The sequence below is a fragment of the Clytia hemisphaerica genome, unplaced genomic scaffold (assembly GCF_902728285.1).
Source record: "Clytia hemisphaerica strain Z4C2 unplaced genomic scaffold, Clytia hemisphaerica genome assembly, whole genome shotgun sequence".
NCBI lineage: Eukaryota > Metazoa > Cnidaria > Hydrozoa > Leptothecata > Clytiidae > Clytia > Clytia hemisphaerica.
The window spans coordinates 3,342,700-3,458,624 of NW_027103562.1; the positions used below are offsets into that span (position 1 = coordinate 3,342,700).

At 35.6% G+C, this 115,925-nt stretch overlaps 6 protein-coding genes and 2 non-coding genes across 9 annotated transcripts; 2 read left to right on the plus strand and 6 right to left on the minus strand.

Moving 5' to 3' along the window:
• Positions 1–8,144: 8,144 nt before the first annotated feature.
• Positions 8,145–19,111, plus strand: LOC136800764 (copper chaperone for superoxide dismutase-like). The gene is made up of 10 exons (XM_067057422.1): positions 8,145–8,232; positions 9,813–9,925; positions 13,174–13,246; positions 14,247–14,375; positions 14,647–14,726; positions 16,409–16,515; positions 16,733–16,793; positions 17,278–17,355; positions 18,036–18,121; positions 18,475–19,111. Exons 2-10 carry the CDS (start codon positions 9,833–9,835, stop codon positions 18,593–18,595), a joined length of 828 nt encoding a protein of 275 aa, XP_066913523.1. The 5' UTR covers positions 8,145–8,232; positions 9,813–9,832; the 3' UTR covers positions 18,596–19,111.
• Positions 19,112–20,218: 1,107 nt separating this feature from the next.
• Trnay-gua (transfer RNA tyrosine (anticodon GUA)) lies at positions 20,219–20,305 on the minus strand. Its single transcript is given in 2 exon segments — positions 20,219–20,254; positions 20,269–20,305. It is a non-coding gene; the product is annotated as a tRNA-Tyr (tRNA).
• A 401-nt stretch (positions 20,306–20,706) lies between these two features.
• Positions 20,707–20,778, plus strand: Trnac-gca (transfer RNA cysteine (anticodon GCA)). The gene has a single exon. It is a non-coding gene; the product is annotated as a tRNA-Cys (tRNA).
• A 4,600-nt stretch (positions 20,779–25,378) lies between these two features.
• LOC136800765 (solute carrier family 25 member 32-like) lies at positions 25,379–34,226 on the minus strand. Its single transcript, XM_067057423.1, has 10 exons — positions 34,048–34,226; positions 32,363–32,466; positions 31,582–31,726; positions 30,946–31,053; positions 30,049–30,098; positions 29,691–29,804; positions 29,006–29,098; positions 28,240–28,298; positions 27,664–27,714; positions 25,379–26,830 (listed from the first exon to the last, which is right to left on the minus strand). Exons 1-10 carry the CDS (start codon positions 34,184–34,186, stop codon positions 26,758–26,760), a joined length of 936 nt encoding a protein of 311 aa, XP_066913524.1. The 5' UTR covers positions 34,187–34,226; the 3' UTR covers positions 25,379–26,757.
• Positions 34,227–34,978: 752 nt separating this feature from the next.
• LOC136800811 (uncharacterized) lies at positions 34,979–37,182 on the minus strand. The gene is made up of 2 exons (XM_067057466.1): positions 36,490–37,182; positions 34,979–35,156 (listed from the first exon to the last, which is right to left on the minus strand). Exons 1-2 carry the CDS (start codon positions 36,978–36,980, stop codon positions 34,985–34,987), a joined length of 663 nt encoding a protein of 220 aa, XP_066913567.1. The 5' UTR covers positions 36,981–37,182; the 3' UTR covers positions 34,979–34,984.
• Positions 37,183–38,825: 1,643 nt separating this feature from the next.
• LOC136800766 (uncharacterized) lies at positions 38,826–41,526 on the minus strand. The gene is made up of 3 exons (XM_067057424.1): positions 41,375–41,526; positions 41,052–41,076; positions 38,826–39,048 (listed from the first exon to the last, which is right to left on the minus strand). The coding sequence occupies exons 1-3, from the start codon at positions 41,472–41,474 to the stop codon at positions 38,844–38,846; spliced, it is 330 nt and encodes a 109-aa protein (XP_066913525.1). The 5' UTR covers positions 41,475–41,526; the 3' UTR covers positions 38,826–38,843.
• An 11,021-nt stretch (positions 41,527–52,547) lies between these two features.
• Positions 52,548–63,271, minus strand: LOC136800767 (platelet-activating factor acetylhydrolase-like). 2 transcript variants are annotated; one of them, XM_067057425.1, is made up of 10 exons: positions 63,125–63,271; positions 62,395–62,565; positions 61,651–61,855; positions 60,157–60,283; positions 59,317–59,433; positions 57,713–57,804; positions 56,601–56,758; positions 55,184–55,208; positions 54,616–54,785; positions 52,548–53,433 (listed from the first exon to the last, which is right to left on the minus strand). In XM_067057425.1, the coding sequence occupies exons 1-10, from the start codon at positions 63,234–63,236 to the stop codon at positions 53,252–53,254; spliced, it is 1,359 nt and encodes a 452-aa protein (XP_066913526.1). In that variant the 5' UTR covers positions 63,237–63,271; the 3' UTR covers positions 52,548–53,251. The 2 variants fall into 2 exon arrangements, with proteins under 2 accessions (XP_066913526.1, XP_066913527.1); XM_067057426.1 differs by lacking the exon at positions 55,184–55,208 and having other exon boundaries at positions 53,344–53,433.
• Positions 63,272–64,580: 1,309 nt separating this feature from the next.
• LOC136800768 (GATOR2 complex protein WDR24-like) lies at positions 64,581–66,992 on the minus strand. The gene has a single exon (XM_067057427.1). The coding sequence runs from the start codon at positions 66,980–66,982 to the stop codon at positions 64,658–64,660; it is 2,325 nt and encodes a 774-aa protein (XP_066913528.1). The 5' UTR covers positions 66,983–66,992; the 3' UTR covers positions 64,581–64,657.
• Positions 66,993–115,925: the final 48,933 nt, after the last annotated feature.

Consider the following 115,925-nt stretch of genomic DNA (forward strand, 5'->3'; position numbering starts at 1 on the left):
TAAAATGAAAATGGCATAAAACAAAGACAAATGGCATTTTCATTTTCTCTTTAGAAGATTCTTTAGCCTTTTTAGAAAATTTTTGTCTACGAGTTAAAATTTTGATCTGTGCATTTTTTTATAATCAAGTGTAACATTTTTCCACTCTGTGTAAATGCAACAGGTCGCAGTGATCGAGTGTATTTGCACGAGATTTTTTCGTCACTTTCGTTTTCGACCCGTTTCATTTGCTGCATGTCGAACCCTGTGCAAATGCAAGGATTTCCGTAGCCTGGGAATCCACAAGCTCATAATCTTAGAAAAACATAAAACACCTCACCTCACAAAGTTCTAAGATTATGGCGCTTGGTGGAAGGTAGATTAGTCTGACACAGAATGTTATATACAGTCTGTGTGTGAACCCTAGTTGACAGACTTTCTGAACTTTGGAAACCCAGGTAAACACACATAATCAACTTACCATAAAACCCCTCCACAAGCTCTAAAGACTTGAAAACTATACTAAAAACCACATCAAAACATCAGCCACATGTATTTAGACTTCCAGCCCCAACAGCCATTTTGTTTCGAAATAGGCCGTGGCCAGTGGATTGTTAATGTTTCAAAAATAAAGAAAAAATTCAAAATGTCTGGGACCAACTTTTTGATATGTTTCTTACTCAATTTGAGGGTGCTGATTCGGAATTTGAATGTTACCAAGCTTGAAAACCCGCAGTTTTTGCGTAATTTGCGATTTTTTGCGATTTTAGGCAAAATTGTAAGCCCCGAAAATTCGTGATTTTTGGGGGTCTTCAAAATCAAAAAAGACCTATACCACGTGATAGAGCTCTTCCAACTGAGCAAAAAAATGTATTATATTAAAGTCTCAACTTTCCTAGATCAAAAGTTATGGGCGTTTTTGTGGTAAAAAAGTGCTATAATTTTGCATAAATTATGCAGATTGTGGGGAAATTCCCTGTTTTCAATCAATTTTTGACCATAAAATCGTCTATAACTTTTGATCTAGAAAAGTTGAGACTTTGATATAATACATTTCTTTGCTCAGTTTGAAGAGCTCTATCACGTGGTATAGGTCTTTTTTGATTTTGAAGACACCCCCAAAATCATGAATTTTCTGGGCTTACAATTTTGCCTAAAATCGCAAAAAATCACAAATTACGCAAAAACTGCGGGTTTTCAAGCTTGGTAACGGGTTATCTGATATTCCGATGGCGTATTGGCGGCCGCCCACGCTAAAGCTCTAAAGGAGCGGGCCAATATACCATCGGAGAGAAATAGTAGTCATCCATTGATGTGCCGACATAAGTTTAGCCCTCATTTTCGGGGCCGTGCTGAACGCTCAAAAATTGTTTTTTTGAGATCTGGCGCCTCAAAAAGACCGTCAAATCACTGTCGTTAGTTACCACGTCATGAGTATGTCGGCAAAAATTACAAACAACATGGCTGGTAAAATGTGTGCTGTTATGGTTGTTTTTGGTTTCTTTTGATGGATTTTTTGTAGTTTAACTGTACTTATCACTCCCTGAATATTAGTTTTAGTATCCAGTGTAATTTCTGTATGTGCACCAACCCAAAAAATGTGTTTCTACCACAGAAAAGTTGATAATCATAACTTTTGTTTTTGTTTGTTTTGATATGGCTGATTTTTTCTGCACTTTCTCAAATTTTATACCATTCAAAGACCAAAGAAACTAAAGCAGGTATGTTCCTATGGGCTTAGGCTTTTATCAGTAACTTTCATGTTGTTATCTATCTTAGACCGTCCTCCAAATATAACTGAAATGTCCACCGGTCGACAACCGATAAACCAACTTCAGTGTTCCAGAACTGAAGTTTTTTGGATAAAATCTTTATTAAACTTCACAAAAGTGTTCATTGAGGGTTAGTATTCATTTTCTATAGCTTTAGCTTTTCTTTTAGTGTTATTATAGATGCTGATTATGACTTTTCTCTTCTTTCAGGCTTTTTTGTGTACAATGTTATTTCTATTTTGTTTTTGCTTCTGTGATCAGTTTAAAGAAGGAAAAATACTTATTTGAGTATTTCTACATGCCCTCCTTGTGAAAAGAATGATAATATTTTGCATGATTCCTTCTCCAAAAAGTTTTGCATTTGAATTTATTTCGTGAATAACCTTTTGAAGTTTTTTCTAACCCAAATTTTGTCGGCCATGACACCTTCCCTGTCCAAATTGCACTCGGGCCCATTTTTCTAAAAACTTACGCGGTCAGGCGAAATTCCGTAATGTATTTCTTCCAGATGTTGAAAATTTTCCCGACCTTCAGAGCTTTAGCGTGTCGGAAGAAAATTTCTACATCGGGTGCCAGATAAGGTAACGGGAGAAGACATAACTTGGACCCCCCTATATGGACCCCAATATGGACCCCATTATGGACCCCAATATGGACCACATTATGGACCCCCTCAAAAATGGCGGGAAAGCATTTTGGTTGATTAAAGAAGCTGTATATTTGACCATCTGATCATTATTTTGTAAAAATAAGTCATTTTGTCAACATACGGACAAAAGAATAATTGATGAGAATTGTATCTCTAAAACTGCGCTTCCCAGTGTTTGCCTTTTGACAATATTTATCTATTTATATCAAAGGCATCTCATTCGGTACAATTATAATATTTGGTGTAAATAAAGCTTGCAGGTATCCCACTTAAGTGCCCTGTCAATATTTTTGTCGAAAAGTGTCACTTTGTCAGGAAAATGACAGGTAACATCTTTCTCGTGGAAGAAATACGTCCTTTAAAAACTTGAAGTTATGTAATGTTCTGTTCATACGAAAATAAAAATAAAAATAATAATAAAAGTATATACTATTTTCATATCTCTAAAACAGCTCTCTTGGAGGAGGCCCCCCCAGCGGACCCTCAATTCACGCAATCACGCAATTTTTTTTTTAAATTCACGCATTCACGCAAATTTTCTTCGAGTTTCATGCAATAACCCGATTTTTCAGAAATCGGAAAATTTTTTAGGAAAAAACGGGGAAACATTGGAAAATCGGGAAAACTGCACATAATCGGTGGAAAAAATGGAAAATTCACGTATTCACAAACAAAATAGCCCAGATTCACGCATTCACGCAATCAAAAAGTACATTTTCACGTTCACGCAAGTTTTTTCAATTCACGCATTTTTTTTTCAATTTTCACGCATTCACGCAACCGAAAATGCCCATTCACCCAATCACGCAAACCGCTGGGGGAGCCCCTTGGAGCATTTAATGTTTTCATTGCATCACAATCTATATCCATTTGCACCGCCAGCATCATATTGAGCATGAAAAAAACACTTGTTGTAAATTGGTGTATACACCTCATATTTTTTGATAATGTCCTTATTTACATAAATTAAGTGTCATTTTTGTCAATATTTGGGATTGATGATTTGTCATTGAAATCTTCTAAATAGCATATTTTGTATACATCATTTCCATTGCATATATTATTTTCATGTTATATATAAATTATATGATACGAGCGCGTTACAATTTTTCTGGTCTGTAATTTGTATGACCTGTGGCTGTGCCTTGTGTCTAAGACACGTGTGACCTTATGTTCTAAAACATAATTTCAAAGTTATTTTTGATAATGAAATGATTTTATTTCAAGAAATACAAATAAATGGCCGGTCTATGAAATTAAACATGTGGTAACCATGATACAATTCGACTGCATGGTGTCGTGATGCAATTTTCAATTTTTGAGGGGGGTCCATATTGGGGTCCATAATGGGGTCCATATTGGGGGGTCCAAGTTATGTCTTCTCCCCTTGGTAACACTTAAATTCCGAATCAGCACCCTCAAATTGACCAAAATCACGGTTAGTGTAAAACGCAGGTCACAGGTCACAGGTCGCAGGTCACAGGTCACAGGTCAGTGATGACAGGTTAACTCTAATCAATGTCATTGCAGAGGAAAATGTTTGGAAAACACAAAGAATTATCAAAAACATAATTCTCAAGCAATTTCATCCATATAAAACCATTTCAAACATCAAAATTTAACCATGTGCTTTTATCGATATTTCGCAGTTTGCGCCGTGTATAACGCAGACCAGAAAATATTTGAAACCATATTATACGTATAACAGGTATATTACATATTGTAATGTTTGTAATGTTATATGATGGTTACATTATAATAAAACAAATCGCTCTAAAACTACCTTCTCAGAGAACTCACGAGCTTCTGATTGGTGTAATCTTATATCCAGCCATATTGTTACATCACATTCGGCATGCTGAATATTTTTGGTGTTTTTCTCTTGTAAGACATGATATTTTGTAATTCTGTCAATATTTTTGTCAAAAATTGTCAATAAGTCATTAAAATGACAATTGAATAATTAATTAGTTTCATCCTCCTAAAACCACTCTCTTAGGGACCTCACAAGCTTCTGATTGGTGCCGTTTTATATCCATTCACACTATCTACATCACATCAACTCCCTCCCTAAAGAATTGAGGAATTTAAGTGGATGCCCTGTGCTAGAATTCAAAAAGAAGCTAGACAAGTTCCTTGTTTTTGTTCCGGATGAACCTTCTGTTCTAGGTGCAACAACAAATGCTGCATCCAACTCAATCAAACATCAAATCAATAATCGGCAGGCGGACATTGGATTGTTCACCTAGATGGAAGACCATCGAAAGCACTTCCAAGTATTCCAAGTAAGTACATTCTGTATTATAAATATTTTTCGTTTTTTTGTCTGCTCTTGCATCATATTTTATGATTCTGTTAATATTTTTGTCAAAAGTTGTCATTAAGACATTAAAATAATAACTGAATTATTAATTAGTTCCATCCTTCTAAAACCACTCTCTTAGGGTCCTTGCAAGCTTCTGTTTGTGTCCATTTTATATCCATTCACACCATCCACATCACATTTTGTATAATAAATATTTTTCGTGCTTTTGTCTTGTTAGGCATCATATTTTATGGTTTTGTCATTATTTTTGTAAGTAAGTGTCACTATGTCAAAATAGGTTGTCATTCTATTCAATTGTCATTTTATAATATCTAAATAGCATGTATTACTTTTTTGTAATTTAATGCGCTATGTATTGATGTTATGTTATGTATATGTTATGATCTTATTTTTTTCCGGTCTGCACTTTGTTGACCTGTGACCTGTGACCTGCGACCTGTGACCTGTGACCTGCGTTTTACACTAACCGCCAAAATCAATTCTAAAAGCTTGGTCACGGACATTTTGAAAAAAAGTGAAACGTTTTGGTGGCACTGGCCATGGCCTAATGAATGTTTTCATTTTCATTTCTTTTCTTTTTTTCTGCAGAGTCAGCTTTTTCCATAAATTATGCGCGCGCATTGAAATTATCAAAATGCGCGCGAAAGTACTGCTAAAGTAATACGGCCAAAAGCTGGCCAATCAGGCCGAACCTGCATTGCACGGAAAAATCTCCCTGCAGGCCGAGTTAACTGCGCCAAGCGTTAAGCAAGCAGCAAAAATATCATAAACTAGACCGTGCAGGGGGGGGTGGGGCGCAGTTACTACAAGACATGATGTGTAGTAAGTGCTTTTTCAGCACTTTTTTTCAGGACCACCACCCTTTGCAGTTACTACACCTTGGTAGTAACTGTTTTCAGAAAAGATTTCCAGGCACCACCCCTGTTTTTGAGTGATATCATCAAAAACATGCTCTAAGTTTTAGTGTTTGGCACCACCCCCAAACAGCAGTTACTACACTGTGTAGTAACTGTTTTCATAACTTCTGAATACAGTACCACCACGGTAGTAAGTGTCATACTGTCTTGTAGTAACTGCGTGCCCCCCTGCCCTGGACTAGGCTATTCCCAGGCTAGGATTTCCGTAGGATTTCCGTGACGGCCAATAAAAACATGACAAATTATCTTGTCTCTAGGTACCGTGAGATCGGGTAACTTGCATCAGTGGAAGCAAACATGCATAGCCCTTGAACTGTCTGGTCATTAAAATATAACTACGCAGCTCCGCTCGCAGCTCTACTCTACCATTTTTGTTTTGATTTAACTTTGTATTTTAATGACCAGCCAAGTCTTTCATTTGACAGTTACATCATATCAATATGCCAAAAACATTTTGTTCAACCACCTTCACTTCAATAGGCCACCATACACATAGAATGAACTTCCTTTTATAGGATGAACCATATTCATGTGGCTTTCAGCCTTGCACTCCATCACTGTAAATGTTTGAGGGCTATGCATGTTAGCCTCCACCGATGCAAGTTACCCAATTTCACGGTAACTGTTTTGGCTGGTTTTGGAGTAATTAGTCATTCAATAGGTTGTTGCGTTCTCCAAAAAGCAACTACTATCAGTTTAGTCTGTTAGTGGAAATACCTCCATTTATCTTTGTGGTCTGGAAACTTGTAGAGTAAAAATAGTTCTACTTTCTCAGAAAGATGATATAGTGTGATGTATAGTGATGTATAGCTTAAATAAGATGCATTAGACAAACTGACTACTAAGTTAGTATAGAACCAAACACAACGCAGGTCACAGGTCACAGGTCGCAGGTCACAGGTCAACAAAGTGCAGACCGGAAAAAAAAAAAAGATCATAACATATACATAACATAACATCAATACATAGCGCATTAAATTACAAAAAAGTAATACATGCTATTTAGATATTATAAAATGATAATTGAATAGAATAACAACCTATTTTGACATAGTAACACTTACTTACAAAAATATTAACAGAATCATAAAATATGATGCAAGAACAGACAAAAAAACGAAAAATATTTATAATACAGAATGTGATGTAGATAGTGTGAATGGATATAAAACGGCACCAATCAGAAGCTTGTGAGGTCCCTAAGAGAGTGGTTTTAGAAGGATGAAACTAATTAATTATTCAATTGTCATTTTAATGACTTAATGACAATTTTTGACAAAAATATTGACAGAATTACAAAATATCATGTCTTACAAGAGAAAAACACCAAAAATATTCAGCATGCCGAATGTGATGATAACAATATGGCTGGATATAAAATTACACCAATCAGAAGCTCGTGAGTTCTCTGAGAAGGTAGTTTTAGAGCGATTTGTTTTATTATAATGTAACCATCATATAACATTACAAACATTACAATATGTAATATACCTGTTATACGTATAATATGGTTTCAAATATTTTCTGGTCTGCGTTATACACGGCGCAAACTGCGAAATATCGATAAAAGCACATGGTTAAATTTAGATGTTTGAAATGGTTTTATATGGATGAAATTGCTTGAGAATTATGTTTTTGATAATTCTTTGTGTTTTCCAAACATTTTCCTCTGCAATGACATTGATTAGAGTTAACCTGTCATCACTGACCTGTGACCTGTGACCTGCGACCTGTGACCTGTGACCTGCGTTTTACACTAACCGCAACTCAAACAGGCAGGGATAACTTCAAATTAGCCTATCATAGGCTGATTAGCCTATCATAGGCTATTTAGCCTATTTCATACAGGCTAATTAGCCCATAATGAAGAAAAATTAGACTTTTGAGCCAAATACTAATAGTCGCATCTTTTTTTCACTAAAAACAAATCTTATATGTTTCAAAGAACATTCTCCACTTAAAAATCTTTTGTGTTCAGCTCCCAGAAAAGATGTATTTAAAAAAAACTAGCTGATAGGCTAAATAACTGATAATAGGCTAATTTTCTGATCTTGTACCGTGTGCAAAAAAAAAAAAAAAAATTTTAACAAATTTTTCCGCGAAAAATGTCGAAGTTTTTATACTGCGCATGCTCGGCGCATGCGCAATCAGAAAAAATTGAATATCTCCTATTCTGGAGCTGATTAAGGGATGATATTTGGAATATACATTAATTGAGTGATTAGAGATTAATCTGAGGATTTATAGAATGCGACTATTAGTATTTGGCTCAAAAATCAAATTTTTCTTCATTATGGGCTAATTAGCCTGTATGAAATAGGCTAAATAGCCTATGATAGGCTAATCAGCTGATATTCCGAGATGATAGGCTAATTTGAAGTTATCCCTGCCTGTCAAACGCACAAAACTCAAGTCAGAGAGATGAGGATGATCCGCCTGGTTCGCGATCGCGCTATATTTTTCGTGTTTTCGTGTGTTATGTAACATGAGATATCGAAAGTGAAAGTATTTTTCACTACCAAGATTTTAGTTTTCAGCTCGCCTTTTTTCCAAAATCAATCCTGCCTGGAACGCAGAAAACTAAACTAGGTCACAGTGTGGATCTAAACCACACTGAAACGACCGCCTTCCATCACGCATCTTATCTGATATTCCGATGGCGTATTGGCGGCCGCCCACGCTAAAGCTCTAAAGGAGCGGGCCAATATACCATCGGAGAGATTTAGTAGTGGCCCTTTGATGTGCCGACAACAGTCGGGTTCAATGGCTATATCTTCGCTTGATCAAGAATTATGTTCGTCCCGACTGAACAGAAATTTAGCATGAAAATGTCTGCTGCGCCGACCGTCAAAAACTATTTTTATTTATAGTTTTGGCGCTTCAATGACAAAGCAAATTTCGGATTCAAGAAGGGCAAGAATGAAGAGCTTTTGTTAGATTTTGGTTGTTTTTTGGTTTGTTTTGGTGAACTTTTTTACAATATAAATGTCTTTATGCTTTCTTAGTATTACTTTTAGTATTCAGTGTAATTTCTGTAAATGCACCAACCTTTTAAAGATTGTTTTTTACACACAAATGTTGATTATTTTTTGTTTGTTTTGGTGACTGATTTTTACTGATTTTTCTCAAAGCCAAACTTAAAGATCATAAAGAAACAGTAACAGGTATGTTCCTTATGCTTTTTCAGTAACTTTTATGTTGGTATAATCTTGTCCGGTCCTATCAAAACGACTGTTGACCGCCAGACAACTGAACACAACCGACTGACCGACAACAGTCAAAGTCAGTCAAAGTCTCTAGCAGCAGTACAAACATGTGTACAAAACAGATAATTTTGTCTTCAGAAAGATCTACAGACTTCTGTAAAAGTAGTTTGTATCTTATTAACGATTAACTTCACTTTTTGTGTGCCTACAGAACAGCCCAATTTTGTAATTTTACAGAGCACATTGAAAATTCACTTTTGAGGTCCTGAAAACTATGAAGGTTAGTGTAATATTTATCGAGTATGTCTAGGTAAGTAGGAAAAAGCAATAAATTCAAGTTTTAAGTTGTATTTTCATGTAAATGAAGCTAAATTAGGGGTTGTTTATGTTTGTTTACATAATCAAGCTAGCAGCACATGATTCCGAACCAAATACGAATATGGTGCTAGCCCAGAAAATATAACAAATCTGATGCGAATCAGATTTGTTATATTTTCTGGCCTAGCACCCGCATCCGATTTGGAATCAGATGATAGCTTGCTGTTGATCGTTTCCAAGCTCCGAGCAAAATTTTAAAACGCGGTCAAGTCAAATTCCGTAATGCAAACCTTCCAGATGTTAAAATATGCCCGACCTTCAGAGCAGAGCGTGTCGTAGCATATTTCCACATCTGGTACCAGATAATCACGCATCACGCTCGCGAAAGAGCGCGCGGACATTATTAACGCCTACATGTCATCTCCAGTACATTTTAGATTATTCATTGAAAACAGATTACAATATAGTCATTTTTCTTGTCTCGATTATTCAATTCCGAATAAAAGACATTCAGAGGAAAAAAAGAGAAACACCTGGGTAATCTAGTTAAAAAACCCGAAAGTAAATGGCAGACAAAGTAATGAGCCAAGGCAAAACGAGATTAGCGTACCACTATGAAAGAAACCGCCTCCGGCGGTCGAAAAGATCAATACTTTTTAAATTGAATGTGGAGGCAGTTTATTTTATTTGCTAACTGCTCAAGTAGTTCAATCTCAAACAAACAACAAACCACAAAAATGGCAGAAGTGTCTTCAGTGGTAAGAGCTTTTTTTATACTTTTTCCCTGCCTCTTTCGCATCGCTGTACGTAAGGTGCCGTGGTATAGTGGTAGTCGACCTTGGCTTCTGTGCAGGAGGCCAGGGTTCGATTCCCACTCACGGCAGTTCACTTGGCAAGTGAACATTCCTTCGCCCGGGTCAACCCATGCCATGTGAGGGGAATTGGGTAGTCAGTTCAAGGTGCTGACGGGACGCTCATTAGTAAGCGTCTATAGTTGCGAGAATGGGCCTATAAAGCCTCCTGCAACTCAACCAAATGGAAAAAAAAAACGTCTCCCGGTCCCCTGCTAGCCAGCTAGCCTCCCGCGCCCCCCCCCCTTGTCATATTTTTTACCAGTTTAAATCAATAAGATCAATAATCGATTCAAGAAAATATTGATATGTGATTGCTTCTCCAACCCTCTGCTGAACATATCTGCACAATCACAATACCGTGAGATTGGGTAACTTGCATCAGTGGAGGCTAACATGCATAGCCCTCAAACAGTCAGGCACATCCTGGCAAATGAACGGGGTAAGCATTTGCATGGTGTATAGACCTTTTTTCGAAGAGGCCAACCTGTTGAATACCTAATTATGTAGTCCAGCAGAAAAACAATGATAAAACCATGCATAATTATTAAAATATGCATGATACAGTAATTATGCATGGCTCTATCATTGTTTTTATGGCTGGACTACATAATTATTCAACAGGACGTCCTCTTTGAAAAAAGGTCTATTCGTCACCCAGTGTAAATGAGATAGAACGTCTCGCTGAAAGCGTGAAAATGAATAAAAATGAACTTCAAACTGAAAATGGGAAAAAAGAAAGAAAACTGGGAACTTTATTTTTTCGTTAAAAGTTTCTTCAATCTTCGAAGACAAAATTGACCCATGGAAAAAAATTTCATCTATGCAGTTCTTTGAAATGAAGCAAAATATTTCCAACCCGGTTCAATTGTGTGGGGTATTCAGTGCTATTACATCACTTTTGTTTTCAACCCCTTACATTTGCCACTAATTGCAAGTGAAAAATACCCCGTTCATTTGCTAGGATGTGCCTGACTGTCAAATGAAAGACCTGGCTGGTCATTAAAATACAACTACGCAGCTCCGCTCGCAGCTGTACTCTACCATTTTTGTTTAGATTTATTTTTGCATTTTAATGACCAGCCAGGTCTTTCATTTGAGGGCTATGCATGTTAGCCTCCACTGATGCAAGTTACCCAATCTCACGGTATGTTAGAGTGTTTCCGGTTCTCCACATATGACTTTGTTTCTTTTCTCATGATTGTTTGTGTTCCTAATGTCATACATTTCTAGTCATTCTAGTCTGAGCTTCCATAAGGCAGTTTGATGCGTTTTTTTGTATACTTTTTCAGTCCAAATTCTCCTCCTTGCACATGCATCATTTTTTCCATTTCTATTTCTATTTGGTTGAGGCTTTGAGGCCCTTTCGCGGCTTACTACCCAATTCCCCTCACACGGCATGGGTTGACCCAGGCGAGGGTTCATTCACTTGCTAAGTGAACCGCTGCGAGTGGGAACCTCAGTTGCCTGCTGTGCAGCAACAAAACCAAGGTCAATGACCACTACTGTAGGTTCTGGTAGGTTGGTCTAATATCGACATCCCTCGTCTAATTCTGACACCCTTCTTTAGAGAAAGGAATAATATGAATCACTGATTGAAAAAGGATTATTCCTCTCTGACCACTAAGCAAAGAAAAACAATTTCAACCTTTAGTCGCGCGGCTGAGGTCGAAAAACGTTTCATTTCGTGATACATCTTTTAGATTCCAAAAAAAACAACGGAAACTCGCGAATTAGTATGTGTAGATTACAAAATCAAAAAGTTTCCACGATATTATCGTGCAAGTAACGAGTAATTGGCGATTTTTTGCGTTTCCAGGCAAAATTGCAAGGCCTGGAAATTCATGATTTTTGGGGGGTCTTCAAATTAAAAAAAGACCTATATCACATGATAGAGCTCTTCAAACTGAGCAAAAAAGTGTATTACACCAAAGTCCCAACTTCTCTAGATCAAAATTTATTAGCCTATTTGTGGTAAAAAACTGATGGAAAACAGGGAATTTCCCCACAATCTGCATTAATTTATGCAAAATTAAACACCTTTTTGACCACAAATAGGCCCATAACTTTTGATCTAGAGAAGTTGGGACTTTGGTGTAATACACTTTTTTGCTCAGTTTGAAGAGCTCTATCATGTGATATAGGTCTTTTTTTAATTTGAAGACCCCCCCGAAAAACATGAATTTCCAGGCCTTGCAATTTTGCCTGGAAACGCAAAAAATCGCCATTTACTCGTTACTTGCACGATAATACCGTGGAAACTTTTTGATTTTGGAATCTACATATACTAATTCGAGAGTTTCCATCGAAAAAAGTGGAATCTAAGAGGTGTATCACGAAAATCATTTTCTAGCCACTTTTTTCGACCTCAGCCGCGCGACTACTTCCTATAAATTTCAGCTGATAAAAAGGGTGTCGGAATTAGAGGAGGGGTGTTGACATTAGACCAAGTTACGGTATACCACAGCCCCTAACAGTATAGACCTAACTCTTCATACAAAAATTACAGGAAACGCATGTTTGGACTTTGTACCCTTGGGTGGAAAATTTTCGAAAAGGAGGCTAATACAGCAGAATTAGGGCAAAAAAGTGAACTTTCAAAAAATATTTTCCGGGTTGGAATAAGAATGTCCTGGGTGGAAAATTTTCGAAAAATTAATTAGCACCCCCCCCCCGGCTATTAGGTACCCGAGAGTACATACACTCTGAGGGGGAGGGGGAGTCCTTCGAAAAGCGTACGAAGACGTACGTGGGGGGGAGGGGGTGCATCAAGAAAAGTACGTACGCTTTGCAATTTTTTCTAACTTTATATTTGAAAAATCAAAATATAAGAAACCTAACCCTTCTTATTTGTGTTATCTATATATCAACCTATGATAATCTTTCAGTTTCTTTAACTTTGATCTTGTCTTGAAAAATTTATATCATTAAAATCAAGAGCAAAATTGCGTCAGTCAATTTCTTTTATAATTAATAATTTTAAATTTTTCTCCTAAAGGGTAAGCGGAAAAGCGTGATGTTTTAAACATCTAGCACTGAAGATGGTTTTACCGAAAAACTTTTGCTTAGAATAAAATAAAAGTTGTTGTTTTCTTACTATGTTAAAGATTGATTTTGTTAAAAAGATAGATAACATGATCATAATTTTCTTTCAGATTGAATTCAATGTAAATATGACTTGTGGTAATTGTGAAAATTCAATTCGTGACTCCCTTTCAAAATTACAAGGTAAAACCTAGTGTTGAAAAACAATGGACTATTTTAGAGACTACCTTTAGTGGATAAATTTTGGCGTGGATTTAATTTGGCGATTGGCCAAAATATGATTTTTGGTGGGGATTAATTTGGCAATAGATCAATTTCGTAAAATTTAGCGATGATTTAATTGGCGAATTGGAAATTTTGTCACACTGAAATGGGTGAAAATTACTCAAAAATATTCTAAAAAGTTGTGATTTTTCACATAATTCCCTTTTTTGTTAAATTTGGCAAAATTCACCAAATTCGCTAAATTTAATCCCCGCGAAAATTTGTCCACTTAAGGTAGTTTTCTTTTGTTTTGTGCCTCTTGATGTGTGTAGTGTAGTAATTCTTTATCATCTAGTGCAGAGTTTTACACTTTTCAAAAAATAAGTTTTGACCTCAAAGATGATTAGGCACCAGGGCCCGGTTGTTCAAAAGTTGATTAGATTAAATCCCAATTACTGCTAATCGCGATTAGATTTCGATTAGTTAATCCTGACAATTAACGGCAATTGACTTCCGTTGCTCAAACAACGATTAAGTAATCGTGGACATTTTGCCTGTGTTTCAAAAATCTTGACATCTTGACATTTATTTGCTTGAATTTCTCACTTCAATGCAGCGACTTCACTTGTTTTGTAGGAAAAAGCTTCTTAATCCTTGCTAATCCTGGGTCAGAGCAGGATTAAAATTTGGCTGATTTAATCGGAATTTAATCCAGATTAAAGCCTATTTTTTTTCAAACAACCAATTTTTTTTGCTAATTGGCGCTAATCGAGATTTAATCAAAAATTAAGCTAATCGGCCGCTAATCCACTTTTGAACAACTGGGCCCAGTGGTTCAAATTTAGAAATGGATACCTAAAAATTCTAAGTAAATATATATGTTCTTCTGAAATATTGAAAATCGAAATACTTCAAGATGTTTGAAGTTTTGGCCCTAAAAATTCTTCCATAGGTAACCATAGTTTTTCCCTAATTCTAGGTATAACCTCGGTCACTATCAACATTCAACAACAACAAGTTATCGTCACAACAACCTACCCTTCAGAAGTAGTTCAAAAAGCTATCGAGTCCACTGGAATGCTTGCTATTGTCAAAGGACAAGGACTAGGTACAAGAGTAAAATATCGTAAACAATTCTTTTTACAAATACTCATGTATCAGTTTTTGGGTGTTATTTAAAAATGTCTTTACCTCCATAGGGCAATTAAGTAAGATCCATATATTGAAAAAGTTTTCCAATTTCTCTTTTAAAGTTGGTCATAAATGTCCTTCTGGCTTAAAAGGATTTCCTGAATTTGAATTATTTTCCTAACAGCTTGGGTCAAGAGGCTCCTTTCAATGAAAAAAAAAATAAATTACACATTTTTTTCCCATTTCAGATATTTCTAATCATATGGGTGCTGCTATATCTATTTTGAAACGTAATCAAAGGACACTTGGATTAGTACGTTTTACACAGGTAATAATTCCCACCTCATATTTCTGAAAAATTAATGTTAATAGTCTTCAATCTTTTGGTTGTTTTACAAAACCTTTTTTTAATTCAACTTATAAACATCACTTCTCGTTTCATATACACGCTTTTTGGACCTGCCCCGGTGGAGGTCCTATAAATTAACCTTTGTCCGTTCGTTCGTTCGTCTGTTCGTCTGTTCGTTCGTTATTAGCTTTCCTCATGATTGGCTCGTTAGTTTTTTCTGATTTTTTGCATGAAAGTAGGGTACCATCGTAGGTAAAAGATAGCTTAAGCGAATTTTTGCAAAAAAATTTTGTTGGCTCAAAAAACGCATGTTTATCTATAAGAATCACTATTAATAAGCATACATCAATGTTCTTAGTCAAATTACTCAATTTTTTTTATTAGATAGATGTTTTTTTTGCTCATGAGGGCTTACTTTTAAAGAATATATGTGTTTAGACATGAAATTTTGGTTGTTTCGCTTGTTTTTATAGAAAAACTGGCCAAATTCGATATTATTTATAAGCACACTATCAATTACTTAGGTATAAGCGTTTCTCGAGATTGGCTCTTTTATTCTTTATGATTTTTTGCACAAAGATGCATAACTATAAACCCTCGAATGTGACGGAGCTAGATTTTTGGGAAAAAAATTTTGGGGTAAATTTCAGCTAAAAAACGGATAAAAAAGGGTTTTTTGGACTTGTTATTTTCTGACTTTTTGCATGAAAGTAGGTAAAAGATGGCTTCAGCAGATTTTCGTAAAAAAAGAATTTTTCAGCTCAAAAAACGCATATTTATCTATAAGAATCACTGTAAGCATACATCAATGTTCTTAAAATTACTGAATTTTTTGATGAGATGTTTTTTTGCACTCGAAGTCTTGAATATGAAAGAATTCTTCAAGAGTATGAAATTTTGGTTTCTAAACGTGTTTTTTTATAAGAAACAAACGACTAATTTTAATAGATCGTCACTATTTGTGTTCTGAATGATTGTTTAATGGTCACGCTTATGTAGATATCAATTATATATGTGTTAAATGCATAACTAGGTAGGTCCATAAAAGTATCACTTGTTTTTATAAGAATAGTGTACTTTGGATGAGGGTCAAGTATTCTTAAGAAAGTACCAAAATTGAGGGTAAAATATTCTTAACGTATTACTTTTTTAGACTTGACTTTTTTATAAACATGAGAAATGATCAATTTGAGAGTTTTGGACTTTTGAGTGAACATTTGGGTTAAAATTACATTTCTTCCTCAAAGCTTCAATTTATCTCTAACAAAGGAAGCAGGAAGCAGCAATTTTCACTCTGATATTCTTATATAAGATATTCTTATAAAAAAAGCGTGTAATTAAAGCTCACCTCACCTCACGAAGTCTTCATGTATCAAAACAGGAGGGATTTCTACCCATTCGCAAAAAATCTTTTCCCGATAGGAAAACAACACCATGAAATTTCATCCTCGTCGGAAAACAATGATGCTTTAAAGCAACTCTAACCTCACTTGAATAAACTGTGAGAATACCCATTTTTTGCGTTTAGTTCCTTTACCTTATCCCCATCGGTTAAAAATTTCTAACAGAGTCTACTAAATACAAATCCTTTGTTTATTTCAATTATCAGGTTAGATTGATTTATTTTGTGTATATTAAGTTTTATGTTTAATTGATTGTAGATCACAGAAGAGACTTGTGTTATTGATGGGTCATTCAACGGATTAAATGCTGGAAAGTATGGACTTCATATTCACCAGTTTGGTGATTTGTCTTCGTTCTGTGAAAGGTAAATTATAGCCCGGATTTACGAATTTAAAAACATCTGATGATGAATACTTGTTCTTATGCGAAGCGTCAAGACAGGAGAAATGTTAGATCGTTTCCTTGTATATATGGTACGTTTTTAACGGTTGTTTACCCAGGATGACATTTATTATAATGTCTAAAAAACTCTTTAACCTTAATTAAGATGATATTTATTGAGCAAAATATTTATTTTATAGCACTGGTGATGATTATAATCCAACAGAAAACTGCCACGGTGACCGAGAAAACACATCTAGAGTAAATTTCAATGTTGAAACTCCATTATATTAGAAGATCCAATTCCTTAGAATTCCTTAGTTTGCTGTGAGCTGAATGAATGCAAGCTTTGATCACAGTGTGGTGAGAGAACCACCTCATTCTCCGATATTTGCTAATGTTCCCTTAAGAAAACCTTCTTTACGAAGACGAATTTTACATGATGATGGCCTAAATTTAATTCCAACTCTAATTTAATAGGATAAATTTTCACAAGATTTGATTTTATAAATAATTTTTGCTAATTTTTACCATTTTTTTTGCGAAAATAGAACTCACCAATTTGCATGAGATCAAGCGTGAATATGCTAATGTTGACGTTTACAGAACCAAATTTTTGGCTGTTTCCCGCTGAAATTTTTTTAAATGCTGTATGCAAAAGAAAATTTTGTGAAATTAAGAATTTCATAAGAGGTTCACACTTTGATATGAAATATATGTGATGTAATTTGTTGTTTTATAATAGCATGCAGGAGACATGGGAAATGTAGAAGTCGGTGAAAAAGGTTCGGCTGTTTTTCGTTACCAAGACAATATGATTAAGGTATTTACACTAAAAATAGTCACTTTCCTAGAACCTAATGTGTAAATTAAGTTTATACTCATTTCAATACCTACCCATATTTTGAAGAATCTGAAAAAGTACCGGTATTTTTTGAGTCCCTAACTCTTGTTTTAAAGTCTCGAAATATTGTAAGCAACGTTCAATTCTGTTATAATTAAGAGAAGTCAAGTCAATTAGATGTTTTTTATATGAATAAAGCAATTATTTACGACCCCTTTAAAATTATTCTTCGCGTCTATCGGAGAAAAAACTCTGATTTCTTCAATACACGGGTTTCGAATTAAATTTTTGCTTAGCTTTAGCTTTGATCCCATGTAAATTTGCACGAAAAATATCAAGTAAACAGAACGAAAATTTGCCGTGTATCAAGCAATTTTAGCTCATTTTTCCATTTTGACAGACTTTATGGGTCATTATGAAAACAAAAAACATTAAAATAAAAAGTCAATCGTTTAATCATATTTCTTTTATTGAATTTAAAATAGAAAAACATCTTTTGAATGAACACCTGGCTTTCAAAAGAGAAGAAAGGAAATCTATCAACCTTTTATAAGGCATTTCCCCTTATCGCTCCTTTTATTTACTTGATTTTTTCTCTCGCGCCAGATTTAATTCGAAACCCGTGTATTTCCTCTTTCAAAATTCATGTTTGTTTAAAGGTTTGGGACATCATTGGGCGCTCTGTTGTGCTTCATGAAAAAGAAGATGACTTCTCGAATGACCCACATGGAAATGCTGGAAAAGGGTGAGCTATTGTATTTTGTGTATTAACCAAGGAGACAATGTAAACATTTTCTAAGAACGAGAAACGGCGTCTGATGTGCTTTTAAAGGAAGAAAACTCATTTTGTGTATTTTTGAAGGAAAAAATCAAAAGATCTTTCGTAGATTTTAAAGTAATATTTCCGATATCTTGAAATTTGATAACTTTTCACGGATACCAATCCCATTTTCAAAAGAAAAAGGTTGAAAATTTTGTGTATCTTTCAAAAAAACTTTGACTTCTACTTGAAGAAAATGATAGACAATGTTCATAGTACCAGTGTTTCTAACAGTTAGGTTTTGTTAATAAATATTTTGACTTTATTTTTTTTTTCAGATTAGCCTGTGGAATCATTGCTCGTTCAGCTGGTTTATTTCAAAACAAAAAGATGGTATGCTCGTGTTCTGGTAAAACCATTTGGCAAGAAAGAGAAGATGCTAAGAATGAAATGGGATGATAATAAAAACATTGTTGTGTTTCATCAAATGACCGAACCACAAGCAACAATATTTGGCAAGGAATAGAAATTGCTTGAGTTTAACGGAAGTTTAACAAAGCTAAGAACACCAACGTACCCTCGCGTATTACGAATCCAATGTCTCGAAATTGAATAACGACTTATATGAGGATGGATTCTCTGTTTCATCAGGTTTCATTATTATGACTTGAGAATATGGATAAGGCGCTACATTTGATTTTTCGTGATGAATGGGTTTCCATTATAAAATCGGCAAGATTTTCAGTCTGGAAATGAAATGAGGGAAATATTATGTACTGCTTTGAAATTATGTCAATTGCAGTTATTCAAATTTATTCGATTTATTGTACCGGAATTCAATGCTAGAATTATTGACGTACAGTATTGTGTTATGGAAGAAATAGTGTGGAGAGACATTTTCATAATTACAGCTATCATTTATTAATTTGCGTAATTTATTACTTTTTTGATATAAAGAAACATTATCACTGAAAATCTTTGAAGTCTGTTGAAGTGCATGATAGAAATGGTTATTCTTAATTATAGTTCTCCCGGGGGGGGGGGTACTTAGGCAAAAATGGATGATGGGTATGTGTGGACTGTAAGGGTTGGTTTTTTCACCTTTCAAAGTCTCTCTAAGGGTCGGAAAATTCAGGATTTTTAGGAAATTTTTTGATTTCCAGAGAAAAAATTGTAATAAAGTCTCTCTAAGGGTATGACTTTTTTTCAAAAATCGAAAAAAAAGTTTCAAAAAGTCTCTCTAAGGGTATGACTTTTTTCAAAAATCGAAAAAAAAAATTCAAAAAGTCTCTCTAAGGGTCACCTTTTCAGCAAAAATCAGTCTTCTCTAAGGGTCGGTTTTCGGAGGTCCTGTCCGCACATACCCCTTATACACCCCTGTCTCAGTGCCCCGGTAGAACGTTTTCCCCACAGTGGGGATGAAAATTTCTATAAAAAAGCCAATGGGGATAGAAAATCTATTGTTTCCAGCTCGAAAATTCCAGTGGGATGGTTTTGGAGTGCAATTTTTTACATTCAGTTTTCAATGGGGATAAAATCATAGAGCAATTTCGCAGTGGGGTCAAATTGTAGGATATTTTTTCCACCGGGGACGATTTTTTGGCCTATTTTTCCACCGGGGTGGGGGGTCCACCGGGTCTGTGACACAGGGGTGTCCTTATTCGCCAACCTAGTACCCCCTACCCCCCCCCCCCCCCGGGATAGTTCTAATGCCCATCCAAGCCCTTCTAAGGCCTTCTAATGACAAATTCAAATACACTTTTTTTTATATAAGGAACACTTTTATAAGGAACTTGAGGCTGAATATGGTCCAAAGATTAAGGAATTATAATTGTCAGATTGAAAGTAACTTTTATTGCCAGATTTTAAGTTTTGAAAATGTGCCACACAAAACAAAGAAAGTAGAAAGTATTAGATTCAATCATTCATCTGATTCTTTTAAAGGAATAGGAAAGTCTGAAAATTGTTCTCTAGCCTCTGGCCATAACTTATTGAGTATGATAGATTATAGTTGTACCAATTCAGAGATTCAGAGTACTCGTAATACAATGTTAGATTAAAAAAACAAAACATGAAAACTAGTCCTTCGAGCCGGATTTGAACCAGCGACCTAAGGATGTCAGCTAACTCTTCTACAGTCCTCCGCTCTACCAACTGAGCTATCGAAGGTTGTAGATGGGGGAATTTTATCTATATTTATTCTCTACGTAATATGAGATAATTCATATGTCAATCACAAAGTTATTTACTTCACTCTGTTTCCATGGAATAGAATTGTTTTAAATTGAATTTTTCTATAAGAAAAGAAAAGGTTGTTAGATTCCGTATAAAAAGAAGAGAGCAAGAGATACAAAGGCTGTGATGGCAGAAATTCTAAGAGCATATTTTCAGGCTTTGTGGACTCTAAACACCCAATTTCTTGGGAAAATGGACCAAAATACTCACAAAATGATGAAATTATAAGAACATTTCAGGCTTAAAACTCAAAAAGTTAAGAACATCCATGGCTCGAAAAAGTTTGGATGTTCTTTTAAAAAAATATGTATTTGCTTTAGAATCAATTTAGACAAGGGGATATAGCTCAGTGGTAGAGCATTCGACTGCAGATCGAGAGGTCCCTGGTTCAAACCCGGGTGTCCCCTTTTCTCAGTTTTCTCTTCATCGATAGTAGTGGATATTTTGTAGTGGGTTCAGCTCCCCGGGGAGAGGCACTCGATTTTGAAAACGACCGTAGGGGTACGTTCGGCCAAAAATCAGGTCCCTAAAATCTGACCCTTAAGCTCCCTTTAACCTGGATTTCCACTGAAAAAAAAACGTTTTCATTTTTCATCATTTTTCATTTTTTTCGCCCTATCGCAAATAAAACAATAGGTTTTTCATTCCAGTAATCTGTCTGGTTTTATTTTTTGCGACAAACAAATTCGCGATGAACTTAAAATTTTTTGAAATTTCTCAAATTTTGGTATTTTTTCAAATTTTACACCCTTACAGTGCACTTTTTCCCACTTGCTCACAAATCAACCCTTATTACAGTGCACTTTCCAAAGTCCAAAAAACCTACCCTTAAGGGCCGCACGTCCGGTAGGTCACTTACCTGGGCACTTACCCCCCGGCTTACAATGCCGGTCCGGACTAGTCGTCGTGGATCGGGTCGCCGACTTTCGAAGGTTGTCGTCGGGGAGGAGGTCGGTCCTAAATTTAATTTAATTAATTAGATCTGGTCTTTAAAATATTATTGTGGATCTGCTGTCCATTGAGAGTCGTTGGTCCGCCGTCCTTCGAGAGTTGTCGTTGGCCCGCCGTCCCTCGAGAGTCGTCGTTTTCTTAATATCTTAATATATTTCTCGAGGGACAGCCAATGAAGTATAAGCCCGAAGGGCTAGAATCGAATCTCCTTGGTAGGATTTGAAGCCAACAAATCCTACCAAAGTTGAGTGGCTCGCCTGGTTTTTACACAAATGACAGATTGAAACTAAAATTTACCGCTAAATTTCGAAAAAAATATCCATCGTAAACAAAGGAATTGCTAGATTCAATCTGTCGTCAAAAATACGGCGCATTTTTTAAGGCTTCACTTTTTCTTGCCTAAGAAAGGTTAGAGATTCTTCAACTCTAGCCCTTCGGGCTTTAAACTCCATGGGGACAGCGGACCAACGACGACTCTCGAAGGACAGCGGACCAACGGCGACTCTCGAAGAACGGTGGAAGGACAACGACTCTCGAGGGACGGCGGACCAACGGCGACTCTCGAAGAACGGCGGAACAACAACGACTCTTGAAGGACGGGGAACCAACGACGACTCTCGAAGGACGGTGGACCCATATTTTAAAGACAAGATTAATTAATTAGATTAAATTGAGGACAAACAAAATGAAAGAGAGGCTCCCACGATGTCCTGGTCGGACGACGACTCTCGAAGGGCGCCGACCCACGACAACCCTCGAAAGTCGGCGACCCGACCCACAACAACTAATCCGGACCGGCATTGTGAGCCGAGCCCCGCCCTCATAACATTCGTACATTAAAGGAACGGGTAGGATACAAAGACCCGATTATAAAAGCGTCGCATTTCTAAATGTAAACACTTATACAGAAACGATGACGGAGTTAACCGTTGCTGGTTCTGGTAATTATAGAGTAAGCAAGCAAGTATGTTTTTTCTTATATCCGATGTATGTCGTGATAGTGTGAAGGTTTCGATCACAGACCTGCACCGCAATGGGTTGTATTCGAATCCCAAGCACTTTCAGACAGGGTGTTAGGGAACCATGGTGATAGACTCTCTTTCTTCACTCATATATCCCTCATAACAGATCATCCATCCCCTGCCAGCACCACGCTCTAATCTAAAGGGATGCAACGCAGGTTACTCTCATGGAGTCACAGTATTCAGAGCGAATGTGTGTCCTTCATGGAGTAATTGGAATATGATCGGAGAAACTTGTTGAAACCCGGGTTAACGTTGTTTTGACGTATTTGGGGCCCGGGGGTACTTAGGCAAATGGAGGGTACGGTATGTGCCGCCTTTAAGGGTACCTTTTTGGATTTCCAAAGTCCCGATAAGAGGCGGGAAAATCAAACCGGAAAATTTCAACTTTTTACCCCCGGAAAATCGAAATTTGGTCAAATTTGTCCCCATAAGAATCGTAAAATTTGCAAGATTTTCCTTTGTTTTCTCCTTTTTAGTTCCGGTAAGGGTCCAAGGGTCGAAAGTCGGGCGACACCCCCCCCCGTTAGCTCGCAACTCTAGTACCCCCCCCCCCGGGATTTGGGGTTGATTAGATACAAAGAGGTCAATGGCAACAAGGGTGGTCACCCTGTATAAATCCTGAATTTCTTCTTTTTCATAGTTTGAAATCAAGAGCAACAAAGCAGAGAAAGTTATATAGTTAGATAGTTACATATCGATGGCATGGTGCTTGCAACTTTGATTGTTCCTATCTCGGAATATTTCGAAATAAAGCTAGCCTGGAGGCTACTAAAGGCTTCAACTGGCCTCGGCGTCATCAAAACATAGAAGTCAGTCACAATAGAGACGAATCTACAAAAAAGAATTGTAAAATTGTCTATCTTGTAGTAGAATACTAATTTTAAAGACAAACCTTTGGTAATCGCGCCGAATGGGGTTTCCTAATTTTGACGTTCGAATCATAAACGTCAAAAAGACGGGGGTAAAACGTTCGAAATCACGTCAGAAATGGCGCGTGGGTCATATTTAACGATTTAACCCACTGTAATATCACTTTTTTTAGGTGTTTATAATCACTTTTAATTATGAAATGTATATATTTCTGAAAAATACAATAATTTGTCTACCATTTGGTTTTTATTTGGACTCTTAACTCCAAAGATTTGTGTACTACTACAGCCTCTGAACTTCACTGACTTTTTTAACAAAAATCTGAAATTCTATCGCCGTGTTCCAAGGTTTACAGTGAATCATGGCAGTTTTATCTTTTAATAGTGACAATCGTTTCTGAAAGTTCAGGCTTAGGGCTATTCAAAAATGTATAATAACAATATACTTTATGTTCAACATTCTAAAGGACATAGGAAATTTTGGCATGAGTATTAGTTTTTAATTTTATAAAGAACTCAAAGCATTTACAAATCCAAACCATATTTTACATTGATCTACAAAGTAAATTAACCATCGAGCTGGGTTTGATTTTCAAACTAGCAGCTTAATTTTCAAATATTGTACTGTATAAAATAGTGTTACTTTACTGGAAGAAAAACTTCGAAAAAGGAATCCCTTTTTCGTACAAATGGCCGACAGTTCTCTCTAGCTCAGCCTTTTTTTGCCATTTCTTCATCTCCAAATTAAATAAAAACTTACTGGTCATCCTTGGGAGTTTTTGATATCCAAAATTGAATCACCATTTGATAAGAATAAAGTTTGGATAAATAAAGTCTACCTTCGAAAACTGAAAAAGAAACTGAAAAGCCAAACTGACAAAGTCACAAATGGAACTATTTGTTTTGATTTTGATATTGCAACATTTTCGAATCTTTCGAATGCGTGACGCAATTTGATTGGCGCAAAATAGAAGGCGCGCGAAAAAACAATGCAATGACTTCTTCTCTGAGATGACAAAAATCGCAACACCAATTTGGTGCGATAGTTCAGATGATTCACCAATTTGAAGACATGACCAACTTCTAAAAACATTGTCAATAAGTCAACTCTAAAACATCGTCAACACAACCATATCAACCACCAGTCAATAATCTTTCCATTTCAATCTTACTATATATTTCATTCGTTTTTAATTTCTTTTATTAGGTATTTTCATTTTATGTTTTCCTACTAAAAAGAATATGTAAATGATACAATCGTACAATACAATACAATGTAATTTCCCTTGTGTATTTATCCGAGGGAACTTATTTTGGTGGGAACTAATTTTGGCGAGCAGCAAAAATCCTGAAAATTTTTAATTTTAGCGGATGGTGAATTTTTTTTAATTTTGGCGGGAACTTATTTTGCCGGATGGTGAATTTTTTTAATTTTGGCCGGAACTAATTTTGGCGAATGACATTGTAAATTTGTTCTATTTGGCCTTATTTTGAGCACTTTTGATGAATTTTAGGGGTTATTTTGGCAAAATACCGAAAAATATAATTTTAGCGGGAACTAAATTCGCCAAAATTAGTTCCCTTAAGGTATCCGAGGGAGCTTTCTCTTTTTTTAAGAATTTTTTGGAATTTTTTGTATCTTACACAGTTATTCTTACTTCCAAGGCCCCCATGAGATCTTTTAGGCAACGAGGATTAACTGAATGAGCGAAATGCTAATAAAGGGATTGAGAATCTTTCGTTGGCGATGGTTAGATAATTTTACTTCAATTGTCTTCACCTGAAGTTTTCAGTGGAGATTCTTAAAATGTTAGCAATTTCTCTAACAGGGATGAGAGTTTCGTGTAGTTTTCTCAATAAGGATGAAATCTCGAAAAAATAAATTACGCAGAAAATACAGTCCATCTGTTTTATTTGAGAGGATTTTGCTAGACGACCAAATTACAAAACAAATTCCTATCTCCCCATGGGGGATCGGGTGGTGTCAAAAATCTTTTCCCATTTAGTAGTACCTGTGGACTGTAGTTGAGATGTAGGGTCCAATATGGATCTTGATTTTTAGTATTTTTATACTATGTTCGGGATGTAGGCGATCTCTCTTGGAAATTCGAACAGTCAGGAGTTGTATTCTTCTAGGGATCATTTAAGAGACTTTTATTCAATACAATATCAACATAAAATCATTATTTTATCATTACCAAAATTCATCGTATATAAGTAACATTAGCATACACCCTCTAAACAAAAATCTTCTTCTAAATTAAAAATTGTACAGTCTTAATAATATTTGGTTAGGTATTTCTCAAATAAAATTCTTTAAACTTTCTAAAAACTAATACTGTTATTACAACCCCTTTTCACAGACCCACTGGGACCTCTTTCCACTGGAAAAATAAGCCAAAACACCGTCCCCATTATACTCCAATTTTAGTCCCCACTGAAAATAACCAAAAAACAATCCTCACTGCAAAATTCTATGCTATTCTTCCCATCCCCACTGAATTTCTGACTTGAAATCAAAAGAATTGAAATCCCCAGCCATAAGAAATATGGGAATATCAATCTTCATCGAGTTTCAGTCCGTTATTTTTATCCCCACTGGCAGAAAAAATCCTACCGGGTCTGTGAGAAGGGGGTGTATTATTAATTGATATGTGTTCTGCAAAATACAAATGTGGTTCTGTAAAATACACAAATAAATACAATTTTTTACAGGGATCGTATAAAAATTATTTTCGGTAAAAAAAGAAGGTAATTCGGTTTTTCTGGAAAAGAGCCAGAAAGTAAGTGAATATAGTGGCTCAATTCCTCTCTTCAAACAAGGGAAACACTTCATTCAAATACAATTCAAGAGTGATATGATCAAGCACTGTCATGAAAACGCAATATTTGAAAACAACAACAATTGAAAAAGTACTAAAATCTTGCAAAACATCATTTCCAAACAAAGCCGGCTTTCTCAACACAAAGGTTGGTTGACCCAGGACATGTGTTATTTAACATTTACGTTCTTACTCGGATTATTCATGCTATAAATCTAAAAAATCGGCCATCAACTGGCTACAGTATCAAATACCATACAAATATCATTTGGGTAATCGTTAATGACTTTCACCGCCAAAGTATCGGATCAAATCAACTGAAATAAGCAAAAGCTTTTCCTTTTCCACGATAATTTCTGCAATTTTTATAAGTATTGGTTATAATATATCCTTAAAACAAGGCTTGTAAAATTACCCGAATGATACTGACTGTGACAAGGTATAGAGTGTGTCCGGAAAAGGTGAAGCAGAGAGTATATGGAGATGTTTATAAGGACTGTACAAAATTGAAAAGATTCTGAAATCTTGCAAGACACAGTAATCTTCATCATAAATTTTTCTCAATTCTCTCTCTATATGGGCAGGCAAGCCTTTATAATCTAGTCAGCTTCCCCAACCCCAATGCTGGTTGAAACCAGTACATAATCTAGGCAATGTTCATGAGATCTGTTCCAAAAGTCACTTTTCTCCAACTCCTGGTGCTCTCCACAAACGATCATCTAATTCTTCTCCAGCAAGAAATGGCTGACATTTTCGTAAACCAGAAAAGTGATGCAACACGCAGGTGTCACTCTATAGAAAGAAAGAGTTACAGAAAGTGTTGAGGGGTGACCAGGGATGAATAAAAATACAGTTAACGCTCAAATTTGACATTCTACTATTTGATTTGCTACATTATTCGATGATATTGAAAGCCATTGTCAACGAAAAAACACCTATAAACAACGCTATATCCACCCTTCGATAAGCTCACTTATTCGAAGAAAACTAATTCTCCTCGAAAATCGATCCGAGAGCGTCGACTGTATAAATTATTTGGTTACACCCTTTTTTCATAAGCATACGGGGAAAATCGGGCATTTACAGTCTCAAACTATACCTATCCATATGAACCTTAAGGATACTTTGATCTCTTACAAGTTTCCAGCTCTTAAGTAAGAACAATCATTCTGCCCACAATGAACAAAAATGGCCTATCAGTTTACGTTTACCTACATTTCAGGATTTTGTAGCTAGAAGAATGTTTATTTTTTTTGGATTTCAGACCTACAGTCAAGGTCGTAATATTTAAGATAAAAGGGAAATTCCCAGGAAATCTTATAGCCACAATGACTTAGAAGCGCTCTAACTTTGTTTGGAAGGGTAGAGTTTAACTCTGAATTTTAACGCTAGACTTAAGATAAGAGGGCCTTAGAATCTGCGGTTCCAAGAGTTCGAAAATGGTCCAATAGGGCTTAGAATATAGCCTGGAATTCTATAAACCCCTCCCAAATTGAAATACTCGGTTATATTTAACAGATAGCGACTTTTTCACCCGAACGAGAAAATAACCAACCAAAATTCTCAATATATTTCAACGCAGGTTGTGGTACAAACTCAGCCATTTTGGATAAAATGAACAATACCTGAGCATGGACATAAACATTCCTTTATATAAGCCGCTCACTCCTTCATGTCTAGAAATGAAAAAAAAATTGGAAAACATTTAAGACTTTAAAATTAAAAGCGTCCATTTCTTTAAGTGTAAATCACTCTGCAATAAGACCAAGAGGAATTTTAATTCCAATATTGTAAAATTAGAGAAACGACACTTTCGAACGTTTCAATATCGAAACACTTGAATCCTATAGTTGTCGGAATTAGGGAGTGGCCAGAAAGCATCTACTAGGGGGGAGGGGGGGAGGTGTCAAAATTTTTACCATCCTTAGGGGACCTCGGTCTCAAAAAAATTTCATATCATTTAAAGTGGCCTACACTAGAAGGGGGTGCCAAAAATATAATAGGTGGTTAGGGGGAGTCGTGCTTGATTTTTTTTTGAGGATATGAGGGCGGAGTGGGGGTGCGAATCTTTTTTGGAATTTTTGAAAATATCCTTCACTCCACCCTAGTAGATACTTTCTGACTACTCCCTTAACAGGGAATTTCTGATTGACCCAGTCAAGGAGTTTAGGTAGAGAGAGGATTGACGTTAAAAAAATAACCTTAAGATTTTTTGGAACGTGTCCACCATCCCATTATAATGACCAAGATATTGTGCATCCTGAAGAAAAAGACAAAAAATGTTGTTTTGATTAGTATCTTAGGGTTAGAAAAAATTCAAGATTCCAGCAATAATTTTGACGAAAAAAAACCCGACTATTTCTAATCATAAGTTTTGTACTTTTTTTGCTAGGCTTTCCCAAATGCTACATGTGGAGGTCTGTGATGGAAACTTTAATGGGACAAATTTTTGCGGGGATTAAATTTCGCGGGTTTTGGTGTCATCTGCGAAATTAAGTCCCAATGGAAATTTGGAAGGTCTTATCCGCAAAATTCTTTTTGGCCCAAACTCAAAAATTGTCAAATAACTACTTTTAAAGAAGCGCTAATAATGCGTATTTCAACAACCAGTATGTGTAATTTGTCAGTAAAGAGACAAAAAATCATGAAAATATCGTCTCCTGATAATGCCATCCGCGAAATTAAGTCCGCGAATGAGCTCAAACGCGAAATTTAGTCTACGTGAAAATTTATTCCATTGAAGTATCTTAAATAAAACAATAGACAGAGTGTTTCCTTCCCTATTCGAAGCAAAATAATCAATCTTCAATGTCACTTGAAATCTTGTAGTCTCAAATAAACTTTAACAGAGAAATATTCAAGGGAAAAGATGGCGCATTATTTTGCTTCCCCTGCCTTGGCTTGGAAAAGATAGAATGGCTCTCTATCTAGTGTTTTATATAAGATATCTGTGGTTTGAATGCTTACTTGTAACCGCGATCGAAGAACTTGATAAGGGTACGTTGAGACAACAGCAAAGACTTTTGATAGAGCTGCCATGGCGATGTACTCCAGAGGATTCTAAGAGATGTTGTGAAGGTAAGTTATACTTTATCTATCCTTGGTAGACACTACTCTAAGGTCCCGAATAAACGTCCCTAACCGCTTATTGATTTTCAAAAAAAAATTCGGACCCTCTGTTCTTATTAAGACCCCCTGTTTATTTATTTTTAATATTCTTAGCTATCACAAGCTGAATTGCTCTGAAAAGCCTGCTTTTAGCTTACAATTACCTTATTTTGGGGTTTTTAAAGGTACAATTTCGGACCCCCCTTTTATTCGGACCCACCCGTTTAATAAATTTTGAACAAATTTCGGACCCCCATACTATTTGGGACCTTAGAATAACTAATAAAAGTTTCAACTTCCACACAAACAGTTAAGGCATATGGCCAGGAGAAGGCAAACCCAAAAACAAGAACAAATGCAGTTAAATCAAAACAATGGTACACCAAGTATACGTAGTAAACCTGGACGGAAAAGTTATCTGTGGAAAATGGTGAAAAGCCAGCTTTTATACAGAAATATCAGAAATAAGACAGGGATAAATTATAAGGAATGTATGCTGCACTTCGCAGGAATCAACCACTAAAATCTAGAGTTTACAACTAACCAATTTGGATTCAGCTGGCTGTCCAGTGTATTTACTCCTCATCTTCTTCAGTTCTTCATAAGCCATGAATTGTAAAGCACCGTGTGATACTCCAAATAATCCCGGTACAAAACCCTGCAAAGTGGAGAAAATTTAGAATAAATGTACTCTATATCCTAAAAAAGAAGACTGGTACAAAACCCTTTAGATTGGGGAGAATTGAGAAAAAATATACCCGGTATCTTAGAAAAGAAGACGGACAAAAAGCCTTGCAAAATGGAAAAAAATTAGTAACGCTAGACTATTTATTTTTATGTGAAAGAATATTCATAAAGGCAACTTTCAAAACTATTAAGCAATAACAAAGGTTGCAACTTACGCGATAGTAGCCTCTCAAGCCTTCCTGTTGATACAACTTCTTTAACCCGTCTAAAAGGTATTACAAAGAATGAGAATTGTTATGTTTGGTTTGGCTTACAGCACTTATAACATTTCCTTTTTACATACACAGATTTCTCGTCGAAGTGTGTCCAGTTTAGAAGGCGACTAGTTCGCCATGCTGTTTTCTAATCTACCTTAGATTTCGAAACATTCGAATCGCGCTGTTGATGACCATATCATACAGAATCAAAAAGGAGATGGGGGACTACACTAGTCAGTCAGGACTACACTAGTCGCTTCCTGTATATGGGAAGCTCGATCCAGCCAAGTAGTTAGAGATCAGTGGATTACATATGTAAGGTCCTTAAGGTGAAGTATATCAAGTCTTGACACTGATTCAAACTCGGGCGGGAAAATAATTTGTTCGAATTACAAACAGGGACTAAAAGTTAGTCAGAACTATTTAAATATAATTGACGCTCTCTAATACGATTTTCTTCTAATCGAAACGTTATCTTATTCAATGAAAATCCAATTCCTCTTGAAAATTGGATTAGAGAGCGCCAACAATAAAACTGAAGTGTGTGTGGGGGGGGGGGGGCAGTCAGGCAAGTTAACCGACGGGTATGTGCGGCGGTTAAGGGTACCTTTTTCAAGATAGCAGGAATGCACTGTAAGGGTGAACATTTCAGCAAATCCAGTAAAAATTACAAAATTTTCCAAAAAATCCTCCCGAAAATAAATTGATATCGTCAGTTGGTAAACCCAGTGCCCCCCCCCCCCCCCGAGAGTGGCGAAGGATATTTTATTACCTATTTTTCTAGAATGACACACTCTCTCTCATTGGTCAAAATTAATTTGAAACAACTTTGAAAGTAGGGTCAATCCTTCTCACCTAAAACACCTGAATAATAAACTTCATTGGCGCTTGTTGCGCCGGTCTGTAAACACATTCTTGTCTTGATTACCCATATGGGATTTGTGAGGGATAGCGTGAACACTCCTAAAGATAAGCGAGACAAATTTAAGGTAATTGGGAATTCTTGTCTTGATTGATTACCCGAAAAGAATCGGTGAGATAAATCAGAAGCTAATAAAAGATGGACAAGTGAAGAAGAAGGAAAACGTTTTTCCAAAGCTCAGATAGAATTGGAAGTGAACATAGACAACTTATAGAGACGAACTTAATTGAAAACCCTTGGCAAAAAGACATTACAAATCTCATAACTTGGCCTGAAAGAACAGAACTAAAAGTTATTCAACACTGTATTTGGCTCTTTCAGAAGAAAAGTCCTTCACCGTGAGTGGATGATAAAATACGGCATAATTATTTCCCAGATGAAAAAGTTACACTATACGTCATAAGGGCAGGAGTATTGTCAAGACGAAATTCGAATCCCTGCTCCATCCAATGTAATGTTCATCGAAAGCTGTCTAAAATTCCTAGACTACTGGGCTATCCACATCAAATATCGACTTTATCAACTATCGATGTCATTACATTGGTAAGATGAACAATATATCAACATACCAGCTATAGTTCCTGCGAGTAAATGACTCGTAGCTGACAGTGATTCCAATTGTTGGTAATCTTTGAGGGAGGCTTTACAAAAATTGAAGGAGAAGAAATACAAGCCCCATGATGAACCAGCACCTGCAAGGTTTGGTGACACACCCTGTTGTGGTGAAAAAAATGGAGCAAAAAGTTTAATTTAAAATGTTAAGATTACTATGAAGTCTTTCACTTTATTTCATCTGAGTTTTTAATAACTGATAGTTCACAGGCTCCAACTCTCCCGTCCGTGCTTCTAATAAGTTTTGTAATTTTACCCATTTTTAGTGCACACTCTTTTTTCATTCCATATATGTGGAATGCGAATGAATCTAGAATTTAGAGATTAAGCAATGAAGATAAAACTAGTAGGTGAGAATTGCCTATAAATTTGCTATCAAGTTTCACATCGAGAATAGATTGCACCCTTTCAGCAAAAAGGACCTTCACACATCCACAGTGTTACAATAAAAATTTTCATCTATCTGGTAATGGCTTATCAAAAAACAACAGTTTTATCGGCGATCCAAAATATATCTTCAATCTGATTGGTTAAAAAGAGTACAATATATCTTACATTTTACATGTACAAAATATAAATTGACGAAAAGTTGCATTGTTGCATTGTAGCGGTAGAAGCAATCTAACGTCACTTTGCTACAAAAGTACCCTGTGCTTTTTTCCAACACAAAAAGTGCATTTTTTGGGTCATCGATAAATAACAGTTAGATACACAACAACAATGCTAACAACAGCATACCTGATAAAGCCCCTTGATACCATTAGTCCTGGTGATGCTTCTAACAGCGTCCATAATACCGTTGTATGATTGGCGATTCTTTATTGTCCCTGAACCATCGTTCACTGAATGAGTTAAAGAAAAAGGGGGTCCGTTACTGGAAAGATAACACAATCATATAGACCATACGTTCACATGCTACGGTTCCGTCTCGCTCCGAAACGAAATGAAACCGTTCTATTGGTTAAATTCAATTGTTACGTCATTTCTAACCTATAGAATTGCTTAATTTCGTTTCGGAGCGAAACGGAACCAATACCTGCGAACATGATCTTAGCCTTAGAAAAATGAAACTCAACGGAAACTCAACCTCTTCTCACGAAGCTAAATCCAATAAAATACTTCAAAATCCCTTTATTCCCGTGGTTAAAGTTTAAAATCGACCACGATATTTGTTCCTTAATAATAGAGCCATTCGCTTTAAGTGTGCACTATTTCTTGCTATAATATGGAAAACCGCTCTCAAAGGAGTTAGTCTAGCTACGTTAACGAGGTTCCCGCGCATGGAAGCAAAAATGAATGCACACTGAAGTAAATAGACGTAAAATTGATTCGGTGATGAGAAATATATCTCATGATATATCGCTTTTCACTCCTGATTATACAAAAAAGCTTTTTGCAGTAGGATATTCAATCGAACTTGCACCGTTTGAGAGATTTTGTCATGGATCTAACGACAAATACACTTATCAAACCATACCGGTGCGGTCGTTTTTTGTGGAGACTGGTAATAAATTTACAAGGAAATGACGTCATAATTCTTTCTATGTAAGAATGTCAATACAACGATTATATAATCACTGATCTCTAACCACTTGAATGGATCAGGCTTTCCATATACTTTATCGGCCCTTTTTAAACCGGCCCTTATTGGCACTATTTTTGGGCTCGTGGCGTAATAAGGGCCGGCTTTAAAAGGGCCGGTGTAAAAAGGGCTAAGATTTTGCAATTTTAACCTAAAAGCGGCATTAATATCTTATCATTATTTCTCAATTTAAAGGACTTTAGGTATGATTCAAAGACGAAAATTATCCATTTTTTTACTCCATATTTAAAACTTCAGTGAAATATTCAATATATTTAAAAATCAGTGATTTTAGATGGAATTCTCAACAGTTTACTACTGAAAAATGACATTTCAATGTAAATTTTCATAGTTCGGACCCGCCCCCCCTTTCTTAAGGGGAGGGGATGACACCTTCCAAAAAAGTGAAGAAGGGGGATCAGAAATTTTCATTAGAAAGGGGGGGGGGATAGCAAGGAGGGGGATCGTTTAAGAAGGGGGGCTTATAAATATTGTAGATTATTTTCCAGCACTGTTATGAAATTTGGTCTGCATGAAAGGAAGTTCTTTATTTTCACTAAAAAGTGGTATTATATTTGCCAGACTTAATTTTTCTTTACTGTTTCCCTTCCCTTTTTACCATAAAAAAATTAGCCCATAACCCTTGGGGATACAAAATTAGACTGTGGCATAATAAGGGCCGGCGTAAAAGGGGCCGGCGTAAAAAGGGCCGATAAGGTAAAAGAACGCGTGTCCAGTGGACCACCGGCCAATCTAATCTAAGTGTATAAAGGAATGTGATAACTGTGATTATAACCACGACCATCTAAACCACAGCCCAACAAAGAACATAACAGCATACCTTGGAAGCGAATCTTGATAAGATCAAAAGGGTGCAAAATAGCGGTGGAGACCACACCGCCTGACAATCCAGCAACCATATATTCATATTTGACGTTCTCAAGAAATGACTTCTTTCTCTTCTTCTCGTTGAAAGTCATAGTGAAGTGGTGATTTTATTTTTTAGTTATTTGTTGAAGATTTTGATCTTCTGGTTTAGATGGGGTGTCAAATTGTTGTTATACTATATCCATATCTGCTTCAATCTCTGACTTGTTCGCTGCTTATCGGCTTGCTTTTTTTAATGTTTATGATTTTTGTTTTGTTTGTTTTTATTCTTTGTATATCACTGAAGAAAAAAATAAACAAATGTTAGAACAGTGATTCAAGTGTAAAGTTTTTAGGGAATTAAGAAAGAACTGCATTTTTTTATTGAAATTTTACAAATCGATGGACAAAAAAATAACCGTTATAAATAATTTTACAATGTACTAGAACTATAGATCTTGAAGCCATTGTGAATAAAAAGATATCCTACTATACCTAACCTAATATACTAATTCCAAATATCAGAAAAATTATCAAAATTCTATAATATAAATCAGAAATATATCCCAAAATATTTACCAACTTCAGCTGTCCCTCACACATATTGGGACAAGAAACAAACATTTTTAGAAAAAACTTTTAGGTATAATTCATAATGGATGCGACGTTTCTTCAAACGTACTCGAGTTTAAAAGGGATAACTTATCCCCAACACGTATTTGGGTAGGGGATAAACTTTTTAGAAAGGAACTTTCGAGATAAAATATACAAAGGTTGTAATTTTATATATTCGTCTTGAAATCCAAAAGGAACTAGGTATCCCCCACACATTTCACCACAGACAGGGAAATGACTTTTTAGAAAGAATAAATAAAAAAGCTCTAAAACACATCCCCTTAAAAAGGAATAAGTTATCCCCCACACGTATTGGGGCAGGGGAAAAACTTTTTAGAAGGGAACTTTCGAGGTAAAATATACAAAGGTTGCATTTTCATCCACTCGTCCTCACCATTACAACAATCACATATCCCATCATTTACATAAGTTGAATGAATGAATTTTTCTTCAACCGAACAGTAGAACCTGGAAGAGATACACAGTTTCAAATTAATCTCAAGTGTCTATAGGCCATTTCCCAGTCGAACTGGATCATGGGTAATTAGGACTGATTGCGCCCTGATAACTGCTCCCCGTTGGTTAGACGCAAAAATCTTCAACAAATATCAAAACTTTGGACCAATAGTAAGTCGTCATTAGTGCGCAGTGGTCCTGATTACCCATTACACTTTGCGACTGTGAAATGGCCTATAATAAAACGGGAAGGGGAAGATAAGCTTCCAAATAAAGGGTGGTCCTAATAATTACCAGGGTGCTCCTAATAATTACCAGGGGGGTCCTAATAATTACCAGGGGGGTCGGAAATAATCTTTCTGGATACGCCGAATTCAAGGTAAATGTACAAAATCAGGGGATTTAGGACAAAAATAAGGCAATTTGACAATTCGCAGGTTGAATCATGAATGATGAAAAATAATGCATGGTGAAGTCAAAAAGAGTTATCAAAGATAGTGAAAAAAAAGTTATTGTTATTGTCATTGTCATTGTTAAAAAAGTCACATGTCAAAACGAAAAATTCTCTGAATGTCATTGGGCTATTCCAGAAATAGTCTGAACACCCTATGTTGAGTAGGTGTGACGTCCAGGGTCGTCCTTGAAAATAAAAAATCTGTTTGGTCTGGTTTTTCGAGTGTAAAATCCAAGGTATACAGTTTAAATGTAGTGAAAAGTCAGTAAAACGGAGTCAAAAATCCAAAAAAAATCCAAGGGGATTCTGAAATTGAAAACTAAATCAAAAGACCTCCTCAACATGGGGGGTGGGGGTAAAATTTTTTTTCTGGAATAGCCCGACCAAGTCTTCTTAGAAAGGGAATAATATTAACACAGTATTCATATTACCATGTTTGCTTAAAGTTAACTCAGAGGTAGCTATGAGACTCCTATGAGACTTTTCGCATCTTCAAAATGAGAGAGAAGTAATAAATTTGAAATTGCTAAACGGACCCACCTTCCATTATTGCAATAATCTTAAGACAATTCGCAGGTTGAATCATGAATGATGAAAAATGATGCTTGGTGAAGTCAAAAAGAGTTATCATAAAGGTTAAAGTCACTGTTAAAACGCTAAATTCAAACGTCAGATTGGAGTCTCCATAACTCGAACCTCTACAAACCGAATATCTCCTTAACTCGAATACGTTTTCTAGTCCATTCAGTTAACAATGTACTATAAACCCTACCCTAACTGGAAATCTTCTTAATTCGAGCAAGTTTGTGTTCCCCGTGCGTGCTCGAGTTTTCGAGTAATCGAGACTCGCTCCATTGTAACCTTAGAACAAAAAAATATTGAAAAACTTACCTTCCATTATTGCAAGCATTAGTACCAGGTTCATCTGAACCATCCACGCAATCACAAAAATCATCATTGAAATCTCTCAAAGTGAGTTTCTTCAAACCGTTCAAACAAGTGAAAGTGGCCTCTGAACCAATACCGTTTTGAACTAGTTTGTGTATAATATGTGATGGATGGGCGCCCCGTTTCATTGAAGATATTCTATTTTTGACAGATTCGGCGCTTCTTATTGCATCATTTTTTCGCCTCATTATTTTTGTTCTCATATCATTTTTTGTTGTGTGAGAGATCGAATCATCCACGCCACGTTCTTTGTCTAATGATTTTAACATCGAGTCAGCCGCATGATCATTTATAGCGCTGCTCGAAGCTTTAGATGATCGATTGACTTGCGATAGAAGATAAATAACATTCAGAAGGAAGAAGACTACCGCACATGCGCACCATATTTTCCAATTGCGGAAAAACTTTTGGAAAGCGTTTGAAAAGAAAGACATGATTTCTGATTGGTTCTTTTCAAAATCATCCTTTTGTTCGATTTATTGTGTTTCCATTCATTCGTCTCATCTTCTCAAATCGTTGTTAAATTCTTTTAATTTATCATTTTTCGAATTCTCTATAAGAAAAACATCATAATTGTTAACAGGGGAATTCTTAGCTCTTATAAATTCATTAAAAACGCATATAAAACCTAAGAAAAAGAATCAGGCATTCATATAGTATTTATTCCGCCACTTTTGACGTTCGACTCTACAGTCAATTCATGAACACTCGAATCACGCAATCATGTTTCGTTGCAGATCAAATCAGATTAAATAAACTGTACAAAAAAATAGAAGAGTTCGTGATCTTCTTCTTCAGAAATTTACATTGTCCAAACTAATTTTCGTTTTTATTTTAAAGATTGTTTATATAATATAGGCTAGGAATTTAAATTAAAATTCTATAAAAAATACTTTGGTGATATAAAATGATAATACTTTACTATAAAGTGTCACATGAAAAATTAACAGATTTCGAAATAATCTATATATCTACAAAAATTATTGTAACAAAATCAAAACTGTGGATAAAAATATTTCATTGAACATACATCAATTTGGTGAAAATGGCCTGGAACTCACACGGTACGGAAGTTTCAATATGAATTGACTCTAAGATAATAAGGATCAATAGCGCTCCGCAACGCATACGTCATAATTATTACTTTTCACTTTTTTGACATTTGTACGAGTTGCAATCCCACAATTCAATGCGGCTCAATTAAAGATACGTGCAAGTTGTTATATATCTTTTGTCAAACGATGTAATTAACGTGCAAAAGAGATTAACGCTAGCAAAGGTTGATGGGATTGGAACTCGTAAAAACACATCGAGAGTAATGATTATGTCAAAAATAAAATCTATTTTTAGATTCAGCGTGGTGAGCTATTACCCTAAAAAACGAACAGCGATGAGTGGTGCCTTCCCCTACCTTCGGATGGACAATATTTCTCGCTCCTGACACCATGAATTTAAGCAGACGCTTTAAGAGAGGCCTAAACCCTGAGCATTTCCGATTTTCTGGGTCAACTTTATTTATCAACTTACCCTTCATCACATTGAATAACCTATACTGAAATCTTTGTGGAGATCATATTCATCACTAAGAAAGTTCACTGATGATAAATCTAAAAGGGGAAAAAAAAAAGTTTTTTTATAAGAATGTACTGTATAAGAATATTCATGATTAAATAGGCTCCATGTCATGCATGTCATAATTTTTTGCAGCTAGAAATGTGAACGAGTTCCAATTCCACAGTCCATTTCGAAATGTTTGGAAAACCGTGAAAGTCTTTACCTTTCTTTTGATATTGTAAGTAATTAACGTGCAAGAGTAATTAACGCAAAGGAGGATGGGATCACAAACGAATAAATTTGTGCAAATTTGTTACTATTTTTAAATTCAGAGCGGTACGCTATTGGTCAAAAAGTTAAGAATACTTTAGGCGTACAAACTTTCGCGGGCAGAAACTTTCCCGAGGTCGAAAAATCGCGAAATTTACGACATTTACTTTCGCGAATTTGAGGAAAAAATGTTTTTCGCGAGCATAAACTTTCGCGAATCGTTGGAAAAAAATGAGAATTTTCGAATAAAATTACCTTAAAGGTGCAAAAATATTCCTTAAATCCGATAAAGAAAGACGGTTGCTCTTCGACTTTAAAAAGGCATTAAGGGATAATAATATGTTAGATTTCGATTTGTTTGAGAATAAAATTCCTGAAGATTCGCGAAAATCGCGAAAGTTTCTGCTCGCGAAAGTTTGTACGCCTAAAGTACACTAAGAAAATTATCATTTGGAATTTAAACCTAAAAATGCTCAAAACCATTTTGTACTATATAACTTACTGCTATTACCAGATACAGACATCACAAGAAACTTGGTACAATATTCCATAATGAGCTTTCGTTGCACATTTATACCATGCTCGAAGTCTATTGGACCCAGGTCCTTTCCAAAGACCCAGGATAAGGTACGCGGGATGATGGGCGTGGCATCTGTTTGGTCTATATGACCAGCGTTCCTATTATAACAATATTGGCAAATTATAAATCAAAAGATTAACTTTTTATTTTCAAATAGAATTTCTTTTTTAAATTTTACGACACGTATTGATTCCCTTGTTAATTACTCTAATTATTGTACGATGTATGAATAGGAAGAGAATTTGTTCAACATTTAGTTTACAACTGACGATTGGAAACATGAAACTTAAAGTATTGTAAAAAGCAAGTTTGGTTATTTTTCTTGTTTTGATATTATGCTCCTTCGGTAGAGCACTTTTTGAAGATACATTTAACTTCTCACATATATGGTAACAATAGAATGTGATTTTGTTAAATATTTACAGGGGAGACGCTAGAGACTGGGAAGTATAAAACACAATGGAGTCTCTTTATGTAGCGGGCATTGCCCTAATTTTATTCAATATTATGAGAAATTACAATTTTGTTTCAATATCATATTATCTCCATGATGTCAATTTGTAGAACAGTTCATTTGTTTACATTTTCTATTATTATAGAGATAATCTTATCATATATGATTAGTTATTTTATCTCCTTAGTTTTTATTATCTCCTTAATGTGGCCTTAAATAGTGCACACTCACACTTTTCTTCAGTTAACATCAAGTCACCACAGAGGAAGGAGCTCTCTAACTCAACTCAATATATATATTTTTCATGGTCTTGTGGATCAATCATACATTCACTTGACTTATTGCTGCCAGTCACAGCATTTTATATCTGGCAAGCCGGTAGGTTTTGCTTTCCTTGTTTTTCTTTCATGGCAGCCATTTTGTTTTTGTAGGTGTGGCCTTTTTCAGTGTTTGCTTTCATTCATTCTCATTCATGGCAGCCATCTTGTTTTTCCTTTGTTGGGCCTCTTTTTGCACTACTAAGTTAAGCCTTAATTTATGAGTCAACTTCAACTATTCAATTCTATATTCAAACTAGATTTGTAATGAGAGATTTATTTTATTTATTTAGTTTGAACTTCTACGTCATAAAGATGTTCCAAACATACCAGACAATTTGTTGAGTACTTCCTCGCCACACTTTAACTCGAACCTCTATAACTCAAATGTCTCCTTAACTCGAACAAGTTTTATGGTCTCTTCAGTACAATGCCTTGTAAACGTTACTCCAACACTCGAAATTTCCATAACTCAAACAAATGTGCGTTCCCCTTTGCGTGTTCGAGTTATGGAGAGTCCCGCACTGGGTTTGCGGACTGACGGTATGTGCGGGCCAAAAATTGGCTTTTAAAATTGCACCCTTACAGTGCAGCAAAAATCAGTGAAAATCATACCCTTAGAGTGCATTTTCCCCCAAATTTTCGATCCCTTTCGTGCAAAAAATGGTCAAAATTCTAGCATTTTTGGTCAAAATATCTAGATTTTCAAGAATTTTCTGAAATTTCTACCCTTACAGTGCATCTCTAGTTTTTCCGACCCTTACAGTGCATTTTAAACATATTGGAAAAGGTACCCTTAGGACCCGCACATACCCGTCGGTCCTTTTGCCCAGCTGCCCCCCCCCCCGGGTGGAGAGTCCACTGAATTTTATTTGACGACTACCAAACTTGTCTTGTAGTACTTACTCTGTACCACGTTTATCGTTTCGTAGTACACTCTGTACGCATTGTCTAATTCCCGTACGGAAACCTCTGCGATGAAGTATGATTTATAAATAGCACGCTTCTCTCATCGCCTCCCCTCTCTCGTCAACACTCCATCGCAGCGGTTGGTTTGAAAAATCTCAAATAAGAAAAGACAATGACAACAGACTCTCTACGACAATGAATTTTGAAATTAGCCGTAGATCTCGGGTTTGTGTACAGAGAAGTCTTGTAGATGCTAGTTAAATTTTAAAATTAATTGCCGTAAAACGGCTGTTACTAAGCCACGTATACACAGAGTACCACAAAACCAGAAATGATTTTTCCCGTTAATTTGTCAACTTACAACTCCTATAAGTAAGTATTTGCACAGTATTTTACACATCCAAATGCACAGTATACTTACTTTAACGTGACAGTTTCAATGGATCCTAAAAAAATAAATATAATCATTAGTTGAATTTACACCGCAACCTTCAAAACATGTCTAGAACAAGCGCTCAAACCTGAAATGAGTTTGATTTGAGTTTGAGGAATATCGAAAATTGCGTTTTAATGTAAAATGGGATACTAAGTTTTAACCCTAAGCTTAACATAGCTCGAATGAGCAAAACTTAAACATGAAAGGGAGGCTAATGTAACCTAATTGTAAGGAAATGAAATGTTGGCTCTCCGATCAAGAGCCTATTACGCTGGGCTACACCACTATTAGTGGGCTACACCACTCACCTTCTTTCTGATGGTTCGCATACATTTTCAAACGATCACAATTCTTCTTCCACTTCCAACATTCAGTCATTATGACCAATAAGGGACGTTCGTTTCTCATCTTGCAGTACAAGTCAGGTCCCAGGGGAACTGTCCATAGATCAAGCAACACGCCACATCTAAAACATAATATAGAAATCTATACATAAACACTGGCGGATTTAAGACAATAGAGCAAGTATGTCGGAAACATGCGAAAGAGTGCAACGCTCATTAATTGACAATGAAATTACAGTTACAAATCTCTTCCTCTGATAAGTTCGACAGGGTCTAAAAACCGCATAGCAAGTTTATGTATTTGCACTTTTGAAAACTGTAGAGTGGCCGTAGCTCGCAGTTCTGACCCGCATTTTTCGAGGACGGTAAAAGTGCTGATTTACCGTCGTCGTCAGTCAATTGGGATTTAGACACATGTTACTAAGTAAATGTTAATTTGAAGTCTGGGAGAATTAACAGATCCAAATTTACCGGTTCTTATAAAACACGTGTGAATCCTGCAGAGATTTACATAAAAAGAATGACAGAAGGATTGCTTTTTTCCTTTAATCGAATGGCTGTCTTACATTGTCCTAGATTACTGGGCTATTCTTATAAAAATAGACTTTATCCATCTTTTTAACCAGCTAAAGACAATATGAGCCTCAGATTTCAGAAATCGAATAAGTAGGCAAGTCAGGGGCAAATTGACTGGTTCTTATTAAAAAAACGTAAATCCCGCAGAGATTTACATAAAAAGAAGGGCGGATGGATGTGTTAAATCATTGCTTTTTCCCTCGCCCTCTCTCGGTAGGATGATTTCAATTTCCAAAAAAAGGGGCGAAAAAAGGTTAATTAAAAGGAACATTGGCGGTAATCAATGAAAAAGAAAATCAGAAATTTTCATGAGACCACTTTTACTGTTCAAAATCATTTATGTAAACTTTGATCGAGACGTTTTTCTTTATTTTCTTAAATTACTGATTGTTTCTTCTTTCTTATGAAAGTTTGAGTGAGATGTTATAGATGAAACATTTTTGAACCATGGAAAATTCGCACCTTCTTCTTTCGCATGTTTAGAATGGAGAGAGTATTGTTACAAGACGTGGCGAGACTTTTAATCCTTACTAAGAAACGTAACGTATTAAACGTATTCTGGATATCATTTAACAGTTGACTACGTAAATGTATGGATGTAAAAGAGGACGGGACCAATCAATAAAATTGAAAAGCTTCAATACATCAATAACCGAAGAAACAAGCACACGCAAATCATTAACGGAAAAAAAAGAGATTTGGACGAATAAATTTTAACAGAAATCGCTCACCCCATAAAACCACGGAAAAGAAAGACACTTTCCGAATTAACAGAAGGAAAAATCCAAGCTCAAACTTTCTTTCTCCAGAGAAGGACTGCAAATTCAATATGCATCTGTTATCAGTTCTCGTTTTCTTGAAGACAATCATGCTTTCAGATGCCAGCTCTCCACCAGCAGCACCACCCAGGAACAGCATCGCAAGACTGAACGGTATGAGAATCGAATGGTCGGTTGCCCAGCAACAGATAATAACACCAACCAAAAAGCCGGCCGATAAAATGACGTCACCAAACGAGGAAAATACGGTGACGCACATCGAGAGAAAGATAGTACCTTTTTTCACGGCAACAGTTCAAATACCAGAAGAATGTCTAACGCTGATTTGTCAAAATAATTTCCGGACCATCGAAGTTTATCCGGGCGCGACCGGACTTTTTGAGTGTGATTTTTACAAAACGGGCGCCTGGGTAAATGGAAACAGATTCACCAAGGAGGACAATTTCATTATTTTCGCACAATCACCGAATAATTTCGAAATTAAGAACTTAGATGAGCCCGCATACAAATCATGCAGCCAAACTAAAAGTTTGTCGAAAGTATATTTCGTCGAGGATCCCCGGCCAACTATGGGACTGGACCCTCCAAAATTACGACTCGCAAGATGCAAGGAAAGTCGAGAAATCATGATGCTTGCGAAACCGAACATCCTTTCGGAGAATGAAAGAACAGATAATGTCTTTAGTTCCCATTTTTGGATCGGGCTTGATCAGATGGATATGATTGCGAACCCATTCACACACAAAGATATGATACTTGAATTTAAAAGAGGAAACCAAGGTGTTCAAGAAAGAGTAAGAGCTTCATTTCAACTCTCAGACAATTCAAAAACTCTCAAATTCACCACTATCCTTTCAGGTCGAACAGATATTCTACCGTTGGGTGTGAATCTCCATTTCGGTGGTTGTCCAAAGAAGACGAAATTTTGGTGGTATGAAGATTCGAAACTAAAGTGTGACGATATGAACTATGGCGATTGTCCACTCATAAAAATTGATGGAGTCACGTGTCTTAAGATAACTATTTTATTGTAAGCAACGAACAATAGCAATTGTCTGCTCATAAAAATTGATGGAGTCACGTGTCTTAAGATCACTATTTTATTGTAAACAACGAACTATGGTGATTGTCCACTCATAAAGATTGATCGAGTCACGTGTCTTAAGATCACTATTATATTGTAAAAGAGCTTCAATAGTATAATGAGGATATTAGAATTGGGAATCATTCTTATTTCAATCGAAGGGATTAATTGCTTCAAAGACCAATACTATAAAAGAACTTTCTAAAAGAAACAAATTCCAAGCTGATCCAACAGACACGTACTTTTTGGTGTTAATAATATTTTGATTGGAAATTATACACATTAAAGTAATAAGACAATTTTGGTGCTCGTGAGCTGCCAGGCGCAGTGGTGTGGTGGTCATCGCTCTTGACTCCCGTCTAGGAGACCCGAGTTCGATGCTCACTATATAGTACGGTGATTTACTTGGCAAGTGAGGGAATTGTGTACTGATACTAGAGTGTAGGTAGATGTTCCAAGGATTGTTACATATTCAGCCTTCAGCCTTCTGATGTACACCTTTCTCCCAGTGTCATTCGTGTGTGAAGGTATACGCCATGACTCGGCAGGTCACATCTGTAGGGTCAAAATACTTAGTAACGCAGTGTTTCCAACTCTCTCATTGATACGACCTAGTTCGATTCATCGGAGAGCCCCAACTGGCACACAACGTTGTTTCAAAGTTATACGGACGTTAAAATAAACATTAGATAAACGTTGAAACAACGTTGTGTGCTAGCTGGGGCATATCTCCTTATCATTGGCGATCAATCAAAATAGTATATAATTAGGCAAAATTTAATTCTATGTAGCATATGAAAGTTATGAATGATATAAGTTGTATATTAATGGTTACGATTTTAGCTTGTTCAAAGATCAACAAAAACATTTACTTCGTCGCTTTCTTACTTCAATCTTTTGTCTTTGTGTAAAGCATCTAAACATGTTGCAGCTCCGAACGAGTGACCCATCAATATTGTGTTACTCAAGTCTAAGCGGTCCTAAAAGAATTCAAAATGTGGTTGTCTATTTTTTGTTAATACAATTATCAACCCTTAGTGGCGCGGATGGCTTTTTAGGGCACTGGTAATGAATTTACAAGAAAAGTTTGTTCTCGGCACACTACGTACTTCGCTACAGTGCGGATGTAAACCACACTGAAATGACCGCCTTCCATCACGCATCACGCTCGCGAAAGAGCGCACGCACATTATTAACGCCTACATGTCATCTCCGGTACATTTTAGATTATTCATTGAAAACAGATTACAATATAGTCATTTTTCATGTCTCGATCATTCAATTCCGAATAAAAGACATTCAGGGAAAAAAAAGAGAAACACCTGGGTAATCTAGTTAAAAAAACCGAAAGTAAATGGTAGACAAAGTAATGAGCCAAGGCAAAACGAGATTAGCATACCACTATGAAGGAAACTGCCTCCGGCGGTCGAAAACCGCAATCGAAGTGCTGAAGGCTAATGATTAACAACCTTTTAAGAGCTTTGTTGTAGAAGAATTTGCCAAATTTTGTTTAAAATCTGAGAGAAACTCTACCATACCTTAACAGAGTACAATATGATTTCATTTTTTACAAATTGAAAGTTTTCAATAGCAATAAAGCTTACTTTGAAGGGAGAAAGGTCCGGTTTGATATCGAGTACATTTTCAATGGTGTTGGGTGATTCGTTGAGGTCTTGTAGTAAGTCCATCAATTTGCTGATTTCCTTGGAGCGTTTCAATAACTGGAAAAGAGAGAATGAAAATTAGAGATATTAAAGCTACAGTTGACACTCTCTTATTCGATGCGCTACTATTCATGATATGCACCACTGGAGAGTCTTCTGAGAACTTCTAAAATTTTCCACCCAATACGTCACTTAAACAATGAAAAAAAAGTGACGTATTGGGTGAAAAAAACAAAAACAGAAAAGTTGCATAATTTCGTGAAGTCATTGCAGTAATGCATATCATGAATTCGATATGTTCCATTATTCGATAATATAGAGGGTCACAGTCAACAAGAAACTCTCCTAACTGACGCTCTACTATCCGATAGGCTCCCTTATTCGATGAAATTGAAAGTCACCGTCAACAAGAAACTCTCCTAACCGACGCTCTACTATTCGAGGAATATCTAATCTGCCTTGAAAATTAAATTAGAGAGCGTCTACTGTAGTTAAATTTGGTTCTTCTCGTCGGAGGCTTCTTATCATTCTCTAGCAGTGAATTAAAGTCTTTGTAACAGATCTACGGGGATTCTAGTCGTCTTTGCTTCTTTCAAAAGGGTTGAAAGGAGTGTGATACGAACAAACAATGGAGTCTTGGTAAGTGACAATAACACCTTAGATAATTACGAAAATTGGTAAAAATTCCTGTTGAAAAGAGCTACAAGTGGGGGGCGTACGGGACTTCGTAATACCGATATACCGATCACTTTTTCTCTCAATTACCGATATACCGATAATTTTTTCGTTCAAATACCGATACCGATCAATTTTTCCCCATTTTTTAGGTACTCGTCCCCCGGAGGGGGTACTTAGGCAAAAATGGGTGCTTGGTATGTGTGGACGATAAAGGTCGGGTTTTTCATCATCCAAAATTCTCTATAAGAATTACCAAACTGTAGCGTGTTGGGTAGGTACAGGCTGGTAAGCAAAAGTAGAATTTTGGCTTTTAAGGTGCCCCCTTGTAGGCTTATTCTGGCGCCCCTTTTGGTCGCATTGGTATACCGAAATTTGAACTTAAAATTTCGGTCATTTTAGAAACATTTAGGAAATGCGAGAGAAGCGAGCAAGAAAAATTTGCGACTTTGTTCATCGAGATGGATTGAGTAAAGCCTAGCAGGGGCGTAGCCACGAGTTTTCGTTTCGGGGGGGGGGGGGCGAGATTGGAAAAATGTTGACCTTTTTTAGGGGAAATTTTCAGAGAAAGTTTTTTCAGAGTAAATTTTTGCTCTAAGCAAGCTCAAAGTTAGCGAGAATAAGGTCACAAAAAGTGTAGAAAGCATAAAATTTCATGTCGCAGAGAGTTTGCTTTGTAAATTTTGGTCTAAGAAATATCAAACAGCTTAAAGGAGGCCTTAAAAAGGTCAAAGGTAGCCAGAAAAAGGTCACAAAAACTACAAACCCCTTCACATTCTGTTGGGAAAACTTTGACCTTTTTGGTCCTTCACATTCTGTTGGGAAAACTTTGACCTTTTTGGTCAATTATTTTTTTTTTGGTTGGGGGCGATCAATTACAGTTTAGGGTAATTTCAAGATTCTGGCGTTCAAAAAAGCTCAACTTGGGGAGGCGTGGCCCCCTGTTAAAACGCCAATGGATCGAAAATGGGAGCTTATCAAAGAGTAGAACTTCAATTTAGAGAGCGTCAACTGTATTCACGGCTGAAAAATGGTCATTCACGTGTCAAGCAGACCCCTGGCTGAGCCTCTTGACTTATCAAAATTGCAGCAATGATTTTTCAAATCGGCGCCCCTGAGTGTTCCTTAATTTGTACTAATTTACGTATGAGGGAGGGATTATTTAGTAGATCAGCGCTCAGAACATATCGTTCATATATCCGAATAGTAAAGGAGGCTTTGGCCAAATAGAAAAATTTTTGAAAGTCAACCAAATAACATAAACTCTAAAAAAGCCATGAATTTGATATTTATCAAGAAGATATCGAAGAAGCTAGTGCGAGCGAAGCGAGCAAAAAAAATTAAATTTTTTGTTTTAAATTTTGTGTTCGCCAAATACACTCTTCTCGAGAAAGCATTGCTGGCCTTGTTCGCAAGCAGAATAATTATTCAACATTCAATTTACGTAGACGTAAATGCATTCCCAAAAGGAAGTTATCAGTTTTAAAACAAAAGCACGCACATTTACAAAAGATAATTACATGTCAAATGACGTTGAGTTACTTAGGCAACAATATTTGAAAACGAGGCCTGCAATGCTTATTTATGCATCTCGAGAAGAGTGTATTGGTAGATTGTGAAAGAACTTTATTGCGAGCGAAGCGAGCGAAAAAATTTGCAAGATTTTAAAATTAATCTCACCAAATTTGGTCTTGGGGCGCAATGGCTCATGATCTTTGATACCGATGGTTGACCGAAAATACCGAAATACCGACATAAAAATGGGTCTTTTACCGATACCGAGATGATTTTGAAATACCGAGTACCGATCATTTTTTTCCTGTAATACCGATTTACCGATCTAAAAAAAGGCCAATACCGATGTACCGATATCCCGTACGCCCCCCCCCTATAAAGGCTGTGGTAGGAGCGAATGGGAGGGCTTTGAAGCTAGAAAATAATATCTTACATCTGAAAAAAAATCAAACAAAAACAATAGGAATCTGGGCAAAATTTACACTTTTGGATTTTTTGTTGTTGAATATCTCACCTGCATGTTGCGTAGTAAAAACTTGATCTCGTCCCCATCGTCCGTAATGTCAGTGTAGAAATACGGAACTTCCGTATGTGTTCCGTCCGAATCGATGAAAAATGAAGAACATGACGACCCGTCTCTGAAATTCAATGTGAAATAAAAATACACGTTTTTTTTTTTTATTAGAACACGTAAAATTTCGCTGAGCCTGGATGTGCTTATTTTTTATAGCAATTTTCAGCCTAAAATGTTCTTAAATGCGTTCTTAATTTTTCAGACTACTCTAAATCGACAATATGATACAAAATAAAGAGCACTTAAATTTGGCAAAATTTGGACAATATTTGACTCTCGACTTTTGAAGATCAAACCCTAAATTCGGTCAAAACTGTTTAAAAAGAGGAAAAAATTGTAGTTTCTTTCATTTTTTTCCAAACTGAGGCTGGGCATGTTCTTAAGATGTTCTTAATTTTTCGACGAATTTCAGCCTATATGTTCTTATAAACTAGGTTCTAATAAAAAACAAGCTAGATGCTGAATGGACCTACCTGATGATGAAAGTTAGATAGCAATGCGAGGAGAAAAAAATCAGTCAGAAAATATATCGTTTAGCGAAAATGCATAACGCAATAAATTCATCATTGATTGTTGATGGGGGGAGAGGGAAGGGTTGTAGGGAAAAATTAATAGAAAGTTCTGGTCGCAAAAATCAGTTTTATTGACAATTGAATCATGCTTGATGGTGAGCATTGTTATCAATAATGTTTTTGTGTGAAGAACATAGAAATACAAGGAAAACATATAATGAAAATCTGCAAAGACGGCGACCGGAAAAAATTTTTTCTCAAAAATCGAACTCGGCCATGTTTTGAGCATTGCAAATACGCATCTTTCTGCAAAAAATCAGAAAAAGCTAAAGATGAAAATTCGAGAAAATGTAAAAAAAAACGGTTTTCCGGCATATTTCTGGCATTTTCGGCCGGGAAAAAATATTTTTCGAAAATCGGGCTCCGTCACATTTTAGGTGTTGTCATTTTGCATCAGTGTGCAAAATTTCATGAAAAAATATACAGCTCGAGAAATTCAAGAAATACCGTTTTTCCGGCGAAAATAGGCTGTTCCGGCGATTTTTAGAAAGTTCCGGCTTCAAAAATCACTTTTATTGACAATTAAACCATGCTTGATGGTGGGCATTGCTATCAATAATGTTTTTTGTGTGAAAAAAAACAACGAAAATATAAGGAAAAAGTCCGATGAAAATCTGCAAAAACGGCGATTTCCGGGATATTTCCGGCATTTTCAGCCGGAATAGAATTTTTCTCAAAAATCGGACTAGGCCATGTTTTAGACATTGTTAATACGCATCTTTGTGCAAAAAATCAGAAAAAACTAATGATGAAATCTCGAGAAAATGCCAAAAAACCGGTTTTTCCGGCATATTTCCGGCATTTTCGGCCGGAAAAGTACGTTAATTGAAAATCAGGCTCTGTCATATTTTAGGTATTGCCATTTTGCATCAGTGTGCAAAATTTCATGAAAAAATATAAAGTTACAGCTCGAGAAATTCAAGAAATACCTTTTTTTTTTTTCCGGCGAAAATAGGCTGTTCCGGCGATTTTTTTTTAGAAAGTTCCGGCTTTCAAAAATCACTTTTATTGACAATTAAACCATGCTTGGTGGTGGGCATTGCTACAAATAATGTTTTTGTGTGAAAAAACAACGAAATATAAGGAAAAAGTCCAATGAAAATCTGCAAAAACGGCGATTTCCGGGATATTTCCGGCATTTTCAGCCGGAATAGAATTTTTCTCAAAAATCGGACTAATCCATGTTTTAGGCATTGCTAATACGCATCTTTGTGCAAAAAATCAGAAAAAACTAATGATGAAATCTCGAGAAAATGCCAAAAAACCGGTTTTTCCGGCATATTTCCGGCATTTTCGGCCGGAAATTAATTTTTTTCGAAAATCGGGCTCCGTCACATTTTGGGCATTACCATTTTGCATCTTTGTGCCAAAAATTAGGAAAAACTAATGAGCCAATCCCGAGAAAAGCTAGTAACGAACGGACGAACGGACGAACAGAGGTTAATTTATAGGACCAACAGCCCACCGGGGTAGGTCCAAAAAAACGTGTATTCGAGTTCACGAACTTTTTACGAATCGTATCGAAAGACATTGTTTCCTTGTAAAAACCATCCGAAATCCTATGAATGTGGACAGTTTGAAATTTTATGCTTTTCGTATCAAAAAGTTTTACTCCGAAAGCTAAGTTCCCACTAGTGCTATTTTTGAAAATAAGATGTACGCCATTATCATTGTTGCAACAAGTAAATCTGAACGGAAAATTAAAATTGTCATTCAAAAAATTTAAGAAATTTTGTGCTTCAATAGCTTAAAATTGAGAAAGAAATTTAAGTGAAAATATCAACTGGATTAAAAAATTGCAACACTGCATGAGGCCCCCCCCCCAGCGGCACCCCTAATCACGCCATCACGCAAAAAAATTTTCTCCATCACGCATCGCGAAAATCGCTAAAATTTGTCATCACGCAAAAAATAGCGAAAATTAGCCCAAATCACGCATCACGCCTCAAATTTTTGCCCTATCACGCATCACGCCAAAATCTTAATCACGCCATCTCGCCAAAAAAAATCTCTAATCACGCCAGCACGCAAGAAAAAAGTCTCAATCACGCCATCACGCAAACCGCTGGGGGGCCTCCTGCATTATCCTGTCTATTAAGTGAGAAAGTCAGAGAGCTTAAACTTTTTGTTCCAAAACTCCTTCAAACAGTGTGAACGTCTGATTTCATGGCTTTAAATTGAGACGGAAAACCTAAGTGAAAATCTCAATTGGACGGCTTTCCGTTTATAGACAGAAAGTTGCGACAAAGTTCAACCTTTAATTGAATCAGTGTCCCTCAACCCACCTATGTTCAATCGAAGCGACCACAAAACCACGTGACGCTAACTCCGTACAAAATGACGAGTAAAACGTCCGACACGCCGACAACCCGTGACTGAATATGACGACGGGAAGTTTGTCGCTTTGTTTGATGGCGTCATCTAAGGCGTGTTCTTTCAATGATTGGGCGTCGATAAGTGGCGCGTTCAGAAAGGCGTGTTGTGTAACGCCCTCTAAAATATTTGAAGAATGGATTTTCAGTAATAACAGAGACATGAGAGCAAGCTTCAAGTGTTGAAAATGTATTCTTTCTGAAAGAACACGTGACTCATCAGTTGCTTAGAACAAAATACATTCGGCATAAATAAACATTTTGCTTTGATTATGAACAACTAATAAGTTATAAATATTTGATACAGTAGTGTCTTCATAATTCGAATCTCTATAACTCAAATGTCTCCTTAACTAGAACATGGTTCAGGCAAAAGTCGAAATTTCCTTAACTCGAACAAATTTGCGCTCCCCGTGAGTGTTCGAGATATAGAGACTCCACTGTACATCAGAAATAGAGTCTCATTATTTCTTTTCTGAACAACTGTATTTTTCTCCTTACAAACTTACTTTGATAATATTTGACGACAAAACTGAACCAAGATGTCCTCAGATTATTGACTGACAGCCCATTACAATACCAAGAGGTATGCAGGTTAGGAATCCAGGATGCTCTTTCATAATTAGTCACATCCAGGTCAGTATTAGCGGGATAGTAGAGAGTCATGTATGATCCGAGATCTGTATATTGAGCACAAAGCCAACTCGGTTGAAAATCTACAGGTAAACTTTTAGCTTTTGTCATGACGTCACAGCAGCCAACTGGGAATGGACCAGTTGGTTTCGGAATGGTGGCCGCCATCTTAAAATTTTCAGTTTTGTTTTCGTTTTTATTATTTTCTTTTTTTTTTACATTCTAAAATAGAAATAAAGGTTATGAAGGTACGTATGGATTGGATTGGAGATGGAAAATGAATCCTGAAGACTTTAACATCTTTTGGAAATTTTTACATTTCAATTTGAATTCGATCAGCTTTCTCAACCTGATAATAACAAAATACGAGTTGACTAAGAGACAGATTACAGCGTGAACTAGATCGCTACAAATGACTCCCTTCATATTATTGGCTATACTAACTGATAGCACCAGATAATACAATTTTTCGACCGTAGCCGCCAATTGCAGCGCAGGCATTAAGTAGCACGCTCTGACCGCACGACTACTGTCGAAAAGTTGTATTTCTCTGGTGTTCATCAATAACATAAATAAAGCCTGGGATACACGGGACAAGTTTGGATAACTACGTCAGTAGGGCAGGGAGGTAGTTTTGTGGTTCGTGCGCTAACCCAAGATTGCAATTGTCAGATAGATTACAAATATTGCAAATCAGTAGCCAGGAAAAATCATTTGAATATATTCTAGGACTTTATGCGTACATATAATATATAGTCTAGCGCTATAATAAAATCAATAATATGAACATTAAAATTACAAATCATTAAATTTTCAGCCCGTCTTAAAAATTTCAACTATCATAACTATGAATAACTCTATAAAATCTTCAGCAATTAAGTGCCAACATAAGAACAGAAATTTTGAAGCAACCTTAGAAAACTTAACTATCATAAAAGAATCAATAAATAGAAAAATATGACTGTAATAATTAATACAATTTGGCAATTCTCTATTATATACAAAATAATGCTTGGAATATAAAAAATTCATTATATAAAATTACAAGTCCATAAGTGTGGCAAAGAGAATGTCGGGGTGAAAGAATGGAGAGAACTTGCCTTATCAATGATTTCAACTCTCAAAAATATCTTTCCAATTCTTTGAGGTTTGGAGAAGGGTTATCGGGATGGCGATACTTAAAGCACGAAAGCCAATTAAAAAAAAAATCTACATTCCAGAAAACTCTAGCGATCCAGAAAATTTTAGTCACCATAGGTACATTTCAACAGAGAAGTAATCAAAAGTGAGAAAAAGTTCTAAGTAACCTTGCTTACCATAGAAGGTGGTTTCCACCAGGCACTGTACAGTATTTCAACCTGGTTTCCATCAACCCCTCTCTCTTACATCTAACCCAATCATAACTCCTCTTTCTTCATCATCTCCTCTTTACCGGTTTCCACTACTTGTTCTTTAGATGGGATGGTTTCTTCGTCTTCAATTACTTCTTCAGTTTTCTCCTTGTTGTTGAACACGCGCATGCCCAGAAAGAAATTGTCAGGAAGTAGGTAGTCATCCGTTAACAACGGCATCGGGTAAGCTGTGGTGAAGAAATAGAGAATGAAGTCGAGTGAAAAGTTTTGAAAATCCCTTCCATGCGCATGTCGGCATACCCATTTATTGAGAGATTTTACTTCATTTTCACTCAAGTGAACACATATCACTTATATTTCTGATAATTTTCTGACAATCAAGCTAAATGTGCTGTCACTCATATCCGCATATGCCGGCATGTAGCAAATATGTTGACGCTTCATTTTTCGCGAGGCTAAGAGGCAGAACTTTTAAAAAAGAATCCGGCGACCGGCAATTAAAGGGTTAAGAATTAAAGAAAACGGGACTTCTCAAAAGTGTGTACAGTGGAACCTCTAATTAGCGGACACCATCGGGGAAAGGGGTTAGTGTCCGCTAATTAGAAGTGTCCGCCTTTTAGAAACTTTTGATCTCGGAGCTCCAATTTTTAAATTAGGCCATCCCAGGGTGTCGAAAATACAAAATTGGGGTCTAAAGTATTATCTGCAGACACTAGGCCATAGAAGAGCTCGAGTGACTGGCAAGAGGTTAAATCGAGGTGGTGAGTACGGACTTGAAGTACCAGTGATTTATGATTTCTTTGGCCCACCTAAATTCGTTAAATGGGTCAAGGGAAAACTGAAAATTTGTAGAAATAATTTGAATAATAAGACTAATAAGTGCTCGAAATAAAAATATCTAAACATTTTTTTTTCAATTTTGGACGTCTGTGACCCGTTTGATATTCAATGTCCGCTAATTGGAGAGCTAAAATAGGGGTTTTGGCCAATTCATGCGCAAAAAATTGTCCGCTAATCAGAGGGTCCGCTAATTGAGTGTCCGCCTTTTAGAAACTTTTTTATGATGATTTGACTAGGAAACGGCCGGGGAAAATGAAATTGTCCGCTAATCAGAGGTGTCCGCCTTTTAGAGTGTCCGTTAATTGGAGGTTTTACTGTATTTTGATGTACCGTATGACTTCGAATAAATTCAAAGAATGTAATAAACGACCGGAGCGTTTATTTGAAGTAAAAATTTGAATTTTGAAGTAGCGTTTAGTTGGGGTTCGACAAATATTAGGCAAATACTTAGGCACCTTACACCAGTGTCCTGGTTATGTAAATTTGATATTGATAAATAACGAAAATAAAATTGTAATTTCATTTCTATATCAGTAATCGAGTTAACTCAAAATAAACTCAATTCTTACTTTTCTGTTTCAAATACTTTCCAAAATAATCCAATATAATTTGGCGTTGTAAGATAATTCCTTGTTGATAGTCATGGTCTTGTGGGATACCACCGGTGAATTTACCGATAGCACGTAAAAACCATGGCATGAAGCCTGGTCCATCGCACTGGTCCCAATGCACTGCATTCCTGGGGTAAAAGGGTGTAAAATTTAATAATTTTTCTAGGCGAAATTGTCTTCTAAATGATTGAATTTCAAATATTAAAAGCATGATGAGCCAATATCAGGGCCCACGCCACCGGGGGGCCAGGGGCCATGCCCCCCCCTTCTTTTTTTCCTTAGACTCTATATTCATGGTCCCCCACTTTCTATTTCATGGCGTGGGCCCTGAATATGTACATTGCATTCGAAGACATTGTCTTGGGTGACATAGAGTGCAGACTTGCCTCTCAAAGCAGAATTGACAATAAGAGTTCTCCAAATTGGTGTTGGCGGGGCGTGAGGGTGGCAAAAGGGTGTTAAAAATGCTGTGCAATCAAAGCAGAAACGTGAAACGAGGGCGTTGGAAGAATTGCTAATGACTCACTTTAAAGTTATGACTTCACCATAATCTATAAAATGAAAAAGAAAAGAATTATTACAGGTTGTTGCAAAGGTTGCGTGCCCAAAATTTAAAAGTGTAAAAGTGGTAGAAATATTTTGTTGGTAGAGCTCAGTTATATTAGTAACATATAATGGTACGATCAAAAGAACCTTTAGGTAGTCAGCAATATAGCCGACTAGTTCAGACTGAGTAGAAAATAAACAACAAAAATAGGAAGAGACAAGTGTAGTCAAACTATGTTATAATATTTCATCCTTATATACAAACTGATGTTATCCTGTAATAATTATCGTATTATCATATAACACCCATTACTGTATTATACCGGGTGCGCCACAAAAAAGTTTCTCTCTTTGAAACTAATTTTCTCGGAATCTAAAAATGTTAAAAGAAACATTCTTATTTCATTGGAAAGAAGAAAGATAGACTTAAATTTAGATGGGTCATTTATTAAATTCGATTCATTAGATCAAAAGTTATGTCCAATTGAATAAAAATGTTACTTTCAGAAAGTGCTCGAAAACGTTAAAAATCGACCTATCAAATTTTTACTTTAAATTTGGCAATCGCAATAGCCTTTACATGATTAAGAACATTTTTCATTAACTAAACACATAAATTTTGAAACTGAAGCGTCGAAAGGGTTCAAAATCTTCATCAAAATTAATTTGATTTAGTTTTACCGAAATTTTCCTCAGATTTTTGGTTCTAGACTGGATAAAGTCTATGTACGGCTGAATCTACCTCGAAACCCATATTTGATGTATTTTTATGAATTCTACCAGATCTTTTGGCCTTTTTCGACGGATTTTCTTCCTTTCATTGAAATTCAACCTTCCTTTAAATAACAAAAGGTCATTTAAACAGCTAATTATCATTTTTAATGACTGAAACAAAAATACTGATACATCATGAGATTATGCTTCTGAATAATTTGATAGGTCGATTTTTAACATTTTTGAGCACTTTCCAAAAGTAACTTTTTTATTCAATTGAGCATAACTTTTGATCTAATGAATCGAATTCAATAAATGACCCATCAAAATTTAAGTTTATTTTTCTTCTTTCCAATAAAATAGGAATGGTTCTTTTAAAATTTTTAGATTTCGAGAAAATTACTTTTAAAGAGAGAAACTTTTTTGTGGCGCACCCGGTACCTATACAGATTGGGCTATTGCATAAAAAGTCAGTACCACTTATGTTGAGGAGGTGCGACGTCCAAGGTGGTCAGGAAAATAAAACATCTAGGCGGGGGGTTAGTTTTTGGCTGGCCCAAAGAGAGAGAAAAAAAATCCAGGGAGTGGTCACCTTTCCCAAAAAAAGACCTCCTCAACATTTAGATACAAACGAGATACAAATTTATTCTGGAATAGCCCATTATAAACGAGTCTAGTCTAACCTTTAGGTAGCCCATCCAGAAACCTTTGACATCGTTGGATGTTCTTATTCCAGTTGAATCTCTCAGTGAAGATAGTGAATGTTGGTTTCTTGAGACCACTTTCGTAAAATTCATCTTCTGTCAGTGGTAAAAACCAAGGATCCAACACTATGGCACACCTAGATGGAAAGTTTGTTGAAATGTCTATTGATTTCCCTTTAAAAGATTTCAACATTTGCTTTGACAAATAGAAATGTTGAAATCTTTTAAAGGGACATAAAAGTACTGACGGAATTTGTAAAAATACCGTATGCAGCGGGAGATACAAAATCAAAACAAATGTCACATGTCTAAATGAAAAATAAAAACAAATATGGCTGATTTTGATTGTTTCAATTGTTTTGGACAAGTAATTTTAATTGTTTTCTTTCATGACACGTGGTTCGCACAACATTCACATTTTACTACTTTTATGTCCCTTTAAAACCTATCAAATTCATGGCAAAGAAACCATCTGTAATAGGTATAACATTCAATAGGTATAATATTCAAGGATTAACGTTTCAAGGGAATTGGGTTCGAGTTTACAAAGGTCGAATGACGTCAGAAATCGGTATCTGTGAGTGAGTCAATGCAAAGTTTTCAGGCATATGATGTCATTCAACTCTGATCAGCTCGAGACCAATCTCCTTTAGTCTATTGTAATAGAAAATGAGGTCAGGGGTAAAAAAGAAAAAAAAGGAAAGTTTGTTGAAATTGTTAAACATTTACTAGTTTCCTAAGTGTTAGAATGTTAAGTGTTCCAAATGAAATACGGTTGCCCGATGATTAAGGAATCTCTAAAAGAATTTGATTTGGGTTTGAATTGAATTTTGGGTACCCTAATTCACTCGAGAAAAAAAAAGGGAAACTCGGAGAAACTTTCAACATATACCCACAGCCCCAACCAGACAGCTAGGTACCCACCGAAGAACAGGTAACATCGTTATATTTCCTGAATTCAGCCCCCTTTCACAATATTGACCTAAATGCCCTTTAAAAATCTTGGGTTGCCGTGTCAAGTAATGCTTTTTTTAACATGTTTTCAAGGAAATGCGTTTATAATTAATCAGAATCGAAAATAAGATAAGTACTTGAAGCGATCATCTTTATTGATAGAGTTCAACGTTGTTGCACCACCGAAAGAATGACCAATGATCAATGGTTCCTCAACGTCCAAACGGCCCTAGAAAAGTAAGAAAATGTGTTGTTTTATTTATACGACTCTGAAGAGAAAGAAAATGATCCTGGAAAAAGACATAACATAGAAACAACTTTTATTCTTTGCCACAGAAAGTGATGTGAGTTTCAACTCATGGATTTGAATACAGCAGAGTCTCCATAACTCGAACCCGCACGGGGAACGCGAATTTGTTCGAGTTAAGGAAATTTCAAGTTATGGAGAAAGGTTTAAAAGGCATTGTCAATTGAAGAGACGAGAAAAATTGTTCGAGTTAAGGAGACATTCGAGTTAAAGAGGTTCGCGAGTTGAAGAGACTCTACTGTATTTCGATGAGAACATGAACATTGTGGTTTAACTCACCAAATATTTGTTTACTGAACACATTGAATTAATCTTTAGTGAGTTTAACCATTGCATTCTGTTTTCAATGAGAACATGAACGTTGTGGTTTAACCCACTAAAATATTTGTTTTCTGAACACATTGAATTAATCTTTAGTGAGTTTAACCATTGCATTCTGTTTTCAATGACAACATGAACGTTGTGGTTTAACCCACTAAAATATTTGTTTTCTGAACACATTGAATTAATCTTTAGTGAGTTTAACCATTGCATTCTGTTTTCAATGAGAACATGAACGTTGTGGTTTAACTCACTAAAATATTTGTTTACTGAACACATTGAATTAATCTTTAGTGAGTTAGACCATTTCCGATGACATATCGTGGAAAAGAATACGACCTTGGATTCATTATTAAGCCAATACAACTTTAGTCTACACAATAGACAGCTCCAGGCTTTTAGGCCTTACTCGAAGAGTAGGAGTTTTACGCTCGAAACGAAGGAAGATATGACGTAGCCTAACACAACTTGATAACAAGGGTTTTTTAACAGAATTTGAGATATTTAAAAAATACTAAACCAACTTCCAAATTTTATGGACTTCAAAAATATATGAAATGCATGACTCCGCCCCCCACTTATTTGGGGGGGGGGGGTGTAAATCTAAAATCGGCCTAAAAGTAGGTGGGAGCTGTCTCATTTTTTAACTCAGGGGGGACCTAAAAAAGTGGGGGTACCTGAAGGGCTGCACTAAAGTTCTGGGGGCTAATTACAATAATTAAGAAATTGTAATACTAGACAATAACCTTCTATTATGGAAAAAGTTAGGCCTCTTGGCACATTTCAGAGGGCAATTAAGAACTAAAGGGTGCATATGTTTTCTCAATCAGAACCTTCTTATATGTTTTTAAAAATATAATAAGTCAATAGCAAGACATAGTCGAATGATTTTTAAAAATATATATCATTTTAGATTTCTTTTAAGAAATATTAAAAAATATATATCATATTGAAATCGAAATAATTTGATGCCGAATTATTTTTCTTTACTTTTCTTCTGCCTGGTCATATCCTGTTTCGTTAAGAATATTTAAAGCTGCTTTAAAAAATGCCAATTGAAATAAATATAACGAATTTGATATTATAAAATATTATAAATATGGAAAAACAAACCTTTAATGTTTTCAGATCAAACGTTGATGGAAAAAGGTTTTCAATAATTTCTGGCTCTTTATTTACAACGTGTAACAAGTCTAGCAGCTTACTGACTTCCTCAGCTCGTCTGTTGACCTGAAAAATATTTGGTTGGAATTCATGTTATGCACCATTGCAATGTCTTCTGACATTACATCATGAACCCAATAGTTAATTGGTTGTAAGTGACGTAAAATCAGTCAATACGTCACTTTTAACCAATCAGTTGTCGGGTCCGTGGAAGACATTGCAATGGTGCATATCATGAATTATGTATCTTTTATCAGTCGATCATTTCTGTTAATTTCTTCGCACCAGAAGGTGTGACGACCGAATGGTCTAAGGCGTCAGCGGAACAAACCAAGGGTGGACCCAGTGAAAACATTAAACGAAAGACTCTCAAGTCCTGGACTTCTAGGTCATTCCTGTAAATAATTGATTTGATCGTTACCCCGGCTCTCTCATTATAACACTTACAAATGTACACGCTTTTTTATAAGACCATCCAAAAATTTTGAAGCCTTCGGATGTTCTTAACTTTTTGAAATTTAAGCCTAAAAATGTTCTGAACATGTTCTTATTTTCACCATTTTGTGAGTATTTTTGTGCAATTTCCTAAAAAATCGGGTGTTTTAGAGTCCACAAAGCCTTAAAATGTTCTTGACTTGTTCTTAACATTTTGGCCATCGAAGCCTTAAGTTTTTATGTAGTTTGTTCTTATAAAAAAACGTGTAAATCACCAAAATCACCAGTATTTTTTTCATAAACCGCGGCGAATAAAACTTGAAATCACCTCATAAGATAGACCATTCATCATACCTGTTTATTTCTCATTTGGATAATTTCTTCATCAGCGTTTTCAGTTGTCGGATGGTCCATATAAGGTAAAGAAGTTGCTTTGTTTGTCTCAGGGTCCATGAAGTATGTAGGTAGGGCTGAGCCGTCTCTGAATGAGAAAAATAATCATTTTACAGGATTGAAATATTGGGATTAGATGCTCATTTGAGACCAAAAAACTTCAAGACAAGACCGAAATGATTTACAGTTGAAGCTCTCTAACTCGATTTTTTCAACTGTATTTTGTCTCTGAACTGTACGGATTTACCATCTACAGACAAAAAGCTTCAATAAAGAATTTTATATGTTAAAAAATGGATAAACCATACTCGTTTGAAGAGCAGGTTCCACAACAACTTGTGACCGCCAAAATTCGAAACGTTGTAAAAGAAGACATAACAAAGCAAAGCAGATTGAAATAGTTTCGTCCCACTATTTTCTCAGAACAAAACTTCTCCTTTTTCTTGCAATTTTGGCACCTACTGTCGGCACCGAAAACTACGTACACCGGGACGATGCGATGCCATAAAACGACATAAACTACAATTTATGGTCACAAAATCAAGTCGTCGAAGTGAAAGTTACAGAAAACAGATTTGAAATTGTTGTCTGTTGTGATTTGCTGATTAATATAAAGTTGTAATCAATTTATAATTAACGATCAAGTTATAATGATTAGTCAGCAAATTTCTTAATGCACCGTAATATGCGATGGTGAAAACTAAATCAGTTCATGTCTAAAATGAATATGATAATCGAAACCTTTTATCGAAAAAAATGAAAGGGGTATTCATACTTCCGAACTAAAAGCCTCAGTTTTCCGAAATACAACTAATGCATATAGACAATTTACAATCTCTTAGAAAATTGAACCAAAGTACTCACAGTGAAATAAGAACATGTTCAGAACAATTTAAGGTTTAAAACTCGAAAAGTTAATTTTTTTTTCAATTTTCGACGTCTGTGACCCGTTTGATATTCAATGTCCGCTAATTGGAGAGCTAAAATAGGGGTTTTGGCTATTTCGTGCGAAAAAATTTGTCCGCTAATCAGAGGGTCCACTAATTGAGTGTCCGCCTTTTAGAAACTTTTTTATGAGGATTTGACTAGGAAACGGCTGGGGAAAATGAAATTGTCCGCTAATCAGAGGTGTCCGCCTTTTAGAGTGTCCGTTAATTAGAGGTTTTACTGTATTTAATTTATATTTCCAAACTAAAAGCTTCAGTTTTCCAAAATGCAACTAATGCACACGTTTTTTATATAAAACAAACTATATAAGAACATAAGATCAAATTAAGAATATTTTAAAGCTTCACGAACTCTAAAACACCCAATCTCTTAGGAAATTGAACCAAAGTACTCACAGTGAAATTAAGAACATGTTCAAAAAACAATTTAAGGGTTAAAACTCGAAAAGTTAAGAACATCAAGAGCCTTCAAAAATGTTGGATGTTCTTATAAAAAGCGTGTACGAACCTGTGTTCAACGGAGGCCACAACATAACCATGTGAAGCTAAATCACTGCAAAAAGTCGAATAAATATGACGGAACCCGATCAAACCATGACTAAAAACAACCAAAGGAAATTTCTTGTTGGTTTCATCATCAAGTCCAAGTGTTTTGTCGTATTTGCTTTGAGGTATGAGTGGTGCGTCAATGAAGCTGTGCTGTAATGCTCCCCCTGTAATAACAAAAGTTAAGTTGAGAATCACCCTTAAGTATGAGAGTTAAAAAATGTTTGCCTTCAAACAGTGGTCAAAGAAAGGATTTTCGTCTGAGACGGAAATAAATTTTACACAGCAACTTAGCACAATATTCTTGAAATTTTGGTGATTTATGCAGAATTTTGAGATGGAAAGCCTTATTATATGCTTCACCGAGATGGAAATCCGTTTAAGACGAAAGAACTTTTAACATTCTTCAAAATAGGGGTTTGATAACAGTGAGTTACAATGCTTCATGATGGTGATTGATGGAAATATGAAGAGCTATTGGTGGTTAAATTATATTTGCTAAAAAAGACTCTATGTGTCAAATTATCTAGATAAGTTTTTGCATCGTTGAATGATTGGGCCCAATTAGACTATAATTTCAATGTAGACATTAATGTTATCTACCTGACTATGCTGCAGCTGAAAAACTGCTGTAAAGGAAGTTTATAGAAACAAAACACTTGCTGTGAATGGAATTTAAAAAGAGAGAATTTTACAACCGACTTACTCAGAGCAAAACTTGCCAGTCCAGATAACCACTTGAGTTTAAAGATTGAAAACATAGAGGAAGCGTACAAAGAAGTCTGTTCATCAGGTAATATTTTGGCTTCTTTGTAATGTTTTGATGACTCATCTTCTGTTGGGTAATATATCCTGGCAAACATCCCAAAATCAACACCTGAAATGAAAGTTGCAATGAATATTTGGAGTAGAAAATCTCTTAAATATGGATGAAATAAAAAATTCAGGGGGAACTGATTATTTTATTTATATTTTCACCACGAAAACCTTACCATGATTAGAAATGTCATTCATAGTAAAATACTCTGACCTTGCCAGAAAAAAGAGCCCATGTAAAAGCATAATCATTATAAAAATCCCCCGTCTGGTAATGTATCATTTCTTTCAGCTATATTGTCAAATTTACATTTGTTGTAAAAATGAGGCAGGCTGCGATCACGATTTTTTTACCACACTTACGAATCTAGCCTCTTGTTCGTAATCAAAAACTATACAAATCCATTTACGTACAAAAGCTCTAATTGTTAACAATAGAAAAAAACAAAAGCCTTCCAGACCAGGGTTTTCTTTAATGACTATGGTAAAATAATAGGTAAGAATTTAAATTGAATCATCACTATTGTTACATCACAAGCGATTTGAAGTACGAGAGACTGGAGTAGAGACTGAAATTCTTGCTTCTGAGGAACAGAAGGAATCTACAACAAGCAATTTACCTTTTTCTAGTACAGATGAAGGACATGTCAGATTTGTTGGCATTTGAACAACTTTGGTCATGATATCTGCACATCCTACGACAAATGGTCCTGAAGGCTTTGGTAACCCCATGTTGAATTTAAAATATTTGTTTTTGGTGTTTTCAATCTAATGAAAAAATAAACAGATAAAAATGTAAATTATCAATTTATATAAAAAATCAGGTAAAACAGAAACTAACTTCATGTTTGTTGACTATTATAGATAAAAACTCAATACCACAGAATATATGGTCTAGTTAAAAATTTCAACAGTTGAAATCTTTGAAAAGTCCAATAACATTGGGCTTTTCCAGAAATAGTGTGTTGAGAATATTGGGTATCCAGGGGTTAACAATTTTTGTTCAAAAGAGAATATCCAGGGGGTTAAATAGCTACAAGGGAGCAGATATCCAGACGGTAAAGTGTCTCTTCAAGTAAAAAATACGATATCCAGGGGGTTGAGCATATCTTTAAGAGTGGATATCCAGAGGTCTTTTTACTAATAAAGTAGGATATCCAGGGGGTTCAATACTTCGAAAAATAAACATCTTCAACAGTGGGGGTAAAATTTTTTTCTGGAAAAGCCCATTATAAGATAGAGAGCCAAATACCAATTGTTTTAATTAGAAAATCAACTAAAAAGAAATCTAGCTTTAAGCTAAAAATACAAAATTGTTGAATAATTTGCTTTTCTATGTACAAAAATTAGAAATTATGTTAAAGATTATTTTAATACGAATCTTTCAATTCAATGGGCAAGTTTTTTAAAATGCACAGAAGTATTGAGGAATGTCGGAGAAATATAAACCAATTAAAAACATTTGGTCTAGAGTCTAGAAGTCGTGACCACAAGGGACCTATTGCTATATGTTTTCTTTATCATTCTGTCCTGATGAAACAATTAGGTCCTCCTATATTTCACCTTAAGTCATTTAAATTCTCTGTGAAAGATCTTGTATTTTTGGTTGGACAAAATTTTGCGAACATTATTTCTTTTTCCCGCAAAATTCCTGATTTAGAATTTTTGGCAATGACTAAATTTCATGAAAAAAAAAATTTAATCTACTTTAAGTTTTCTAATTTAGTTCTTTTCAGCTAAATTAAATTGTTAGAGAGATCGAGAGAGAATTGATGGTCAAACTATCCTGAAGAGATACTTTTAATGATGTTTTAAATAAAATATAAATTTGTAAAAAATATCTAAAGACTACTTTTTATCATAAAAAATCAATATCCCTAAAAAATGAATAATTCTTCATGAAACAACTGAATTGAAAGCAATTATCAACGAATCGTGAAAATTCAAAATAAAACAAAGACATTGCAAAATGTAAGTAATAGGATAGAGGCAAAAATAGAGGTGTTTTTTTTTTCAAATTTCATTTCATCACTTTTTTTAAAACATTCCAAATTCAATGATGAAATTTAAATCCTACAAGACAGAAGACTATCTTAAATGAAAATTTGAATGAATATAATAATAATATAATATCAAAATCGAAAGAAGAATTCTCAAGAATATTCACATTTGTGACCGCAACCTGTTGGACAGTGTGTATTTAGTTTATACCACTCTTTCATATGAATCAAATGTCCACCATGCCCACATCCTTGACACCAAACAAACAATCCTTTGACAGGAATTTGACATACCGCACATGTTTGCGTAATTTTTTCACATTTCTTACAATAACAACCAGGCTTATCAATTGCAATTGGTTTGTTACACATTTGACATTGCATATGAATGGTAGTCATGTTATGATTTAGAGTGTTAATTGGTTCTGGAGCAAAATTAATGACTTCGGTAGCTATGTTGAATAATTGAAATTGATACAAAATATCGAGATATCCACTATACCAATCCTCTTGCTCATCTTTAGGAATTAAATCTCTCACTTTATGTTGTAAAACTAACATTGTGGTCACGCTCATTTGAATATCACCTTTCTCTGCATAAAAATAAAGCATTTCTTTGACCGTCTCTTTGAATTCCCAATCAGGAATAACAAGTGTTGGCATCCCGTTAAAATGTTGTCGGCGATATTGTTGTTCTGCTACCTCCTGCAATTCTGCTTGACTATCCTGATGTTGTTGCAGTGATTTTCCTGAATCAAGTGGTTCTCGTACTTGAATACCCTCATGGGGTAGAAAATCTAACTCATCGCCTTCAGTTTCTGGGTCACGTGAAAATAGCTCATTAGTGTAACCGTCATCTCCATCATCATCAAAGACCGCTAAACTCATATCTGGGCCGATCCCTAAATCACCTCTTCCTTGACCCAAACTATTTGGTGTATCAATACTCAAAATATCTTCATCAGAAAAAGAATTATTTTCTTCTTCGATTACAGAGCTTCCGCGGTGGCCCATCATCATCTCTGGTGTTTCTAGCTTCCGGTTTTTCTCAGAAGCAAAACTCATGACAGAGTTCTGTGACATTGGACTTGGAAGTGGGATATTAGGATTAGAACTGTCATAATTTTTGAAAAGCTGCATTAAGATTGACCATGTTAATGCTTTCTCTGACAAACCATACTTTATTGAAACATCAGCGTTATGCTGGCATAATTCTCCTATTGGCTTCCCATGAAATTTGTACTCTTTTGCTAAATTCTGTATTAAAGACTCATCAGGGATCTTTGATAGATCAGTCTCAAGGCTAAGACTATAAAGCGTTAGAGTACTTTTTTCCGGTTTGAATTCTAAAGGTTGGCTTACAATTGGAGGTGGGCTCTTTATGCTGCTGTTTGATTTCATGTTGACAAAGCGCTTTGTTTTGTCTGTTAAAGCATGACCAACAGTACCATTAGGAGCAAAGCCTAGTGCAACTGGGTTTGCATCTTCAGCTGGACGTTTTGCGTTCACAATAGCGTGGTTATATAAAAGTTTATCTTTAGAGCATGATATGATAACATCTGGATCTTTTTGCCAAACAAAGTCTGTGGTAACATCAGTGTGTTCCTCGAAAGTTGCAAATGGAACATAAGGACGACCAATATCCCAAATAGTCACATTATTGTCCAAAATTAATGCACAACTAGCAATGTGATTTTTATAGTTTGGGCGCCATTTTACACAAGCAACAGGAGCAATAGTTTGGATTATGTTGACAGGGTGAGTTTTCAGCTGTTGGGTGTTCCAAATTTTAATGGAGGTATCTCTTCCTCCAGTTGCAAGTAAGAAACGATCCTCTGGATGCCAGTTTAATGTAAAAACAGGTCCTCGATGAGCTGTGAATTGGTTATAGTGATGTTCTGGTTTCCGCATATCCCATAATTGTACATTTCCACTTTCACAAGCAGCACAAAAAATCCCTTTATCAGTTGGATGAAACTGAATATCTGCGATCCCATCTGATTTCCCTCTGAATGTTTCGACAAGTTTTTTTTGACGAATATCAAGCAAATGCATGTTTCCATCTTGGGAGCAGCTCATCAACAGAGCTGGATCAGTTGGATGAAAACAAAGTTTATTGACAAATCTATAATGGTGATGGAAGACATGGTCTTGTTTAGATTCATTTCCAACTTTATTCAAATCCCATAACAAAACAACACCATTCCCTGCAGAAGATGCTACATAATTATCTTCAATAGGATGCCATTGAACATCTGTCAGCGCGTAATTTAGCTTTTTTGGTCCAACAATAAGATTGATTTTCTCAGCGAAACCTTTCTCTTCCACTGCAAAAACTTTCAGTAAATTACGTCCACCAACTGCACATAATGTGCCCTCCTTGTTGGTACAGACACCATTAGGTCGCCCTGGTAACACCAATTTGAATGAGTTTGCAGGCTGAACTGGAAAAGTAATTTTTTCTTGAACACGAGCCATTCTTCATACCTGAAAAGAGTAAGATGATAACTTAACTTTATTGTTGCTTTTTCATTTAAAAGTAAGTTAAAAGTTAACAAAATTTTATCAATTTAGCAAAGCTTTTTGGTACAACCATCATCAGTGGTGCTAGATCTTACTAAATGAATAACAAATCTAAAATGTTACACCTGACACTGATGATGGTTATACGGAAAAGCTTTTTCTAAATAAATATAATTTAGTTGACTTTCTTTTACTTTAATTTATCATTGCGGTTATCACAGTCTACCAAAGTCTGAGATCCCTGGAAAAGCAAATCGAATTGATCAAAAAAAATTTAGTCTAGAAGCTTTAGGTTTTAACCTTGAAAAATTTGGCAAAGAGCATAATCTTAAATTTTAGAACCACCAGAAAACACATGCATGTGATGTAAAAAGTTTTTTGATGGTATCATTTGTCAGTACAAATCCCTGCAAACAAGATTTTCCAAACATTTTTGAAATAAATCTTTAACTGTTTCATCTGAAGAATGGAAATAAAATTGGAAAATCTGGGAATTATTTTTTCAAAAATTGAAAAATCTAGGAAATTTTAAAATGACTGAAAAAGAAAAAGATATAAAAAAAATTTGGATAGATAAGTTAAAGAAAAAAGACTTATGCTTAGAAAAAAACAAAAGTGACGCTTCTGTCTTTAGAATTTATATTAGAAGCTTTCTAGGTGGGATCAACTTGTATGATAAAATGACTGAAAAAACTACTTTTGGCTAATCAGGATGTCATGAATAATAAAAAACTCCAGCTCATCAAAACAATAATAAGGAAAAGAAATAGTGCAAACTTATCATAATAATGTACTTATGTGTTATTGTTTTTTAATGCTTATTTGCTGTTCAACCTCCAATTGAATTCCTTCGTAAAATGGTCGATTTTTTAAATACATGACATTGACACAACACAATCCAACAATGATTAGAGTTTTTAATTATTCAACATAACATCCTGACTACAATCAGCACCAAACTATATTGGCAATTTTGGGTATTTTAACGTTTTTCAGAATTTAAAGGTTGAAGCAATAATTTTCAGTATTTCCACTTTGCTTCATCTGATTTTCAATTTGGGAAGGGTTGTGTAAGGGAAGTGGCTCCCAGGCTATATCTCAGCCTTATTGGAACATTTTTTGAGCTTTTAGATCCTGAGATCCTGAGAACCTAAGGTCCTAAGTCTTAAAATGTACTGTAACAGATTTTCGCGGATGACACCAAAATCCGCGAAATCTGCGAAATTTAATCCCCGCGAAAGTTTATCCCATTAAAGTACCTATGGGAAGAAATTTTCGCGAGAAGAAATTTTTGCAGAATTTAATTTCGCAAATCAGAGTTTCAAAATGGCAAATTTCACGGAATTTAATTTTGCAAATGAGCTTATTTCAAAAGTTTCATGGAATATAATTTTGTGATTGAGAAATTTCAAAAGAATTCTGAACCTGATGAAACAGCAGTTGTAGGTTCGTTTATACACCATACCATTACGTTGCCTCTACCAAAGAGCAAAGAGAATCGCAAAAGGAAACAAAAAGAGACAGAGTGTACTGCAACAAAGCCGTCAGAAGTACTTAAAATCAGAGATATTTGTAGCTTTTTTCAAATGGATCTCACAAAGAGTCAGAAGTTATCAACTTAGATTAACTTTTAAGCATCACAGAGTTGTTTATATTTGATAAAAAATACACGCTACATGCTTAAAAATCAATTGTGTCCATCTTTTTTGGGTAATACCTGGTCAATAACAAAATAAAAGAAGAAAAAAAAAATCAAATGTCGCGGAATTTAATTTTGCGATTTAGCCATTTTGGTGTGTTTTGCGGAGGCAAAACTTTCTTCCCTTAAGGTAGATCAGGTTTTGTCCTTTTTTGTGCAGACAACAATTCCAGCCAAAACGCTATAAAATCCCAAAATCTTAAAATTAAACTTTTGATATCATAGTTGCCAAGTTTCAAAATTCTGAATCTGGGACAAGATGCGAGCCAAGCGAACATAAAATTGAGCTGGGAAAATTTCTAATGGAGTTCTCTCAATTGGGCTCAGAAATCTCTCTGGGTTGTCTCTTTAAGAAAATTTTTTTGAATAAACTTATTTGATTGGAAAATACAAAAGCATATCTAATATCTTAATTTTTTTATCATTAAATCCATAATCTTCATTGTGTTATTGGTTGTATTTTGTCTTTTTTGAGTGACTTTGAGCATTATTCTAATGAATATTTGAAAATGTGGGACTTGCATCAGTGGAGGCAAACATGCATAGTCCTCAAATGAATGACCTGTCTGGTCTTTGAAATACAAAGTTAAATCAAAACAAAAATGGTAGAGTAGAGCTGCGAGCGAAGCTGCGTAGATCATTTGTTTTGAAATTTTGCTGCTTTAATTGGTCAGTCATTTGAGGGCTATGCATGTTAGCCTCCACTGATGCAAGTTACCCGACTTCAGGGTATGATTGATAAACTTGGTGGAGTTATCAAAACAAATTTGTTGTCAAAGAGATTTAACAGTAAGTGAAAATACAGGCCAGATATTAACAGTCCCATGCATGTTTTGACCAATCGTCCCATATTAAAGAGCAGTTGACGGTAGTCCATAGCGCACCTCTAGGCGAACCCGAAAAAAATTTTTGTTTCCGGTCCACTGGCCGGGTGAAAATTTATTTCGTCGTCACCTGGCCGCATTTTTTTTTGTACATCATTGTTAGGGTTAGGGTTAGTTTGTTTGTTTGAAAAACTTTTGTGAATCAGTTTTTGAGGCGTGTGATTTATCGCACGTGATATTTCATTTTCTACTGTAAAATGCACGCCTAGAAGTCACTTGGAATGAAGGTTTTATCCTGACCATTGTTATAGAAATGAAATTTTATTCATCTCAAACTAAACCCTGCATTGTTTTTGTTAATTCTTGCTTGCAACTCAACTTTTAAGAATGTTTTTTTTTAATATACAACTTTGTTTTTATAAAAGAATCATGCCGATTTGCGAGTAAAATAAATAGAAACATTCACAAAGTGGGGACTTTTCAGTAAGTAAACTGCTTTGTTTTTATAAAAGGAATCATGCTGACTTGTGAGTAAAATAAAAAGAAACATTCATAAAGTAAGGATTTAAAAAATTGGGGAAATGTTTCTCTCACTCTACTTTTTTCTTAAAAAAGTTCCCTTTGTAATCACAGTTTGGAGCCTTTAGCAATTGAAGATAAATATTCAAAATGAAAGAGAGTGTCCAGTTCTTAGAGATATTGTAACACAATTGAAAATATAAACGATGAAAATTAAGTATTTGAATAATCGCACACCTAGACCACTATAAATCAAAATCTAGGCGTGTGATGATCACACGTGAATTTTTCTTATGCCGAAGCCTGTAGCGGTGTCTACAGATTTAAGGTAAAGAAGACCATCATTTTAACTTCTACGCGAGTGCTTTAAAAAATCGAGTTTTTGGATCGAAATTTAGCAAAAAAGAAAATTTTTGCGGCCGACCGGGCGAGTGTTTTTTTGTCACCCCGTGGACTGGAAACAAAAATTTTTTTCGGGTACGCCCTAGCAGTATAGACTTAAACTTCGTATATCAAGATTACGGGATTTCCAATACGGGTCGATTTTACTTTCGTTTTGAGTGGTTTCAATTTCGATTTCAAGCCAACATCTTAGCAACGGTGTGCTCGTCCATAGTTATAGGGGTTTGTGCAAAAAACTAAACATAGAAAATTTTACAGATCCTATTTCAATTAATGCAATGAAAAATGAAAATTTTCTATGTTTCACTTTTTTGCACCTATTCCTCAAAATGAAAATATTTAAGTTCTTCTTTTATTCAATGATATTTTATGGCACTTTGTTGACAATCTCTTGCAAACTCTTGCATCAAATTCCCGCTTTCTTCAGTAAATTGAAGATGAGAAAAAACCCAAAACCTGCCCCACGGACCGCCCACAGATTTAAAGAAATATATGAAGGGTGGATTTTACAGCCACCTGTCCTACAAGGCACTCAAAGGCTCATTGGTGGAAATTTGATAAACAGCTGCGAAGGAGCACCGGGAAAGCAATCAGTATTTCGTTTTTGACGTTTTTGTTGCAGATTTCTATAAAAACTTCTCTCAGGGATTATTTGTCAATGTACATACACATGTGTTGTGTCAACTTGTCAGCATTGATTGTATTGTTGTTGTAAAGGAAAAGATAGAAGAGGTAAGACTAGCCTAGTTTCTAATCCTGATATAAACCAGACATCAGCGCTCGATAGGATCGATCATCGGAAGGGCTCGATGACGGATCGATATGTGATCGATGGATTACTTAACGATCCGGATAGGAGATCGATGGAAGATTCAGCCATTAAAAAGTCTTGAGTATCGATCCTTCGTTGATCCATTATCAAGCTAGTACAGTCTGGGAAATCCTCTCAATTGCACGCTTATGTTCTGAGGCCGTAAGCGCGCAATTGCACGGTTATATCAAAATGGCAGAATTTTTAAGCGTGTAATTACACGCTTATCGAAATTGTTCTGAAACGGGCGGTAAGCGGTAAGCGTGCAATTGCACCCTTTATTATTCTGACACGCAATTCCTTCCGAAAGCTCTGTTGAATTTCAAAAGCCTAGGGCAGTTTTACTCAAAATTTATCGTAGAAGAAGATTCCATAAAAATGGATTGCCCGTTAAACCATGCCTTCGCCCGAATTAGAGAATTCTGAACCCCTTGAAATCCCTAAGCAATTTCAACCAAAGCGGGAGCGGGCGTAAATTATAACCATGCAATTGCATGCTTACGCCCTCGGAACATAAGCATGCAATTGAGAGGATTTCCCAGACTGTAGTGTACGACCCGCGCAGTTTCGGACCATGTTCAGGCCAGATTTTCGAAAACTTGCTACGATTGCGCGTGTAATTTCAGGACCCAATATTTATATTTTAAATTCCTTATTTTAGCAAACAAATTTAAAAATCTTCATCTTTATTCAAATATATATTGTTCAAATATCGATTGTTAATCGATTCGTCATCGATCGTTAGTTGATTCGTAATCGATCGTTAATCGATTTGTTATCGATCGTAAATCGAGTATGAGTCGATAGGGTCGATAAGATCGATAAAAGATTGATGATGATAGATCGATAAATTATCGATAAGGCCGATGAAATTTACATATGAGTTTACCGTCGTGAACTTACCCAAAAATAGATGCGGCATGATTTCATTATTCATTATTCATTATTTTCCCAACAGCACCTTATCCACCATTTCTGCCAATCATGCTCTCTCAAAATAAAAAATTTTGCTTCGCTTCAACCCTAGGCATGTTTTGCGAACGAAAAATAAAGATCGATTGCTACATTGGCGCTAGATTTTGCAAAAAACTAAAATGGCGGTCAGGGTGGTTTGGCAGATATATGGGCGGGACGCCCACTGCAGTTGTAGGATTGAGGGCGGCAGCATTTGGCTGATGAAATTTACATATGAGTTTACCGTCGGCCGCCCGCATCTCTAAAAAGCACCCGCATGAAAATTTCATTATCTTCAAAATTCCTAAAATTTTCATTATTTCTTTATTTCTTTACAACCACAACCTCCATCGTTGTTAAAATCGTCTCTACGCAAGATTCCCTCTACGCATGACCTTTTTCCCAGAGTAAACACGGGTAAACAAAGATTTTTTACAGAAAATGTGACCGCCCTCAATCCTACAACTACAGCGGGCGTCACGCCCATCTATCTGCCTAACCGCCCTGGCGGCCATTTTAGTTTTTTGCCAAATCTAGCGCCACTGTAGCAATCGATCTTTATTTTTCGTTTGCAAAACATGCCTAGGGTTGAAGCGAAGCAAAATTTTTTATTTTGAGAGAGAATGGTTAGCAGAAATGGTGGATAAGGTGCTGTTGGGAAAATAATGAATAATGAATAATGAAATCATGCCGCATCTATTTTTGGGTAAGTTCACGACGGTAAACTCATATGTAAATTTCATCGGCCTTTTCTGTAATAAATCTTCTTTGTTTACCCGTGTAAACATGCGTAGAGACGATTTAACAAAGATAGAAGTTGTAGTTGTAAAGAAATATGGAAATAATGAAAAATTTATGAATTTTGAAAATAATGAAATTTTCATGCGGGTGCTTTTTAGAGATGCGGGCGGCCGACGGTAAACTCATATATAAATGTCATCGGCCTAACTAATCATAAGCTTAAACAAATCTTGAGTATCGATCCTCTATCAATCTCCTATCCGGATCGTTAAGTAATCCATCTATCACATATCGATCCGTCATCGAGCTGTTCCGATGATCGATCCTATCGAGTGCGGACGTCTGGTATAAAAGAGTTTAAGTTAAGTTTAGACTGTCGTCTAGATATGCTAGATCAAAAGTTATGCAAGAGTGGGTGGAAAACATCTCCCCCTGATAAAACACCCAAAAGCTTGATAATAAATAGGGTTTGAAAAGAGCGAAACTTAAAAGAAAATTATAAAATACCTCAGAATAGAACTGGTGACTGGTGAACTATCCTATTAGACTGTTAGAACTCTACTACACAAACAAAGTTTTGATGTCGAGGCGTTCTGAGCATTTAGTTACATGTAGCTCTAGGTACCATTATGAATGAGTATCATATTTCAAAATCAGGGAAACAGGTTTTGAAACATCCTGATTGTTCCCTTCTTGGAAGAGAAAAAGGTCAAAGTCCGGTAATTTTTTTCAATTGGAACAGATGAGTTCAAAACCGAATATCTTGAGTCAAAAGTACAGGACGGGATAGAGGAGATAAAAACTCTAGCTGAAATTGCCAAGTCACAGCCCCACTGTGCCTACAGTGCCTTTGTTGGAGGTATTATCCACAAATTCACATATCATATACGTGTTTTGAAAGATATATCCCCTGTTCTTCGACCGCTGGACCAAGCCATCGATCAATACTTAATCCCTGCCCTGACTGAAGGTCACCTATGCAGCCCAATGGAAAGGAAACTACTCAGTCTTCCGGTGAAGCTAGGAGGTCTTGGAATCCCCATACTGTCAGATATTTCGGATGTGGAGCATAGTAACTCTCTGAGAATAAGTGACTCATTGAAAACAGATATTGTTAATCAACGCAAGGAATTTAATGTAGATGGAAACGGAAATGGGATCAAGTACAAAGTTATGCGCGAAAAGGATGCCCGTCAAAAACTCAAACTAGAAGAAATACGTTCTCAGATGAATCCTGAAGAACTAAGAGCCAATGATCTTGCCCAAGTGAAAGGAGCCTCGAATTGGCTGACTGCACTACCTCTTCAAAACGAGAACTTTGCGTTGACGAAAAGAGAATTTTATGATGCCATCACAATTCGGTACCGCTGGCAACTGAAGCACTTGCCCACCCACTGTGCATGTGGAAAAGCATACACCGTAGAACATTTGCTATCATGTGCGAAGGGTGGGTTTGTCTATCAGAGACATGACGAAATTCGAGACACTCTTGCCCATTTGATCGGCGAAGTGAGAAAAGACGTTATGATCGAACCACAATTGGAGCCACTCACAGGCGAGGAGTTACCATCGGGAACAATATGTGAACCAGGAGCAAGAGCGGATATAAGCGCTATGGGGTTCTGGACTAGAGGCCAAAGAGCATTTTTCGACGTTAGGGTATTCAATGCCTACGCTCAGCGGTACTCTAGGAAGAGCCTCAAAAGCGCTTTTGAAGTAAATGAAAGGGAAAAGAAGGCGCACTACAATCACCGCATTATTGAAGTTGACCGAGGATCCTTCACACCACTGATCTTCACCACGAATGGTGGCACAGGGAGAGAAGCTGCAAACTTTATTAACGCTTTGGCTGCCCTACTCGCTGAGAAAAGAGACGATCTGTATTCTCAAACGCTCAACTGGATCAGAACGAAACTTGCATTTGCCCTAATTCGATCAACTGTGCTATGCATCAGGGGGAGTCGTGCTGTCAAGAGAAAAATTGACAGTGGTAACATTCAAATTACAGAGACCAATTGTTATCTCAGGTAAGTTATGGCATGTCTCAAAAACCTGAAAATTACCATAATTTTTGAAGGCCATTAGCCGGCAGAAAATGAGCAAACCAATGATTTACTACGAAGGATACCATGATGATGTTTCACTGTAGGGGTGTTACCTAATTGTTTACGCCCTCATTTTCGCGAAAAACCGCAAAAACTAAAAAGTGCTGATGTCAGCAAAACTTGTTTTTTTTAATAACTCCAGTTTGGCTAATGGTAGAAACATGAAATTTGGACCAACGTTGTGTATTATTAAAAGGATCATTTTGCAAAAAAAAAAATTTTCAAAGTTTTGCTTTCGTCAGCAGAAATCAGCAAAATACGAAATTTTGCAAAAAAGTGCTGATGTCAGCAAAATTTAAAAAAAAAATTTTTGGAAAAAAATTCTTTTAATGATGTGCAACTTTAGTCCAAATTTCATGTTTCTACCATTAGCCAAACTGGAGTTATTTAAAAAACAAGTTTTGCTGACGTCAGCACTTTTTAGTTTTTACGGTTTTTCGCGAAAATGAGGGCATAAACAATTAGGTAACACCCCTACAGTGAAACTTCATCATGATATCCTTCGTAGTAAATCATTGGTTTGCTCATTTTCTGCCGGCTAATGGCCTTCAAAAATTATGGTAATTTTCAGGTTTTTGAGACATGCCATAACTTACCTGAGATGTGACAAATTGAATTTAGTTTTTACTACACTCCTGTAATTATTTTTTTAGTATTTCATGGAAGCCAGTTTAAAACGAGGTACTGGCAAATATATTTTTGAGTAAAAAAAAAAAAAAAATTTTTTTCTATCGAGTGTGTACTCTTAGGTGCCAAATAATCGGGGCCGCCCGCTTGTTAATTTTTCGATTTTTTTCGAACCCCCCGGACCTTATTAGGACCCCCCCCGCTTATTAATTTTTGAAAAAATTCCCAGCTACAAAAAGGAAAATTCCTTGTTTTACTCTAAAAAGCCTAAAATTTAGTCTATTTTGACCCCCTAGGGTTTTTCAAGGTCCATTTTCCAACCCCCCGGTAATTAGGCCCCCCCCCGTTTATTTAATTTGAAAAATTTTACTAACCCCCCATTTATTCGACCCCCCCCCGTTTATTTGGCACCTAAGAGTAGAGCACGTGCGCAGGAGGTAGGGTGGTGTTAGGAGGAATGGGTAATAAAATTCTCGAAATTTGACTTATAGCTGGACTAAATGATTCAATAGAATCTATCTACCTTTTTCAGTGCTGATTTTTCACCAATTTTTTTCTCACTCTGCTCACTTATTTGAACTGTGTTTGAATGATGAATGCGCAGTCTCTTACACCTACCTACTTACTACTCTCGCGAATTTTGAAAAACTTTGACAATCTTTGGGATTATACTCTTGTCTCCCGAATAGACCGGAGGGTCCGAATATGCAAGGGGGTAGGAAAATTTTCTAAATTCTAATAAGCGGGGAGAATGGAATAAGAGTGGGGGGGGGGGTGTAATTTGAAAACAGAATTTTTTTAACGGACATCAATTTCAACAACAAAAAAGAAACTTTAACAAATGAACACGTAAAAAAAGAACCAATACTAACAAAAAGGAAAATTTTAAAAAGTTCAAGGTCTATTTACACTGTAATAACATATTGAATTTTTCGAATTTAATTAGCGGGGGGGGGATGGATTTTTTTCTCTTAACAATTAACAGGGGACGTCTATTCGGGAGACGACAACAGTAGCTAGACATGAAATTCTCCAGGTAAAGGCAACAGTCATTATTTATATGTAAAAAGAAACCAACCCTATTAGGGAATGGAATTGACTTTTTGTCTTTGTGATATGCAACTTTTGAAACAAAATTTTTTCAATTTTTAGAAATAGCAAAATAGGCAAAAACCTACTTTTGTTGAAAAGATGATGACGTCATGTGTCATCAGTTTTCAAAAGAAAAATTTCGTCAATTGCTTCCTCTTAAGTTGTTGCATATTTGGTAAAAAAATCATCATATTTTGATCATTTTTTTTTTAGATTAGATTTTAAGTTTTACCTGATTTTTCTAAAAAATCTGAAAAATATTGATAGCATTTTAATTTTTGTCAATTTTGGTATTTTTAAATTATCATTATTTTTAGTATATCCAGGAAAATGTACATACATACCCTTTGGATTAATTCATAGAGATAAAAATTGATATAGAACACCCCTGTCTCACAGCCCCGGTGGAACTTTTGCTCAGTGTGGATAAAAATTCCTATTGAAATCTCAATGGAGATAGAAGTTTTAATGTTCCAAGGTTAAAAAATCCAGTGGGGATGGTTTTGGAGTACAATTTTTAAACATTGGATCTCGAATGGGGATGAAATCAAGGTCAAATTCCCAGTGGGGCTGAAATTTCAAGGTATTTTTCCGCCGGGGACGAAATTTTTGCCAAATTTTCTAGTGGGGCTAGGGTCCCAGTGGGTCTGTGACACAGGGGTGTTATAGAGCAATATTAGTGATACACAACTTAATTTGCTTGAGGTCTGAAAGTTTTAAGAGAACCCATCTCATACGTCTCAATTTTTGATGGGTTACTTATTAAAATCGGTTCATTGCCACCGCAGGAAGCCTAAAGCTTCCGAGGATGGCATTCATAGCTTCACTCGTGAGGGAAAGTTGGGAAAACATCTCATAATTTTGCGCGCGCGTTTCAGTATTTTAGTTCCGGTTAAATGGTGTACCGGTAACATTCTTAGTTTGACTGTATTTCTATTGTTTTATCATCATTAAAAACACTTTTCCGGATTTTTTTTGATCTGATTACCCATTTTCAAAGCTCTATATGTCTTTTTTTATTACCTCAGGGAGTCGAATTAAGGGAAATTCCTTTTTTTGTTGGGAAATTCCCTATTTAAACCACAAGTAGTTATTAACCGCCTCTGACCAGGTCAAATTAGAAATTTTTATCCTTTCATAAACATGTCGTTTGACTATTACAGTAAAATGGCAGTTTAGTACAGTAGCGTTTAGTATGCTATGAACAAACCATAATATACCATTATTTTGGTAATAAAAGAGATGATAAAAATAAACAGATAAATAACTTTACCTTATCTCTATAAGAAGATATTTCTGAGATGGACACAAATTGCTAATATTTGTAGACTAAATTTTGCTTCAGATGAGATGCCATTCTAACAGAAGTAACGGCTATAAGTAACATTTCTTTCCAAATTCAACAATTTATTTGATCGTTCTTCTGCGGTGGCACTTTAATGAAAATTATGGCTAGTAATATAAAAAGTTATGCTCAATTGAATAAAACAGTTAACTTCAGAAAGTCTCCAAAAACGTTGAAATTCGACCTATCAATTTTAATTTCAAAATTGGCAATCACAATAGCCTTCACATGATTAAGAGCATATTTTAGAAATCAAACACATAAATTTTAAAACTGAAGGGTCAAAAGCAGTGGCGGCCTGGCAGGGGGTGCAGGGTGTGCAGTGCACCACCCAGAAAGACCTGAGAGGGGCGCCAAAAAAGCTTTTCAAGGGGGCGCCAAAATTCTTTTTGATGTTTGGTTGGGCGATTTTGCGCCCTTTGACACGTTTTTAGCGCCTTCTATAAGTGCAATGTAAATTTTTTTCGCCTGCGGCGCTTCGTTTTATTTTACGAATTTTTTCAAAACTACTATCAACATTGAATTGCGAAAAGTCAAAGCAAGAGAAGTGTTGTGTATCCACCAGGGGTTAAAGAGGATGCTCACTCCCAAAATGAAAGATTGTGATTGATCGAAACTGCTCGCTGTGGTTTTTGTGGTCTTATGCGGACTAACTTTTTCCTTTTTAGAATATCTTATAAGCTGTTTGCAGGCTTGGATACAGGGGGAAGCTATAACCAATGGAGGAGAGTGCACTTTATTATCGTATTACCTTATATGGAAACTAATTACTCTCCATGAATAAGATAGCCTATCTCCTGTATCCGACCCTGGTTTGACCTTTCTTACACCAAATTTTTTTGCCTGCGGCGCCAGAATTACAAAGAACCCTTATTCTTGCCAACTTTCGAATGTTTGGGGCCTCTTTCAGCCATTGATCATGGAGAGTACAGTAAGACCAGGAAATAGCATGGAAATAGATACTTTAATCGTAGAAATTTTAGCGAGACTAATTTTAGCGTTTTAGCGAGTTTTCCCTATTTTCGCTAAAATAAATCTCGCTAAAACACGCCGAATCGACAGATCGCTAAAATTTATCTGCGCGAAATTTCTGGTTATATTGCCTTGATACATTTTTATCAATAAGATGGGGTTCAATGCAAAGAAATACTAGAAAACGAACTCAGTCGCTAAAATTTATCCACGCGAAATTTTTTGAAATCGTGATTCGCTAAAATAAATCCAAAAAAATCAAGATTTTTCTGACTCGCTAATATACGCTAAAATTAGTCTCGCTAAAATTTCTACGATTAAAGTATCAAATTATCATTACCACCACCTGCGTATAAATAAAACTTTGTTGACTCAGAGATTCCGGACGTTACTTTCAACCAGTCACTGCTCTTACCTTAATAGTTTCACTTAATGGTATAGGGCGCAAATAAGGACAAAAATACCAGGGGCGCTAATTTCATTGTTTGCACCACCAAGAAAATTAAGCCAGGCCGCTACTGTCAAAAGGGTTTAAAATCTTCATCAATATCATTTCAATTTACTTTTACCAAACTTTTTCTTCGCATTTCTGGATTCAATAATATTGTATAGTAATTGCAAGTTAAAAATTTTTTGATTATTATAACGAGTCTCACTAGATTTTATGGCATTTTCTGATTCAATATAAAGTCAGCATATTAGATTATAATTTGTAATGATTGAAACGAAAATACTGATGTATCATGTATTCATGTTTTTGTTTGATTGGGCTTTTCCAGAAAAAAAAACGTGCACCCCCTGTTGAGGAGGTCCAACCTTTTGTGACCTACCCCCTTGGAATTCCAGGCAATTTTAGGATCATACCCATCTGGAATTCCGAATTTTTACAAATTTTCAATCATTACCCCCTTGGAATTCCGCTTATTTTTGACGGATTTTCGTCTACCCTTATGGAATTCCACTGCATTTCAAACCTTACCCCCTTGGAACGGAAATGGACCTCCTCAACAGGGGGTGCACGATTTTTATCTGGAAAAACCCAATTTGATAGCTCAATTTTAAACGTTTTGGAGCACTTTTTTAAAGGAACTTTTCTTTTTTCTCAACTTGATATAAGAATATAATAAACCCAATTTAAAAATGACCCATCAAAATTTGAGTTTATTTTTTTTTCCAATGAAAAAGGATTGGCTCTTTTAAAACTTTCAGACCTTGAGTAAATTAAAAAAACCTCTTTTAAAGAGGGAAACCTTTTTGTGACGCACCCGTTATATGTGCGTTCTATAAACGTATTAGAGTGATGTATATAATAGTAGCGTCGACTGCGCACGCGTCCAAACAATTTTCCATTGTTTTGATTTTAGTGATCGCGGGAAACTACGGGGGAGAGCGTAAAAAAACGGTAGGTAAAAATTTGGTTTTCATAAGGAAACTCAGCAGAAAAACGGTAGGTAAGAACTCCTTTTAATCATAACTTCTTTTCCTCTTGATGAATTTTTGTGAAATTTTCAGGAGAGATCCATAAAATTATCATATATATCATGTTCAAATATATAAGTCATTCTTTTTAAAGGAAAGAAAAAAATTGACAATGTTTACATTCCTCTAACCTTCCACGGCTTCCACAGTGCTAAAGTGCGCATTTTTACCTACCGTTTTCACGGTGGAACACGTTTGAGGAGGCGAGACTCCACCCTCCTAAACGGTGTATTGGGCTTTAAGATTTACAGTGAAAAGTGTGTGCTAATTGACAAGAAAAGCCAATACCATAATTTTGATCAGATTAGTCCCGAAATTACAGATTATCATTATTCATACAATGAAAATCAAAATACATTTTAGCCCGGGGGGGTACTACTTGTCGACCGACGGGGGTGCTCCGCCGAGGTTCGAAAAATGGACCCTACGTGGGACTCGAAATTTGCGAAAAAAGTGACCCTGAATGGGACTGAAATTCCAAAATTTTCTCAAATTTTCTACTTTTTCCCCAAATTTTCCAAAAAAGGCACCCTACGAGGGACTAATTTTTCTATTTTCGTGTTTTTGCGACCCTACCAGGGACTCGTGGAGGTTAAAAAAGGTACCCTGACCAGCGGAGCATCCCTGTAACCCATTTTGCCCTAGTACCCCCCCCCGGGCATTTTAGTCCCTAATTAATTTTTGGTATCCTTTTTAGCATGTAAAAAAATGAAATGTTTCAGCCATATTTTTGCTAAATCAGCCAATAAGCTTATATTTTCCATCAAAAACGCAAAAATATCCCAGAAAATATAAAGCATGATGTGTAAATTAAAAGTTGCAATGAACATGAACATGATATTTTAAGAAGTGCGTGAAATTTAACATCGGTACAAAATTAAAAGGTTAATAGGCACATTAGAAATAAATGCTACAAGATTTTTCATTCAATGTATTATATATTAAAGATATTTTAAATAGAAAACAGTTCAATATTGCTCTATGAGATTGATATCACATGGAATGACATATTGAATTATCAAATGGTTCTTTCTTTTAAATGTTATTTTCCTTTCCCGGAAAATCTTTTCCATTTAGATTTCTTTTCATTCTCTACTTCTGATGTTTTATCATTTTCCTTTTTTGCACTGTGTGCATCATCCTCCTTTACTCCAATTGCAAGCATAGAGGATATTCTCGCATCTCCCTCCTCTCTATAAAACCCATCAGGTAAAGAAGATTTCCATTCGTGGCATTCACTCTCCTCATCAGACCTTGTTTTGGTCATTTCCATGGCTTGTAGGGGCTCTTTTGGATGTAGAATATATAATTTGCCTTCTTTGTGAAGCCAGAAATCGCCATTCTTTCTGACAAAAAAGGTAGAACCGCCTGGGGTTCCTATGTTGTATGCAAAATTTGCTCCGTACGTGTTTTTTTTCTCAGAACTATGCTTGACAACTATGAATTCAGAATATATAAGAGGAATATCACTTTTCATTCGGCTAAAAATATCTGCATACCATTCTTGGTAGTTCTTATACAAATTTAATGTCGTGATTTCATTCTTCAAGAATTTCACAACACCTTCCTTGATACGATTTTCCATAGGGACCAAGTTTGAAGACGGGTTACTTTCCTGTGCGATGTTTATTCCAGCAATTGATGCTTTCAATCTCATATTCTCACATCTCAATTCCTCTTTTTCTTGAGCCAGTTTAACATTCTCTTGTCTTAAAACTTTATTTTCATGTCTGAAGTGTTCTGTTTCCTTTAACAGCTCGTTGACCGTATCTGTTGGTGATTTCTGTTTCACCTGGTCCTGTTCAACTGCACAATGTGCTTCATTACGACCAATATTGTTGCTTCTTTCACAATGGTTTAAGCCCTTTTCTCCTTCCATCTTGACCAGTCTGACTGACCATCTGATGATACAGCTGCTCACAAATCTCTATTTTCAACGAAGGATAAAGTACTTTAAAAGTATTAATTAAATTGATCCCCTTTTTACTCAAAAGATAAAAACTTTTTCCTGCTGTTTTACTTTTCAAAGGTCCTATCAACAGAAATATTTTTCAAACTTGTTTCAAAGCTGTTTCATATCAAATACTTATGCTATCAAAGACTTTATTCTTTTACACTGCCCCTCTAGAGCACTCCCAATGTCTCCAAGGGTTACTATTTTTTTTTTGTAAATCTGGCTTAATTACATTTATTTTATAAGAACTAGTCAATTTTTGTTTAGGCTTTAAATGTTTTGGCACATCTAGCCTCAAGTTTTTCTTAACCCGTTCTTATTATTATTATAGGCATAGATACACAGTCAGTCAAATTAATAGCTTTTTCATTGTAAATGTATACTAAGCTACGTCATATCTTCCTCCACACTGAATGGGAAACTAAAGTTAACCCCTATAAAGCCTTGAGCTGTCTATAGTGTAGTCTAAGGGATACCTACTGAAAACAAAAAATTGTGCTATAGAAACGGAAAGACATTCTTCATATAGAGCCATCAGAAATAAGAGCGTTCAGAAATCTGTTCATACATTTTCTATTTTCCCAAATTGAAATCAGAGATACGTGTCTTTTGGCATGGAGAAATCAAGTGCAAGTAAAGCTGTTTTTCTCTCGTGTAGATGACATTTTGTATATGTTTCCTATTAATTCCCAAGATCCCTGCACCAGTAATACCTATCTATTCCTCAAGATAGGATCCCTACCCTATTAAAATGCGATTACTGTCCATATAGATATAGTTCCTCTGTCTCAGAATGAATGACCCTGTATCAAGTATGTCGCCTTTGTCTCAAGATAAATGATCTCTGTCTCATAATGAATCGCCTCTGTCTCAAGATGAATTACCCCTTGTCTCAAGATGAATCAACCCTGTCTTAAGATGAATCAACTCTGTCTCACGATAGATCAACCCTGTCTCGCGATAAATATCCCCTGTCTCACGATAAATGACCTCTGTATCAAGATAGATTGTCTCTGTCTCATGATAAATCAACCCTGTCTCGAGATGAATCAATCCTGTCTCAAGATGAATCAACCCTGTATCAAGGTAAATCGCCTCTGTCTCGCGATAAATTAACCCTGTCTGAAGAAAAATGACCCCTGTCTTAAGATAAAAATGACCTCTCTCTCTCAAGATAAATGACCTCTGTCTCAAGATAAATCAACCTTGTCTCAAGTTGAATCAACCCTGTATCAAGATAAATGACCTCTGTAACAAGATAAATCGTCTCTGTCTCACGATAAATCAACCCTGTCTCAAGATGAATCAACCCTGTCTCAAGATGAATCGCCTCTGTCTCGCGATAAATTAACCCTGTCTGAAGAAAAATGACCCCTGTCTTAAGATAAAAATGACCTCTGTATCAAGATAGATTGTCTCTGTCTCATGATAAATCAACCCTGTCTCGAGATGAATCAATCCTGTCTCAAGATGAATCAACCCTGTATCAAGGTAAATCGCCTCTGTCTCGCGATAAATTAACCCTGTCTGAAGAAAAATGACCCCTGTCTTAAGATAAAAATGACCTCTCTCTCTCAAGATAAATGACCTCTGTCTCAAGATAAATCAACCTTGTCTCAAGTTGAATCAACCCTGTATCAAGATAAATGACCTCTGTAACAAGATAAATCGTCTCTGTCTCAAGATGAATCAACCCTGTCTCAAGATGAATCGCCTCTGTCTCAAGATGAATCGCCCATGTCTCAAGATAATTCAACCCTGTATCAAGATAAATGACCCGTTTCAAGATAAATGACCTCTGTCTCACGATAAATCGCTTCTGTCTCACGATAAATCAACCCTATGTCAAGATAAATGACCCTGAATCAAGATAAATCGCCTATGACTCACGATAAATCAACCCTGTCTGAAGAAAAATGACCCCTGTCTTAAGAAGATAACAAGAATCGCAAAATTGCGACTAAATATTTCCTTAAAAATGAAGGTCATTGACATATATAAAAAAGCACACATAATAAAGTATACATATATATTTGTCCAGAAAGAACTGGCATGTTGTTTGCTTTGATTTGGTGTTTAAAAATATGTACTTATCAGTCCTAAAAAAAATACAAATTTGAATATAATGAGGGCAATAAGTCTGGTTAAATGTTACTTTATTCACAAGGATTACTGAAAAAATACTACTGCAGATGAACTAAACTCAAAAACTAAAACTTTACAATAAATTTACATTACGACAAAGTAAAAATCTATCTTTAATAGCAACAAAGAAAAAAATGTGGCTCAAAGTTTTAAAGCATTTAAATAGCTTGTAAACAGTAGACCTTTTTTTAAAGAGGCAGCCATATTGAATAATTATGTACTCCAGCATAACAATGATACAGCCATGCATAATTACTGTATCATGCATATTTTAAAAATTCAGTAGGTATAGAGAATTCAAGATTTGAAAACAGACACTGCATTGGTTTACAAGACTAGTATTTATCAAAAAAAGGTTCTCTTTTTTTTGGTAATCAATACACCGTTTAACAGGTGTCGGTTGCGCACGCGTATGAACAATTTTCAAGTGTTTATATGGGGTAAGGTAACCAGAAAGTCAATCCACAAGAACAGCCATCTTCCTTTATTATGGAGTGTTCCAAAACTATTGGTAGGTTGTTTGGAAGTAAAGAAACCCACACAGTTTGATTTATTTTAAAGATTTAACTTGGTGAAAACAAACTGCATCTTTCTAGCAAAAACTCATGTTTCAACCTGCTACATAACAATTGCCAGCCGGGTCTGCTATTAACATGTAATAGTTTTATTATAACCGGGCTTGAGAATCCGTAAGGAACTTGTAACATATATTATATATATAGTTTATCAGTCGACTCGAATCATGATACATTACTTATACTTCACTGGGTGCATTTTTCGCTGTGAAATTAAAAACGGGCGTCAGTCAGGGCGTACGGAAGGCGTTTTGACACGGGAAATTATGGAGAAAGCCCGTTTTAATAAATATTTCCCTTTTGGAAAACGGGAAATATTTAAAAATGACCTCTCTCTCTCTCTCAAGATAAATGACCTCCATCTAAAGATAAATCAACCCTGTGTCAAGATAAATGACCCCTGTCTCACTTCTTATCTTTTATATGACTTTCAAACTGGTGTCGGAGCGAGGGAGATATGACGTAGCCTAAAATTTATGCCTCGCATCGCGCTTTCCAGTTTGTTATTGTAATCCAAGTTGGCTTACAAACTCACAAGATTCCGAGAGATTTTTGTTTACACTTTCGTTTATTTGTTTATGCGGACCGTTGAGGAGGAAACTTTTAGTATTACCGCCGCTGAAAACGGGGCGTGTATGTATGTGTGTAGACTGGTAGAGAGAAATAAAATGGTCTGAACTCCTCAAGTTCTCCTGGATATTATAAGTTGGTAAACATGGAGAAAGCTACTCATAAAGTAGCAACTATTTCTTTGGTAGCAAGAAGGAAACCTGCTTTAGTGCCGATGCAGAAAAGAGTCGCAGAAGGAGTGGCAAAGTTTTTCGAGGAAAAGAAAGCAGAAACTGATTTGTACGAAACCTATCAGGAATGGTATAAAGATCTTTCAGATCGAATGCCTGATGACATCCCTCTTATCTACGAAGATTTCATACTTGTCAAATATTCGCAGACGTATAGTAAATCAAATGAAATCAGTTTGTATTATTGGGATATCCCAAAAGATGTAACGACATGGGAGGAAAAGAGTATACAAGAAAAGAGAGAAAACGAATTCGAAAAAGCGACGGGCTTCAAAATAAAAAAGTGCAATGAAGGTGATTGGCTTGAAAAAACAAGATTTTTAGGGATTCTGCATCCTAAACATGCGAATGATATTGTAATAACTTCAGAACGCTGTGATAAAGATGAGTATTCATATTGGACATCAAAAACACCAGAAGGATGCCAACGAGAAGAAAATCGGAATGGGGAGACTTTTTATTCCATGATCGCTTTTGCATCAAACGAAGAACCAAAAATCATGGAAGGAGTAACTAAATTTTTACAAGAGAGGAAAGCAGTTACCAATTTTTTCAAGTCTTACCAAGATTGGTATGAAGATCTTTCAGATAGAATGACTGATGACATCCCTCTTATCTACAAAGATATCATACTTGTCAAATATTCGCAGAAGGGTTATGCATCGGATGAAATCAGTTTGTATTATGACACAAACAGAACAAAAGAATTCAAGAAAAAGGGAGGTGATTGGCTTGAAAAAACGAAATCCGTATGGATCCTGCACCCTTATCATTTGAATGATATCGTAATAACTACACAACGCGAGAAAGAAGGGTATTCATATTGGACATCAAAAACACCAGAAGAATGTCAACGTAGAGAAATACGGAATGGGGAGACTTTTTATTCCATGATCGCTTTTGCATCAAAGACCTTTCTTCAATCTCCAAGCTACAGAGAACCAAAAATCATGGAAGGAATAACCAAATTTTTACAAGAGGGGAAAGCAGTTACCAATTTTTTCAAGTCTTACCAAGAATGGTATGAATTTCTTTCAGATCGAATGACTGAGGATATTCCTTTTATCTACGAAGACTTTATGTTGGTCAAACAATCGCAAAAAAGTTGTAGTGTACGATCAGACTTGCTTGACAAAGAGGTTAAGCAATACAACAAGGGTTGGATACTTCATCCCACAAAAGCAGATGATGTTTTGCAGATTTTGGGAAACTGGGAAAGTAGATATTGGCATATTACGCTAACAATATCTATTTATAATATACGGACAATTACGCCAACTAATTTTATATTATATATACAGACAATTACGCCAACATGTTCGCGTAATATTGATATCTATATGATATATCTGGAAATACGCCAACTAGTTCGCGTAATTGTCCATATATAATACATCAAAACTGATACGCCAACTAGTTCGCGTAATTGTCCGTATATATAATATTCAAAACTGATACGCCAACTAGTTCGCGTAATTGTCCGTATATAATACATCCATAACTGATACGCCAACTAGTTCGCGTAATTGTCCATATATAATACATCAAAACTGATACGCCAACTAGTTCGCGTAATTGTCCGTATATATAATATTCAAAACTGATACGCCAACTAGTTCGCGTAATTGTCCGTATATAATACATCCATAACTGATACGCCAACTAGTTCGCGTAATTGTCCATATATAATACATCAAAACTGATACGCCAACTAGTTCGCGTAATTGTCCGTATATATAATATTCAAAACTGATACGCCAACTAGTTCGCGTATTTTTCCGCATATAATACATCCATAACTGATACGCCAGACTATTTTTATCTATTTTCAGCTACAGGCAGTACAATAGTACATGATTGGTCATATGATTACTGGCGATATAAGACGAACGGCGTTTCGAACTCAAATTTGCCTGATTTTGCCAAATAAACAAACAACTGAACAAGAGCCGGAAATATGTGGATAGATATTTCCTTGGGAGTCTAAGTACCTACAATTGTCTTTTTTGTTATCAGAAGTGATTGAATAATGTCGCTAAATGTAATGCTTTGGCCACACATGGGTCGCGTCGTGATCCTGCCCAGCTATTTCCCGAAACTATATATAAAAAAACTATATGGGCCTGAGCACGACACGACCCATGTGTGGCCAAAGCATTACATTTAGAAATTTACATATTTGCTGCAGACGTGCGTATTCAAGACTAATGGTCTAATGGTGGTACGATACAAACCAGGTCTGAAAATGATTGTCCCACACCACCACACCGTGGGTTGAGTTCAATTCTTGAAAATACATCGCATCAGAACAAACACCCCGTTTCTGTGACCCACTGGGATCCACCCTACTGGCAACCCCAGTGAAAATCGCCTAAAAAAGGCCACATTTTCGCCACATTTGGGAAAACGGTTACCCCAGTGGAAAATGAAAGAGTTTTTCTTCACCCCATTGGTAAATTTGAAAATTAAAAAAAGCCACCCAACTGAGAATATCACGAAAGAATAATTGAATTTGATGACCCCATTAAAATAACTTAATCGTTCGACCCACCCTAGCGGTTTTAAAAGTTTTAAATTTTACCACACTGAGCTTTTGATACCTACTGGAGTACAGAGATAGGGGTGTAAACAAAAACATCAAAAAACTATCCTAGCTAGTCTCTTCTTGTGGTCGTCCTTGTTGAGTGAGCGTAGGAAATGCACCTTGTTTGAATGTAAACAGTTGCGGATGAGCCTGTTATTTATGTGGCTCAAGCTGCACTCATTTTGAATGTCTTTAGAAGTGAAGTGACCGTGGGATTCTCAAAGTCTGGGCAGGGCGCGTAAAATGTTCCGTGCGTCTCTTGTTGACAACTCGCGTGGCCTCCCTGGCGTCGTTCTTGCGACTATCCACTATGATTTCTCCATTAGGATTTTCGTGCCCAATCGTAGACAGTGGATCTTGGGTATTGCCGCTAGCGCTTCAACAAGTCTTTAACCTCGGATACGCAAAACTTGGTACATCAATTGTATTTCTGCACCATCAAATGGGTGCATGTGTTTAAGTTGTTGAGGGCAAAACGGAACCAGCACAAGCAAAGGTCAACACTGAACTGGGGCAAAGGGGAGCCAAGCTGATTGTAATTTTTTAATTTCATGTGGAAATAGTTTTAATTTTTCTTTTGTTGATAGAAATGACGGAATAAAAGTCATTTGTCAATCTCAGATGAAATAGAGTTTCTACGATGCAAATAAAAGATAATGAAGTAAAAAGTATGATAATTTATTCTTTTCCTATTTATGATCACTCTCTTTACTAGACTTTGAAGTGTGTATGGGTCTAAGGTTACGAGGGGCAAATCACTCGGAAAATGGTGTACGTGATTTATGATTTATTTTTTATCTAATTAATATTTCCCGCTTTATGGGGGAAATGTTTTTAAAATCGGCTTTTTAGGGAGGTTCGATGTAAACTTTTGAAAGCGGTCGCGCGATCTGAAAGCGTGTGCTAATAGAATGAATAAGTGTCAGTAGCTAGTCTTTCCAAAGCTTTGGCGTATGCTATTTTATTACTATTGAGATAAAAACAATATTAAGGATATGGAAAACTGTGGAAGTTTATCTCCCTAGTATTCTTGAAGTGAGAGACACATTTTAATTGTCAAACTAATTACCCAGTAAGCTTTGCGTTCACGTTTGGTTTTTATGCTCTGTGTTGCTCTAGATTGAAAGAGTTGGTTGAAAGTGTCGTCCAGAGTCCAGTTTCCCCTTCAGATAACTTTTATAGTGAATGGGCTCTTCCAGAAAAAATCCGTTCATGGGGGGTGGAGGATGAATTGTCCAGGGGTATTGAAAAAATTGCAATGTCCAGGGGTAATTTTTTGTGTCCACGGGGTTGATTTGATGTTTGTCCAGGGGTATAACCCGTGTCCAGGGGGTTAAAAATCAAAATGTCCAGGGGTAATTCATGAAAAAAATAATATATCCTCCACCCCCCATGAACGGATTTTTTCTGGAAGAGCCCAATCTGAGGTTTGTGTATGCAATATTTTATCATATTTTTTTGTTTTTTTCTTTTCTAGTACGTGCCAGACTGAGCAGGTGTGTAATAGAGCATTTACTCCAAGAGTGAGTAATAATGGCTTGATCACCGATATAAAAGTTCAGTGCAAAAATATACTTTATCCACTTGAGTGGATTGAAATACATTCTTGACAAAGAGGTCGATACAAAGATTTTCCACTTGAGTGGATTGAAATATATTTTTGATTGACAAAGAAGTCAATTTGAAAACCCTCTACACTTGTGGATTTGGATTTTTAAACTATTTTTCGACAAAGTCAAAGTGATTTTTGTTTTGAAAAATATTATATATACTTTGTACAATTCTAGTCAAGGTTTAAAAACAATAATTCCTAGCTTTTTTGGATTTAATTACTTTTTTTCCATCCTTGATTTAACAACTTTTCTACACACTTGACTTGTGCTTGTGATTGGAATAGCGTAGATTTAAGACGAATAATTCGGACAACATGAGGTTTGAAAAAACAATCCAAGGTAACTTCAATCAAGCCAATGAAATATTTGGACATACTGCCGGTAAGCAGTGTGCTGCAATTACAGTTTTTTCGGTATGCTGGACAAATATTCGCAAAATTAATATCTGGAAAGATTATGATCTAGACTATATCTTACACAAGGGTGACAAAGTATTTAAAGATACTGGCATAAATAGACCATTGTCATAGCTGTCAACTTCGCCTCACAAAAATGCGGGAGAGCTCCAAGTCGGAAAAATTTTCCCCGATAATCCGATTTTTCAAAATCAGAAAATCGGGAAATCGGGAAAATTTTCTCGTAAAATCCAATTTTATTGGAAATTTTTTTAGGGAAATTGGGGAATTTTTCGTTCCGATCTTTCAAAATTCAGAAATTTCGCCGTTTGGTTTTTCCAAAATCAGAAAATTTTTGGAGATGCGGGAGAGTTGACAGCTATGCATTGTATATCAATGAATTGCCTGCACAAATTATGATTGAAAACTGTCGTATTGATATTACTATATGTAGAATAGAACAATACTCTCGACTCTTCTGTATTAGTCTCATTGACATCCTCTCGTCCTCTTTGTAAAAGCGTCGTTTTAAAGCCTATACTTGCAAAATAGTCCTTTCAAACCTAGACTTCCTCAATTCTGATTTTGAGAACCTTACCGTAGGATCACATAAGATTCTGATTCCTGCTTTAATATTCCACTTGCCACTTGAAAACAGATGATAGTTAGTTCCAACTAGTTGAAAACAATGAAACAAGTTGGCCAATTATAAAAATAATCAAAACATTACTTCTTTTTTGCGTTTTATGATTTGCAAGCTTGGATTAATTCACTTTTTTCTGCTGGTATGCCCGGGAAAACTAGCGGAATGAGCCTGGAAAAGCGCCAGTAATGCTAGGGCGAGAATCGGAATCTTATGTGATCCTAAGGTAATCCTGGAAATGGATATCTGAAATTTATCTACGTTTATTATTACGTTTTTTGAAACTTTAGCGTTCTATTTGTTCTTGTACATCTATAATATTGTATGAACTTTCTAGCTTTGAAACACATTTTGTGGAAGTAGAGAGTGATGATTTTGAATAATATTAAAGATAATGTTTACTTTGTAAATTCATAACTCTCGTCGTCAATTCTTTTGATCGGTTTTCCAGGTATTGAGGTTTAATGTTTATGCAATGCTGTAGTTTTTTAGCCTGGAAATGTTGATATCACGTTATACTTTACGAAAAACGCGAAAAACGTGTATAAAGAGTTGGTTTTTAACATAGAATCTGACAGGGTAGGTTTTTCAGGGTAGAATCTGACAGGGTATATGTTTTTCACAGTAGAATCTGATAGGGTAGGTTTTTCCTCGAATTTTTCTTCTGACAGGGTCTATTTTTCATCAAATTTCATTTCTGACAGGATCGACTTTTGAAACTTCAGCGGCCCGTCCCCGTCGGTCGTCAAGGTCAGTGCCCCCCCCCCCGGGTTTATATTCATCTAAATGTTGATTTGTTTGTTTCTTTAGATCTGTAACTAAAACAAAAATACCATGGCTGTCATCAGTATTGTCCTTTATAATTCAACCATCATGAGTCTTTTGACACAGGACGATCGGGAGAGTCGGAAGAGTGGAATCTAGTGAGGTTATTTGTGAAAATTGGTCAGCTTTGGTCCATCGAACCGGATACAATAGGGCTGGCCTACTTTGAAGTTGGTGGACCAGTGCTAATAAGGATGACAGAGGACGAAATAGACATTCCGGACAATGAGGAATGGCCAAGTTTGATGTGATGTATGTACAATCAAGGTCATAATATTTTGATAATTTTGGTTATTTTAACGTTTTTCAAGATTTAAAGTTCCGGCGAGAAAGTCGATTTTGGGCTATCTCTTTAATTTCATCGAATATTTCAATTCGGGAGGGGTTTGCAGACTTACAGGCTATATTCTGAGCCTTATTGGACTATTTTTGAACTTTTGAATGCTAAGATCCTAAGGTCCTAAGTCTTAAGTCTCATGTTAAAACTCAGAGTTAAAACTCTACCCTTCCAACCTACTTTAGAGCACTTACAAATCGCTTGTGGTTCAAAAACTTCCCGGTGTATTTCCCTTTTTTCTCAAATATTATGACCTTGATTGTCTTTGAAAATTAAAAATGCCGATTTCTGCTCTGCGGGGGGTCTAAAATTAGGAGAAAACCCCAAAAATTTGAAAAATAACCCTTTTCCGACCATTTTGAGGCATTTTCATTAGGTCAAAATCAGTTTTTGGTGAAATATTTCACTTTTTGATAAGGTCCCGTTTATGGAAATCCAAAAATGCCAATAATTGAGAAAATTTTCAATTTTTTAAAAGTTTTTGGCTGTTAAATCGAAGAAAGGGATATTTTTAACCGGAAAATATGCCTTAAGTTTGAAATTAGACCCCCAGCAGAGCAGAATTTGGCATTTTTTATTTTCAAAGACAATCAAGGTCATAATATTTTGATAATTTTGGTTATTTTAACGTTTTTCAAGATTTAAAGTTCCGGCGAGAAAGTCGATTTTGGGCTATCTCTTTAATTTCATCGAATATTTCAATTCGGGAGGGGTTTGCAGACTTACAGGCTATATTCTGAGCCTTATTGGACTATTTTTGAACTTTTGAATGCTAAGATCCTAAGGTCCTAAGTCTTAAGTCTCATGTTAAAACTCAGAGTTAAAACTCTACCCTTCCAACCTACTTTAGAGCACTTACAAATCGCTTGTGGTTCAAAAACTTCCCGGTGTATTTCCCTTTTTTCTCAAATATTATGACCTTGATTGTAGTCTTATAGTCTTGTAGGCTTCATCTTGAAGGAGCAAAATAAACCGGAGGAGATAATGGTGGAAGATAACATCAATTGAATGAAAGATCGGATAGTGACCCTAGAGAAGGAAGCTGAATGATGAGGTGACTGAGCTAAAGTCTAAAATCATGAAACCCGAGAATCTATCCAAGCACAAGTTTCGACAACTTTGTCCGGCAAATACAGCACAACGCTGTTGCAATCAACCTGAGACTTTTGAAAAGTGTAAAGCTCCTTGTTGAACGGAATGTGAATGTGTGTCAATTTGTTGTTTTTTCTATTTTGTTCTGCCCTATATTTCAGCTATCCTGTGGCACTGTTTTGGCCAATCTAACTTGCCCAGCTTTGATGAGAATAGACCAGTATTTAGCTTCCTTGACTTGCCTTTCTCAATCATATACTTTGCTTCTGCTGTTCTTAATTTGTATTTTCATATTCTAAGCGTATATAGATTTTAATATATTTTCATGGATACTACTTCATATTTTAAACTGTATAATAACTTAAAAAAGAAACTCTTCAGTTTTTCCTGCTCTTTTGTATTTGATGTTCTATGAATTTATGTGGATTTAAATATATTTTCATAGTACTTTATATTTTATACTGTAAATAGCTCAAAGAAACTCTTCATTGCAAACATTATGTAGGCTTGTCTTTAAAAAAAAAGCTGAGGTAAGTTATGGCATGTCTCAAAAACATGAAAATTTTGACACATGCCATAAGTCACCTGGGACACCAATATACAATACAATACCTTAGGGAACTAAATTCCCCCCTTTTTATAATTTTGTTTTACTAATATTTTTATTTCGACCGCAAAAATTAGATGCAAAAAGCACTAAAAGATTTCGACGTTACTTCTCAAACACAGCTTGATTTAGGCCAATTCTCTACTTCCTAAGTACCAACTCCTACTAAAACTCAGCAATTTACTTATGTAGTATAATTAAGCTCTGAATGTCGATTTAGACTGGAATGGCTTTTAGAATAAAAGTCAATTTAAATATCTGCAGGCTACGGCACTATCTTCCCCCAGTAATGAAAATAGGGCGTAATTCCCTGCGACGAACGAAATACACTTGTGAAAATACGCAACATGATTTGTCAAAACTGAGGTTCGGAATTCTCGAGTTATGACATCATCACTAGCATTTTCCATCCGTCGTGGCGATTTTCATCAAAATATTTAACCTCGCTATTGATGACGTAATCTTTTCCACGGAAGCACCCGAGATAACCCGGAACTAGTGGCAAAATAACAAAAGACTTTTGCCACTAGTCCGTATTATTTCGTGTGCTTCCGTGTAAAAGATTACATCATGAATTGAGAAGAATTAACGGAAATCTCCATTCCAGTCTTTATGAACGGACGATGGATTTCAAAGTTCAAAATCAAGTGTGAAAATGTTAAAAATTCATTGGGGCATAAATTTTTTTTAAGGTGGCCATCCACTGGAAATTGAAAAATCGACCCTTTAACTTTAAATGTTGATTACTCAATAACTAAAAATGATATGGGCTTGAAACTTCCAGGTATTGTTATTTATGACCTAAAGTTAATATTAAAAAAAAAATTAAAAAAAAAAAAATTGGAAGACGGGGGTTTGGTACGACTTTTCAGAAAAATCAAAATAATCTTGTGTCAACGTTTTAGAGAAAACTACAAATACTTGGTTAATGATTTTTGATATGTAGAGGCACTTTAGGACAAAGAATGGAATGAGCGAAAAATTTTTTTGAAAAATCCAAAATAAGGGAGTTTTCTACATTATTTCAAAGGAAATAAGGATTTAAAACTATTTACAGTGAAAATTTTGGCCAATTTGAGTGACATTTTGATCATTTCCAGAAAACCGCAAAACTTTGAAAAAAGACCGCAAAACTCATTTTCACCACGAAAACCACCCCGAAATGTAAATAACAAAGCCCTTAGTCATTGTAAGACTATTTTGGACTATTCCTATCAGCAGGGATTAAAAACTAAATCAATTAAGTTAAAATATTCATTCAAAAAGCTCTGGAACTGAAGACTCTTTATCGTGTTACAGGGCACTTTCACTTTCATGCCATCGCTGAAAGCATAATGAAACCGCCAAAATCTAATCCCACACAGTTGAAAAAGTAATTTGAAGATGATTGTGTTGTTTTCTAAGTGATTCCTGGCAAAAAAACATTAAAATAGCACCCAAAAAAGAATAAACAAGCAAACAAAAATTCTACATACCTTTGGCGCACTACACAACAACCGACCGTGCTCTTAATCAGTCTTAATCAAAAGAAATCACAAGTTACATCATGATTAAATATTCCTTAGAGTTTTACAAACCTCCTTGTATAATAAGAGAACCATAAAACATTATTTACAGCAACAAATGTGGATGAAACACTCAGCAAAAGTCAGTGAGCTTCATCCTCCAAAACTGTCCAAAAACCATCTTTAAAATTCGAGGGCGGTCATTGTTTACAAAGGTTGAAAACTGAATATGGGTACACCAAGCGACTTCAAACCTTCTAGAAATGTTTCTAGCGACTTGAAGACCATTGAGTTTCAAGCCCGAAGGGCTAGAGGTCAATCTCTAACCTTTCTCAGGCAAGAAAAATTGTTATCTGGTACCAGATGTAGAAATATGCTACGACACGCTTTGCTCTGAAGGTCGGGCATATTTTAACATCTGGAAGTTTTGCATTACGGGATTTGACTTGACCGCGTTTAAACATTTTGTGAGGAGCTTGGAAACGATCAACAGCAAGTCAACATCTAATTCCAAATCGGATGCGGGTGCTAGTCAGAAAATATAACACATCGGATTCGCATCAGATTTGTTATATTTTCTAGACTAGCACCATATTCAAAATGGTTCGGAATCATATTCATGTACATATCATATACAATCATATATTTCATTTACATGAAAATACAACTTAAAACATGAATTTATTGCTTTTTCCTACTTACCTAGACATACTCGATAAATATTACACTAACCTTCATAGTTTTCAGGGCAACAGGACCTCAAAAGTGAATTTTCAATGTGCTCTGTAAAATTACAAAATTGGGCTGTTCTGTTGGTACACAAAAAGTGAGGTTTATCATTAGTAAGATACAAACTACCTATACAGAAGTCTGTAGATCTTTCTGAAGACAAAATTATCTGTTTTGTACACATGTTTGTACTGCTGCTAGAGACTTTGACTGACTTTGACTGCTTGTGTTCAGTTGTCTGGCGGTCAACAGTCGTTTTGATAGGACCGCACAAGATTATGCCAACATGAAACTTACTGAAAAAGCATAAGGAACATACCTGTTACTGTTTCTTTATGATTTGAGTTTGGATTTGACAATAATCAGTAAAAATCAGTCCACCAAAAAAAACAAAAAATAATCAACATTTGTGGGTAGAAAACCATCTTTAAAAGGTTGGTGCATTTACAGAAATTACACTGAATACTAAAAGTAATACTAAGAAAGCATAAAGACATTTATAATGTAAAAAAGTCCACCAAAACAAACCAAAAAACAACCAAAATCCAACAAAAGTTCTTCACTGTACTTGCCCTTACTTGAATCCTAAATTTGCTTTGTCATTGAAGCGCCAAAACTATATAAATAAAATTAGTTTTTGACGGTCGGCGCGGCAGACGTTTTCATGCTATTGCAGTCGGGACGAACAATATTCTTGGGCAAGGGAAGATGAAGCCATTGAACCCGACTGTTGTCGGCACATCAAAGGGCCACTACTAAACCTCTCCGATGGTATATTGGTCCGCTCCTTTAGAGCTTTAAGCGTGGGCGGCCGCCAATACGCCATCGGAATATCAGATAAGAAAAATTGAAGCCTTAAAATATGCGCCGTATTTTTGATAACGGATTGAATCTAGCAATTCCTTTGTTTTCGAGTGATATATTTTTCAAAATTAAGCGGTAAATTTTAGTTTCAATCTGTCATTTGTGTAAAAACCAGGCGGGTCGCTCAAGGCCGCGCAACTTTGGTAGGATTTGTTGGCTTCAAATCCTACCAAGGAGATTGACCTCTAGCCTTCGGCTTGAAACTCAATGTTGAAGACGACCCGTAAAGATTTTCAAGCCGTTTGAGCAGCTAGAGAAGGTAGAATTGCTGTTTTACTAACGGGCGGGAAACAGGGCGTCCATGGGCGAAGCATTAAAAGCTTAAAGGTAGGTATTTTAAAACCTAAAATTTTCTGCTTATTCTTTACTTTTATGAATTGAAATTTTCAGAGGTTGTTCCAAAGAAGTTATACTTGACTTTAAACCAAAAAAATAAAAAACCACCAAAAAAGTATCACTATTTTCAAACTCAGTGGATGGCCACCTTAAAGGCATCAAAAATATATTTGCCAGGACAGTTAACTGGCTATCGAAGAAAAAATAGTTACTTTGATATTTTTTTTCTTTCTTTTGATATTAATATTCAATGTTTATAATCCGTATTTACATCCAAATTTATTAACCCTTCTCTGTGCTGCTTCCTTTTTCATTTATTATTTAGACAAAAAGAAATTTTTATATGAAAACTGAATTGAACTTTTAATATCGCGCCGCACTTAAAGGGACATTACAGTAGTAAAATGTAAACATTGCGCGAACCACGTGTCATTAAAAAGAACAATTAAAATCACGTGTTCAAAACAAACTTCTAAAACAATTGAACAATCAAAATTAGCCATATTTGGTTTGATTTTTTATTTTGACATGTGACATTTGTTTTGATTTTGTATTCGCTGTATACAGTTTGTTTACAAATTTCGCAAGTACTGTTATGTCCCTTTAAAGTAAATTCACAAAAATTTAATAAAGCGCCAATTGAGAAAATTTGAGTTAAATCATTAAAATAAATACCATATTATTAAAGTTAAAATAGATGCTGAAAAATGTATCCAATCCAAAAGTTAATTTGTGCTTAAAGAATTTGGGCTACTGTTGGGTATCTAGGGGGTATGCCCCACGTGGCAAGATTTCAATACGATAACATGCTATAGTAGTATATATGAATGATGTAGATAAAATGATCTCCAGTACACCTTGGGGCCACCGCAACCAAAAAAGCGCTGCGAATTCTTCAATCTTGAATTAATTGCAGATATTTGATATGGAGAGGTGGTCTAAAAGATAAACGAAGCAAATTTTTCACATTCATTAATTTAAGATATTTTACCTACGACCCGGTCGATGGGAAGTAAAATTTCTTAGAACTTCTCTAAAAAACTGGCAGAGAGATCAGCTAGTATCATGATACACAATATTTATAAAGGCAAGAAACATGGATGATAGCCAAAAGTCCGTCATCCGGATATAAGTCCGTGAACATGTCTAGATCATCTATCGCGGACGGTTCCGTGTATGTTACCACAAGGAAACTAATTTAACAAAGTATCGCTCGAGAAATTTGATGTAAACAACCTCTATACGTGCAACGCTCGCGCCTATCACCGCGTGCGTGTGCGAAGAAAACAAATTATTATCAGGGTGTATTTGTAAAATACTCTCTTTTCTATAGTATATTTATTTGATAACTTTATTTACAGTGATTGATAGAGTTAAGGAATAAGAAGAAGTAAGGACAAGAATTTTTGTTTCATCGTTAGAAAATAATTTCAATTACAATTTCAAAAGCTGTTGTTGGGAAGTATTTTGTCGCATATTTGCGAATCTTGTTTTTATTTATAAAATTGTGTACGAGATTTATTTCAGTGATTTGCCCCTCTAAGATTTAGCAAATGCAAGAGTATTGCGCGATCGCGAAATAGATTAGTCGAATTTGAACTTTAATTTCTTTTTCAACTGGGTCTGTATGCATTTCCTTTTTTCAACGGGTTTGTATGAATTTCTTTACTTTTCAACCGGTTCAATTATCGTATAAATTTCTTTCAACTTGGTCGTAGGAATTTCTTTTTTTCTCAACCGGATCGACGTGTCGTACAATACAAATTTCTTCTTTTCCAAGTTTTTTTCCAACCGGGTCTGTATGAATTTCTTTGTTTCAACAAGACGTTAATTTTCCAACAGTGTTTGGGGTGTTTTTCGTGATAATTGCCACCGCAGGAAGCCTAAAGCTTCCGAGGATGACATTCATAGCTTCACGCATAAGGAAGTTGGGCAAACATCTCATAATTTTGCGTTTGCGTTTTTGCGCGCGTTTTTCAGTATTTTAGTTCCGCTTAACGGTAGCATTCTTATCTTTACGGTCTCTCTTGTTTTATCATCATCAAAAAGATTTTTCCGGAGCTATTTTGATCTGATTACCCATTTTGATATCTCAGTTTGTCTTTTTCTTATCCCTGGAGGGTTACTCTTAGGTTCCAAATAAACGGGGGGGGGGGGGGTCGAATAAACGGGGGGGGGTTGGAAGATTTTCTAGATTTTGATAAACAGGGGGGGCCTAATTGCCGGGGGGGTTGGAAATTGTACTTCTGAAACCCAAAAAGAAGGTAAAAATAGGCTAAAATCAGGCTATTTAGAGCAAAATAAGGGGCCTTCTCTTTAACAGCTGAAAATATTCTTAGAGATTAATAAACGGGGGGGTCCTAAAAAGGTCCGGGGAAGGGTGGAAAATTTTCGAAAAATTAACAAGCGGGGGGGCCCGTTTATTTGGAACCTAAGAGTAATGAATCTAAGGAAGTTCCCTATTCTGGGAAATTCCCTTTTTATACCACAAGTAGTTATTAAGCTAGTTTACTAGTCTATGATAGACTAGTTTACAAGTCTATGATAATAATTAAATAGGATTGTTTCCAAACTTTTGGGATAGGACCAATCAGACTTATTTATTCCAAAATCTTCACTTTGCTTACTTTAAAACTCTTGATCATAGAGATTCCTTCGTTGCGTTAGAGGCAAACACTCTAAGGGTTAGACATCATTTACACGTCTGTATTGTTAAAATACATCTTTCTTTTTATTATATCAGCATACTGATAATTATGCAGGACTGTGAGTAATCTCAGCTTCACAACGTGACAGGACAATTGCCCCCCGGATAATTGGCCCCCGGACAATTGCCCCCAGACAATTTCCCCCAGGACAGTTGCCCCCCAGACAATTCCCCCCTGGATAATTGCCCCTCAGAGAATTACCCCCCCCCCCCCAAAAAAAAAAAAAAATTCAGACAATCATCGTTGAGACAATTCTTGATCTGCTACGCTGTATGATTTTTCCAAGAGAGACTTTTTGACGATTACAGATAAAATAGTCTGCATAATAATATACCCACTGTAAAACAATTATGTGTGACCAAAAACAAATAAAGAGCTAACTCAAAAATAATTATTTCGAACTTAATATTTTACATTACTGGAGTGTAGCTTCAAACGCAGATATTGGACTTGAATCTCGATTTCTGTCCATTTTTATGTTTTTATTGTCATCAGCAATTCCGAATAAATTGTTTGCCCGTAAAGTTTCTTATCCAATAGTATGTTTCGCCTGATTATTTTTATTTAATGCGTTAAGGAGATAACAATTAGCTATAAAATCTTCTTCCCATGATCGTAGATTAATCTCTTTAATACTCGGCTAAATCGCTTTACCTGTGTCTAGTGTGTTTGAACTCTGCCAAAACATTAAAATCAAGATAGCTGCCAAATATTAAAGCGTACATTTTTTAGTGTTTCATTCAGTTCAGTAGATTATAATATTTTTTGGAGTAACTTTAAAACTTCGAATTAAGCAGATTCGAAACTGAATTTGTATCAGGAACATTCTTTTCTGTATCTTAATGGTTAATGAATATTTCGAGTCGTTTGCTCAAATTTTCGTTGAATTACAAACAAATGTTGTTTTTTTTACCAAAGTTGGTCTTTTTTGTTTTTAATGTAGTCTAGACATGCTCTCCGATGTTGTTAAAATTTTTGTTAAATTTCAGCTTCAATGTTCTTATAAGTTTATTATAAACTAGGTTCTAATATAACTAGTAGCTAGCTATAGCTAGTCGCGGTCGTCCTTTTGTTCCAAACTCTATCGCCGTGCTCATTTTTCTTTCAGCCTTGTAAGACGTGTTAACTCAGCCACATTAAATTTCCCGATTTACAAATATTTAACAGCTAGATATTTACTTATTAATTTTGCCTAGCATCGTATATTATATCTTTTCGTCATAGGTTTCTGTTGCATTTTCTGAAATATCAGAAGACAAGTGGTTGTCAACTCAAGCCACCAATAACCCCGTCGAATCGATCAATCGTGTTTCGAAAACAGACAGCCTGTGTGCTGTTAAGGAAGCGTTACAGCATGTCTACTTCGAGGATAGAAGAACTGCTTTTTTACTCGCATCTGTCCGACGTGGCAGGTCGGTAAATTATAGAAACAAAAAGCAGAAGAACCGAAGAAAGAAAAATTTAAAATCAATGGGCAATAGTGAAAACCCACCATCAAAAAAATCACAACTTCTAAAAAAGAAGGGCCCTAGAGGCAAGAAAGCTGTTGGGCACCTTGTCGAAATCAAGTACAATGATGACGAAAACTCAAAAGAAGAGTGGCATAGAGGAAAAGTCATCATGTACAACAGATCAAAGGGCTACCTTATCAAGTTTGAAAATTATGGCCCAGAAAGCAACAGCTGGGAAAAAGGTATTGGCACTGACGATTTTAAAATAATAGACTAAGTCCGTATGAGTTTTATTTTTTAAAGTTTTCCTCAGGCTGTTTACTTCGAGTCTAATTTCAATTGAATTGAAAACAATTAGATTATATCGTTGGATGGAATACTTTCACTTTCTAGGTTTAATTTCACAATAGTGTTTCTACAAAAGTAATTTGTCTATTTACATTACGGAAAGCATTGGTATCCTACCAAGTTTGGTGGTGATAAATTTAAAAACCTGAAAAAAAGGCTTTTTCGAAATGATTCGAAAATGTAGTTTTTTATTTTATTTTGCGTCTAATGTTTTATACAGTTTAGGCCCTGAAAAATGTACCTTATTGTCTGTAATTCTGGTGGGAATCTAATTGGGCGGATATGGTCGAACATTTTTTTTCAGAGGGTAGTTAATTTTGCGAATGGGGGAAACTAAATTTGGTGGGAATTTAAATTTAATTTGGCAGTTGACGGTAAAAAATTAAACTTAAATAGAGATTTAATTTGAAGTTCCGGCAAAATTAGTGACAATAAGCTATGTTTGATATTTTAACCCTGATTATGGACATCAAATCTTTTCCACTGCCTAGTGAAATTCTGGCCAAACTTATGCTATCTGTATTTTCTTAGACTCAAAAATCTTTCGCATCACACACACCTATCAGCTCGAGTTTTAGTATTGTAGTCGTTTTGTATTTTAGCTATATAAAATGTATCTTAACGTTTTTATTCAACTGCTTTTTGCTTACTTTCATCTTTATAGTTATTGTTTAGTTTAGTTTATCTTTTAGATTGATAAAACAATGTACACTTTATACCTATTCTTATTCTTACCTAGTCTCTTCAGTATGTAAACCCAGAAATGCATTTCTTTGGAAATTCACTTTTACCTTCCTGTTCGTCTGTCTGTTACCGAGGGGTCAGCGGGTAAACCATACCCTGAGTATCAGAGGTTAAGTTTTCAAAGAATATATTAACCTCTGAAGACTAATAAAATAAATTTTATCGCGTATGTGTCAATCTAATCCCTGTAGAAAGAATCAAAGATGAAGAGCAAATATTACCTTATTATAATGTCTAGCAGACTGTATCCGTATGCAGTTTACTATTTACGAACTCCCTAGAAACCTCCAGTGTGTTAGTAATCGAAGTGAGTTTCTTTCGTAAGAAATGCTTTACATGATCCCCAAATGTATAACAGTAATTACTAAACTATTAATTATGGAAATGTCACTTTTAACCCTTTAAGTGCCGATGTCGTATATATACGACATGGGCTATATAGGAGGGCGAAGCCCTCCTGTAATGCCCAGTTTGAGTTAGAAATCGTTATTTTTGGTCGAACTCGTAGGAATTAGATTGTCCTTTATGGTCAAGCAAAAAAAAATTCAAAAGTGAGTCTTTCCAGCGAAATTTTAAGCAAAAAAGTCAAAAAAATGCAAAAAATTGACAAAAATTCACTTTTTTGAGATTCTGACCGTTTTTTGACTATTTTTGGTCAACGAGTGATCCAAGAACCTCCAAATTTGGCCCTGTTTTACTTTATTCTGTCTTCTAGTGAATTGATTTGAAATTTTACCACTGGGCACCTTTTCATCAGTTCACTCAGGTCCGCGCAGCGGGCCTGACTGCTTTAATTCCCTAACCTACCCCCCCCCCCCCCCTTGGCCGCCGCCCACCACGCCCTTCCTAAATCGGGCGGCGCCGAAGGCGCCCAAAAGAAAGAAGAGACTCTAAGCTATCCAACGAGCTATATACGAGCTTCTAATTCCTTCTAGATCAGGAGATATAAGCCCTTAAAGTTTGAACTAGCGATTTTTTAAAAAAAACTTAGAAAAAAGGACCCTGGCACTCAAAGGGTTAATTGAATCAAAATAATAGACAGACTTTATGTTCTGATTCTCTATCACTGATTCTTTTTAAAAAGCATTGATGATATTTTTTAGCTGTGTTTTCAACGACGGGAATAAAAATATCAACTTTGAACTTCATCCAAGATCTTGGATGGTCGTCATGGTTACTTTTGTCTTCGTTGTGCGCGATGAATAGAATCTCGATTCGTCACCACAGCGTCAATATATGATTTTGTCGCTCTTTTTTTGTCACTTTAGTTTCCATATGTTTTACACTTTGTAGTACGGAATTTAGAAAATACTTGGGAAACGATCAGTATTTTTCTAACTAACTCAAAGGCCCGATTCTATATGTTTAAATGATACCCAAGGAGTAAAGTACGCAAAATTTCAGCCAAATCCGACAATTTTTGACGTATACAGGCTGCCAGCCTCGTTTTGGCGCTAAAACTCGTCCCAAGGCCCAAAAAAATCAAAATTTTCAAAAAATATAAAAATACCCCCAGATATTCACCCAAGGAACAAGTGTGAAAAATTTCAACCAAATCCGACTATTTTTGACGTATCCAGGCTGCCAGCCTCGTTCTGGTGCTAAAACTCGTCCCAAGGCCCAAATAATAGAAATAGAATATCTGAATTCTAGAGTTCACCTCTATGCGGGCAGTGCAGTACCTATGGAATGGTTTGGACTGATTTGATCAAGTTTTTCTAAAAGCTAACAACATTCCTAAAACTGTTAACTGTTAGTAGTTGGCGTATCAGTTATGGATGTATTATATACGGACAATTACGCGAACTAGTTGGCGTATCAGTTTTGATGTATTATATATGGACAATTACGCGAACTAGTTGGCGTATCAGTTTTGAATATTATATATATGGACAATTACGCGAACTAGTTGGCGTATCAGTTATGGATGTATTATATACGGACAATTACGCGAACTAGTTGGCGTATCAGTTATGGATGTATTATATACGGACAATTACGCGAACTAGTTGGCGTATCAGTTTTGATGTATTATATATGGACAATTACGCGAACTAGTTGGCGTATCAGTTTTGAATATTATATATATGGACAATTACGCGAACTAGTTGGCGTATCAGTTTTGAATATTATATATATGGACAATTACGCGAACTAGTTGGCGTATCAGTTATGGATGTATTATATACGGACAATTACGCGAACTAGTTGGCGTATCAGTTATGGATGTATTATATACGGACAATTACGCGAACTAGTTGGCGTATTTCCAAATATATCATATAGATATCATTATTACGCGAACATGTTGGCGTAATTGTCTGTATATATAATATAAAATTAGTTGGCGTAATTGTCTGTATATTATAAATAGATATTGTTAGCGTATTACGCTAATATATGTAATCTCCTGTCTGGAATGGGAAGATTTTTCGAGGAGTTTGTTATACTCACCAGATGACTTCAAACGTACGGAAAATCGAAATGATGAAAGGTATTATTCTATAATTGCACTTGTACCAGCCATTCCTGGTAAATTTCCAAATCACCAAGAAATCCGTTTCATGGAAGGTGTGAACAAATTCTTGGAAGGGGAAGAATGGAAGACTGATTTCTTTGAGACATATGAACAGTGGTATCAATATGTTTCGAGAAGATTGATCCATCGTGATAAATTCAATATCAATATGATATATTCGGGATATGAATTCAAGAAACACAAGTACGATAAGGATTCAAGTAATGGGTATACACAGTATTCGGGGCGGTATTTTCACTGTTTGTATTCTTCTGCTTATATTTTGCACAAAACAAACACAGATAAAGCTTTGGAGATGAACAAAGATCAGGATGGAGATTTCACGTCTATGGTACCTGAAGGCTTCCGTGAAAATGGCGAATTTATCACCTTGGCTATTATGGCAGAAACATATTATAAACAGGTTCTTAACGAATAACATTCTTCCATAAGGTTCGAAAGTCATCGTTTTCAGGAGAACGAAAGTGTTAAATTCTAATGAGAATGGTTTTTAAACAAAAAACACCACGCAAAAGTTCGATTTCCAATTTTATTAATTTGTATTGATGCTGGATTATCTGGCTCAGGGGGGGGGCACGCAGTTACTACAAGACAGTATGACACTTACTACCGTGGTGGTACTGTATTCAGAAGTTATGAAAACAGTTACTACACAGTGTAGTAACTGCTGTTTGGGGGTGGTGCCAAACACTAAAACTAGCACTTTTGGTGTAGTACCGTAAGTTGGTCTAATCTCGACATCCGTCTTCTAATTTCGACACCCTTCTTTAGAGATAGGAATAATATGAAAGTCGGAATCGATGATTGAAAAAAGATTTATCCTCCCTTACCACTAAGCAAATAAAATAATTTCGACCCTTTTTTGATTTTTCAGCTCTAGAAAAGGGTGTCAAATTTAGAGGAGGGATGTCGACATTAGACCAAGTTACGGTAAGTGCTTATATTTTAATTCTTTTTAAAGAACTTTAATTATCATTAAAATGTTTTCAACAGCTGTTAACCAAGTAAATTAAAAGAAAATCTAGCACAAAAATGGCTTTAGGTTGAAAAATAATCGCAATTTCGAGCATGTTTTTGATGATGTCACTCAAAAACAGGGGTGGTACCTGGAAATCTTTTCTGAAAACAGTTACTACCAAGGTGTAGTAACTGCAAAGGGTGGTGGTCCTGAAAAAAAAGTGTTGAAAAAGCACTTACTACACATCATGTCTTGTAGTAACTGCGTGCCCCCCCTGTCTGGCTATGTTTTTTTTTACTTATCATGTTAAATTTTCTCAATAAACACTTAATCTTATTCAGCTAAAGAAACTACAGGTTTACCTTCACCTCTTTTTGCCCTTAAATTTTTATTTATGTTATTTCTGAATAATGAATGAGAAAGAAAGTGTTCATTGTTTACTTGACTTTAAATTCGATTGAGAACGGTTTTTTACAAAAAAATACAAAAAAATCATCACGAAAAAGTTCGATTTCCAAGTTTATTAATTTGTATTGATGCTGGATTATCTAGCTATATTATTTTTTACTTTATCATATTAATTTGCTCAATTTTTAAACACTGTGTCGTCTTTATTGAATTATCTAATTATATTTTCTAATTTAATTCAGCCAATTATGTTTCCTGATTTTATTCAGCCAAAAAGAATTCAACTCTTTTTTCACTTAAATCATTATTTATGTCTTCTGAATAATGCCACTTTAAAGGTTTTCTACGGGAATAAAAAGCGCTTATTTTAGGCAGTGTCTTCATGCTGAGTCAGATAAATTAAAGCTAATTTTTTACGCAACGATATCCTGCAAACAAGTGAAAGATCGAAAGTTGTTTCGAGAAGCGACCTCACATTCTATTGCTTTTGTAAACAAAAAAACAGCAAAGTTGATTTCGACCAAATTTACAATCGATTGTTTTGATTATAAGATAGAAAACGGTCTTTTTATTATAAGCATAAAAACATTCGAAAGAGTATCAGTAAAAGTCCCTTCGTTTGAGGAATGTTTTTCTATTCAATGTATTTTTATTTTTTCAAAACTTTTTCTAATCTTGTCGCACTTGTTTTTACCATAGAGGTATAAAGAAAGACAGGATATGAATTTGTCGGTAATTGGTCGTTAAAGTCTTTTGATTTCTTTTATGTAATAAATCAAATGAAATTCTAGGCTCGCCCGATGAAATACGACTTTTCAGTAGAACTCAAGTTTGCTCTGAACATTCTTACTATCAGCATCGAAGATTTCTAGACTTTTAATATACGAGAATAAAATAAAATTTAGCTCCACGAAATAAGTTTGCGTTCAATTTTGTCATCCATTAAATTTTGTTTTGAAAAGATATTTTCTCCAGCCAAAAAATAAAAAGTTCTTTATTAGCACACACAATTTCAGACCCAACTTGTAGACAAAAAGTCGCTGGAGAATTTTGGAGGAAAGTATTAAGCAATAGAGTTCACCTTGAAGAAAATGTTGATCGAAAAATCTTGTCATTTGATGAAGGATTGCAAAGTTTACAGGCCCTGTTTTAGTCCAAATATTTTCTTACGCCGATGTCAGAAACAATGAATCTCGTCTCGTCTTATTTCCGACACTTGAGTTAGCCAATAAGATTTTACCTATCAACAAAAGAGCTCATTAAAAATGCACGATATATGAGATTATGAGCATGCATACCTCGTAATTTTTTTAATCGTAGGGCGAGCATGGTTACAATAGCATACTTCTCCTGTTTCTTTATACCTCCATGTTTTTACTACATCAGCATCATCAGACCTTTCAATCAAAACAAAACCTTTAAGAATAATAACAGGGTTCATCCCAATGAAATATAAGCCCGAAGGGCTAGAAGTCAATCTCTTTGGTAGGATTTGAAGCCAAAAAATCCTACCAAAGTTGCGTGGCCTTGAGCGGCTCACCTGGTTTTTATACAAATGACAGATTGAAACTAAAATTTACCGCTAAATTTCGAAAAAAATATCAATCGTAAACAAAGGAATTGCTAGATTTAATCGGTCGTCAAAAATACGGCGCTTTTTTTAAGGCTTCACTTTTTCTTGCCTGAGAAAGGTTAGAGATTGAACTCTAGCCCTTCGAGCTTTAAACTCAATGGTTCATCCCCATTCGAAAGAATCATTAAACCCTCACTACAATAATATTTAGAATCCCTAATGGATTTCTGAGTTTTAAACGATCGAATCTAAAAATTTCCCGTCTGAAATTATTAAAAATTAAGCTGATCTTTAATTTTTCGACGTCCCGTATGTGCATAGCACTACTTCGTCACATATCCTTACTTCGTCTCCTATTGTTATTTTCTCTTTTACGTCATAATATATGCATGAATAATCGCATAAATTATTTCTGATTGATCTTGAGATTAGAGGTGGTTTCTACTTGCTTTTTTTTTAATTGTATTGTTCTGTAACACCTTTATAGCTGTTGAAATTAAACAAGAAAATTGTTCTTTCATGTGAAGGTGTTAAAAAACAAATGAAACAATAAATAGTCTATGGTTGATCTCTCTCTTTGTTTAAAGGTGTTAACAAACAAACTATTAAAGTGAATGGAAGATCGCTTTCTTGTTCCGTCTAGCAAAAAGTAATGGTTGAAATCTCAATGTTATAAACTTTATAAAGAACCTACTGTATACGGCTTCTAAGAAGCGGCACAAGAAAATTTATAAAATAATGGAATCGAATTTGACATTATTTTTTAAATAATTTTAAATAAATTAGTTTTCACACATCACTATCTGTGTAGCGTTTCTTTAGTACAGATCACTCTATCCCATCCTGATCACGGTTGGGATCCCTTAAAATCGGTCATACCGGTTAAAGATCGCCGTAAAAATTTCAATAATATTTTTAGGGTTAAGATTCAAAAGAACACCCTAAAGCTTAAAAAAAAATTGAATATTCTTAACAAATCTCAATAGAAAAAGGTATATCTCTTTCTGTCTCGTCGGGTGTTTCGGCCGCAAATGTACTAAAAGTGCAAGTTAGCAACTCCTCTTCACCTGAACTTTCAATATGTCGTAAAATTCTTTAAATATCGAAGAAATTTTTGGACGAATAATGGAAGTGAGGAGAGCTTTTAATGAAAGATATGATTAAGTAACGTTTGGTGGGGTTTTTATGTGAAAAATATCTCAATGTTTAAGGAGTGAAGAGTCGCGACCAAGTAGTGTTTGGTGTTTTTGATCCAAACTATGAACATTTCTGATGAGGAAAAACGCGCGACGGAGTAGTGTTTGGTTTGTTTGATCAAAATTATGAACATTTCTTATGAGTGAATTGGCGAGACAAAGCAGTGTTTGGTCTTTTTGGTCCAAACTATGAACATTTCAAATGAGAAAAAAGACGTAACCAAGTAGTGTTTGATGTCTTTAGACCAAACTATGAACATTTTTTATGAGTGAAAAGGCGTGGTTTATGGTCTAAATAATGAACATTTCTTATGAGTGAAAAGGCGTGACCGAGTAGTGTTTGGTGTTTTGGTGCAAAATATGAGCATTTTTAAGGATTTGACCAATTAGTGTTTGGATTTTTTGGTCCAAATTAGGAAAATTTCTTATGAGTAAAAAGGCTTGACCAAGTAGTGTTTGGAGTTGTTGGTCGAAGTTATGAACATTTCTAGTGAATGAAAAAACGTGACCAAGTAGTGTTTGATGTAAACATGACCAAGTAAGGATAAATTTTTTTGACTAATCTGCAAAATCTAACATTCAAGTCATGTAACCAAGTAATGATAAATTTTTGAATTAATCTGCAAAATCTAACTTTTAAATCACGTGACCATGTAGTGGAAATATAAATTTTTGCGAAATTTTTAAAGAACTTTTACGCAATTCATGGTGACCAAGTAAGGACAAATTTTTTTGACTGATCTACAAAATCTAACTTTCAAGTCATGTGACCAAGTAAGGATAAATTTTTTGACTGATCTGCAAAATCTAACTTTCAAGTCATGTGACCAAGTAAGGATAAATTTTTTGACTGATCTGCAAAATCTAACTTTCAAGTCATGTGACCAAGTAAGGATAATTTTTTTGACTGATCTACAAAATCTAACTTTCAAGTCATGTGACTAAGTAAGGACAAATTTTTTTGACTGATATGCAAAATCTAACTTTCAAGTCATGTGACCAAGTAAGGATAAATTTTTTTGACTGATATGCAAAATCTAACTTTCGTCATGTGATATCTTAATACGCCAACTAGTTCGCGTAACGTCCATATATAATACACAAAACTGCCCAACTAGTTCGCGTATTGTCCGTATAATACATCAAACTGAAACGCCAACTAGTTCGTATTGTCCGATATACGCGCCATCTAGTTCGCGTAATTGTCCGTATATAATACATCAAAACTGAAACGCCAACTAGTTCGCGTAATTGTCCGTATATATAATATTCAAAACTGAAACGCCAACTACTAACAGTTAACAGTTTTAGGAATGTTGTTAGCTTTTAGAAAAAACTTGATCAAATCAGTCCAAACCATTCCATAGGTACTGCATTGCCCGCATAGAGGTGAACTCTAGAATTCAGATATTCTATTTCTATTATTTGGGCCTTGGGACGAGTTTTAGCACCAGAACGAGGCTGGCAGCCTGGATACGTCAAAAATAGTCGGATTTGGTTGAAATTTTTCACACTTGTTCCTTGGGTGAATATCTGGGGGTATTTTTATATTTTTTGAAAATTTTGATTTTTTTGGCCTTTGGGACGAGTTTTAGCGCCAAAACGAGGCTGGCAGCCTGTATACGTCAAAAATTGTCGGATTTGGCTGAAATTTTGCGTACTTTAATCCTTGGGTATCATTTAAACATATAGAATCGGGCCTTTGAGTTAGTTAGAAAAATACTGATCGTTTCCCAAGTATTTTCTAAATTCCGTACTACAAAGTGTAAAACATATGGAAACTAAAGTGACAAAAAAAGAGCGACAAAATCATATATTGACGCTGTGGTGACGAATCGAGATTCTATTCATCGCGCAATCAACGAAGACAAAAGTAACCATGACGACCATCCAAGATCTTGGATGAAGTTCAAAGTTGATATTTTTTATTCCCGTCGTTGAAAACACACAGCTAAAAAATATCATCAATGCTTTTTAAAAGAATCAGTGATAGAGAATCAGAACATAAAGTCTGTCTATTATTTTGCTTCAATTAAAAGTGACATTTCCATAATTAATAGTTTAGTAATTACTGTTATACATTTGGGGATCATGTAAAGCATTTCTTACGAAAGAAACTCACTTCGATTACTAACACTTCTTGGAGGTTTCTAGGGAGTTCGTAAATAGTAAACTGCATACGGATACAGTCTGCTAGACATTATAATAAGGTAATATTTGCTCTTCATCTTTGATTCTTTCTACAGGGATTAGATTGACACATACGCGATAAAATTTATTTTATTAGTCTTCAGAGGTTAATATATTCTTTGAAAACTTAACCTCTGATACTCAGGGTATGGTTTACCCGCTGACCCCTCGGTAACAGACAGACGAACAGGAAGGTAAAAGTGAATTTCCAAAGATATGCATTTCTGGGTTTACATACTGAAGAGACTAGGTAAGAATAAGAATAGGTATAAAGTGTACATTGTTTTATCAATCTAAAAGATAAACTAAACTAAACAATAACTATAAAGATGAAAGTAAGCAAAAAGCAGTTGAATAAAAACGTTAAGATACATTTTATATAGCTAAAATACAAAACGACTACAATACTAAAACTCGAGCTGATAGGTGTGTGATGCGAAAGATTTTTGAGTCTAAGAAAATACAGATAGCATAAGTTTGGCCAGAATTTCACTAGGCAGTGGAAAAGATTTGATGTCCATAATCAGGGTTAAAATATCAAACATAGCTTATTGTCACTAATTTTGCCGGAACTTCAAATTAAATCTCTATTTAAGTTTAATTTTTTACCGTCAACTGCCAAATTAAATTCCCACCAAATTTAGTTTCCCCCATTCGCAAAATTAACTACCCTCTGAAAAAAATGTTCGACCATATCCGCCCATTAGATTCCCACCAGAATTTCCACAATAAGGTACATTTTCAGGGCCTAAACTGTATAAAACATTAGACGCAAAATAAAATAAAAAACTACATTTTCGAATCATTTCGAAAAAGCCTTTTTTTCAGGTTTTTAAATTTATCACCACCAAACTTGGTAGGATACCAATGCTTTCCGTAATGTAAATAGACAAATTACTTTTGTAGAAACACTATTGTGAAATTAAACCTAGAAAGTGAAAGTATTCCATCCAACGATATAATCTAATTGTTTTCAATTCAATTGAAATTAGACTCGAAGTAACAGCCTGAGGAAAACTTTAAAAAAATAAAACTCATACGGACTTAGTCTATTATTTTAAAATCGTCAGTGCCAATACCTTTTTCCCAGCTGTTGCTTCTGGGCCATAATTTTCAAACTTGATAAGGTAGCCCTTTGATCTGTTGTACATGATGACTTTTCCTCTATGCCACTCTTCTTTGAGTTTTCGTCATCATTGTACTTGATTTCGACAAGGTGCCCAACAGCTTTCTTGCCTCTAGGGCCCTTCTTCTTTAGAAGTTGTGATTTTTTTGATGGTGGGTTTTCACTATTGCCCATTGATTTTAAATTTTTCTTTCTTCGGTTCTTCTGCTTTTTGTTTCTATAATTTACCGACCTGCCACGTCGGACAGATGCGAGTAAAAAAGCAGTTCTTCTATCCTCGAAGTAGACATGCTGTAACGCTTCCTTAACAGCACACAGGCTGTCTGTTTTCGAAACACGATTGATCGATTCGACGGGGTTATTGGTGGCTTGAGTTGACAACCACTTGTCTTCTGATATTTCAGAAAATGCAACAGAAACCTATGACGAAAAGATATAATATACAATGCTAGGCAAAATTAATAAGTACTTTAATCGTAGAAATTTTAGCGAGACTAATTTTAGCGTTTTAGCGAGTTTTCCCTATTTTCGCTAAAATAAATCTCGCTAAAACGCACCGAATTGACAGATCGCTAAAATTTATCCGCGCGAAATTTTTCGAAAAGCTGATTCGCTAAAATAAATCCAGTATGTTTTTTCTTTCATTTTTTTTCATTTTGTTATCATTTTCATATTTTTTTCAAAAACTAGTAATATGGGCGTAAATTTCCAAGTTTTTCTGTTCTTAGTAAAGAATTGTGTTACAAAGACATGTGACTATATTCATTTTTGTATTAAAACACATTATTTTTTCCTCAAAATCATTGCCCTCGCTAAAATTAATCCACGCAAAATTTTTGTCAGACGAGTATTCGCTAAAATTTATCCACGCGAAATTTTTTGAAATCGTGATTCGCTAAAATAAATCCAAAAAAAATCAAGATTTTCCTGACTCGCTAATATGCGCTAAAATTAATCTCGCTAAAATTTCTACGATTAAAAAAAATATCTAGCTGTTAAATATTTGTAAATCGGGAAATTTAATGTGGCTGAGTTAACACGTCTTACAAGGCTGAAAGAAAAATGAGCACGGCGATAGAGTTTGGAACAAAAAGACGACCGCGACTAGCTATAGCTAGCTACTAGTTATATTAGAACCTAGTTTATAATAAACTTATAAGAACATTGAAGCTGAAATTTAACAAAAATTTTAACAACATCGGAGAGCATGTCTAGACTACATTAAAAACAAAAAAGACCAACTTTGGTAAAAAAAACAACATTTGTTTGTAATTCAACGAAAATTTGAGCAAACGACTCGAAATAGTCATTAACCATTAAGATACAGAAAAGAATGTTTCCTATACAAATTCAGTTTCGAATCTGCTTAATTCGAAGTTTAAAGTTACTCCGAAAAATATTATAATCTACTGAACTGAATGAAACACTAAAAAATGTACGCTTTAATATTTGGCAGCTATCTTGATTTTAATGTTTTGGCAGAGTTCAAACACGCTAGACACAGGTAAAGCGATTTAGCCGAGTATTAAAGAGATTAATCTACGATCATGGGAAGAAGATTTTATAGCTAATTGTTATCTCCTTAACGCATTAAATAAAAATAATCAGGCGAAACATACTATTGGATAAGAAACTTTACGGGCAAACAATTTATTCGGAATTGCTGATGACAATAAAAACATAAAAATGGACAGAAATCGAGATTCAAGTCCAATATCTGCGTGTGAAGCTACACTCCAGTAATGTAAAATATTAAGTTCGAAATAAGCGCCGCCCTCAAAATAAGTGCCGTACCTAAATCACGAAAATTAAATAAGTACCGCACGGCGCTTATTTGAAGAAATTTCGTCAAAGGTACGTAAGTGAAGTTTTTTTTACGCATCTAGGCTACGTCATATCTCCTTCGTTCAGAGCTTAAACTCCTTCTCTTCGGGATATGCGCGCTTTGGTCATAAAAATGAATGTTAAAGATTGAGATCTCCCGCACATGCGCATTATGATTTCTTTTTGAAACAATAAAAATAAAACAATAAACTTTATCGGCCAATCAGCTGTGATAAACTTCTTTTGTTTATGTTCTACATCTGTCAATCAAAGAAACTATTACGTCACTTTTTATATAAGATTGTTTACAAATCCCGGGGGGTCATTATTGGCCAGGCACACAAAAACCTATAGACCAAGAGGAAGACCTAAAAGACTGGAGCTGTCTATTGTGTAGACTATTACGCATCCTGCTGATATGCGCCCTCTAAACCCTCGGAAAACTAAATAAGCCTTCTCCCATTATGCATTATGTGGTGGTCCAAATTCACAATATTTTTAAGTAGCTTTCCAATGGTAACAGCTTGTTTTATGTCATACAGATTTGTTGACACAAACTTTGACACAATTTTTTCCTAAATAAATTAATCAAGTACTGTAACTTAGATTTTACCTTTCTTAGATGATTTGGTCTTAACCACCAATCAACCCAAGTGCTAGCTCCCTTCCACGATTCATTACTGATGACATCAATGTTGTTGAACTCTAAAAGGTGTGCAACTTGTCTGATTGGTTGTTTCTCCTTTAAGAACATCAAAAATTAGCAATACAGTTTGCTGATTTACATTTGGGTATCTGTTTTGCAAGGGCCACAAAAAGGTTCAATTGACTTTCCGTTCTGTGACAAGTTTGGCTACTTTCAGCGTTGTTTTGTGCGAAATGAAACTCGCAGCCTCTTATGATCTAAACAAAAACAGATGAATGAGTAGTATAGGGTAAGAGATATCACGGGTATATACCGGGTATATCCAAGCTAAAAATCAAAAGTCACCCTTAGTAGAGAGAAGTTGAAGTTTCTTAATGCTGCTTTATACAATAGCATTTGTCAATCATAGTTTGGAAGGGGGTTACCACCTCAGATTTTGATATAAGTTATAAGCGTCGTCGAATTTCTGAAATCTTTCAGTGCAAAATACACAATCAAAGGTTGGACATTGAATAATTAATAAAAGGATACATAGAACTGTTAAATACAATGTCAAAAGTTAATGTAGACATTTACAAAGAGAGCATCTTGCTAAAGCATCATCCTCCCCCTT

Bases quoted from the DNA above. Each gene is read 5' to 3' on its own strand.
- LOC136800764 (XM_067057422.1), top strand. From the start codon at position 9,833: ATGTGGAGGCAGTTTATTTTATTTGCTAACTGCTCAAGTAGTTCAATC. The intron at 14,376-14,646 runs GTACAAGAGTAA...TTCCCATTTCAG, and splicing joins TGTCAAAGGACAAGGACTAG to ATATTTCTAATCATATGGGT. The intron at 16,794-17,277 runs GTAAATTTCAAT...GTTTTATAATAG, and splicing joins ACCGAGAAAACACATCTAGA to CATGCAGGAGACATGGGAAA.
- LOC136800765 (XM_067057423.1), bottom strand. From the start codon at position 34,186: ATGACTTTCAACGAGAAGAAGAGAAAGAAGTCATTTCTTGAGAACGTC. The intron at 30,099-30,945 runs GTGAGAAGGATT...AATACCTTTTAG, and splicing joins TTATTATTCAGGTGTTTTAG to ACGGGTTAAAGAAGTTGTAT. The intron at 28,299-29,005 runs GTAAGCATTCAA...CTTTTTCTTCAG, and splicing joins TTCTTCGATCGCGGTTACAA to GATGCACAATATCTTGGTCA.
- LOC136800811 (XM_067057466.1), bottom strand. From the start codon at position 36,980: ATGTCTTTCTTTTCAAACGCTTTCCAAAAGTTTTTCCGCAATTGGAAA. The intron at 35,157-36,489 runs GTAAGTTTTTCA...TATCTCTTCCAG, and splicing joins AATGCTTGCAATAATGGAAG to GTTCTACTGTTCGGTTGAAG.
- LOC136800766 (XM_067057424.1), bottom strand. From the start codon at position 41,474: ATGAGAAACGAACGTCCCTTATTGGTCATAATGACTGAATGTTGGAAG. The intron at 41,077-41,374 runs GTGAGTGGTGTA...TTATTTTTTTAG, and splicing joins TGCGAACCATCAGAAAGAAG to GATCCATTGAAACTGTCACG. The intron at 39,049-41,051 runs GTAAGTATACTG...TTGTTATAATAG, and splicing joins ATTGAAACTGTCACGTTAAA to GAACGCTGGTCATATAGACC.
- LOC136800767 (XM_067057425.1), bottom strand. From the start codon at position 63,236: ATGGGGTTACCAAAGCCTTCAGGACCATTTGTCGTAGGATGTGCAGAT. The intron at 60,284-61,650 runs GTTCGTACACGC...TTTCTCATTCAG, and splicing joins GTGGCCTCCGTTGAACACAG to AGACGGCTCAGCCCTACCTA. The intron at 54,786-55,183 runs GTGAGTCATTAG...CTTTTACCCCAG, and splicing joins GGTGAAGTCATAACTTTAAA to GAATGCAGTGCATTGGGACC.
- LOC136800768 (XM_067057427.1), bottom strand. From the start codon at position 66,982: ATGGCTCGTGTTCAAGAAAAAATTACTTTTCCAGTTCAGCCTGCAAAC.